The following is a 110,615-nucleotide window of genomic DNA, read 5'->3' as shown; positions in this document are numbered from 1 at the left end:
GGCCTCCAAACCCACCTCCGGCCCACGGAGCTGCCGGGGTGCTCGATTCTTCCCCCTCGCACAGAAGATGCTGCTGGTTTGCTTTGGTTCCCCCCGGAGCAGGGGAAAGCATCGTGTGCGGGTCCCCGAGGCACGCGGACCCTCCGGCTCGGGGGGAGGCTTGGGATCGGGGAAGGGGCTCTGCAAAATCTGGCTTTGCCTGCACCTTGTGTGAAAATAAAGCCATGTTTGTGCGTGCGGTTTTCCCCCCTCCGTGTCTCACGGGGAAGGCTGTATCCCAGATCTCGCGTGGCTTGTTAAAGGTGGGTGACAGCGTTTGTCCTAAAGCCTCGTGGGGCACATCCTTCTCCCCAGCCCTGGAAACCTGCCCTCTCCTCCTGCAGCACATGGGCTGCTGCAAGGGCTTTCCTGGAAGCGAAGGGAAACCTCCCACCGCCACAGAGCCTGGCTTCTCCCCGGTGACCGGAATAAAAAAGTGGGGGGCAGTGCATGGCCCCCCTGCGTCACCCCACGGCAGGTCATGGATCTCTCGAGGGTTTTTCTTTAGTAGCGTTTGCTGTGGGTGAGAGATATCCGTGTGGCTGCCAGTGGCCTGCATGCGGGTGATGCTGCCCCGGCCATGGGCACGGAGCTGAGCCAGGACTCCCTGGGCTCGTCCCCAGCTTGGGCATAGGTTAATGTCCCCAGCTGGAGGAGGCTCGAGTGAGCACAAGGGTGCAGAGGGACCGTCAGGGCTGTGCACCCGCAGCTCTGCCACCGCCATGTGCAGGCACGGGGTGCTCTGCATGGTCCCCGGTGAGTCCCGTGTCACAGCGGGGTGCCCTGTGCCATGCAGAGGATCCCCATATTGCACAGGGGTGCCCGCCGTGCCACCACGTGGAAGCCAGTGAGTCTGGGGGAGATGTTTTTATGGGGCAGACAGGTTTAATTAATTCACAGGTAGCCTCAGATTGTGCTCGGTGGCGCAGAAGAGGAGAGGGTGAACTTTCAGGGGGATGATGTTGCAGCGCATTTTCTTTTGCTAAATTATTCCCAGCGGTGAAACAAACCACGCAGCGCTGTGGGGCATAGGTGAGAGACCCCCCCCCCAGGCTGAGACCCACCATCCGAGAGCAGCCATGGGGCTGACCCCAATGGCACCAGTGGTTTTCCTGGTTCCCACAGCTCACAGCACTTGGGAGGGTGCGTGGGCTGAGCTGGGGCTCACAGGGCAGCATCGACCCTTTGGCATCCCCTAACTGGGACCACAGGGACTTCTCCCACCCTGGGCCATGCCGTGGTTGGGCAGCGGTGCTGGGATGTGCTCTGGAGCGGGGAGGGGGAAGGCAGATGTCCACAGCCTGCCCCTGTGCCAGGAACCGTAGGAGCTTCCAGAGGTGACATGGTGGCCCAAGCTCACCCCGGCATGTGGCCTCCACGAGGTGCTGGGGACTTCTGCAGCCACGGCCACCACCTTGTCCCCACACCAGCCCTCCTGCCTGCTCCCATGTGTGCCCCAGTCCAGGGCTAAGTGGTATTTAATGCCCAGCCCAGGTATTTGGTGCCTGTGCCCAAGGGTTGGTGACTGTCCCCAAGGCTCTGTGACCTCCCCAGGGCCCGGTGACATCCCCAGGGGTCGATGACTCCCCCAGGGGTCGGCGACTTCCCCAGGGGACTGGTGCCCTGCTCGGGGGCTGCAGCCTGCCTTGCTCCCCGCCCCGCTCCTGCTGCACCAGGTCCTTGCCCGCTGCCGCGGGGGGTCCCTTGCCGGCCCGGCCGGGGGTCCCGGCGCGGTGCAGCGGGGCGGCAGGTCCCGGCGCCGCGGGGCGGGGAGGCGGCGGCGGCGGCGGGGCGGGACGCGGCGGCGGGTCCGCCTCCGTCCCCTCCCTCCCTCCCCTGCCCGGTAGCAGGTCTGGGCACGGTTCGCGGGAGCAACTTGGCGGCTCGTCCCCTTCCTCCCCTCTGCCCGGGCCAGCGCGGCCATGGCGGGCGCGGGCGGGCGGCCTCGCCGCTCCTAGAGCCGCCGCAGCCCGGGAGCCGCCGCCGCCGCCGGGATGAGCTCCCTCGCCTTCGACGACGCGGCCCTGGAGGGGCTGGCGCCGTCCCTCGGCCTCTCCGGGGCCAGCGACATCGACACGGCCCTGCTCAGCGACATCGACGGTGCGTCCCGACCCGGGCAGCGGCGAGCGGGGCAGAACCGGGGCTCGGTGCATGGCCGGGGCCGGGCTGGGGGCAGAACCGGCGCTCGGTGCGTGGCCGGGGGACCGGGCTCGGTGCGGTAGCCGGGCTCGGTGCATGGCCAGGACCGGGCTCGGTGCATGGCCGGAGCTGGGGAGATCAGGCTCGGTGCACGGTCAGGGAACCGGGGACCGGGACACGGCCGGGGCGGCGAGCTCAATGCGCAACCGGGGCTCGGTATATGGCCGGCGGGAGCGGGTTCGGTGCATAGCCGGGGCTCGGTGCACAGCCGGGCTCGGTGCATGGCCGGAGGAACGGGCTCGGTGCGGGCTCGGTGCGCGGCCGGGGCACAACCGGAGAGACACCGGGCTCGGTGCCGGACCCGGCGTGGGGGGAACACCGAGCTGCTCTGGAGCGCGGAGTCGGGGCAGGGCCGGGCCGTTCGGGCTTGCTCCGTTACCGGGGGCCGGTTCGTGGCGGGGGGGGGCTCGGGGACAAGCAGGGTCCCGAGGGGGAGCAGGACAGCGGGACCCCGGGCTGGAGGTGCTGGTGCCGGGACAGCCCCGACGGGGCCCCCGCCGGCGGCAGCATCGTGTCGTCTGTAGCCCCACCCCCTTAGTGACGTCACCGGCGGGGTTACTCCCGGTCATTCCCTCCAGGACGCCTGGGTTCCCCGAGCCGCCCAACCGGCATGGGGGCGGGGAGGGGGGGGGGAGGCTCCACACCGGCCCCGCGGCCGAACGGAGCGTCCCTGGGGGTGGGACCCCTCAGCACCCACCTCCCCGCCGAGCTGGGGGTCCGGGGGGCGCGGATGCCACCGGGGGGACCCGCTCCCCAAGGGGACCCGCTCCCCACCACCGTGCCACCGAGGTCTTGGCGGCGCTGGGTGCAGCGTTGCCGCGGTTTTAGCCAAAAATCGGGTTCCCTGGCCCTCGGCCAGGGGTGAGGGTGTCCCGCCGTGGGGTTTTGCCACGCTCCTTTGCGTCACGGCCATCTGTGCCACCCCGTGCCCCACGGCTCCCCCACGTAGCCTGACAATCCACGTGCTGTGGGTTTGCCACTGGTCCCCGGGTGCCTACAGCCGTCCCTTGTCCTTCTGCCCACCCGGGGGGGTGACTGTGGGATGCACATCCAGGGGTGTGGGTGCTGGGACCTGCCGGGACCCACAGCCGTGTGGCTCTGCCCCACGGGCTCCCACGTCCCAGAGCAGCAGAGTGGGGGCAGCCGTGGCACCGTTGGGTGCCCCTGTTGTGCTGATGGCACAGGTGGCAGCAGGTGCCACAGGACAGAAATATCTGGTGGATACGGGCGGCTGGAGGAGCCGTACCCACCCCCGGGGCTGGGCAGCAGGAAGGGGGGGCCAGGAGGGAGCACCCCCTCTCTGCACCCCCAGACTTTGTTCTCTTGCCCCTGGATCACGGGGGAGCCTGGGGGTCTCTTGAGCAGGGAGGGGGTTAGGTTTAGAGCCCCCCAGGAGGAAACCCCCAAGCGCAGGGAGGGGCTGGATGTCTTTGGGGGGAAACGGGGCTGCGCGAAGACCCCGGTCCTTGCAGGGTGTCCCCTCCGGACGCTGGACATCGAGTGTGGCGCATCACAGCGGGCTGGACGGATGTGGGGCTGGGCAGGGGGGACGAGGGGACACCGGGCGAAGGGGTTAACGGTGGCTGACCCCGAGTAACCGCGGGCGGGTTACGGCAGGGTGCCCGCGAGTAACCGGCTGCCGGGCTCACCTTGGCTCGGCCGCGGGGCTGTCTGGGGGCGGCGGGCGGCGATTGGCGGAGTCGCATCACCCCATCGCCGGCCTCGCTCCAGGCCTGGCGCGGGCAGCGGCGGGGAGGAGGCGAGAACATGGCTTTAAAATATCCCGGTGCCTCCTCCCTGCCCGGCGCTGGGACATCGCGGGGCACCCACGTCTCTCCCCGGGGGGTGCCATGGGCAGGCACGTCTGGCACGGGGGGGCTGGGACATCCCGGGTGGGCCACCCCTCTGTCCCTGCCTGAGCACCCCCTGCTTCGGGGGTTGTCGGGGTTTCCATCAGGGGATAAATGAACGAGCTGGCACAAGCCCCTCTCTGCCCCCCTTGACCTCAGAAACAGGCTGAGATTCACCCTGCCACCCCCAGACCGGTCTGGAAACCTCTGAATGCTGGTGGCCAGGCCACAACACCCCCGGTTGCGAGCGCCGTGCCTCAGTTTCCCCACCGGCAGGGTGGCCGGGAGGCTGCCAGGAGCAGAGCACAGCGGATTCCTGGGCTCTCGGGGAAGTTTTGCCTCTGGGTTATGGGGAATTTGTCCCCAAAGTGCTGAGTTGGGGTGGGCAGCATGGGGCCAGCCCGGGGACCCCTGGGGCTTTGGGGGCCCCTTGGGAGGTGCGGGGCCGGGGCAGCTGCTGACGGCGTGGGGGGGGCGGGGCTGTTTTGCAGACATGCTCCAGCTGATCAACACGCCGGACAATGACTTCTCGGGACTGTTTGATTCACCGTTCGGTGCCCCTGACAGCGCCGTGCCCCCGGGGCTCCCCCCACCACCGGCCACCCTCGGCACCTACCTGGGGCCCAGCAAGACTCCCCCCGCCGCCCCCACCGGCAGCAACTACCCGGGGCCCCCCGGGATGGCAGCCTTCGCCCCGCAGCCCCCAGCCCCACTCCTGCCGGCACCGACCCCGGGTGTCAAGGAGGAGCTGGCGGCCGTGCCCAGCAGCCAGCCCCAGCCCGGCGTGATGCTGGCCCCCAGCTTCGTCCCCGCGTCCTCTGGCCAGTTCAACCCCCAGCCTTTAGTGGGCTACCAGAACCAGCACGGCTTCTCCGGTGAGGATTTGGGGGGGGCCACAGGGGGGGGGGTGTCGGGACACCCTGGGTTGAGGGCTTGTTGCGGGGGGGCTCTTGCTGGAGAGGGGGATGCGTCCCTGTGGGATGGGGCTGCCTGGGGTGGGCTGGTCCCGGGGGGTCTGGTAACCCTGTCCTCTGCTCCATGCCCAGCTGTGCAGCCCGGGAGTGCGGGGCAGGCCCTGCCGAGCCCCCTGCCCACCCCGCAGCCGGGCCCCCCCGTGGCACTACCTGGCCCCGTGCAAAGCGTGGCAGCCCAGCAGCTCCTGGCCCCCGCCGCCCCCGCCAGCCAGCCTGTCTCACCCCAGATCCAGCAGGTGCCGGTAAGCCGAGGGCCAGGGGAGGGGGGTCCCGGTGGTCCCCCCCAGCCCCCTGACCTCCCCCCCCTGCCCCCTAGGTCCTGCTGCAGCCCCATTTCATCAAGGCTGACTCCCTGCTGCTGACGGCCGTCAAGACGGACGCTGGCGGTGCCAAGACCTCCAGCATGGCCTCCCTGGCCACCAGCGCCAGCGGCTCTGCCACCTCGCTGCAGGTGCCGGTAGGTCCCACCGCTGGGGAGCTCCGGGGTGGGCGGATGCTCGGGGAAGTGCCACCGATGCCACCCTGTGTCCCCACAGGCACTGGTGAGCGGAGGGACCATCCTGGCAACGGTGCCGCTGGTTGTGGATGCGGAGAAGCTGCCCATCAACCGGCTGGCGCCCAGTGGGAAGCCGGCGCTGGTGCAGAGCAGGGGGGAGAAGCGCACGGCGCACAACGCCATCGAGAAACGCTACCGCTCCTCCATCAACGACAAGATTGTGGAGCTCAAGGACCTGGTGGTGGGCACCGAGGCCAAGGTGGGAGCCTGGGGGTGGTGGGGATGGGGTGGGCAAGGAGGGGGCTTTGCCTGGCATTTGGGCTGAACTGTCCCTGCCCACTGGCAGCTCAACAAGTCGGCCATCCTGAGGAAGGCGATCGAATACATCCGCTTCCTGCAGCAGAGCAACCAGAAGCTGAAGCAGGAGAACCTCGCCCTGAAGATGGCCATGCAGAAGAATCGTGAGTGGAAGGGCAGGTCTTTGGCGGGGCTCGGCCCTGGGGCTGCCGTACCCCCCAGTGTCCCTCAGCCCGCTCTGCTCCCCACAGAGTCCCTGAAGGACCTGGTGGCCTCCTGCAGCGGCGGGGCTAAGGCGGAGGCCCCCATGGAGGTGGTGAAGGCAGAGGTGATGGAGATGCTGACGCCGCCGCCCTCGGACGTGGGCTCGCCATCCCACAGCAGCCCGCTCTCGCTCAGTGGGGGCAGCAGCAACAGCAGCAGCGACTCGGAGCCCGACAGCCCCCTCTGCGACCACGGCAAGGTGTGTGTGGGGGGGGCTGTGGGAGGGATGTCCCCGCCTTGAGTGGGGCAGGGGATCCGGTGCATCACGCCGGGGGTGCCGAGAGCAAAGCGTGGCGGGTGCGCGGGGAAAGGAGCCGAGAGCCCTGATCTTGCTCTCTGAGGCTGCTCCTCACCCGAATTGGGGCTGGAGGGAGGGGTGTGGGGGCATTCTGGGCTGCAGTGGGCTGCTGCAGCCCTGCCCCGTGCCCACACCACATGCTCTGTACCCCAAAATGTGCCCTGTGCCCCATCCCTATACCCTGCAGTCCATGCCCATGCCCTGTTTCCCATACTTGTGCCTCATCGCCGTGCCCTGTGCCCCATGCCCATTCCTTATATGCCATGCCTCTGCCCCATCACTGCACCCCGTCACCATGCCCCATGCCTTATGTCCCATGCCCTATGTCCCATGCCTGTTCCCCATCACCGTGTCCATGCCCTGGGGCTCACAGCAGCTCTGCCCGCCCAGGTGAAGCAGGAGCACCCGCCGCCCTCGCCCAGCAGTCAGGGCATGCTGGACCGCTCCCGCATGGCCCTCTGCGCTTTCGTCTTCCTCTGCCTCTCCTTCAACCCCCTGGCCTCCCTCCTCCGCGGCTCTGGTGCCCCAGCCCCTGTGGGGAGCCCGGACACCGCTGGTCCCCGCAGGAGCATCATGGCTGAGTCCGGCACTATGGGTAAGTTCTGGCATGGGGTGGGGGTTCTTGGGGTGGAGGACATTGGGATGGAGGCTGTCAACGTGGTGGTGGTTGGGGTGGGCGCAGAGCGGGGGCCACTGGGATAGGTGTGGGGTGGAGGCTGTCAGGGTGGGCATGGGCTAGAGGCTGTTGAGGTGAAGGCCATTAGGGTGCAGGACGTTGGGGTGGGTTTGTGGTAGGAGCCACTTGGGTAGAGGCTGTTGGGGTGGAGGCCATCACGGTGGGCATGGGCTGGAGGCCACCAGAGTGGAGCTAGTCGTGATGGGCATGGGGTGAAGGCCATCAGGAGGGGGATCTCAGGTCTCAGGGTAGGTCCAAGATGGGGGACGACCGGGGTGGAGGGTGCTGGGGTGGACGCAAGGCAGAGGCCATTGGGTGGAGGCTGTTGGGGTGGGCACCATTGGAGTGGAGGCTCTCGGGGCAGGCGCGGGGCGAAGGTCGCCGGGCTGGGAGACCCTGGGGTGGGCGCAGGGCGGAGGCAGTGCTGACCCCCTCCCCGCACAGAGGAGCCGTGGGGGTGGTCGCAGTGGCTGTGGCCCACGCTGGCCTTCTGGGCGCTGAACGCGGCGCTGGTGCTGGGGGCGGTGGTGCGGCTCTTCGTCTGCGGGGAGCCCGTCACCCGCCCCCACTCCGAGCCCTCCGTCCTCTTCTGGCGGCACCGCCGGCAGGCCGACCTGGACCTCGACCGGGTGAGCCCCGCACCCCGCCCTTGCCACACCCCACGTGATGTCACCCGCCCCACCCACCCCCCTGCCTCGCTGACCCCCTTCTCCCTGCGTGGGGACGCACACACAGGGGGACTTCGCCCAGGGCGCCCAGCACCTGCGGACGGCGCTGGGGGCACTGGGGCGGCCGCTGCCCGCCTCCCACGGGGACCTGGCCTGCAGCCTGCTCTGGACCCTGCTGCGCCACCTGCTCCAGCGCCTCTGGGTGGGACGCTGGCTGGCCGCCCGCGCCGGGGGGCTGCGTCCCGACCCCCCGCCCCCCGCCCACGTCCGTCAGAGCGCCCGCGACGCCGCCATGACCTACCACCGCCTGCACCAGCTCCACCTCGCCGGTACGGCCCCGCACCGTGGGGACGGGCTGGGGGATGGGATGCCCGTGATACCCCCTCCCTGAGCCCCCCGTCCCTGTCCCCGCAGGGAAGCAGGCGGGGGGGCACCTGCTGGCCATCAACCTGGCGCTGAGCGCCGTCAACCTTGCCGAGTGCGCCGGTGACGCCGTCTCCGTGGCCGCCCTGGCCGAGATCTACGTGGCAGCCGCCCTGCGGGTCAAGGCCAGCCTGCACCGCTGCTTCCACTTCTTGGCCGTGAGTGCGGGGCAGCCCCCTCCGTGTGGGGCTGGGGAGGGGGTCATGTGTGACCCAGTCTTGGGTCGTCCCCCCCTGACTCCCCGCTCTCCCCGCAGCGCCCCTTCCTCTGCAGCGCCCGGCGGGTGGCCCTGTCCCACGGCGGGGCCGTGCCCCCCGCCATGCAGTGGCTCTGCCACCCCTTGGGCCACCGCTTCTTCGTCGACGGGGACTGGGCTGTCAAGGGCGTCCCGAGGGAGACCATCTACAGCTCCGCCGGCAACCCAGGTAACGCCCCCAACCCAGCACCCCCAGCCCCCCATTTCGGGGGTCTCACCCCACCTCTGTCACCGTCTCACCGCCCCTCTGTGCCGCAGTGGACCCGCTGGCGCAGGTGACCCAGCTTTTCCGCGAGCACCTCCTGGAGAAGGCGCTGTGCTGCGTGGCCATGCCCGAGCCCGGCCGCCCCACTGCCCAGGGAGAGGGGTAAGCGCCAGGGTGGGCACCCCGCTCCCTCCGCCCAGCGTGGGGCTGTCCCCACTCACTGCCCCTCTCCCGGCAGGCGCTTTTCCAATGCTCTGGAATACCTCCAGCTCCTCAACGGCTGCTCCGATGCCAGCGGCGTGCCCGGCCCTGCGCCCTCCATCAGCTCCAGCTTGGCGGCCGTCACAGGTGAGGCCGACGTGTCCCCCCCCAACCAGGGACACTTGTGTGGGGCGGGCCATGGGGCTGGTGGATGCCCCGCTCCCGTCTCCCTCCCGCCCCACAGGTACCGACCCCGTGTCCAAGTGGTGGGCGTCCATCATTGGCACAGTTATTCACTGGCTTCAGGGAGATGAGGAGGGGGCCGAGCGCCTCTACCCGCTTGTGGAAACCATGCCCCGGGCGCTGCAGAGCTCTGAGTGAGTGCTGGGGACATCGGGGACGGGGAGAGGGCCATGGGGAGGGGGGGTGACAGCTCATCGCACGCCTTCCCTCCTCTTCGGGTCGGCACAGCCCGTGCAAGCGCAGTCAGAGCACCGAGGCTGTGGTGGCCGGTGTCTACTGAAGGGGGGGGCACGGCCATGCCCAGCGAGGAGCCAGCGGTGACTGTGTCGTCCCCCACCTTGCAGGAAGCCCCTGCCCCGCGCCGCCCTGCACTCCTTCAGGGCCGTGCGCGCCATGCTGAGCAAGCAGGACGGGAGCCAGGCCAGCCTCAGCCACTGCGAGAAGGCCAGCAGCTGCCTGCGGGAGAGCCTGGAGCTCGGCAGCCCCCCCAAGGGCACCATCGACAAGGTGAGCCGGGGTTGGGGGGGTGGGGGAGGGCAGGGGGACGGGTAAGGTGGGCACCCGCCCTGGGGGGGAGCCCCCGGCCCTGGCGGGAGGTGCCCCCGGCCCTCGCGGGGGTGCATTGTAGTTGCATTGCATGTGTCAGACTGGGAGTGCAATGCCCCTGCCATGCAGCCCGGCGGGGGTCCCGCGCAGCAGCGCCTGCCCGCTGGGACCTCCTCGGCCCCCCCGTCCCTCCGTCCCTCCGTCTCCCTGCTCACCCAGCTCCCCTTGCCACCCCCCCCCCCCTCCCCGCTACAGGCGGTGCAGCTCCTGCTGTGCGACCTGCTCCTCGTCACCCGCACCAACCTGTGGCAGCAGCAGATGAGTGCCAGCCAGCAGCGCAGCTGCCTCTACCAGGCGTCCGCCATCGAGCTCCGCGGCTTCCAGCAGGACCTCAGCAGCCTGCGGCGCCTGGCCCAGACCCTCCGCCCCGCCATGCGCCGGGTGAGCCCCCCACCCCTTGTCCCAGCAGGTCCCCTCGTCCCCTGCGCCCTGTCATGCTCACTGTCCCCCCCCCCCCTCTCCCCGCCACCTCCAGGTGTTCCTGCACGAAGCCACCGCCAGGCTCATGGCCCGGGCCAGCCCCACGCGCACCCACCAGCTGCTGGACCGCAGCCTGCGGAGGAGAGGGGTGCAGGGCAACAAAACAGGTGGGACACGGGGTGGGAGACCCCCCCACACACGTGGGACACGGGGTGGGAGACCCCCCACCAGGTGGGATACAGGGTGGGAGCCCACCCCTCTTCCCACCCCTCTTCCCACCCCTCTTCCCACCCCTCTTCCCACCCCCTTTCCCACCCGCAGCACCCCAGCAGAGTTGGGTGGTGGGGTCCAGGGGCTTCCTGACCACGCTTTGGTGGTGGCATCTGCCCTGGGGCGGGTGGATGGCTCCATGGTCGTGCCGGAGCACCCAAGGGAGGGCGGGTGGCTTCTCTGGACACCCCTTGGGACTGACCCCCACTTTTCCCCCCATTGCAGCCGGTGAGCCGGAGAGTCACCCGACGCCGCGGGAGCATGCCGAGGCCCTGCTGCTGGCCTGCTGCTACCTCCCGCCCAGCTTCCTCTCGGGCCCGGGCCAGCGCGTGGGCATGCTGGCCGAGGCCGCCCGCACGCTGGAGAAGCTGGGTGACAAACGGACGCTGCACGACTGCCAGCAGATGATCATCAAGCTGGGCAGCGGCACCACCGTCACGTCGGGCTAGCCCAGGAGGAGGACCGGGGGTCAGGGGGCACACGCAGGCTGCCAGCCCCTCTGCATCGGGGATGTGGGGAAGCCGGGTGGCCGGGGGCGGCGGGGAGGTGCGTGCCTCAGTTTCCCCCTTCTGCGGGACGGTGTTAGGGAGCAGGTTTTAAGGTGAGGGGGCGGGTGGCGAGGGACAGGGTGATGCCCAGTGCCACCGGCGGCGGCTGTGGAGGTTCCTGGCGTGGGACAGCCACGCGTGGGGCATCCCGGGTGGCCTCGGCCACCCCAGGGCTCTGTCCTTCTCCCCAGCCCGCTCGGGTGGTGGGACGTGGGGACCTCTAGTGACACTGTCACAGTATTGCATGGCACCGGGATGCTCGGCCAGCCTGGACCCAGTGCCACCTGTACTCCCCCGTGCCCTGGCACAGGGTGTGGGGAGGTCCATCCTCACCCCCTCCTTCTCCTGGTGCCCCTGCCCGGTGCCCCCCCCCCGCCGTGGGTCCCGCTGCCGCAGGGGGGGCTTGGGGCGCCTCGGCTTTGCCCCCGTTATGGTGGGGAGGAGGTTTGCCCCCATGGTGGTGGCTAAGGGTCCTTTCCCCAACCATGCCCATGGTAGGCAAGAGGGGACCCCCAGCCTACGCCTCGGCCCCCACCTTCCCCCAGCCCTGACCAGTCCCCCCAGTTAGGAGCTGCCACGACCACCCCCCCCAGGCACAGCTGGGCCTGAGCGCTTTCGGAGAAGGGATGGCAGGGTGCCACAGGGGGCTGGGGGGTGCCCCTGTCCCTTTGCTTCACCCCCTCTTGTACATAGCCCCCCACCCTACCCCAGCCCCCCACCCCCCCCCGCCTTGCCTTTTTAAACGGTATTTTCATAGTTGGAGAGTTTTGTACAGACAAATTAAAGCTGATTATTTATACCGGTGTGTGCTGGAGTGCGGGTTGGGGACAGACACTGGACTTGGGGGGTACACAGAACCTGGCTGGGGCAAGGGACCCTCCCCGGCATCCCCCTCTCCGGCTGGGCATCCCTCCCTCCGGCTGGGCATCCCCTTCAGCTGGGCAGCCCCGTCTGTGGGTCCTGCCTTGCCCCCGCGGACTGCACAGGATGGGGGGTGCCAAGGGTGGCAGGGATGGGGACAGCGGGTGCGAAGGGACCCCAAACACACCCTTCTTGCCCTAAGGTACGCCAGGGGTGCTGGTACGCTCCCCCCCACACTCCATACCCCAGCCCCACTGCAGTGTCCCCTCCCAGCCCAGCCCTACGAGCAAGACCCTCGGTGCAGGTGACACCCGGGGACGAAGGGCCAGCCAGGGGCTGGCATGGCCTGGGGGGGACACCCCCAGAAGTCCCTCCCCTCGGAGAAAGAGAGGCCACGAACAGGGCGCCACGTACTTCCAAAACAATCGTTGTATCTTTATTGACGCTCTGAATGCAATGACCTGTTTTTTACTCTTAAGGAAAATAAACATCTTTTAGAAACAGCTTGTTACACACAATCTTCAGTGTGAAGCAATATACTAATAAGAACACTAGTCTTAACATTTACAGTCTTCATATATATTATATATATGTATATGTATACATATATATACACTATATAATGAGGCAATATATAATACACACGGTTTACCATTTTACAGTCATATGTACAAGATGTCACTAAAAATAGCCAGATTTCAGGCAACACTGCCAGGGACACCAGGATTTTTACCACTTTTTTTTTTTCATTAAATTAATTATTTTTATTATTCTTTCTCTCTTCTTTTTTTTTTCCATTTTTTCTTTTTTTTTTTTCCCCCCCCCCTCCTTTTTTGTGTTTTTCATTCCCGTGTCCGAGGCAAGCTGCTGAAATGACAGACATTTTGTGGCCAGCAAACCTTGAGGGTGAGGGCTGGGTGGGACGGAGGGGACACGACAGCCGGCAGGGACACAGGACGCTGGTTCTGCGGGGTCGGGGTGGGGGACACGGATGGGGCCAGCACTGTGCCCTACCTTTGCAGGACGCTTCGCAGGTCGGGGTGGGGGGGGGTCAGCTGGCGGCTCTGTTTTTAGGATGGGATTTGATTCACCCTGGGTTGGTTATTTGCTACCTGCGCCGGGGTGCGGGTGGTGCAAGGGTGCGGAGATTGGGGGTGTCATGCAGGGCACCCCGCTGGGACACGGGTGGGGGGCGATCCCAGTGCTGGGCAGCCCCCCAGCTCCAGCCAGGGGGCTGGGAAGGGAAGCGAAAACCGAGGGAGCTGAGCGAACCCAGCACCCAGGGGTAAGCCAGGGCCACGCAGAGGGAGGAAGCAAGTGCCTCCTCCTCCTCCTCTAGCAAGGACCCTACTGTTGGCTGGAAGCCATTTCTGGGCTGCTGGCACCCTCTTGCTCCAGGATAAAACCCTGGGGTTTGCACCCAGAGCCATGGGGTTCAGCACCCAGAGATCGGGGTTCAGCACCCAGAGCCATGGGGGTTGCACAAGTGCGGGGAGCAAAGCCCGTCCCCAGCAAGAGAAGCCGCAGAGGGGGTGCTGGTGAGGCCGAGCAGAAGGAGGAGGTTTTGGGGGTCCCAAACAGCAGGACCAGGTGTCCCCGGCCCAGCAGCGCCAGCGCCCCATGGAACGGGAAGGTGGTGGGTGCAATGGGCCAGAGGGAGGGAGCGGGGCTGGGGCAGCCCGGTGGGCACCCAGCAGCCCAGCCAAGTGCCCTTCGCCCCGGTGGGTGCCCGGCGCAGGGGCTGGCACCCTGGAGCAGACAGGGTGGGTGCGGGTGGGGACAAACAGGAGATGGAAGGACGAAACGGAAAAAAGCAGAGTGGTGTTTCAAACAGCAGGCCGTTGTTTGTCTTTTTTTTTTTTTTTTTCTCCTTTTTTTTTTTTAAGCTTTTTTTTGTCTTTTTTGTCCTTTTTGTTTTTTTTTTTTTTCCTTTTCTCCGCCGCACGTATATACAGACAGACACCGTGAGGTTTGCTGAAGGCAACATCTCAGATCAGATCAGTGTGAGATATGGAGAGCCGGGACCCGCAGGGGGGTCCGGCGGCCCCACAGTAAGACAACATCGCCGGGACCCCCCCCTTGTACACGGTCCCCCCCCCCCCCGCCCGCCCCTCCCACCCCCTTCCCCCCTGTGCAGCGATCCCGGGCCGGGGGATCCCGTTCCGTCTCCCTTAAAGCCAGGTCGGGTTTTGCCGGGGTCCGGCGAGTTGGGGGGAAAACCCGGCGCTGGCTCTGCCCGCCCGGATCGGGCTCGGGGTTGGGGGGGAGGGAACGACACACGGGGACGGGGCGGCAGCGCTGCGCCCACCTGCGGCGGGGGCGGCTGCCGCTACGGCCCGGCCCGGCCCCGCTCCGCTCCCGGGGCGCTGCCTCCTCCGCCGGTCGCTCGCTGGGTGCCCGCGGCGGGGAGGGGGGCTACACCGGCTGCCTCTGCAGGGAAAAGCGAGGGGGGGGGGGTGTCAGCCCGGTGGTCCCGCTGCGGCGTTCGGTCCCCGGGCTGGCGGGGGTGTCCCCATCAGCAGCCACCCTGCCCACCCGTGAAGAACCGGGTGCCCACCCGAGATGCAGTGCTTTTAGCACGGGTTCAATTATCGTCCCCCCCACCCCACCCCATCATCACCCAGGGGAAGGGGTTAAAACCCCCGTAGCCCGGTTGGGGGTCCCAGACCCAGCACCCACACATCTGCCCCCACAGTGGAGCGCTTCTGGGAAGCCTGGTGTCCCCCAGGGACACGATGCCCCATGCCACACAGGGCTGAGCACCCAGGGTGGGTGTGCTGTGGGTGTCCCCATGGGGACACGGTCCGAAGGCGGGTCCCCCTACCCCAGGGGGCTGCAGGGCATTGCGGGGTGCGCGGGGGGCTCTGGACTTACCTTATGTTTGGGACATTTCAGAGAGAAGCTCTCTTCGGTTAATAAGCAACCTGCGAGGAGAGGAGAAAGCCGTGTCAGGGAAGTCCCTGCGCTGCAGGATGGCTGTCCCCGAGCAGTGGGGACACAGTGTCCTCCACGGCCTCCCACCACCATCCGGACAAGCAGCACCATTTGCATGAAGGGTTCAGCTGAGGCCAGCTAAACTCAGGACACCAGCCAGCACTGCTGGTGCAGGGGGCATCGCCATCCCGGCTGGCAGGGAGCCATGAGCCCACCCTGGCCTTGGGTGGGCTGGAGTGTTGCAAAGTGGCCGGTCCCCTGGGTCAGAGGGTGCCAGGGGGTCCCCACACCCCTGTCCCCACAGCCGGGCTCACCTGTGTCGACGGCACACGCGTAGTGGTAGGTGTGGGGACACCCCTTCTGGCAGCAGCCCACGGTGGCTCCCGCTTGCTGGCAGCTCGAGCACTTCTTTAAACGCACCCGGGAATTCAGAGCAGGGAAGCAGAGATGTGGAAAGACAGAGAGACCCCGTCAGAGCCCAGCGTAGGAGCAAAGCATCCCCACGGCCCCCACTGCGAGGGGAACGCACTGGCGTCCCTGTGCCTCTCCAGCCCCACGCTGCCTCCCCCTGGGCAGCATCCTTCCTCCCGCACCGGTGCACCGCAGGTGACGCTGTGCCTCTCGCTTGGTCATCTGCAGCCACACACGAGGGTTCTGCCCACTGTACTGCTCCTCTGGATGGCACCTGAGCCCACAGCCATTCTCCATGTGGCAGGAGGAGCAGAGGTGAAGGGACATGGCCTGGGCCGTGCCATGGCTCGTGTGGCAGTGGTGATGGAGGACGGCGGTGTTCCCCATCTCCTGCCCCATCCCCAATGGGTGCTGCAGGGATGGGAGCACCTGGCCCCGCAGTGTGGCCAGGGAGAGGGCAGCAGCCTTCAGCCAGCCATGCCGCGAGCACGCACGCCTGGGAATACGGCCAGCCCCAAACCTGGTACCGGGGGGGCTTGCTGGAGACCCCTTGCCTGGCCTCTGCCAGGTGGCTGTCCCCTCCCTCTCCCCAGCACAAACGCCCTATGTCCCCTTGGCTGTCTCCCAGCAGCATCCTCCCTATTTTGCTCACTCGATGTGTCCGTGCTCCTCTCGCTCTGGGAGAGGAGCAGGGCAGGGCCATCCCCTCCCTCCGTCTCCCCTTCCCCTGCTGCCCATCATTGTGGCATCAGGCCACATCGTGCCCATTTTCATCTCCCATCCTGCCTTCACCAGGCTGCATCTGTCCCGCTCCGAGCCGACCCCTGCGACACACAGCTGGGCCAGGGGATGTGACCCACTGGGCTCAGCATCCTCATGGTCCCGGCGGGGGGGGGCCCTGCCGCCCTCCCAAAGCATAACAACACAAATATGCTTCTACGCCTAAGAGGGAGGTTTTTCGGTGTTATCAGAGACGCGGCAGCACAAATCTCGCGGGAAGCCAGCAGGGCGGATGGTGCCCGAACACCCGTCCCACTCTCCCAGGGCGACTCGTCGGGGCCGACCCTATTAATTTTCATCCCGGACAGAGGTGCAGCCGCAGGATCGGCTTTGGCTGAAGGAGGCTGGCGGGAGATGCCGCCTCGGAGTGTGATGCTGTGCCATGCCGTGTCGGGCGGGCAGCCGAGCTCTTACCAGGTCGGCAGCCGCCTTGACAGCCTCCTGCAGCCCGTAGAGCTTCCCCGCCACCAGGAAAACCCCAGCGGTCCATACGGCACAGGCCTCGTGCAGCCAGTGCTCCTGCGTGTCACCCGCCGGCTCCTGCGGCGGGGACTCGGCCTTGTGACATTCATGCCGCCGGGGCTTTTCGGCCGCCTCCTCGCCCTCTGTCCTCTCGTCACAGCAGTAGCAGCTCTGCAGCCTACGGAACATGCCCCGCGGGCTGGAACGCAGCGAGCTCTGCTTGGCCGCCTCGGCGGCAACCTCCGGCCGCGTCGCCTTGCTGCCGGCGCCACAGCCGCCCTCTGCCCCTCGCGGAGCCCGCTCGGCCGCGGCGGGCGGGATGGCGTCCTCGCCCGGCCCCTCTGCCCGCGCCTTCTCCTTCAGCCGCGACTTCTTCTTGGGCAGGCAGTCCTCGGGGTAGTAGGGCCCGCAGAGGTCCCCCAGGTCCTTGTAGTTGGCGGGGTTGCGGCACAGGCAGCAGACCAGGCAGGCGGCACTCAGCGCCTTCGACACCACCGGCCCCATGTGCATGGTGGAGGAGGCGGGCAGGGCTGCCCGCGGTCGCGGCGCGGGCCCAGCCGGTCCCCGTTGCAGCCTGGCCTCCTCGCCGGGTGAGTTGACGACGGTGCAGGCGGTGGTGAACTCGCCGCGCCGCTCCACGCGGACGTAGGGGACGAAGGGGGGTCCCCGGCTGTCCGCCCGCAGCCGCTTGCAGGAGATGTACTTGAGGCGGATCTCGGGCTCGGCGGGATGCAGCAGCGGGGCCTGCTGGGCCTGCCGCCGCCGCTTGCCGCGGCTCTTGCACCGCGCCGGCACCGCCTTGGCCTTGCCGTGGGCCAGACGCTTCCGCTGCCGCTTGGAGTAGCCATTGTAGTTGGAGTGGTTGGCCCGCGGCTTAGGCCCCCGCGCCGTCCCGGTAGTGGGGCGTCCCTCAGGGGGGCCATCGCTGCCCCCCACCTCCTTCTCCTCGGTCTTTGGTTTCTTGCCCTCCCGCGGCGCCTCCTCCCCGCCGCCCGGGCCGGCCGCACGCTCCCGGGGGTGCGGTGGTGGCGGCGCGGGGCCCAGGGGTGCCTTGGCCATGCCCAGCGCCGCCGCTTTGCCCTTACGGTTCCTCTTCTTGGGCAGGAGCCCCAGGTTCTTGGCCACCATAGTGGAGCTGGGCTGTGCCCCAGGGGCCAGTGCACAGGCCTCCCCCTGGCAGCCATCGATGGAGAGCTTCTTCCCACCGCCCAGCTTGCCCTTCGGTGCTCGGCCGTTGGGGTTTCGGCAGAGCTGCTCGGCCGTCGGCATGGCGGGCACCTTCTGTGCCGCCGCCGGCTTGGGCAGCCTCACGTCACCCACCACTGGGGCCACCCCGCTGTGCTTCACCGCCCGCTCCCTCTCCGCCCCCACCGGGCTCAGGGAGGTGCTATAGGCAGCCACCGTGGCCGCCACTGCTGCCGTGGCTGCCGGTTTGCAGGCAAACTTCTTCAGGTTGGGTGAGGTGATCTTCTGGACGATGGCCTCCAGCTTGAGGCCGCGGCCTTTGCGGGGAGGCAGCACTTTGGTCTTGGTGGCCTCCTGGAAGGCCGCCCGGGAGGTGATCTTGATGCAGACATCAGGGGCCTCCTTTGGCGGGGGGGGCTTGGGGACGGCTTCGCCGGAGCTCTTGGGGGGCAGCTTGGCTTTCACCTTCTTGGCCACAGGCATCTTCTTGAAGAGACTGGGGGGGCCCTCTGGCTTCTCCTCCTTCACGCCACCACTGTTGCTCCGCAGGACCAGGTTCCTCTTCTTGGCAGGGATGGGGGACATGAAGGTGGACTTCCTCTTCAGCGAGTGCAGGGGCCGCTCGGACATCTTGCCACCCATGCCCGGCGCTGCTTTGGGCAGCTTCATCCGAGCGCCCACCTTGCCCTCCTTGTGGGGGCTGCCCGGGGCTGCCAGCTTGAAGGCGGGTGGGAGATGGTTGTTGGAGATGAGCTTCTTGGGCGCCTTGCAGTTCTTCAGCCGGACATCGGCCGCCCGCTTGCCCCGCCGCCTCTTGGTATAGAAAACCTCCTGTGTCTTTGTCCGGGAGCGCAGGATCATCGACCGCTGGTCCCTCTCCCCAGCCTCCACCACGTCCCCCTCCGTCGGTGTTGGCCCCACCACCTCCTCTGCCGCCACCAAGCTCGGCACCAGGAGGGTGGCATCGCTGGCGTTTTGGACCACCTTGGGGGCCGGCCGACTGCTGCGCTTCCTGGCTTTGAAAGCCACCCGCTGCTTCACGCCGCAAGCGGGCTTCTTCCCCAGCTTCTCCTGGTGCGCGGGGGCCTTCAGCCCCTCCAGCGGGGCCGGGGCACGGGGCTCGGCGAGGGCAGTGAAGGAGCGGGTGCACATGCGTGCCGGCAGACCCTCAGCTGGAAAACGGGGCGTTTGGCTGTGGGCGTTCTTGCTCTGTATCTCCGCCTGGCCGTCTGGCCCGAGGCAGACGCTGGCCACGCCGCCGGCTGCCGGCAGGTCATCGAAAGGACTTGGCACGGCGCTGCCAGGGCCGTCTCCCTCCGGCAGCCGGCAGTGGACCCTCTTGTTGCGGAGGCTCTTGCCCCGTGAGATAGGCTCCGTGTTCCCCAGCGTGTTTTCGGGGGTGAGTTGCTGCTTCACTGTGACTGACGGGGCGGATTCAGCATTGGCCACCTCCGTGTGGGACGTCTCCCCTCCACCACTCTCCTCCTCAGGCTGGATGTGGGGCAGGGAGGACTTGAACCAGCTTTTCACCTTGGTCTCTGTGCCCACGGCAGGGCCCAGCAGGATGACGGACTGGCCGGAGAGGCGCGAGGCTGGAGCTGAGCTTTCCTTTTCTACTGTGCTGACAGTCTCCTCGGCGGACACGGGCACCTCGCTGGAGGACAGCACGGCGGGCATCTCCGGGGGCTTGGGCGGCGAGGCGTCATATGTCACCGACTTCTGCTCCGAGCCGGCCAGCTCGCAGAGCGAGGAGTACTCCTCCGCCTCCAGGTCCGACTCCTTCAGCTCTGGCGAGGAGATGATGGGGATCTCGCTGAAGTCCCCTGTCGAGCAGCAATGCCGGGTGTCCTGCAGCCACCTCTCGCTGTCTGCCTTTGCTGCTTCATCGTAGGTCAGCGTTTCCTCCTCCTCCTCCATCGCCTGCTGGCCAAAGTCCCGGGCCGGCTCACTCTTGGCCGGCTGCTCACCATCGCACAGATCCAAGCCACAGGCATTTTTTTTCTCCTTGCAGGAGCCCACCAATTTGCTGGGGAACAAGCCCTTGGGGAGGTCGGTGGCTTGCAGATCCTTCCACCTCAGGCATGCCTCACCCAGGCTCTCCTCCGGCCACTCGAAGTGCTCCATGGCGTTCTCAGACCCCACCGAGTTGGCGGTGGTGTTTGAGTAGCAGCTGTAGCTGGCGGCCCCTGCGCTCGATGTCGCCGCTGGGATGCTGGGCTTGGAATTGAAGGCCAGCGGGGCAGTCTCCTTCAGCGCATCCTTGGTCTCAGCGGCTGTGAACTCCACCTGGGGACCCTCGTAAACCTCCTCACCAAAGTCCTTCCCCGCGCTGGCCCCCGAAGCCTTGTCCAGCTTGAGGGGCTCGGTGAGCGTGCTGGAGTCACCCTGGCTGGGCCAGGTGCCCTTCACCATGGAGTCTAGGCAGGGCCGGTGGTTCTCCAGCTGGAACGGGGACTTGGTGGCTTCCTTGCTCAGCATGGGAGAGTTGGCCCAGGCTTTGTCTGCCTTCTCACTGATGGCATCCTGCAGGACAATGATCTCAGAAGCCAGCTCCTCCTGGGACAGGGCGCTGAGGAGCAGCCGGGGACAGTCCCGTTCGTTGGTCACGTATTTGGTGAAGGTCTCCAGGGGCAGGCTGGCGTGAATGCTCTGGAAGGAGTCGTCCGATTTGGTGGACATGTCATCTGGGGAGGTCACAGAGCAGGTGGACACCGACTCAGGCTTCGCCTTGGAGTTGCTGTTGACGCGGGCAGGGCTGCGGTTCTGGTTGCAGTACAGGAAACTCCTCTCCAGCTGGTCCTCTGACCCGCTGAGATAGTCGGCGTCCTGCGTCTCGGCGTGGACGGACTGGGGGGTGCTGAGTGGGTCGGACAGGGGGGTCCCCACCTGCTCTGCTGAGTAGGTGCTGCTCTCAGGGCTGCAGTGCTGCCCCTTGAGCTGCTCGGGGGTCCTCGCCGGGTTTTTGATGCCCTTTTTCTGGGGCACAGCCGCTTTGGAGAGCAGCAGCTGCTGGACGGTGTTGGAGATGTTCTCCACCTGGGAGGTGAGCGCCGTCAGGCTCTGCAAGCTCAGGTCCGACAGCAGGTTTTCGGGCAGCTTCTCCTTCTGCAAGTTCTTGCAGTTCCCGGATTGAGCATCTGGGCTCGTCCCATCGGTGGGAGAAGGGTTCAGCAGTGGCATGAAATGGCTGTGGTCGGCGATGCCGGCCGGGAAGGAGCCAGCGCTCAGCGGCTGCTGGCTGTACTGGAAGTTCTCCAGGTTGGGCATCAGTGGGGAGGGAGTGGAGCTGTAGGATGGGGACCTGCCAACGGAACGAGCCGGTGAGTGGCTGGCGCTGGGGCTGAAGGTCTGGTAGTACTGCTCCGGCGTCCGGACGGGCGGCGCGTCGCCCTGGCAGTAGGTCTGGCCTGGCTGGTTGTAATGTTGGTACTTGGCCAGGTTTTGGTAGTGGAGGGTCTCTGGGGCATGATGCCGCCCTTGCAAGGGCTGCGGCGGCTGCGGGGGCTGCGGCGGCTGCGGTGGCTGCGGTGGCGGCGGCTGCGGGGGCTGCGGCGGGGGCTGCGGGGGCTGCTCGTAGCCGATTCGGTTGGGCTGGTAGCCATGCAGGTTGGGCACGCGGGGGCCGGGGGCCAGGCTGGCAGCGCTGCCCAGGGGCCGCTCCAGCGGTGGCTGCCCCGAGGGTGCCGTGCAGCTCTTGTAGGAGTGTGCCGGCTGGCTGCCCCCCGGCACCGAGGAGTAGGTGGAGGAGGCGGGGAAGGACTGTGAGTGCTGCCCGAAGTGGGGGCTCTGCGAGAAGGGCATGGGCGAGGAGACGTCATTTGGCAGCTTCTGTCGCTGCAGCTTGGGGTAGGGGAGCGCGGGCTGCTGCTGCTGCTGCGGCTGTTGCTGCTGCTGCTGCTGCTGCTGCTGCTGCTGCTGCTGGAAGTGAGTCCGGAAGGGCAGCGGGGCGGCCGCCGGCTCATGGTATGCCCGCCCGCCCGCCAACGTCGCCGTCTTCTTCATCAGGCTGTCCTCATACTTGGCCACGCCACCGGGCAGCGCCTGCGGCTGGCCACCCCAGGCCTGCAAGCTCTCGTCCCCTGAATAACGGGCCGGGTAGGGGCTGTTCTCCTGCACGGCGTAATTGGAAAAGGCCGGCCTGCCTTGCAGATGCTGCCCTGCTAATTGCTTGTTTCCCCGGTGGTATTTCTCCACGGCGCTGTTCTCATAGCCCGAGTACGGCAGTTGCTGCTGACTGTAGTACTCCTTCGCCACCAGCCTCTGCCGCTCGCAGTTCGGCCCTGCCTGACTTTGATGCCTGTAATTCTCCAGGCGTGATGTATCTTGTGAAGTCGGCTGGTAGCTCTGCTGGTTGCCATGGAAACCACACCTTTCTCGAAAGGACTGCATGGCGCGGGCTCGTTATCTGCGAAGAGAGAGAGGCGAGAATTCAAATGAAGCATCGCCAGCGTGGCGGGCCGGGGAGCGCGGCCGCGCACGGCGAGGGGCAGCATGGCGTGCGTGTGCGATGGGAGCATCGCCTCGCCCGCCGTGGCGTCGCCCCGCTGGTGCTGCATCGCCTCGCCGGCACCCTGGAGCGCAGCACCTGGCAATCCGTGGCTTCGCATTGTCCTGCATCGCCTTGCATCACCCTGCAGTGCATCGCACGGCCCTGCGTCGCATCCTATCGCATGGCCCTGCATTGCCTCGCATCGCCCTGCGTCACATCTTATCGCATGGCCCTTCATCGCATCGCCTTGCATGGTATCCCCCTGCATTAGATCGCCCTGTATTGCATTGCTTTGCCTTGCATTGCCCTGCATTGCATCGCCCTGCACCGTGTCGTCGTGCATTGTATCACCCTGCGTCACATCCCCTTGCGTTGCACCGCCCTGCATTGCCCTAGATCGCAGCAGCAGCTGGCTGCGCATCACCTCGCATCACTCTGCATCGCATCGTGTCGCCCCCACATCACGTCGTTTGGCGTCGCGTCACCTTGCATTGCCCTGCACCATCCTCTATCACATCTTGCATGGCTCCATGCTGCATCGCCCCGCTTCGCAGCACGGTGCCTGCGAGCTGGGGGGTGGCTGGGGTCCGGCTGCCTCCTCCCAGCCTGCAGTGTGCCCACCAGCCCTCCTCACCCTTCTGCTGGGAGCCTTCCACATCTCTGCTGCCTACCCCGGCTTTGCAGGGTGAACAAACTCCCTCCCTGCACGCCCCGTGTGATGCAGTGACACCCTGCACCGTGTTGGGGTCCCCCAGCCCCCGTGCTCTGCATTTCACGTGCCCGTTGCCCCTCACCTCTGCAAATCACTTACCCCTGCTCCTTGCACGCCCTCCCTGGGGATGCCAGGATCCTGCGAGCCCCTCCGAACACCCTGCTTGTCGCCATTCTTTTTAATTATTGGGCTAATTACTGGAAGCAGCAGCGTGGAGGGCCAGAACTGCAGGCTCTGCTGCAAAAAAGTCATTTCAACTTGCTGGCTCTGCCCATCTCCGCCTGCTGCTGCCTCCCACAGCCCCCCCGGCCCCAGCCGATACCCCCTGCCCCGGCGCGATACCATCTGGAAGCTGTCTGCTCCCGCCAGCAGACGTCTATTAGCCGAGCGCCTTGCCACCGTTGTCATTAAACCTCCCCATTTCCTAGCCCGGCTTGCGTTAGGTGCAGGGAAGCACCTGGGTCACCGGTTTGATCTCAGGGGCAGCCGAGTGGCTTGCAGGGGCTAATGAAGGGCTCGGGGTGGGGGGGGGGTGGGGGGCAGGGGTGGCACATCCTGCCCATCCGCAGCACCAGTGGGCCGGAGGCACTGGGATGAATACGAGCCTGTTTCGGCAGCGGATTGAGAGTTGGGAGCCTGCGTTAGGGCAGCCCCAAGGGTCTGCAGCTCCGTAAGGACTTCCCTGGTGCTGCTCCCTCGGCACCGTGCCGTAGCGGTGACCCTGATGCCGTCCTCTCTGCCTTCATTAAGATGATGAGTGTAATGAGGTGGGGAACAGGGTGTTGGAGGTCTCTGGCACCCAGCACCTGCCGTCAGAGCTAAGCCCAGCCCTGGTCCCTGTCGCGCCTCCCCGCAGTGCCAGTCATGTCGGGCAGCCCCAAGCTGGGGAGGGGGCCACGTGCGTCCCCCCACCACCCTCGTGTCACCGCCACAACGTGCCAAACGGCGCGTGGCTCCGGTCGGTCCCTTTCTCGGTGGCTCTGCCGTAGCCACACAAATCACAGCGCTGGTTTCAACAGTCCCAGCTTGGCCCCCCGCTTTCCTCGCGGCGCCCTGCGGACACCGGTAATGTCTCGGCACCTTTTCAGGGTCTACGTACACACACTGAGCTTTACGTAGTTATACTTCCATAACTGCCGGCGGCTCAGGGAGGCACTGATCGCATGGCGCCCTCCGGCACCACTCGGTGCCACCCACAGCAGCCTGGCACCCCGTCCCCCCCTCCTCTTTTTGGATGCTTTCCATGTCACTCCCCAGTACGGCAGCTGCATCGCGCAGGCTGCACGGGCAACTGGATGCGGTTACAGCCTAAATCCCAGGGAAAAGACGGGTCAATTAAAAATCCGGTGTGGCCGGCGCGAAAGCCCCTACCGCGGCGCTGCCCTGGCCTGCACCGGGGCTGCTGGAACAAAGGCAGCAAAATCAAAGCCAGGCCTCTGGGGCAGCCCCGGGCGGCGGCAAGAAAATTAAAGGGAGAAAAGGGCCCCTCACGCTCGACGTGGAAGCAGGTTTGCAAAATGAAATCGGCTTGAGGACCCTGCTTTAAGGGGAGCGTTTTCCCCCCTCTTTCTGTTTTATTATTAATTATTATTATTAATTAATTATTATTACTTTTTCAAACAGCTGGGGCCATGCCAGGCTGAGCAAAAGCAGCTGGTTGCAAGGGGATGGGTCGCCCACCGGCACGCAGAGGAGGGGATGCGCAGAGGGAGCACGTGTGGGGTTGTGCAGGGTGTGGGTGGGAGGAAGCCCCTGGCAGGATCAGGCCATGGGGACAGCCAGTCTCGGCCACGTCCCAGTGCCTAGCAAGGCCTGTGGCTCCTCCAGAACCCCTGGGCATCTTCTTACTGGGCTGGATGAGCCCTGCCAGGGAGGAGATGCGGCTGGGGCTGCCCGTTGCCTCCCCATCCGAGATGAGCCAAAATCCCGCACCGGAGCCATGGCCCCATCTCCCTGCAGACCACCGGGGCACCGGGCTGTGCCGGGGGTGGGATGCTGCCATTTGGGGCCAGGAGGGGACACACTCATCACCAGCAGCACCCGGACCCATCGGCAGAGCGGGAGGCCAGCTCTTCCCTCAGCTCTGCCGCAGCTTTGCCGGAGAAAGGCCGTAACAGATGTTGCCGCCTGATGTAGGCTGTTTCCGAGCAAACGCTTTAATGGCATCAAATCAAGCTGTCGACAGCAGCAAGGTTACGGCCCTTCCCGGGAGGGGGAGGCGGCCGCAGCCACGTCCGGGGGGCCCTGCACACTCGCTCCCCCCGCCACGTCCCTGCCAGACGTGCTCTCCCGGCCCTGAAGAAGTTTCCAGCCCGGCTCCTGCTGGCCCTGTGGTGGGAATCGATACGGGGCCGTTGGCGCACGGCTGCAGCCGGATGCCTGCCCTTGGCCCAGCAAAGCCACCACGGCTGCAGCCGGGGCTCACGGCGTGGGTCCCCGGGAAGGGGTCCCCAGGGCATCCGTGGGAGGAGACAGGGACTTGGGCCATCGCAGTGACCAGAGCCAGTGTGATCCTGTCCCTGCAACGCAAGGAGCCGTGCTCACCTCTGGCTACTGCCACCCTGGAGCATCCTTTGACCAAGCATCCTTTGATCCCCAGGGACACATTGACAGCCCAGCTGTCCCCACAGATCCCAGCACAGCCCCAGTGTCACCCTTTGGGGACACGCAGAACCCCCCCTGCACCTCCCAGAGGCGGCGCATGACCCGGGGCCATGCTGTAGTGCATAGACGACATGCTGCACTGCATGGGTCTGACGCGGTAGATGGGGCTGACATGGTGCATGGGGCTGACGCGGTAGATAGGGCTGACATGGTGCATGGGGCTGACATGGTGCATGGGGTTGACGCAATGCATGGGGCTGACGCGGTAGATGGGGCTGACATGGTGCATGGGGCTGACGCAGTGCATGGGGCTGACGCGGTAGATGGGGCTGACATGGTGCATGGGGCTGACGCAGTGCATGGGGCTGACGCAGTGCATGGGGCTGATGCAGTGCATGGGGCTGACATGGTGCATGGGGCTGACGCAGTGCATGGGGCTGACATGGTGCCTGGGGCTGAAGCGGTGCACGGGGCTGCCGTGGTGCCTGGGGCTGGTGCTGGGATCTGAGCCGGGGCACCGCGCGGCGCTGCCAGGCCAGCGCAGCCCTGCAGCTGCAGGCGCCTGCCTGCGCAGTGGCTCACAGCCTGCCTGCTGCTCAGGAGGATTTGTGCTGCGTGGCTGGGTTTGGTGTTATTTTCCTCCCCCCGCCATCCCTCCTTCCTTCTCTGCCTTTTCCCCTTTCCTCCCCCTTCCCTTTGGCTGGCAGGGACACGTCAGGGCTGGATCCGGAGCCCTCTGAAGGCAGCCCAGGACTTTCCATGGCAGAGGACCCTCGGTAAGCACCCAAGACCCCCAACGCCTCCGCCCTGGGGGCAGCAAGCATCCCCCGACCCCCCGCATCCCGGCCTCGCTTCCCAGCTGCTGCTCATCCGGCGGGGCCTGATCCAAGGGCCCCCAGCCCTGCTGCTCCTCCGGCTGCTCCCTCCTCGCCTTTGCTGCTGCGCCATCAACAAGGACTCAAGCGACTAAAAATAGCAGCGTGCTCTCGCAGGGGGATGCTTTGCCAGCGGAGCAGCGCTGGCACCGCGGACCACCCCAAAACCCCTGCAACAAACCCTCTCCCAGCCCTTGCCCCCCCACCCAGGGGTGCAGTGAGGTGGCATCGGGGTGGGGGGCAAAGAGATGGACACACACCCTCCCCCCTGGCCCCAGTTGGTGGCTCTCAGTGCGGGGGGAGTAACCGCCTATCAAGGAGCGTCAGCTCCAGATTTGTTTAATTGCGAGCTGGTGGAGTTTAAAGAAACCCTTTCTGGCCGGCTGCCACACCGCAAACTGCTCCGGAGAATTTGATTATTAAGGGAGGAGAGAAAAGGAGAGGTTGGAAGGGAGCAGGAGCGGGGGTCAGGGTCTGTGGGACAGCCCAGGAAAGGGCATCCTGCCCCAGGAGCTGGGAATGAGAGGAGCTGGGGGGACGGATGGACAGACAGACCCCCCGGCAGTGCAGAGGGACCCGTGGGGCTGGCCTGGGGCAGGTCAAACCCTACAGGGGGTTGTGGAGCTGCCACTGTCCGTCCGTCTGTCCCTGCACCCCACAGACGCCCCTGCGGTGCCCGGCACCGGGCGATGGCACCCAGCTCGGAGGGGGTGGGCACCCCTGGTTGGGCGCATCAATGCCTCCCCCCAATGCACCCTCTAGTGCCCCCCGTTAATGCCCCCTCTCTCCAGTGCACCCCGTTAACGCACCCTCCCTCCAATGAGCCCCTTCAATGCACCCTCTCTCCAACGTACGCCGCCATTGCCCCCTTTCTCCAATGCACCCTCTTAACGCTCTCTCCCCCCCCTTGATGCACCCTCTGTCCCATGCACCCCGATAATGCTCCCTCCCCCAACGAACCCCTTTGATGCATCTTCACTGCACCCCCCCTTAATGCACCCTCTCTCCAGCGAACCCCGTTAATGCACCTTCCCTCCAATGAACCCCTTTCATACATTCACTCTCCAATGCACCCCGTTGATGCATCCTTCCCCCAGCGAACCCCTTTCATATACCCTCTCCCTAACGAACCCCTTTAATTCCCCCTCTCTCCAGTGCACCTCGTTAATACATCCTTCCCCTAATGAACCCCTTTAACACACTCTCTCTCCAATGCACCCCACTAACCCACCCTCTCCCCAGCGAACCCCTTTAATACGCTCTCTCTCCATCCCCCCCCCTTAATACACCCTCTTTCCAATACACCCCATTAAAACACCCTCTCCCCAATCCATCCCCCCCCCCGCCCCCAGCACCACCATCTCCCACACCACCAACGCTCCATCCCAGTGCAGCGACGTGGGGGGCCGGGGGGCGATATGGTACCCACAGGGCAGACCCCAACCCACTGCTTTCCCCCATCACCGCGTGTCCGTCCCGTCCCCCCCCCCCCATTTCGGCGCTCAGCCGACCGGAGCAGCTGTTCCCTGCACACTTCACTTGCCCGCAGATGATGATAAATGGAGCTGGGGCTGCGCCGCCCATTGCGCGGGGGTGGGCGGATGCGGGTAGCGAGGAGGAGGAGGGATGGGGTCCCCATCCCCTGCAGCGCCCCCCCCCCCACCCCAGATCACGCTGCTCCTCCCATCCAGCTGCTGGGGAATTCCCTGGGCAGGTCCCCCCACCCCCGCTCCAAACCCTCCCAAAGGGGGTTCCCATTGCAATTCCCATGGCAATGGGGTGGTTGTATCCCATTGCAATGGGGTGCAACCCCATCTGGTCAATGCCCCATTTCGGGGGCACAGTCCTCCATCCCTGGCCCCTCCACCAGCTCCTCCCCAGCAAGGAATTTTACTCAGGGAAAAAAAAAACCCAACACATCGCCTGCGAACCGCACTCATGACTCAACGTTTCTGCTGGCCCCGGTTCCTCCGGCGCTTGCCAGGGGAAGCCCGTGGCCTCCTCAACCTCATCTCCTCGCATGGAAATCCGGCTCATCCGCCAGCTCCATCCTCTCTCCCCTTGGTTTTTCTTCCTTTATTTTGGAGGGGGGGAGGTGGAGGTTGGGGGGTGGGTTGGGTCCCTGATGTCAGGGCTGGGAGGTTGGCAGAGGGTTGGGCTGGGGAGGATGGGGAGGCTCTGAGAGTCAGCGGGAGTTGCTGTGTTTTTTCTCGCTGCTGGAAAATGCCAGCTGGCAGGAAAGGATTTGAAAAGCAAGGGAGGTTAAAAAAAAAAAAAAAAAAAGGAAAAGAAGAAAAAGAAGAGGAAAAAGGGAAAAAAAGAAAAGAAAGGAAAAAAGAAAAACAAAAAAGAAAAAAACAAGAAAAAAGAGAAAAAGAGAGAAAAAAAGGAAAAGAAAAAAGAAAAAAGAAAACACAAGAAAAAAGGAAAAAAGAAAAAACAAGGAAAAAAGAAAAACAAAAAAACAAGGAAAAAGAAAAAAGGAAAGAAAAGAAAAAAGGGAGAAAAAAAAGAAAAAAGCAGAGAAAAAAGGAAAAAAAAAAGAAAGAAAAAGAGAAAAAAAGGCTGGAGGCTCACAGCAAAGCAGATGCTCAGCCTGAGCCTTCCTGGTTAAATTCCCTTTTCGGCAGGGAAGCGGGCTCCGGAGTAGAATTCTTCACTGGAGATAACATGGAGGGAGGGTGCCGCGTGTTCCCGCTCCCCGGCACGGGGATTGACATCAACCTTGAGGCACTGGCGGGGGGAGGAAAACAAGCCCGTCGTGAGGCTGGAAATACGGCTGAGGTTAAGGAGGGCCCCGGCTCTCCCAGCCTTCCCTCCTAAATCCTGCCGCACACCCGCCTGCAGCTGCCGGCGCGGGCAGACGGCGGCAAGGACGGGCAAAACGAGCCTGTTCCGGTGGCAGCGAGGGACACACCGCGGCAGTGGGGCAGCCATGGGGCAGCCACTCACCGCCATGGTGACCTTCAGCCAACCCTCCAGCCTCCAAACAAGCGAGCGGTGCGGTGCCGACGCGGTGCCGGCGCGAGGCGACAGCCTGGCCGGGTCTCCGCACGCTCCCGTTTTTCTTCTCTACTCATTTTCTGCCGGACGGGTCGGGATCCTTCTTCCTTCCTTCCTTCCTTCCCCCCTCCCTCCCCTCCCACTCTCAGCCTGACTCCCTTCAATTCCGATAATAATTAACCACTCCAATCATTATTGCGACCACTAATATCACCCCCCCTCCCTCTCCCACGCCCCTTTGCCCCCTGCCTCAGTTTCCCCTTGAAGCCAGACAGAAACCTCATCCCTGCAAGGAAACCGGGGGGGAACGGCGCAACCGGAGCGATGCTGGCAATCGCTGCCGGTGATGAAGCGTGGCTCTGCGGCACTCCGGATGCGGCCCGTCGGCCGTGCCACCCGGGGCCGACGCCGGCTGATTGCTGGCAATATTTTGTGCATTGCTTGTATGCAAATCGCTGGCGAGACCCTCCCCGCGGAGCAGACGCCCAACCGCTCGCTCATTGGCACGGCCGCCGGACAAGCTGCTTCGTTCAGCCCGTATAAAGAAGATGCTGGTTCGTTACGGGGAGGGGAGCGAGTGCCGGACCCCCGGGGCACTGCGGGACCTCCCTCGCTGGGCCAGGAAAGCAGGATGCTCCACGGCATCCTCCCTGGTGATGCTGAGGCCCCGCGGGGTTCATGCCTCTTGTAACAAAAATAAAAGCAAATAAAAGCTCTCCCAAGGACGGGAGAGCGAATAGACCCTCGTCCGGGTCCCGGATCCGCCCTGCACAGGGCTGTCTTGTGAGCTGGTTGCTCATGGATGCTGCAAGGGGATGCAGTTGAACCGCAAGGCTGCGCTCCCTGGGGAACGCAATGGGGATGGCTCACGGTCCCCGCACTGTGCTGGCCCACGGGCGCCCACCGAGCCCCCTGGCCCAGCAACACCACGCCAAACGCGGTGGCGGGACCTGGCACCTGCCCAGCACCGCAGCTCGGAGCTGGGCTGTACCCCCATGGGCAACCTGGCTGGGGTGGGACCGTTCTCCAGCCGTGCCTCAGTGTCCCCACCTCCGGGATGGCCTGGCTCTGTGTGCGGTGTCGGGACTCCCGTTCCCAGCCAGCACCACCGGGCTGGGAAATGCTGGATCGGGATCATGGGGACAGAGCCGGCTCGTGCCAGGGTCTCAGACCTCCTGCCCTGGCAGGTGTCTCCATTCCCAGCAGGCCTGGAGACCCCCAGGGTGACAGGTGGCCGTCACGCCCAGGACATCGCCAGCTCTCCCAGAGTCCATCCCCTCTGGCTTCAGCAGGTTGGGCTCTGCCCCGGCCACAGCCAGTTTCTCCCCAAAAACTTTCAGGAAATTCACACTGTGGAGGCCGACACCAGCTGCCGCAGGATGGCCGTTGACCGGCAAGGGATGGATCCTGGCACCCAGCTGCATCCCGGCTCCCTCCCAGGCTCCTGCTCCCTCTCTGGGAGGCAATGGGGCTTTGCCACCAGTGCTACCGTGTCCCTGCCATGTCCCCTCCGTGCTGATGGGCACATGGGGACATTTATGCCCATGGTTTAGATGAGCATTATTAAATATTACCAGTGGTCCCAGCCCCATTGAGACCCCTTTGCTGGGACGGACGGTTACGGGGGGCATCACCCCATCCCCCCTTTGCCTTCCTGAGGTCAGGTTTCGCGGCATCTCCTGCCTTTGCTTTTGCGGCAGCCGCTCCGTCGTGCGGAATCAACCGCCCAAGTCGGGGACGCAGCGACCACTGGCTCCCCACCGCCGGCACGGCAAACCTCCCCCCGCCCCCCACTCCGGTCACGGGCACCCCGTGGATGCTGCGCTTTGGCGTCTGCCTGCAGACAGGTCTGTCCAACGGAGATGAATTTGGCTGCATCGCTGCCAGGCTCTGCCCTCTAAGTCATCTCCCGCCAGCAGCAGACAGCTCGGTAATGAAGCGTAATGCTCCGACACTCCCCTGAGTGACAGTGGCCAGCACCGGCTGCGTCCCGGCGGCTCGGCACGGCCTCCTCCGCCTGCTGGGGGGGCAAAGAGAAGGGGGAAAAATGAGCAGCCCCTTGCCACGAGCAGGGCTGGAGGCTGCGGAGCAGCAGCACATCTCCCAGCCGGCATCCCCGGCTGGACCTCTGCTAGGAGATGCCGCGCAGGAATCCCCCGGGAAAAATCAAAAAAAAAGAATAAAAAGGGCTGGAAAAAGATAAATCGAGGTAAAAAAAATAGAATAAAAGGGGTCTGAAAAAAATAAATCGAGGTTCGATGTCGTGCGATAAATTATTTCGGTATTATACATTCAACCGTCTCCAAAACCTGAAGACAAATACTGGGGCAGGTGAGCTGGGGAAGCAGATTTCCAAAGGCCTTCTCCTGGTTCCCGGTTATTGACTCTGTCAATCACCGCGGGCGCCATCCCAACCTTTCGCACCCCGCAAAATCTGCCTGCTCCTTTTGTTCCTGCCGAAAAAAACAGGGAGGGGGGGAAAGGGGAGGGGAGAGGAATTTGGGGCAGGGAACTTCCAAAAGGGATGATTAAGGAGTTAATCTGCCTGAAATAGATAAGGAGCTTAGAGCCGCTGGTATTTGACTGTCCAAGTTTGGATTCAGTGTGTCTTAAACACTGGCTGGAATGTACTTAGATATGACCAAAGTACATGTCCCCCCGAGGAATTACCAGGTTGCCAATTAGATTTGCTTCCCAGATTCACTCAAACCTTCACAAGCTTCTTCAGAGCAGGAAAATTGCTGCCTGTCCCCGGGGAGGCGGCGGAGCAGCCGCTGCCGCCCGGCCCCGCAGCCGGCACGGCGCAGCAGAGCTGCCGGTGGCACGGGGACAGCCACCGGGATTTGTGGGAAGGCGGCACAGCCGGGGCGATGGCGAGACCGGGATGCCTGTGCTGGGGCACCGGGACACAGGGCATGGCTTGGCAGGAGCTGCTGGAGGGGTTTGGGTGGGTTTGGGTGCTCGGGATGTAGGTGTGAGCCTCGCCGTGGTCACGGCTCAGCACTGGGGATGCCTGTATGCCGGTTGGGCTCCCACCGGACCAGGCTCAGCATCCTGAGAGCTGGGACTCTCCCTGCCTCCAACCAAGCTCCCGGTGCTGCCACGCAGCCAAATCCAACCCAAACTACCCCAACCTGGCTCCACCAGAGCCATCCCGGCCTCCAGGCACAGGGCACAACGCAGAGCAGAGCCGCGATGCCGCACGGGGAAGGCGAACAAGCACCGGCGGCGAACACCTGCCTCCTGGTCCCTGAGCTCACCATGAACCCGATGCTCAGGACAGCGAGACCCAGTGCCTGTCCCGGGGGTCACCACCTGGGGGACACAACTACAACGAGCACCGGGGCAAAGCGGCGGTAGAAAAGCATCCTCTGCAAAAACATAGAATGGTTCAGGTTGGAAGGGACCTTAAAGATCATCTCGTTCCACCCCCTGCCCTGGGCAGGGACACCTCCCACCAGCCCAGGTTGCTCCAAGCCCCCTCCAACCTGGCCTTGAACCCCTCCAGGGATGGGGCAGCCACAGCTTCTCTGGGCAACCTGGGCCAGGGGTTCACCATCCTCACAGGAAAGAATTTCTTCCAAAAACATAGAATCACAGAATCATTTAGGTTGGAAAAGACCCTTGGGATCATCGAGCCCAACCATCAACCCCACTCTACAAAGTTCTCCCCTACACCATATCCCCTAACACCACATCTCTCCAGCCATTTATTTTAACTACCCCGTTCCCATCCTCGTTATTTACGGTGCTCCCTAACATGATGACAAAAGTCATGAAGTCTGGGGGTTGCATCACCATCACGGAGGGAGGACCATAATGGGGGACACCCCCCCTCATCGGCTCCTGCCCGCCAACACGCAGGTGCCGAGCTCCTCGCCTATCCCAGCAGCGCGGCCGGGCTGCGCTCACTAAATCCCAGCTGGGTTTCTCTGCTGGCATCCCAATCCAGTGGAAAGGCATCGGGAGTTTCTCTACTGGCATCCCAATCCCATGGAAAGGCGTCGGGACCGATACCGCGTCTCACCGGGCCGGTCTCGGCATCGCCGGAGCGGCGGCGGCGGCGGCGTGATGGAAAGTTGCTGGAACATCAGCTTCGGATGCCGAGTCCTGGTAACAGTTGCTATGTGAAACATTCAGAGGTGGAATTTACTGTCACGGTTAATAATAGATGAAGGTTTTAGAATTTTTGATGCTTTACATTTTAAGCCGTTTGATTTATAATGTTTCAGAAAAGGAGGGGAGAGGTTGGGGGGCGGGGGGAAAGGCAGGAGCCAAACGGCAGCGCGTGGTAAAGACGCCGAGCGGGGAGGCGGGCGGGGGCTCCATCCATGGGGAGACCCCCCACCACGGCCATCGGGACAGGGCCTCCCCACCAAGCACCGAGACCAGGGAGCATCCCTGCGGAAAACCGGGACGCGATTAGGACCGAGCCCCTCAATCACCAGCTTGCACTTCATTTTTCTTTTTTTTTTTTTTTCCTTTCCCCTTAAATCGCTGCATCTCTTCTCATTCTGCCCGCGCGCCCCCACCGGTGTTTTTATTCCGGCGGGTTGCTGGGTTATTTACTTGCTGGCACTCCTCTCCCCTTCTTGCAGGTGTATTTCAAGTAGGCTCCTTAAATAGCAGCGAGCCGCGCGCCCGCGGCGGTGCGCGCTGGGTTGTGCTGATTAGCAACACGCTGCCAAAAAAAAAAGAAGGGTCTTATTTCCCCACCGAGCCGCTGCCGTGTCTGCTCCGGGCCTCAGCTCTCCATTCTGGAAGGCAGCAGCGAGCACCGGGCAGCACGTGAGGGATCTCGGTGTGCCTTGGTGTCCCTCAATGTCCCTTGATGGGCTCCAAAGCAGCCCAGTGCTTGGGATGGTTGCAGCTCTGATACCTTGCTCCAGCTTCTCCCAAATCCTGGAGCATCCCAACATCCCAAACGTGTGTGATCAGGAGGATTTAATCCCAGCCCAGCTCTCTTTCAGAGGAGAGAAGGACCCAACATCTCTGCTACCAGCGCTGGGCACGCAGGGATGTCTTGACAATGAGGGGGGCGGGATGAGAGGGGTTTTCCCTCTGCTCCCCCAGACCAAGAGAGGTGCCGCGGTGCCAGGAGCTGCGTCGCGATGCTGCCGGGACGACTCAAAGCGGGGAGGATGAGGGGGCTAGAGCTGGGCGGCTGGAGCATCCCCCTCGCACACCCAGAGACATCCCAGTCCTAACCATTCCATGACTCCCACCAAGGCCCCAGGTGGACACGGGGGCTGCCGGATCCCAGGAGGTGGCTGGGGTACACCCCCCACCACCAGCACCATCCAGCCCCTCTGAGGCCCGCCGTTTTCCCCCAGGATTGGGGATTCCTGGGGTCCTGGGCCGAGCCGCCCCATGATGTCTCAATCAGGGCTTGTGCATCGCCCCATTCACGTACACGCAGCCTGGCCGGAGCTGACAACAATTTCTTTACAAAGCTGCTTTGATACATGGGGTAGCTCACCCTAACGAGGAGGGTTATTCCACAAAGATCTGTTACTAACGGGCTCAGGGCCGGCAGCACCCGTGGGCAGACGCCTGCTGCCAGAACCAGCCCCGCGATGCACCCCGCTCTCCCCCAGCCACGCGGTCCCCACCGGATTCGCACCCGCCGCTGAGCCGGTGCTGGCGACCTCCAGCTTGGTGGGCTCCCACCGGGCTCCCGGTAAGATCCCGATGTTCCCATGTCTCTGCCGGCTGCCTCTCCGCGATAAAACCGCTTGCAGGTCGAAAAACGCAACCGCACGGCACGTCTTGGCGTGGAAACCATTCAACCCTTCCCAAAAAGCAGCTCCACAAAAGGAGATTGAGGCCAGAGCAGCTCCAGCATCCCCTGGTACCCACGAGGTCCCTGCTTGGAACACCAAACCCCTGGATGACCCCCACCGTGCCGGAACCCGCTCTCCACCACGGCCCTGACCGAAGACACTGCTCCTGCCGGGCACAGGCTCAGCCACCGCCGCGGCTGCCAGCCATCAGCCCGTCATTACCACAACCCCCTTATCAAAAAAACATAAAAGGGCTTTAAAACCCGGGACTCCCCCAAGAGCAAGTCCCTCCTTGCAGAGCCCCGACAAATTCGGTGCACCGGTTCCTCCCTGCCACTCCCCCCTCCTTTGGCCCCCTCCGGGGACCCCCCGTTAGCGGCGGGTGCCTCGTTAGCCAGCGCCGTGCCGGCGATTGGCTGAAACTCGTTTGCGGCGTCAAGCGGCTCTGCCCCAGACACCTTCTCATACGACCGGAGGCGCAGTACGTCCCAGGGCACTGTCACAATATATTAAGACGCGGCGCTAAAAATAAGCAATGGCAAAAAATAAGCAAGGAAATCGCAGTCCCTGCCTGCCCCTGCCGGCCTCGCGCGGGTAGAGCCCCCGTCGCCACACGCGAGCTGGGGAAGCACGTCAGGAAAAGAGAGGATTTTGCTGGGTTTTACTAAAACGACGCCTTTTTCCCTTCCCTCCACCCCCGTCCGCAGCCTCACCCAGGGAGCGAGCCCTGCGGTGACACACAGGACTTGGTGACAAATCATCCCGGGGGAAGGGGAGGGTATTTCTCCACACGCTGGTGGTTCAGGGCAAGAACGGACCCCTCGCCCACCCCATGCAGCCAAAGATGGGGCTCTGCTCCCCATCAGGGCCATCCCTGGGGCTACGGAGCCGGGAGCCACGGGCGCAGCACCACGTGCCCAGCCACGGTTTGCCGTCGAAGGATGGCTGGGTTTTGGCCAGCCCTGTGTTACCCAATGCCCAGGAGGGTGCCCCGTGGCCGTCCCCATCCCGGCAGCTCCCCAGCAGCGTATACCCATCTGCAAACACCCCCTGTTCCCCGCTCGCTGCTACCCGGGCAGGTGAGCACCGGCGCGGCGCAGCCCACGGGATGGGAGCTGGGAGCATCTCTCCCCCGGGGATGCATTTTGCACCGCAGCACCCGAGGAAGGGGCAGACACGGGCAAGAGGCTGCCTGCACCCATCCCGCTGCCTGCACCCATCCCGCTGCCTGCACCCCGCGGGGTCCCATCCTCCGGGCCGGGTCCCGTGGGGACATCGGAGGGACCAGCGGGGACACAGTCCCTGTCTCTGGGAGATGAAAGGGCAGCTCCAAGCTCGGGGACGGCTCCATGCCTCCAGCCGAAGACGTGAGGCCGCCCTGCTGCCTCGGCTGCGGCTGGAACGAATGCATGCACATACCTCTGCCCCGGCACGGGTGTTTGCTCTTCTCTTCCGCGGCTGTGATTGATTAAAGGATCAGGGACATCTGAGAATGGAGGCAGCAGCGGCAGCAGCAGAAGCAGCTCCCTTTGGACTTGGAGAGCTTCCTTGCCTGCTGCTTGCTGCTGCCGTTGCCTGTCAGGCAGCTTTTAATCAAGGTTTGCTTATATCTGCAAAGGCCTTTCCCAGAGGGATGAAGGGAGGAAAAGAGGGGGGGAGAGTATATTAACATGCCAGCCACCCTCCCTCTCCCTCTCCTTTGTTTATGGAGAGGGTCAGTGCTTGGAAACGGCTGGCGGGGAGGGGGAAAGGCGCTTTGGGGGTGTCGGTGGCACGGTGCGGCTCTCGGCAGGTCCGGGTACCGCGGTGTGGCTGCGGGTAGGGAGGGCATCGGCACCCAGCTGGGATGCGCTTGGTGATGGCAACGGTGCGTGGAGGGAGCAGGACCTGGTGGCCAGGGCTCGGCTGCTTCCTCCCGATGGCCCTGGACACGTGGCGCGTCCCCACGGGTGCTGCAACGGGCACATCGGGGATGCAGGGACCAACCCAGCCACCCCCAAATGGGGGGTCTCAGCCTAGAGAGACCAGCACCGTTCGTTAGCCGAGACCAGCACCATCCATAAGCCGAGACCGGCCAGGTGCGGGGAACCCAGGCCCCTCCATCCCTCCCCCAGCCCCACGGAGATTTGGGGTCTCCCGTCCTTCAGCGGCACCGGGGCCACAGCCAGGAGCCCCGGGGTGGCCATGTCACCACATCCCATCTCCCTTCTGCAGCATGGGCTTGGGGAGCGACGCCGGGGCTGCAGGGGGACCGACGCCTGCCCCAAACCTGCCCAGGGATGGGTTTACCCCACGACGTCGGGATTTCGGCACGGCACAGCCAGGCTGGAAGCATCCCTGGCAGCATCCGCCACCATCACCCGCTCCAGCCACCCACCGGAGCCCGCGCAAGCGGCGCAGGAGGACGGGTGACCCCCATCCCCGCGTCCCCCCCTTGAGCGGCGCGTCTGCCTCTGCTGCCATTCGCGCGCATCACTTAGGCTCTCCGTGTTATCTTATTGCTCAGCTAATGACCTGCTAAAAGTATTATGTGAAAAACCGCACTCTTAGCCAGCCATTAAACTGGTTAGGACCAGCGGGTCATGCTTTATTGCTTTAATAACTGAGTTTATGAAAGGTCGTCTCATAACTGATAACATGCATAATTTTTGTAACTTAATTAATGCTGCTAATATACTGGAGTCTCCATCAGCTGCTGTTGCAACTGATGTGCAGTTTGCATCCAAAGCGGGGCCGGGTTGCGTATCCCGGGCCAGGCTCTGCCCCGCCGTCCTTGCCGGGCAGCACCCGCGGTGGGAGCATGGTGAGGATCCGCGCCGAAACCCTGCCGTGCCACTTTTCCGCATCGGAGCATCCTGTTCGGAAACGCTCCAGGCTGGGAAAGGGAATTGCTGTGAGCGGGCAGAGGGGGAACGGGGCCAAACCCCGGTTCCAAACCCGGTGAGGCTGTAGAGGGGATTTCTTTGCTTCCCCGGTGCAGCAGCCCAGGGCGGACGTGGGACCTGCCACCAGGGAGAGTTTTGCCCCGGGACGAACCAAAAACCTCTGCGGGATGGGAGTTGCTCCAGCAATCCCGTGCATCCCAGCCTGAAGTGAAAACTGAGCGAAGGAGCTCAGTGGGGATTTGGGGTTGTGCCCTGGGGGGGGGTTTCTCCTGGGAACCCCAGGACCGACCCTACGCCTGCCGGCGATGCCGCGGGCAGCCGGGCTGGCACAGGGCAGGCTCCCGGGTGCTGCGCATCAATCGCGGCCCCATGGAGGTAAATGTCATGGAGCCAAGTGCCTTTCTTCCCAGCGCTGTATTTTTTAAGGACAACCTCCTTGACAAGAACACATTTTTCTCATTAAAGGGGGTGTGTGTGTCGGGGGGGGGGGGGGGGGAAATAAAGAAGCAAACAACTTCTCCCCACCAGCCCCAGCACACACCTGGGGGGCTGAGTGTCTGCGGGGGAAGCTGGCAACCGGAGGCATTTTTCAGGCAGCGAAACCGGGCCCTTCCCTTGCAAAAGAAAAAAAAAGAAAAAAAAAAAAAAAGTAAAAAAAAAAAAAAAGTAAATAGGAGCCCAGGTGCATGCGGTGTGCAAGTCCCTGATATGCTGCCACCAGCAAATCTGGTGAGCTGCGAATCCCCGGCACCGCGCATCCAGCGCTGCAAATCCGAGCTGCTCCAGTCGCCTGCTTAGTTTTGCAAATTCTTTCCTGCTGGCTGAGAAAAGCCAATATGTCTGCTGCTCCCGCTCCAGCGCAATAATTGTTCAGCGCTGGTTATCATCCTGCCAGAAAGGCACGAGCTACCGCTGGGGCACTCTGCTTGCTGTAAATGCAGCTAGATGATTTCCTAGCAAATGCAAGTTTTCCAAGGAAGTGGGTGGAATCTGCTTGTCTCTGATTAGACAGCTTGGGTTTTTGTTTTCCTGGTGCTTTAGAGAGAGAGAGAGAAAAAAAAAAAAAAAAAAGAAAAAAAAAAAAGGCATAAAATATGTAGCTTTCCATCCCCTCTGCCCTGAAACACAGGCTCGCACGCATCCCGGCGATGGTCCCCCTGGGAGGCGCAGCTTTGCCCACACTCTGAGCAATGATCCTGTGGAATGAGGCTATGATCTTTCATCAATCATCGCCGAGCGCTTCTCCCTCCCGCGCCCGCTCCCCGGGCTGTGCCCGCTGCGAGCGTACGGCCCCGCGTCTCCGCTTCCCCTCCTCGCCTCCAAAATCCAAAGGGTGCGGGGTTCGCACACACACCCCCCCCAACCCCATTGCCCGTGAAGGCAGGACCCTGCTCGGGGCTGGGGGGACACGGTGCGGCCCCTCTGCCACCCTCCCAGCTCAGCATGATCGAGGGATGCTCGGGAGGGGATGCGGGATGCCGGGGAGCCCTTCCAGAAGGAGAGGCTGCTCATAGGCAAGGTGAATCCCGAATCCCGGGGCAGCATCCAGGCTAAGCGGGATGCTGGCAGGGAGGTGGGATCAGGACAAGCCCTGAGGCTGCAGAGAGGCAGGGCTGCCTCCCCGCCCTTGCCAGGGGAGGAAAAATGACTTGAAATTAAGATTTCCTGATGTTTGGGGGCTTGGAGACCTTGACACCCCCTGCGTCCATCTGGCTCTTCCCCTCTCGCGGCGGCTCGCTCCCGCGTCCCCGTCTATCCGTGAATACCAATTATGGTTTAGGAGAATGTATATCTGAGATGTGCAAATACAAAAGGCAGGAAATAAAAGTCATCTCTTACTGAAGAGGAGAGGTAACCATGACTACCTGGGACCTCATTTAAAACTGTGCCGGCCGCAGGCTAAAAGGCAACGCTTCCTATTGTTACACACACGTTTATGGAACGCTTTGAAAACCCGTTTCTCCCCCCAAAACCAGCTGGGAAGTAAGAATGAAAACGAGAATTGGAGGGGGGCGGGAGGGGGGGGAGAGGATGTAGAAGATATTTATTGGTGTTTGCGGGCTGGTTTTGCATCCCCCCCCCGCCTCCGCCCCCCGCGCGAAACCAGCCGGCGAGCTGAAACTTCAAATGAGCAGCTCGGAGGGAGACGGAGCGCCAGCGGCTGCGGCATCGTGGCTCCGGCGCCACGTGGCAGCCGGCCGGGAGACCGCGCGGCAGCGGCAGAGCCACGGCTCGAGCGCTCGGAGAGAGATGCTCCCCGGGAGGGACGTGGGGAGCGAGCGAGCCCGCGAAGGGCTTCCGCCGCCGCGGGCGCTGCCAGGATGTGCCGGGGGCTTTGCGGGGAGCCGGGAGGAGCTGGTGGATCTCGGTGCCGGCCCCAGCCATGCTGCCTGCGGGCACAGCCTGTGGTCGGCGGGATCTTGGGGGTGCCATGGGTTCTGGAGCTTGGGATTACAAGGCCAACGACCAGGCAATTAAATTCCCTGTTTTTTGGTTCAAGAGCCATCCCACCCGCCGCACCAGCAGCGTGCCCCTCGCCAAGGCGAAGCCGTCGGGAATCAAGCCTGCGCCAGTGCTCACCCTTCCCCACCACCCCGCGAGCGGCCGCCGGGTCGCTGGGGTTTTGGGGACGGCTTTTCCCATAGGGGACAGGACCGGGATGGCCTCCCTGCATCAAACACAGCCAGCCCCTGCCAGGGAGGGATGTCCCGGCAAGGCCATCGGCGGGAGCCGGTGTCCCTGGAGAGGAGCCAGTGCGGGGCGCAGTGGGGAGCAGCCGCTCCATCGCACCTGGGCCCTTGGGAAGTGCCCGCAGTTCCCGGCTGGGAGACACCAGGTCCCTGCTCCAGCCGTACCCCGTCTGATGCAAGGAGCACGTGAGGAGGATCCACCTCCCTGCGCGCACAGATTTGCTGCACCCAAAGGAGGGATCAGTGCCGGCTGGCACCGTGCCAATTCCCCACCGGGATAAAGCCAATTCCCCACTGGAGTAAAACCCTGGGTGGGTCAGCGGGGGGACCAGCAGCCTTCCTCCCCGCCATCAGGCTGCCCATAAAGGGGAACCGGTGTAAAACCGGTGTAAAACTGGGCAGGATGGCACAGGGGGAGGCACAGCAGCGGGGCCTGATCCAGCGCCTGCTGCCGTGTGGGTGCAGCGAGCACCGCTCCCCTCTGCGCCCTGTCCTTCGCATCCTCCCGAATCCCCGTCCTGCGGTGGGGGGGGACACAAAATGCCCTCCTGGCCCGGCGGGTCCAGGTGCCCCAGAGCCGCCCCTGCGCGGCTGGTCAACACACAGAACCGAACATGGTGCTCCTCTTCACCCCGGCATCCCCGGACGCCTGCCACAAGCTCCTGCCGGCAAAGCTGTCCCCTGCCCGCTGCCGGCACGGCCGTTGTCCCCTGTCCCCCCCTGCCAGCACACCGGACCCACACCTTAGGACCACACAACGGGGCTGCAGGCAGGAGCCCAAGCCAGGAATTATGGTCTGTACAAAAGACAATGACAGTGAATCTTGTTACTGGCTTTTCAGCAAACGTAATTCCTTTTTATTAGAAAATTAAAGGGTATGAAAAGCTTTCCAAAGCTGAAGAGCTGAAATGTGCTTTCATAAAATATGCGGCGTCTGATAAAACGGATTTGCTTGTCTGCCTGCCCCGGCCCCCTCCCCCTCCTGGTTATTATCCCTACCGGCAAGGTGATGCCTTTTGCCAAAACACCGATCCCGATGCAGCTGGCTCTCGCCCACGGAGACCTCTGGGGACCAGCGCTGGTCCCTGGCACCCTGGCCATCAGGCCACAAGGCCCCATGCAGCTCGTGCCTGTTTGAGGGTTGGCTTTGGGCTTTTTTTTAATCTAAATAAAACTCAGAAGGGCAGTTTTTCTCCGGGGTTGCAGGTAAAGGCTGATGACGATACAAACCATCACCCCAAACCCAGCCGTGAGGATGCAGCCGTCGCAGGCAGGAGGAGAGGTGACGCCAGGTGATGGCGGACAGAAAGCGATGGATTCCCCCCCAGCCATTGCACAAAGAGCAACTATTAAAAACCTCCCGGGGAGCCCCCTCCCGAAGCGAAAGCCGTGTCCCCCCCGCCATGCGCCGGCACCCAGCTGCGTGCAAGAGGTGCCGAGGACCTGCGAGCTGCCAGCACCAGCCAGCGGGTAGCTAAGGTAACCTGAGGAATCTCATTTTCTTCCCTTTAATCATTCACTCGCTCTGGCTTTTTCATCTTTCCGATGGACTGAGTCAACTTTCCAGGTTTGCGAGGTTAAAGGTTCCTCGGTCTCTCCTGCTCAGGCTTGCAGGGCCGGCACAGGGGACCGCGGCACCGTGGAGCGATGCTCGCAGGCAGTGCTGCCTCTTCCATCTTTCACGGGCAGAACACCCTCGCCAGCCCGAGGGCAGCAACGCCAGGACCTGGCTCGACCCTCTGGGGTCCATATTTCCTTTGCCAGGGTCAGTTCTGCCGCTGCAAGTCCCTGGGGATGAACGGCAGCGGGATGCATCCGTCCCCACGCAGAGATCACCATGGCCCAGAGGTGGCGGATGGGGACCTCGCCGTGACCACCACGCTGGCAGGTGTGGGGCCAGCACCCGCTGACAGTGTGTCACCCTTGTCCTGGTGGACACTGGGGAGGTGAAACAACGTCCCCTGGGTGCCATCGGGGAGCTGATGCGGTGGCTGGGAGAGGACGTGGCAGCCCTGGCCACTGTCCCCAAGTGACTCCAGCCCCAGCAGGCAGCGAGGGGATGGCAGCACCACCGGCACGCCCCGGCTGCTGCGTGCAGGACAAGCCACTGGACACGGGGCCATGGGGCTGGTGGGGACAGGGACAGAGACAGGCACATCCAGACAGTTCCCTGCCACCATGCCGGTCACCAGCACCGCCGCCGCGGGGAGAAGCAACCCCAGCGGCATCACCGCTTGCGCCATGGCAGCGTGCGTCCCAGCCTGCCCCCTCCCTCCCCTCGCAAGCAAGCGTGCCGCGACCCAGCTACGGCGGCTTCTCCTTTCCACCCCATCCGCCCCGGCGGCTGCGGCCTCCCCGTGCCACCGGCAGCGCCGTGCGTGTGACGCCTGGCCGGGCTATTACCACAGGAAGAGCTGTAACGCTACAGCAAACCTCCCCGCTCAGCCCTGCTACAAATCAGGGTCAGGCGGCAGCGCTGTTAGACAGAGCCTGCCGCTACGTGCTCCTGCTCCTAATGTCCTCCCCGGCACGCTTAATGGGGACGCGGAGGAGAGCGGCGCGGCGAGACGGCGGCTCGGCCCCGCTGCCCATCCGGGGGTTGCTGGCCTCCGGTCCGGCTCCCCCCGTAGCTGCGCTGGGGCCAGCAGCGCCGAGGGTTAACGCCGGGGAGGCACAACCGGGGATGTTTTCTCCCCCAGGGCTGCTCCGGCTTTACCTTTAACATCTGCAAATGTGGTTAAAAGTTTGCCTGAGCCTATTTTTAGAGCCTCTCACCACATGCGATTTCTCCATCGTGAGACAGGAAACGCTGATGAGGTTGTTCGCCACGGAGCTGCTTTCTCCTCCCCGGATGGCCTCCGAGCTCCTCCGATCTGCGCGGTGCTGCCAGGCCGCCGGTCCCCACCTCCCAGCGAGGGGATCGCATCCTGCGGCGGCAGCTACGGCACGCCTGAGAGCCAGGAGGGCTGCCCGCATGCCACCAGCTTGCCCCGTGCCTCAGTTTCCCCAATGCAACAGCATTTTCACTGCCCACCCCGCTGCGGTGCTAAGGGCTCGGCGGCTGCATCATCTCCTCAACCACGGGATGCACTGGCAGCGGGCACGGGGGCTGCCAACAAAAAGACCCCGGTGGGGATGCCTACCACCCGCTCCTGTGCCCGCCGCCCCCCGCTGCTCGTCATCTCCCCGCCATCACGCTTCATACGAAATGCTATGGAGACGAAGCGGAGCCCGGCTGCCCCGTCGGGCACCGGCCCTTTCTGCCGCCTGTCACAGCCCCCGCGCCCGAAGACGTGGCGCGGGCCCGACAGCCCGCGAGCGCGGCTGCGGCTGGGCGGCGCGGGTACCTGCTGTTTGAATGTCAACACCTCATTTATACATCTTGATTGGCTCTCATCAGCCATGCTGCGTTACACCTGATTGCTCCGAGCCGGTGCGGGGTGCCAGACTGCAGCGCGTAATTTCATTTAATTGGCCCTCCATCCGAAGCAAAACAGAAATAGAGGAATAAAGAAACAATAAAGCATTCTCCCCCCTCCCCCCCCCCGCTAAAAAACATGCAAAATCTCTGCCCTTTTGGGGTTGATTTTATTTTGCGACCGTGAGCAGGCCGTGCCATGGGCTGTGGGAATCCCTTCCCGGCGGTGCCGGACCCCAGGCGAGCCGTGGGATGCTTTGCCACCCTGTGGGCTCGGCACGCTCATGCTCCCCCTCGGCCCACGACGAGCCCCGCGTTCCTGCCACGCTCGCCTGTGCTCCTTCTCCCGCCCGCTCTCGCAAACCACTGAGGCTGAAATTTCAATTAAGAAAGAGAAATAATTACCCGCCGCTCCACATTTCCTCTAAAATGGTAGCCAATGCCAGCAAGCCGAGTCACCGCCACCCGCCGCGTCCTGGCGCTTGCTGGCGGGCTGGCGTTCGGCTGACATTTCCAGGATAATGCTGGCCCAGCCGCTGCTCGCCGGTGGCCACAACCGCAGCCGTGCCGGGAGGCCAATGCCGCGCAGATGCTTGGAAGAGATGCTCGCGTCCTCGGTGAGAACAGGGACGCCATGAGCCCCCGCCGCCCTGGCGCAACCTTGTGCCGGGTCTGAACCCTCTGCCCGACGCTGCCTGCACCCGGCCATGCCCCAGGCTGGGGTCCCGGCCCCCTGCTCTCTGCTTGGCAGAGGTGACCCATGGTAATGCCCTGCCTCACCTCCTCCCAGCCCCGAGCCACACGCCGCGGGGAACCATGGTGCTGCCATCCCTGACAGGCTCCATGCACGGGGACGGGGTGCACGGGAGGGCAGGAACGAGAGGACGGGCAGCACCGGGGCGGGCAGCAGCCTCGGCTGCACTGGTGGCACTGCTGGCGTGTGGGGCAGCACTGGGGAAGGGCAGATGGACCCAGCTTTGGGAGATGTCCCCAGCTTGGGGACACCCGGCTCTGGGCAGATGCCCCAACCCCGCGCTCACCGGGGCACCTCGTGCCTGCCCACAGCTCCCGGGAACGGCTCTGCTTGTGTTCACCCCGATGATGATGTGCCAGAAACCACGTTTCTTGCATCGTTTTATTTTAGCACAGCCCGAAGTAAAAGAGGAAAAAAAAGCCCATTGGCGCTGGAGAGGGCACAAACCCGCTTCAGAGGATGCCGCAGCATCCTGCAACTGTCCCTCCAGCTTCTCCTCGCCAGCCAGCCTGTCCCGGCTCCCGATCAGCCCCGTCGGGGTGCCATCACCCTGTCACAGATCCCCGTGGTCTGTCCCCGGAGGTGCAAGATGCAAACCCCAAGAGAAGGCAGAGATGGGCGCTGATGCAGGCACAGGAGGCTCCACCATCATGAGGATGAGGATGAGGACGAAGATGAGGACGAGGATGAGGATGAGGAGAAGCATGATGCACAGGGCTGGCCTTGGCTTTCATGCACCTGGCAGGGCTGCGGCTCCCAGCCGCACATATCACCCCAGGCTCGAGCCCCTCCTGCTCCAGCCAAAACCCCCACCAGGCGCCAAACCAGCAAGAAGCACCGACCGGCTCGTGCAGGACTCTGCTCGGGGAGATGCCATGTTTGGGCGGTGGGGGCCGAGACGGAGCTCCAGGAGCGAGAAGGCGGCGACAGTGAGACTCCCTGGGGAAATGGGTGCTTCCCACACCCCAAGAGATACAAATACGCTGCGGCCCAGCAAGCCGGTGCAGGTGACATGGGGCGTCCCCCAAACCAGACCCTCTGCAATCAGTGGGGATGGCGTCTTATTTTCTCTGGATGTTTTCCCCTTCCATTTCCCACAAGCCGGAGGGCCGGGGGGGCTGCAGTGAAGGCTGCGAGTCCCATGACTCTGGTGGCAGGAGATGGGGGAGCCCCGGGCAGGGATCACAAGAACGGGGAAAGCAGCAACCTCAGGTTGCAGATTAGCTTCATTTTATAGCCAGGGAGGCAGAAACCTCCCGTGGTTCGACATCTCGCCGGAGACCACACAGGGAGCCTGGGGAAAGCCAGGGAGAGGTCGCAGGTCCCCGCGGGGCGAGAGCATCCTCTCCCTGGGGAGGGAGCTCGCTCGCTCGCAGTCAGCGGGACCCCACGGCTCCCCCAACCCATCGCCGCCCCCCAAACTTCAAGCAGGGCCGTGCATTGCAACCCCCTGCCCCCCTACGACCCCAAACAAACATCCCCCCCCGCAATACCGGTGGGGGCTGCAGAAACCAGTTTGGCGGAGAGAGGCTCTTTAACCAAGTTTAAATGCACTTCCCTTGACTCGGTTCCCAGTTCAGTGTAGAGGAGACCCAACTTGGCCAGCAGCCACGGCGCTCAGCTATGCACGTCCCTACCGAGAGACACATTCCTCAGCACTGCAGCTAAGTGCAGCGCAGCCTTTGAGGCCTTCACCCCTCCTTCAATGATAATTTATGCCCCCTGACCCAACTCCCCCTTTTAAATCAGGCTGATCAATAGAGAAATCAGACAATCCTTTTAAGAAACTATCTCATCTGATCCTTCCAGCTAATGATCTCTGCGCTTCTTACAGCTGTTTGCAGATCTGTAGCCCAGGCTGCGGGGGGAAGCGGGAGGAAGAAAAGCCACCGGGCCAAATTTCTCTTTCCCCGGTCCAAGCAGGAGCAGCGGCGTCGCTGCCAATTTGCACGGGAGCAAAATGGGAGACGCCAACCCCCGCCTTTTGGAAAAATGGGGCTCCTGTCAGCAGGGTGCCAGCTCCTCCGGCAACGCCGCACCCCGGCCGGTTCCAGCATCGTGCTAGCTCCGAAAATCTGCCCCCTCACCCGTCTTGCCCTGAACATGCCCTTCTCCCAGCCCGGGAGCCCTCTGAGGATATTCTCCTTCATCCTCACTCTTCCTGCAGGCTCCAGCATCCCGGCGTGGCTTTGCATCGCCTCCCCTGCAAAGAAAACCCAGCAACACAAAGCACCAGCCCCGAATCCGGTCCCCGACACCGCGGCTCCTGGCTCCTGTGTGCACGGAGGGGAAGCGGTGGGAACTGGGGATCTCCATCGCCTGGCTGGCAAACCCTGGCCCCTTGTGGGACCCTCACTTTATCACGGCAGCAAAAGCTCACAGGTACAGCCGCCGTCTGCCCACGGAGGAGCTAAACCGGATCAGTGGAAGAGGGAGAGATGTCCGGCACGGCACCTCTACGGGAAGGAGAACGGCATGGCAAACGTCCACAGCGGAGCCTCCAAAAGGACTTTATTGATGGCGGCCACATTTCTATTTAACTGGCAAAGGAACAGGGTTAACCAGCGAAGAGGGAAGCAGCGAAGAACCCTTTAAGTCTTCAAAGTAAATCAGCTCCCGGAACAAACGCGCTCGGTAGCCAAACGTCCCTTTCTCCTTTGTGCGCGCTGGGCTTTTGACATTTATTATGCTGCCCGAGAACCACCCAGAGGAAGGATGCTTTTCTTGCATCTAAGGGCCATTTCTCACCCTGCCACACTCGGACGGGGATTTCTCCACTGCCTGGGCAGGGTCTGGCCCCCAGCACCCCCTCCTCACGGGGATCTCACCCTGCAAACCACCCAGGAGCCAGCATGGGACCGTGTCCCAGGGATGCTCCGCACTCTCCCCGCACCCACTGGGAGCCGGGGAGCAGGCTCCGAGCCCGGGGCACCTCCAAGGTCCCCCCACCGCGTGTCCTTGCTCCGAAGCCAGGCAGCAGACGCAGAAGCCAAAGGGTTTGAAGGGCTGCCGCAGCGCAGCGCGGTGCAGGTCCTGCCACAGCAGTCACAGTGAATTACAAGGTATTAGAGCCCCGCGCCGCCGTGCCTCTCGCGCAGCAGCAGTCACGGTGAAGGACATGCTATGATAGGACTAGAGCCTCCTCCGGAGAATCCAGTCGCCGGCCTGGTGAAAGGCAGTGGTATGAACAGGCCAGCCCTGTTCTATAGATCATATAGCGACAGGCACGGTGAAGGACACGCTATCACAGGACGAGGCGGTGCGGGAGGTTTAGCCGGCGACAGCCAAGCTGAAGGACGTGGTGTTTGTGGGGGGGGACACACAACAGCCGTGCCTCGCCAGATCAGTGAGTGCCCACGCCTTTGCGAGCCAGCAGCCATGAACGTTTTTAATTATTCTTTCCTACTTTATCGAGCATCTAATTTTCATTTACGCGCTGGCCATCTCCACCTGAGAATGTGGCCGGTGCTGCTCCTTTCCAGCACTGCTCCGATATCCCCTCCCGGCATGAGCCGGATGGGATCCAGGGGAGCCGGAGGTCTGTCCCTGGCACAGGGGACCCATCCGGTGACCGACGTGCCCTGCAGCTCCTCCGCACGCCCCACGCAACGTCGAGGACCGTAACGGAGCTGGGCAGAGCCTCCCTGATGCTCAGTGTCCCTCCCCACCGGAGCACAAGCACCGAGCGCCAATTTTAGTGGCTGCCATAAATGCAGCAGGAGCGGTGTCCCCTGGTGAGGCATCGAGCGGTGACTAAGAGCGGAGATGACAATAAAGCGGAGGCAGCAAGGTCTGACTGCAAAGCAGCAAACCAACCCCCCGAACCCAGCTCGGAGGCGCTGACTGACGATGCTCCCCCAAACCAGAAAAGAGCCCGAGCCCTGGGACTGGGAGCCGGGCTCAACTGGGCTGGGGTTGAGCTTGGTCCTGGCACAGGCTCGTTTTGGGTGGAAATCCCATAAATGGGTGGGGAGAAAGGATTCCCCGCGTCAGGACGCCGGGACGGAGTTCAAGCCTCCCAGCAAAGCACACAGGGAGACTTCTGTACAGCCCCTACGTATAAATCTACGCCCTTAACACGTTCTCGGCGGTAAACGCGGTAGAGACCATGCACGACTTGACAGATCGAGGCGTATTTATGGCGCTTTGGCACAAGGGACACAACCGGTTGGGAGTTTTGCTCGGCTCTGCCACTTGGGCATAGTGCAGCCACAACAAACCCATTTGAATACCTCTTGTTTCAACCAAGGCAGAGATCCAGCCTATTCCCCGCGGAGCGAGCGCCAGACCTTGGGCCAAATTAATCTCCGATGGATCTCCATCAACTTCATGGAGTTACAACCACAATTTGGCCCATGCGTGACATGTAAATCTGTTCATTTTTCTGCCGAATTGTCCAAACACCGCAGCATTTGTTAGCGCAGGAGAGGGACGCATCCTCCGGGAGAGATCTCTTTGGATACCGCGCCAGCCCTTCCTTTTTTTATTTCCTTTGCTGCCTGGGATAAAAGGCGAGTGAGACGGTCCGTAGTACGTGTCTGAGCTGTTTGGGAAAGAACTAGGAATTTCCTCCTGCCATTCCCAGTCTTTTGATAGGCAGGTGGGATGAGAGCAGGAATAACTCAATCAAGACAGAGCAATTTTTAATTAATTTGTGGATCCCTTCGCCGGCTGATCGCCTTGGAGACAAAAGGGAAGCCTCTCCTTTAACACTTGTGTGTGCCTGGTACTCTGAGCCTCCCCTTTTCACCGGCGCATCTTTGGTCTTGAAAGCCGCACAAAAGGAAGAATTCCCTGATCTTTTACCTCGGCTTTTGCTAAGACGGAGACACACACGAGGGGGAGCGGGGTTGGGTATTTTTTTGGGGTTCCTTTTGTATTTTTTTGGAGAATATTAGAGCCCCAAATGTACACAGAGCGGGGTGGGGAAGGGGAAAAAAAAAAAAAAAAAAAGAAGGAAAGGGGGAAAAAAACCCCCAGCCAACCCTCAAACCTCGGAAAGCAGAGCGTTTTCCATCGACACCTTCTGCCCAGCCCGCTCCATCCCCAAGGGGAGGGAGTTGAAAGGTTCAAGCTACATCAAGTGGTGAGTAATGCAGCGGGAGGCTCCTGCTCGGGGCCGGGCTCTCGCCCTCCATGATCGCTCCCTGCCCCGTGCCCGATGCTGCGCGGGGCAGAGCCGAGCTCTCGCCCTCCCCTACTCCCACCCCCCGCCAGCGACAGTGGGGATGTGGGAACTTCCTAGGCAGTGACTGACACTACAATTATCGATTGCCGGCTGCAAAGGCTTGCTCTCGCCTCCCCCCCTCTTCTCACTTGTTTTCTTCTGTGCAGCAGAGTGCCAGCCTTCAGAGACTGCTGCTGTAAAAGGCTCGGATTGACGGGGTGTCAAGATATCCGCTGCCCCTGGCTTTTAACGTTCCCTTGCAGGGGGGAGCGGGAAGAGCCCCTGCACCGGCGAGGGGAGCTCAGCTAGCTCCAAAAGAAAGGGAGGAATGAAAAGCCTTCCTCTCTCCTCCGTCGAGGAGATGCTCTTGAACCACAAGCAGCTTTTTCAGCCTCAGCCTGGTTGCGTGCGTCTCGGAAATCTCAAGATGCTGGGAAGGAGGAGAGGCGGCGTGCCAGCCGGCCCCCGCCGGCAGCTTCATCCTGCCCAAAATCAAGGCACCCAAGAAAAACACCACCCTCCCCACCGGGTCTCCGTGGGGTGGCACACATACACGTGGCCCATCGGATTTGGTCGTGGCCATTTCGGAGGTGGGGAGGGCAAGAGGCACCCCGGTCAGACGAGGTCACCCAGCAAAGGCTGCAGGAGGACTGGGACTCCCCAGCCCCGGTGCATCCTCTGCTGCTCAGCACCAACAGCACGGGGGGACCAGACCAGAGGGTTTTCCTAGCAAAGACTGGCAAAACAGGAGCTCCAGGTGCCCCCCTGGGTCCTCCACCAAAGGCCACCTCGGGAGGCCACCCTGCCCGATGGCGCTGGGGAGCCCAGGGCTCGTGGGTCCTCCACGAGCCCCATCCCTGGCTCAGCCGGCCACCCCCGGCCATACCTGCCACAAAATAAGGATGGCAACCTGCCCGCGGAGGCGTTTGCAAAGCCTGGCAGCACCTTGGGACCACAGCTAAGTGTTATGCTTTGGAGCCAGAGGCCTGAAATTAAAGCCGGCTCCACAACCGTTAGTGTCGACACCTGGTGATGGGAGGAGAGGAATCGATGATGGAGAGTCTGTCGCTCCTGATGCATCGCCGTCGGGGTCAATACACAATTCTCGGGGAGATCTGATGTCCAGGTTAACTGCTTTGCCTCCGCGCTAAACCGATGGGCTGGTGGAGCCCTGTCCTGCTCACACATCCTCTTCCCCGGCCAGACTCAGCCCCACAGCCACCAAATGCCACCGAGAGCGTCCCCAGGGCTCGTGGTTCTTGTTTTCATCCATGTAGAGCTCAAGTGCAGCTCCAAAAGGTGTCCAGGGTTGGGAGAGGGACATGGGGGCAGTAGGGACCTGCTCCCCAGCAGCTTTCGGCTGCACCAAAGCAGCCCACTGCCACGCACAGCATCGCTGTGGGACCACGTGGGGACACGGGGCTTGGGGACAGCCACCACCTCCATGTGGTCACAGAGACACTTACCACACAAAGGGGCCTGTGAGCGGGAGTGGGGGTGATGAGACCCCCCCTGGGAGGGAGCCCCATCTGCCAGACCCCTGCCCTTCCCTGTCCCGAATTGCTGGGCAACGGCAAAGGCAGGAGAGGGGGGAAATTCATCTCTCCTGCCCAGCACAGGTCCTGTCAGCTCGGCTGCCATGTCCTGTTCTATACCCAAGGTCCACGCGGCTTTGGCACAACGCCTGTCCCCTCCAGGTGACACTCTGGCTGCAGAGAGCCACCCTGAACCCCCACGGGACACAAGAGCCGTGGCGGTGGGGCTGCATTGTACCCTCTGCACCGTGTGGGCTCGTGGCAGCCCGTGGCGCCCCACGGCACCCCACAGCACCCCACGGCACCCTGCAGCGAGCCCAGGCAGGAGGCACAAGCCCTGCTTCGCACCCTCACCGCCAGCCGTCCCCGCGCGTCACGCCGGGCAGGATCCGTCCCGCAGCCCAGGGGTCCTGCGAGGACGAGAGTCACCCGCAGCCAGACTGCAGCCTGTCCCCCCCCCCTCCCCGGCTCCCGGGGGGGGGGTTTGAGCCGCACATCTCCTCCTCCAGCACGGCACAGCCGGCAGCAGCCGCTCAGCCTCCCCGGGGTGGGGGGGGACGGACACGGATCGGGGGGGGGGGGACACGGATCGGAGGGGGGTGTTACCTGCCGGCATCCCACCGAACTGGCGTGGGGGGGACACACACAGCATCGCACCCCGACCCCGCTGCGGCCAGACTTACGCCAGGGCCTCCCCCCCCAAAAAAAAAAAAAAAAAACCAAGAAAACAGAGCGCGGCATGAATAACAAAAGCAGCGATCAGTAAAGACTCTCCCAAGAGGCTGCAAGTTCTTCAATTAGAGCTCTCATTATAGGAACGAGAAACTCCACGCCGTCTTCTGTACGGATAACACTTTTTTCCCCCTCTCTTTTAAAGAAAAAAGGGAGGGAGGGAGAGGAAGGCTGCATCTCTAATGCAACAGACAGGTCTGCTGAGATTCACTTTGGCTCTTATTTTGACTTTCATCTAAAAGAGCTGCCCTGGGAATCCATTAAGTCCAATTTAAATCGGCTCTCCGCCCTCACGGCTTCTCCCCGCCTTCGCGCCCCCCCCCCCCCCCCGGCTCCCTTCTCTCTTCCCCCCCCCCCACCTCCCTCCTTTGGAAGCAAACAAACACAAAAGCAAGGCCAGGCAGGGCAGGCAGCGAAGGGCAGCACCGGTTTCCGAGCCCTTTCCCGGGGGGATTCCAGCCCTCCCCGGGGCAGTTGCTCGAGCTTTATATTTCCGCCCAAATAAACACAATCCGGCCACGTTTGGATAACGCCACGGCATCACCCACCTCGGCGGCGCTTTTGGGGGGACCGACGGGGTTGTGGGACCCTCTCCTGCTCCCCAAACGTCTCCCCCCTCCACGCACAGGCGTATTTTCCTCTGGATTTTATTATTTTCGAGTACAATCAGCTCCATTAACGCCGCAGCCGGCAAAGTTGGATGGGATATAATCACATACTTCGCTCCAGGTTTTTGTTTGGTGGGTTTTGTTGTTTTTTTTTTTTTATTATTTCTCCCCAGCCAGTTTCCCCACCCCAAGATCATTCCTCTGCCTTTGGGAACGGCCCCCCCACCGCAGCCGGGCTAGAGACGGACCCCTCGCCTTTCATCTCACCAACACTCATTCAAGCTCCGCTTCTGTCGTATAAGCAGTTTTCCAGCTCTCCCCCCGCCCCCCCCCCCCGCGTAACACACCCGCTCTGCATTGCATCCTATTCATATGTTTTCAATCATCGCCGTTTCGTTATTTAAAACAAAAGCACATGCCCCCCCCCCCCCCCCAGTCGACAGCAGGCTCTGAGCCCCCTCGCCGGGCTCCTCGGTTATTCCCTGGTTTGTTTGTTTATTAACGTCAATGGAGGATTCGGGGGCAAAATCTGCCGTGGGAGAAAGGGAGCGGGAGGTGAAAAGTCCCACCGAGGGGTTTTCCGAAGGCGCAGCCAGATGTGCAAACCCCGCGATTCCTTGGGTTATCTGCTAGATCCATTTTTTTCCTGCCCCGCCAGCCCCCGAATAAAAGAAAGAAAATCCATCAAGTCAGCGTTCTCACGTGCAGACAACGGCAAGGAGAGCCAGGCGCCCGACCGCGGCACCGCCGCAACTTTTATAAGTATAAAACCATGCACATCAATAACTCCTAAATTAAATAAGCCTCCCCTGGAAGATTCCCCTCTGCAGAGGCTTTCACAGCCCCGTGCCCGTTATTATTTTTAACTTTGGAAAAGTAGGAGCCAGGACAAGCAAAAACGAATCCATCCCTTACACGCACAAATATTCCAAGTCTCAGCTGTATCTTTGTTCAGACACCCATCAATCGGCAAGTCAGGAGGTTTTTTGGACCGGTTGCAAATTTCTTTATTACTTCCAGAAAAGCAAAACACCCCCCCCACCCACCCCCCCTCCAACGCCCCCTCCTCCGCCGCTGCCGCAAACAGGACACACAGACACACACGGACACACACACACACACACGTACGTACAACAACCATCCCCCCCCCCCCCCCTCCCACCCCCCCCCAAACTCCGCGATGCCGGTGCCGTGCATCCATTCAATCACAGCGGCACACGAGTTGCACAAGAGAAAAATAAATCCGGAAAAAGCTCCGTCCGCACATAACATTCCTTCCCCCCCCCGCCCCCCATCCTCCAATTCTGCTGCGGCTTTAATAAAAAAAAAAAAAAAAAAAAAAAGACAGAAAAAAAAAAAAAGGAAGGAAAAAAAAAAGCACAAAGATGTAGCTTGCAACAATACCTGCGATGGTCCTCGCTCTCTCCTCTCTCTCCTGCTGGCTCGCTCTCCTCCTCTTCCAGAGCACAGTAGCCAGATTAGAGCCTTAGAAAAAAAAATGTGAGAAATAGCACAATTCTCCCTTTTTTTTCTTTCTTTTTTTTTTTTTTTTTTTTTTTTTTTTTTGCTTCCCTTCTCAGCAGCCCTTCTGAGCTCCTTCACTAACCATTATTCATAGACCACTAGGGGATATAAGGTAATTAGAAACGGCCCTATAGCATCCAGCCTGAAAATGTAATGCCAGCGGTAGGAGTGGTGGAGGGCTCTGGCTGCGGGCGGCTCCGGCAGAAAGTGCTCGCTGGAGCTGGGGACGAGGTGAGAAGTGGGGTGGAGGAGAGGGCGAGCGGCAGCGGGTGCTGGTGGCCCTCCCTGCAGAGCCCAGGGTGGCCAGGGACGCCGAGGGGCACCGGCTTGGGTTGGGTTTTGGGGATGGTTGGGGTTTTTTTTCGGTTTGGTTTTGTTTTGGTTTTTTAATTTTTTTTTTTTTTTTTTTTTTTGGAGTGGGCTCGCCGTGCCCGTGTGAGCCGTGCTGGGGCTGCGTGTGTGTGTATGTGTGTGCGTGTGTGTGTGTGTTTGTGCCAGGAATAGCAATCAGCAGAGGCAGCACACAGAGCGCAAAAATGCCATCATGCAGGGTCAACAGAAAGCTGCAGACATTTTTTTTTTTTCTCTTTTTTTTTTTTTTTGTAGGCTTAATCCTCTGGAGCGGGGGAGAGGGAAAAGGAGGAGGTTGCTGCCTTCTTTTATAGTTTTGATTTTATTTTTTTTTTTTTCTCCTCTTTCAACCTCGTAGGATCAGATTAACCCCCCCTCCCCTTTCCACGCACACACACACACACACACACACACACCAGCCCCAGCGATCCCAGCCCTCCGCCAAGCGCTGCACCGGGGAGATGCCGGAGTCGGCGTGGGGTGGGATGCGGGTCTCGCCGCTGCGATGAGCCGGGTGGGATGAGCTCGGTGGGCTCGCGTGGCGGCGGGGAAGGAAAGCAAGAGGGAGGCAGCGCTGGGGGACCCGGGGGAGGGGGGAGTGGAGGCAAATGAACAAATCACACCTGCAGCTTTCTGTGTGCCGTAGCCAGCTGCAGCCCAGGCAGGGACCGGCAGGAAAAATACAGGCGCGCGAGCTCCCAGCGCCGAGCATCTGCGGGGATTTAGGTGCACGGTGAGCTGATGGTAGCTCATCGCTGAGAGCGACTGCTTTTGGGGGGGGGGGTATTTTAGGAGAAGGGGGGGAAAGGGAGATGGTAACAAAGAGCAATCCTTCCCTGCACACCTCTTTTTCCAAGGGGTAAACAAAATCCGGTGCAGAGGCGAGGAGGGGGAGCTGGTCCCCTCACACAGTGCTGCTCGCCAGGGAGAGCTTTGGTGGCCCTGGCACACCGGGATGCCCGCGTCCTGCCACCAGCGGTGCCCTGGCCGGGGTCGCTGCCGTGCAGCTCCGTGCGCGCTGGCTCCTGCCCGAAGGGTGCGAGCGCCCAGCCCTGCCTCCTCCCACGACTCCGCTCTGAGCCTCACTTTAATTGAACTAAAGCTGTTCACCTTGATAACGCAGCACGGCAGCAAGTTTCCGAGCCGTACGCAGGGGGCTGGAGAGCTATTTGATCCACTTCCAAGGTGCTGCCTTTCAATTCAACCCCTTGCTCTTGAAGGATGGATAACCAGGCCCTCTCTTTTCCCTGTTAATTACTCGAGATAGCAGGCATCAAGCCGCAAAACAGACCAAACCTTGCAAGGGGACCCAGCATCTGCCAAAGCAGACCGCTTGCTCTCAACTCCCTTGTCCCCTTTCTCCCCATCCCAGCCCCAGCCTGGCTGTTTACAGCTAATACACCACAGCACGCTCCCGGCCACCTCCGACTTCACACGTGCCTCCTCTCTGCAGGACGGTAAACCAAGCTGGGACGTCACGGCTCTCCCGGGACTCGGTATTTATTCCCCCTAACCACCGATCGCACCCTGTCCTTCACAGGGAAGAGCTCCTCCACCGTTTGGCACCACAGGCTGGGACTGCTGCCCTAGTAAAGCCAAGGTGGGACACCATCCAGTGGACATCACCCCCAGGCTTCTCCTCTGGGACTGAGAGAAGACTAAAGGATTTGTTGTTTTTACACCACGATCCCATAAATTCAGCAATCTGGTCCATCTGGGTTGTTTCCTGGCTCTCCTATCTTTGAAATCCCCTACTCCGGGAGTCCTGTGATTTCAGGAGAACCTCAGCCCTGCTGTCCTTAAACCCTGCCCTCACCGCGGTGAGGAGAAAGGTTGAAACCACAAGCCCCCGAGAGCCCCATATGCAAATCAAATCACCACCAAACACTTTGTTTATTAAATGCTGTGATTTTTCTGGCAGCTTCATAGTTCTGTGATTTATGAGTTCACAAAGGCTGATTTCATGACTTCTCGGCACTTCTGACGTGCCGGCACCCCACGTCACCTCCATTTGCATGACACGGCCATGTCTGTCTCAGCCCAACCACCGTCTGGGTGGGAGACCATCACCTATCGCCCCAATTAACTTTACTCATTAAAGCCTCCGAGCTCACAGAGGATGGTGCTGCATAGTTGTGGGGATGGGAAAGTTTCTTGGTGAAATCCAGCTCCAGAGCATCCCCGTGCGTGGTACCCAGCCCCTCGCCACAGGGGTGGACATGGCCCCATGCTCCTTGTGTTCACTGGCTGTCTCTGCAGAGCAGATCTCACCCCGAGGTACCACAAACCCAGCATGACCGGTGTCAAAAAGCCTCTTCCCATCTTCCCCGCAGCGAGGGCAGAGCTCACCTTGCCCATCAAATTCGGAGGCTTCCCTGGAAGTAACACACCCCCCTCCTCCTCCCCCCCAGCCTCCTGCCCCTGGGGGGCTAAAAAATAATGACTCATTGCAATGTCATTTCTGGAGCTGCTAAAACAAAGGCGCTCCGTCGCCATCAGTGTCTCGCGACCTACAAAGATAAGGCTTCCTCCTCCATGCTGAGGAAAATGAGCTTTTTCCCACCAGCCTCCCCTTCCGCCTGGCCCTGCCGAGCTCCGCTGGCCCGGGGTCCCTGGGAACTCCCCGGTGCCGACACGGGATGCTCTGAGCTGTCTCTTCCTCATTCCTCTTCCTCTCAGCTCTCTTGCTGGCTGAGTTTCCCCCAGCCCTGCTCCCGATGATCCCAATGGATTGCTCTCGTCCCTTGGCCCGGGTGACACCTCTCCCCACGCTCGCGGCTCCCTGCAGGCAGGGAGGAGGCAGCTCTGCCCCAACTCTCATCAAGCTCCACGCACCGGATCCGAGCGGATCTCATGGATTTTCATTTCCTAACTTTGCCCTTCGGGCTATTTCTAACGAGCTTCCTCGTGCTTAGGGACAAAAAAAAAAAAAAAAAAAAAATCATCCTTCATCCTGCAGCGCGGTGTCGGAGCGGCAACGCTCGGGATGATTGTGCCTGCGAGGAGGCTCAAAATTAATTATATTGCAGTCACTTTAGGTAGGGCGGCCATCGCACTGACCCCCTCGGACCAGCTCCTGCCTGGGGCCTGGGGGACAGCCGGAAACCCTCTCCCAGAGCCAACAGGCTTTTTTGGGGCCTTCAAAAATGTATTTGCCTGGTGTGATGTTCGGCCAGCGCTGGGTGAGGAGCCACCGATGTCCTCCTGCGACCCCGTCCCCTCACCGCACCCCGTGTCCCCAGCCCTGAGCCCCCCCTCTGCCCACAGCACCGGGTCCAGCCACCCTCCTGGACTCGTCCCTCCCATCGAGAGAGGAATCGGTCACCGGTGGGCGCCTTCGTTTCCACTAATCAGATGTTTTAATGAGTTTCTCAGCACCCGGCACATCACCGCTTCACGCCACCACCCCCTCCGAGGCCGGCCCCGCTCCCGCGTTGTGCCGAGGCCCCCGTCGTCTCGAAGGCTTTCCTTGGTGGGAGAGCAGCGATTATTTCTCTCAAAAGGTCTGTTATAATGGAAACCATCTCTCCATCCCTCCTTGGTCTCCTCCTGCCGTGACCCAGGCTCCGTCGAGAGGAGCTCTGCTCCGAGGCAGCGCCGTGTTTCCATGGAAAGAGTGAATAGCAGAGTCTTCCCAGCGGTTTATTAGAATTCCTTTTACTTCGATGGAGAGTTTTAGAGCAAAGTAAAAAGGCTTTAATGTGGGGCTAATGGAGCCCCTGGGAAGTCCAGGAAGGAAATCTCCCCTGGAGAAGAGGAGGCGTGAGGAGAGGGAGGGCAACTTTCAAGACAAATTCCTGGACAGGTTGAAATTTTTTTGCAGAAGCCATCTCAGGCAGCGAGAAATGGAAATGAATGTTTGTTTTATTTTTAACAGATGTTACAAAAGACCTGCCAGTAATTCAGCGAACGATGCAAAACCTAGATCCCACTCACATTTCCCGGCATGTCTTCCATCCCCTCCCTCTCCTGCTCAGTAAGAATGCTTATTTGCATTTAGCATATCATATTTAAAAAAAAAAAAATATTAAGCAATAAAATAACAATCGCAAGCCACTTCATCTCCTCCCTCCCTAAGGCTTTGGTTTCAGTTTAAATCCTTGGTTGTAGCAGCTATTAATTGTTTTTAATACATTTTTCTGTCTCTTCACATTTCCCAAGCCCGTCTACTCGCCCGCTTTGGGGGTTCCCCTCTTTCCCGGTCCCCATCCCGTTCTATCCCTGCCGTTTTCCCAAGGGACACGACAGCTCTTGACTCTGAGAAGCGTTGGGGGCACAATGACCGCCGCTCTCTGCCTGGGGACGCCCCAGTGTGAAATACAGCCTGCAGCCTCCCCTGTGGGAGAAAAACACAGGGATTTGTCTGCGGTTAAGACATGGGGAGATGGAAAGGGGAGGAGGTACAACAGGGGGGTCCATCACGCCAGTGGGAATAAGAGTCCGGCCCTTTTGCACCTCCAGAAAGCGAGGTGCAGATGCCCATGCCCGCCACACACCGCAGCGCTTGGCCGGCCGGCGGGCAGCGTCGAAGTCGATCTAAAACCGACCGTGACGCCAGAGCGGTATTTGGGGGGACGGGTGAGATACGGCACTTGTGAGTGTCACCCACGAAACCCAGACCTGGGAGGCTGGTGACACTCCTGCGCAGAGGAGCCCTGAGTCCCACAGATGCCAGATCTCCTGAAAATGAGCAAATTTGGCAGCTCCTGGTTTAACCCTTGATGGCAAAACACAAGCTGCAATGGCTCCTCCTTTTCATGCCTAATCATGGAAAACCACTTTTCTCCTCCCGATGCCCAGCTTTCCAAAGAGCAAGGTTCCATGGAAATGTGGATTGGCCAAATCCACGTGCACGGCCACGCGTGCAGGTCCCGGCTCCCCCACCTATCCCATGCAGGAACACCTGGGAGAGGCCGCAGCTTTTTCTGCCCAAGGGATGGTGCTCTTCCAGCTCAGACTCACGAGACGAAGGGCAGGAAATCCAGGGTGATTTTCTGCCTCGTTTCTCGTCAGCGCCCCTGCACACACAGCCCCCAGCGGGGCACGCTCCGCAGCCCGTCATCCCGCACACCGGCACATCTTGCGCTGGATTCACGCTGCGTCGATGCCTTGTTTGCAGGATCCCAAGCTGGGAAGGAGGAGACGGGCTCTGGAGAGCAGCTACAGGGCAGTGCTGATAGAAACGGGGTGTCCCTGAGCCCTTTAAAAATCCTAAAACCTGCCCGATTTCCAGGCAGAAAATGGCATCCAGGTGACGGAGGAAAACTGGCTGTTTTCACTGAGCTTCCTCCTCTTCCCGTTATGATTCTGCACCTGGTTAGCAACTGTCGTAAAGAGGTTAATCACAGTCCTTAAATCAGGAACCTCACTGCGGTATGCTCGGGATGCACATCTGTGCTCTCCACCGCTCATCCGCAGTGGCATTTGGGAGAAGGCAATATGCCAAAAAAACCCCAACCCCAAATAAGCCCAATCCTCTCCAAAACGAGCGACAAGCGTCCTAGAGTGGGGGACTCCGCTAATTCCTCGAGCCGGTGCTGTGGCACGTGTGAAACGCTCGCTGTGCCCCCAGCCCGGCCACGGCTGCGGGTTAAAGGCATCTCGGTTAACGCGGTGCTGGCACAGCCGTTACGTTGCAGAAAAGGCTTTTTAGGGGTTTGGGTTTTGCTCGCTGGCCAGCCTGGTGTTGGAGGAAAGGAGGTGTCACCTCGAAACACCTGGGGAGCAGACAGTGATCCGTGGGGACCACGAGCACTCTCGGCCCCACATGTGGAGCTCAGCCCCACATCGGGTCGGGCCTCGGCAGAGGAAAGGCTGGAGCTCTGGCATCTGCCAACCGCCCAGCTTTGCTCCTGGTTTTCAAGCATCACAGAGCCTGGCCTGGCGTTGCTATTCCTAGGCCTGTCCCAGGGGATTACCCTGCTCTCCCCGTTTTGGGAAAAAGAAGCATTTCGGAGCATCGGAGCCCATTGGAACTGGTGCTTGGCCAGGCCCCAGGCTGCTCGTGCTGCAGAGCCGGCGGCACTAACCGCCGGAGACGGAGGCTGTTACGCGCGTGCACGCACACGCACGTGCGCAGCCCGGAAAATGGAGAGGAATTGATCCCGGAGGCAAATCTCTTTTGTTCTAACCCCGTCGCTGTAACTGGATCTCCCCAGGTTCTCGGCTCGGGAGCCGCAGCGGATCACATCGCTTTCATGCTTTCTCCCGGTGCCAGCTTGTCACATTCCCCCGTCGCCGACGGCGGGGAGGGGACGAGCGAGAAGGGGAGGCATTGCTCACAGCGCTTGTTTACCTCGCCGCCGCACACGAGGGGTGTACGGCGCTAACGTGCAAAAATCCGAGAGGGAGCAGATTGCAGATCCACGGCATGAGACCACCCCCAACTCACAGGCTGCCCCTTTTTAACGAGGTTCTCCCCCCCACATCCTCCTCCCCGCCAGGCTCCCCGCGCCCCGACAGCTTCCAGCCTTTCCTCGCTGTCTCGTTTCGACTGCAAAAATGCTGATTCACAGAGCCAGGCGCGGGAGGCGTTTGGGAGGCAGAGAGAGGAGCGACCCGGCTGCTGCTGCCTGCACGGGCAGCGCTGCCTCTGTGCAATGCCACCCCAAAGCACCCGACCTCGCCGGGCGCTTTCACACCGGTGATTAGCGACTACGAAGTCGCTGCAGATTAATCCACCCTGAGCTTATTCCAGCACCTTTTACCCAGCGACTCCTTCGCTTCTCAGCAAGGTGAATTCGGCCCCTCAGCCCCCCATGAGAGCTCACACGCTGATTTTTCTCCCCTTTCTGCACAGGGGAAAGCAAGGGGAAAGATTTCATGCCACGTGCCCAGAGCTGTGCAGCGAGATGCCGGGATGGGGATGGCATGGATGGAGCGGTGCAGGAGGTGGGGTGGGTGGCACATGGGTCCCCAGGGAAGTACTTTGCTTTCCAAGTGGCAGGGCAAAGCAAACGGCACCCTGACCTGCCGCCGTGCGTGCGTCGGGGTCCTCGCTTGTGGATGCTCTGCTGCATCACCAGCGATCTGGGCCACATCTCCTCCTTTTAGGACAGCCAGTGCCCGGCAGTGGGGTCTGTGCCCCAGCTGGCCTCCTGGCATCGAAAGCCACGTCACGGGTGCTACGCCATGACAGCAGTCGGCATGAGCCGAACCTGCCCGCCCTGCACCACCTCCTCTCTCCTGCCAGCGCGGTGATTGCGCCCGTCCAGCCGTCCCTGCATGCAGCAGGCCTGAAATCGGAGACAGCAGAATGATGTTGTTTCAGGGCAGGCAAATAGCTGCAAAAGGACGGGCTGGCTGTCCAAGCATCCTGCTTCTCCGAAGTCCAGGTTCCTTCCCTCTGGGACAACCACAGCACCTTGCAGAAGAGCTCAGGTAAATACATCTGACCTGGTTTACTCCATGCTGTGTGTTCAGCTGCATTCAGCGACCCCCTTCACTTCTCCTCCCTGGGGCCATGCTTCAACCCCAAAGTCACCCGCGGTGCCACAATGGATGCAAATGCTCTGGGACTTCGCTCTGGGACCTTGTACGCTGAATGGCACAATGTGACGCAGACCGTCCCATCACCCTCACGCTCCTCCCCGTGCCATGTCCCTCCTCAGACCAGGCAGGATCCGTCCCAGAGCAGGTGATGCAGGAGGTAAACCTGGTGAGCCAGGCGGGGAAACCAATATTGCCCCCACCTCCGCAAGCTCCCGGGCACAGGCTGGATGGCTCTCGGGACGCCAAGGCATCAGCACAACACCCTTCACCACCGCTGTGCTGCTGCATCTGCACCCCCGAGGCTCAAAACCAGACCCACCTTTTACTTTATTACTGTCATTTTTCTTGCAGAGCGGTATCTAAGCCGTGCTGGTCCCCTGATCCCCTCTGCATGGGTGACCGCCTGCCCGCAGCAGAGAGGGGCGAGCTGGCCTGCTCATCTGGGCTCAGTGAAAAGCCATGGTGCATCTGAATACATTTCCACCATGCAAATGTAAAGGCCCCAGTGGGTTTGAATAGGAGCCCTTGAGGTATTATCTCAGCAGTGCCTCGAGGCAACCACCTGAATCCTTCCGTGACTGCTGCACAAACCTGAAATGTCTCCAGCGGCTGGGGAATACGGACAGACCTTGCAGAGGAGCGCCCAGGCCACCGCAGCCCGCACCATCAGCTCTCAGATGCCCAACCCTCCAAAAACATGGCACGGCGACGCTAAGACGACTGAGGCCCAGATGCCAAGGCAGGAAAGCAAGCTGAAGTTTTCACATTAATCATATCAAGCTCTATTCTTTTTCATCTATTTCAAGGCAAGTCAAAAAGAGGTTCACACTCTCCCCTGGCAAACCACAGAGGATGACGTGAGCCTGTCTCTTGCATTGCAAGTAGAGTGTGTCAAGCAATTAGCAAGTAATCAGGAATTCAGATAGGGTGGGCAGGATACGATCTCTCAAAGCTCTGGCAGGAGCAAAACCCACCCCGGAGTTTCCCATCAGGCATGGAAGGCAGCAGAGGGAGCAGGGGCTGTTGGTGAGCTCTCGTCGAGCAGAGCAGACACGGTGCCAGCGGAGCCTGCTGCCATAAACCATCTCGCGTTTCGCGTGTGCTGTAGCTAAGAGGCCCCAGGCGTTCAAGCATAGATTTTCCCTCGCTCATTCCCAACCTCAGCAAGGTGGCGAGGGCAATTCCAAGTGCTGGTCCCCAGGCGTCCTGCAGACCTGCCAGGTCACCCAAGCACCCCCGTGCACGTCCCGTCCCTGGGCGTCTCAGCGTTAACTCTGGCTGCTGTCATCAGTTTTAGTCCCTGCAGCTCTGACCGTGCTGGTTTCTGCTCAGCATCCTCCCAGCAGCCCAAATCCCGCTCTCCTGGAAGCGAGTGGCAAAAACAATCCACAGGGGCAAACCTTCTGTCCTCGCTTCGGGAAGCTGTTTCTACTTCCATCCCCCAGTTCTGCTGAAACCACATCGGACAAAGCCCTGGCACAGCACACGAGCGGTACGGTACCATCTCACCGTGCTGGGCTCTGCCGGCATGGTGTGCACCGAAAACACCTTGGAGGGGGGACCCGCCTGCTGGTAGCCTCTCCAGACACCTCGCCGGTCCCCACGAGCACCCAACCAGCCCCGCCAAGAATCGAGGGAGGATTATCCCGGGGTGCGAGCTGCCAGCCTGGGCGCACATCTCCCTCCGGGCGCGGGGCCCAGGGCGCAGAAGGAGCCGGCGTGTCGGGAGGGTTGCAAAGGGGACGCCTAATCTGCCACCCGCCCTTTCTCCTCTCCATTGCCAAGGTAGCGGCAGACAATGCTATCTGCTGGGTTGTCAGCCGTCCCTCCTCCCGCCGTCTCTTTAGCCAGAAAACTCTCCATCTGTCTCCAGATGGGGTGTTTCTACCACTCCAGTCAAACCGATTCAGAGTGGAACAATGATGCTTTGTTAACAAAACAATTTTTGTGTGTCAAGCCCTCCTTCTTGCGGTTTTTTTCCCCCCCAGTCCCCAGTGGGTCAGCTTTGTGTGGCGTCCTACATTTTGTTGTTTCTTTCACATTTTAAAGGCTCCGTATTTTAGTACAAAAGGTGCCTGCGGAGCAGCTTTTATCTGCGAGGCAAGATTTGACACATACGCAGATCACAATTGCGACAGGAGGTTCGTGATGTGGTGGTTAAGGGTGGTGTCAGGACCTTCAGAGTGATGAAGCATTATTTCCAGTGATTTTTCCCTCCAGGATAAAAATTAGAGCTGGTCCTACGCTGCTTATGAGGCTTCCGCGAGCTGGAATCCCCCAACGGCTCATGGAGGGAGCAGCAAGAGAAAGTTTGAGCTTGCTTCGGTGCAGGGCAGGCATCGGCTGTGTCCACCTGTCCTTCTCGCATCCTCCTGTCCTTCTCGCGTCCTCCCGTGCAGGACAGGGCACCTCTCTCGGCTCACCAGGGGAAGGGACGGGGACGCAAAGCAAATCTATGTGCCTGTGAGTAAACCACAACTCTCTCCCCAGCACAAACCTCACGGTGGTCAGGAAGGCGAAACCTCAGCCTTCCCGTGGCCAGAGCCTCCGAACGGAGATCCTGGGGTGCGCTTGACTTCTCCTCAACTACCTGGGGTTGGATTATCCCCTTCGACCCGCTCCCTTGCCCAGCAGCAGGAAAGAGATCTCTCTTTTCTCTTCCAAAGACATCTCCGCTGCACAGGCCTCCAAGAAAATCATCTCTTCCTTTTTTTTTCCCTCTCTTTTTTTTCTGCCCTGAAGCAACAAGCACACAAACCACCTTCTGCTCTGCACATAACCAGCAACTCACAGCAAATAACCAACCCTCTGGCTCCAAAGCAAACAGCTTTGTGTTCCTAAGCAGGCTGGCAATTTTTACACAAGTGGGACTTTTTCTTCCAGCTCCCCCCACGTTTGCAGGGAAGTTCCCTCCTCCTTCCTGTCCTCAGGTAACTGCATCTTCACGGAAAGACCAATATTTTTATGAGTCACTCCCCTTCTTCCCCCCTCCTGCTCCGTGGCCAACACCCCTCTGCTTTCGAGATCAAAGCCGAAGGGGACCAGCTGTGTCACGTCCTTTCCTCTCCAGCCCTTTCCATCTCCATTTGCAGCCGTCGCCAGCGCAAGCCCCTGCTGTTCTGACAGCGCTTTGTGCCGCCCGTTCAACGCCGCAGCTCCGTGCCCACCGTCTGCTCCCCCTCCATCCTGCTCCTGCCATCCCTGCTCCCGCTCCAGCCTCACTGGGATCACAGGGAACCCTCCGGAGCTCTTGGCTTGGTCCCCTCTGCCACACATGGGAGCGGCCACCGCGGCTGCCGCCCTGCCTGTCATGTGCTGCTTCAGAGGAAAAAATGTGCTCAGAGAAGGGAGGAACGGGATAATCTGCTTCCACTGAAATCCCATCCTAATTCCCCGTGTTTGGAAACTCCTCTGCAGACCAGAGCATGAGACTGCATCTCCCTTCCAAAACAGCAGCTCCACAGGGACCTTTGCTCCGGGCTCATTTCACGGGTACAACCTCAGCTGGGAAAGCCCAGGTGCTTCTGAGAAAGCAGCCTCTGTGTTCAAGAGGTTGAACGACTCGCGCAGCCCTCCATGCTGCAGCAGGGATTTGCAACGCGACGGGATAATTAGCATCAGGGATGCGCTTCTTGCTGCATCCAGGAATACGTGGCCATTTTTGGCCTCCGAGGGAGCGCTGCTCATGCGTGCTCGATGGAGGCTACCTCCCTTTGCAGCAACTCACGGGGCTGAGGGCTCCGTTTTCGGGGAGTGCACCCCATCCTTCGTGGCATCGCGTCTTGACCACACCACGCGCACCTCCTGGGTGCTGCGATCGTAGGTTGAGCAGCGTTACAGTCCCCGCTTCCCAACACGTCGCCGTAACTCATAGCTGAAATCCAGCTTGGAGTTGTCTCTTCTACAAGGGCTTTGAAGAAAGCATCGCACAGAATTAAGTCTCAGTGCTTTTTATATGTAAAACGCTGAATTTAGCTGCTAATGGCAATTCCCAGCAGAAAAGGATGGTTAGCAGTGGCGGGTATATTTATGAATACTTTTTAAGCAAATGCTGTGAGGCGGGAAATCTATCGGTCCTCATAGAAAGGTCCCCGGTTTGCTGCTGCAGGCATCTAACTGCGAAGTTTCAACATGGTTTTTGCGTTTTGTGCTCTGCTACACACATCCCTCTCGGATCTCTTCTCTCAGAAACGGTTTCTTGGCCTCTCTCCCACGGTCACGCGTGTGTCACCGTGACCTGCCCGTCTCAGGGAGGGAGGCAGCACCATCTCCGTCCTTCACGGGACACTCCACTGACTTGTCAGTAAATAAAAGTCAGGGGATCTACTTGACCAGTCTCCTTAGCTGCTCTCTCCAAAGTGGTAAAGGGCTGACATATAAAATGCCCGTGTCCTGGATTTCTGGGAGGTTTTCATTGAAAGCGCATTGTTTTTTCCCAGCAAAGCCAGGAAAGAATTTACAGTTGGTCAGGGCAGCGAGACTGCTCTGCCCTCTCTTTCCTGGGACAGAAACCCAGCTTGAAACAGATTGCTAGCAGCTAAATGCAAGTTCCTTAGCAGCTTCCAGGGTGAAAATATTCCCTCTCCAGATCTCCTTTTATGTCCACAACACATTATTCCGGTGGAGGGCTCTCTTGCTAAGAAAAGCTGTGATAACTCCCAGCCCTGTCTCCAAAGTGGTTCAGGTACGGGAGCCAGCTCCCCGCCACGCATCCCTTGGTCCTACTGACCAGCTGAGATGTCCTTAATTCCTCCATCTGTCCCCTCCGGGCTCTGGCTGGCTCAGCTCTCAGATGTTGAATACATACAGCAGGCTGCAAGGCTGCTTCTCCTAAATGTACGCTTCTCCCGCAGCTTCCGCAGAAACGATGTCTGCTAAGTCCCCCTGCCCACTCCTGGGCGCTCCTGGGGCTTTCCATGATAAGCCGCCTTTGTCCCACACGGCGCATGCAGACAGACAGGAGGTTCACACCAAAATCCACCTCTCCTCTCTGCTTTTAACTGAACCAAAACAAAAAACAGATGGAAAAATCAAATGCTGGCAGCGTGAAGCATGTGGGCTGCACTTGCATCAGCCCTCCTGGAGCTGCAGAGTGTATTCCCTCCTGGCCAGGGTCCCAGGGCAAAGCCAGCCCTCCCCAAAAGGGTTATCACTGGGGGGGGTCCCACTAATCCCCTCTGTCACCCACCGAGCAGCGTGGAGGTGGAAGGGACAGAGGAAAGGAAGGAAAAGCAAGAGGCGAGAGCAGACGCAGCATTTCGCACTGTAGGATGGTCCAGGAGGAAGAGACAATTGGGTCTTCCAAGCAGGATTTGCTTGATGGCCGCACATGGAATAGCAGCGGAACAGCCACATACGGGACACCGAGCTGCTTTTAACCGAGCTCCGTCCATCCCACACATTCCCTGAGGCAGAGCCCCTGAGGAAGAAATAGCTTATGACCACAGAATTAAGACTGCGCCCTAATGAATGCACACCACTCCACCAGACATAAGCCGCTCAGGTGTCTTTAATACTGGGATTTCTTACGCGCTCGGTGCCTGACTTTGTAACCCTAATCACGTATTTTTTAGTGTTGTTTTTGCGTGCACGTGAGCTTATCTTCTTTTACCACGGCCTCTTCTTTTCGCTGCCTTTCCAGGGTAAACAATACCTGGACTCTTCCACATCCCTCCTTGGGAGCGCATCAGTGTCCCTAAACTTCCCTGAACGCTCCTCAATTTTGCGACTGCCCCTCCGAACCGGGGCGAGCCGTGCAGTGCAGCAACGGGGCCGTTGCAGACTCGACTCCAGTTCCCGCTGGAGCCTTCCTCGCCTGCTGATGCTGGGAGGCCGCTCCTGCGTGCGGACGGGTGCCCGATAACCCCTGCCCCACGCCAACACTCGCCGCGCAGCTCGGCAGCAGGAAGAGAAGGAGCGGAGAGAGCCGGCGGTGGGGGCAGGGGCCGACGGCGTGTTTGTGGAGTAACGCTCAAACTGCCAAAACGGATTGCCTTGTTTACAAACTGGGCCCAAGGAAAATCACTCTGGGGATGGAGACAGAGAAGCGTCCAGAAGCCTCCGAGAGCAGAAGCAGCTCTGCATCCTCCTGCCTCTTACTTTTGCTTTAAAAACCACCCCCCCTGCCATCACCATCACGACGCGGAAGCTTTAGTATCACTGTAGTATGCACGGGAAGGATGGGGAAAGGAAAGGAAAGGAAAGGAAAGGAAAGGAAAAGAGTCGCCCGATGGGAATGTGGCTCTTCTGCGGGAGCGCGGGCTCCCCCTCGCCAAGAGGAGCCCTCGGTACCCAAGGATGCCCCAAGATGGGTCACTGGGCCAGGGGCTGCCGTGAGGAGCTGCCACGATACGCTGGGAGAGGGAGAAGAAGAAATAGGAACCACCTTAAGGGAGGGGAGCCACCAGCAGAACAGTTAAAAATGACTAAATACTTTCCCAATATCACTCCTCCACGTAAGCAGTGCTGTAATTGCCCTTGGGATGTTGCACAACGGCGAGAGGGAGGGGCAGGTGCTGGCAGGGAGGCAGGCGTCCCCGGCTGCCGCACCGCAAGGCGTGCAAACCTCCGTCCCGGGCGCTGCTGTCATCGAGGAGAGACGCACGGACGCCTCTGCCATCTCGGCGCCCCGCGGCCGGATTTAGCCCCCCGAGGGGCCATTCCTCACAGGAGCTGGAGGACTCCCGGGAGGATTCACTCCTCCTGCCTCTGAGACACAGCGGGCTGCCCCAGGGAGCGAGAGCAAAAGGCGAGGAGGAACAGAGCCCACGTTGCACTGTGTGGCAAAAAAATAAAAAAAAAAGGCAAAAAAAATAAAAAAGCAAATGCAACAGAGAGAGATATAAGGGCTTCATTCAAGCACTCTCACTCTCTGGAAGTCTCACGCAGAGCAGCTGGTCTTTAAGACAGTCGCAAGCACGACATGCAAGCACAGAGCGGTTACATTTCTGGGTGCTTTTATTAGTGACACTCAGACGGGGCATCCACTCAACCCCCCGCGCGAAGGAAAACGGCTGACTCATTCTTCCAGCGACACTCGAGAGCAGGACACGGCGCTCTGTAGCAGCAGCGCGGGGTCCTCTCCCACTTCATAAGCCAGATCACCGGATCCGGGCTCAGACGCCACGCACGTACGCAGGCACCAGCTAATCCGCGGATGCGCTGGGTCCCTGGGTAGAGCATCCGCAGCCTTTGCTTCCAAAAGCAGCTCGCTGATGCTCGAGTCAAAAGGGAAACCTCTGAGAGATGCAGTCTCGAGGTTTAAAACATCTGTGGGCCACCGGCCATTAAATAGGATGCTATGCTGGTTTGCTGCTATCGGGTCTTACGCCAGGTTCATCACTGTGCCGGCTGGGTACCGTCCAGCAATGCATTAAGTGATGTGACTATTTCTGTTCTCATCACATGTTTGCTCTCATCCTCTCCAGGGTGTGTGTGGGGGGAAAAAAACACACACATTCATTATGGAGTGTCTTATTTTGGTAAGGCTTTTCCTTTCTCTGCGTAACGCGTGCTGATGGGCTGTTGGCAGAGGAGAAGGGGGATTTTATTTCCCTAATATCCGTGTACTCAGGTATTTCTGTTAGAGGAGGCAAAGTCAAAGAAATGCTAATCAAATATCCAGGAGTGCACAGTGCTGACATCTGCACCTCGCTACTATATGGCCTTTCATTAGCATTACCTAAATGTACGACCATACAAAGAGCAGATTTCCTTAGCAACAGGGCTGCCTTCATATTTCCTCCCCACTACCCCCTGCCCTTAGAAGAAAAATGACTTCAGCTCTTTTGCAGAGCAGTGCTCGCAGCCGCTCCGCGATGCAGCAGTGCCGCACGACGCTGCCAGCCTTTACTATATGCTGCATCTGGGACACTTTCCTCTCTACGCCGGGACCCGCGAGCCATAAAGCAGCCTCTTGACTTAGCTCTTCTGTACAGCCACAATAAAACTCCTCTCTTTTCCTAACGGAGCATATGCAAAACAGCCCTGTAACGGCAGAGGAAGGGGGGGGATCCTCTCCTCCAGATGACTTACAGCTCCCCTCGCCAAGGGAGGATGTCCAGCACGCACGGCGATGCCGGCGTTGCCGGCTGCCACCTCCTCTGCTCCCTGCCACCCGGTTATGGGGTGCCGCCTGCCCTCGTCCCCAGACCACGCTTTAAGACACCTTCGCCTTGGGCAGAGAGCTGCCAACCCCACCTTCTCCCCGGATCTGGGCCAGAAAGACTGAACATTTCATCCTCTGCGCGCTCCCCCGGTGGCACAGCCTGGTGCGCTGGGCTATTTTAAGAGCTCGTCTGGGAGACTGGCACACGCACCGCGCTGCCGGGAACTCCCTGCTTCTGTTTCAAAAAAGCTGGAGGCTGGGAGCCTGCTGGGACTCACCCCTGTGATTCCCAAGGTCTGACCCTCCTCTCGCTGGGACTGGCGCAAGGCTGCTGAGTCAAACGGAATTAGTCCCAATTAGCACTGGTGAAATGGGAGGAGAATCGTGCCCTCCCCGGCACTTCAATCCCTTCGTCCAGAGGCTGTGACCATGAAGCCTCCCCCTCCAGCTATGCCCCTGCTTTACATCTCCCTGCTCTCAAACCCGCTCCTTCCGTGTCGCCATTCCCTGCCTTTTCCACATGGATACTCTCTCCCTTTCCCATTATGATAGGGTCTTTGATTGCACGATCGCATAACTATAATGAGACAAATATTTATTTTGCAGATATGGGTTAATCAGACCGAAGGTATAGAAATATTTCATGCGCTAATCAGAGTACCTTCAGCAATCAGTATAGTAAATAACTCAGGTAAATTAACATAGGAGAGTTCCCTTATCAGGTTTTAGTCTAAGATATATGTGCATTAAGGAGTAATTTGCCCTCCCCCCTCAGATTTGGGCTGGAGCCCAAGATGAAGTTCAGACCAAGGTTCCCTCCCATCAGCTTTCACGGGAGCTGTGCGGGCTTTGCTCCTGGCAGGATCAGACGCCGGGATGAATATTCAGCAGCGCGATCGCCTCGCCTTTGTTTTCTGTGCTCTGCACCTTTAAATTTCCAAGGGCTCTGCTGTTTGCGGCTCAGACAGCCTTTTTGCATTCAGTTCGCTGCGAGCTGACACAGAAGACACGATGGAGCAGGTTGTGTCTCCTGCTCTGAGCCCTTCACGCCACCCTGGCAGCGTTGAGGGGCCATATTAAGAGCTGCGAGTAATTAGTGAATTCCTCCCGCCCCAGCGCGGCGCGCAGCAGCCGTACGCGGCACCTCACGGCAGGCTGACGGTGGCTGGCCAGCCGCACGTGGTGCCAAGAGCGGAGGGGCAGCGGTGGCCACAGGGACGCTGGGCTCCCGTGTGGGTCCGGAGGGGCCAAGAGCGGGATGACCCAAGGGACAGCCCAAGAAGGGCTGCAATGGGTTTTCCCACGGCGCTCACCCAAACTCCTCCAAATTAGCGGTCCCGGGAGACACCTTATGTGGGAGTGCAAGAGCTGCCCAGATCTCCTGGCCTCCGTGTCCCTTGCTCCAGCGTCCCCAAACCAAAAGTGGCCGCGCTCCTGCCCCAAAGCAGCTCCTACAACTGCATTTTCCCAGTTTTACTCAGAAAAAAACTCCTGCAGAGGAAAACACGGAGGACCTGGAGATTCTGCCCTCGCCTCTGTCGTGTTTTGGGATCCCTGAGAACAAAAAGCATCAGAGGAATGGCAGGCATTATAGTAACGATGGTGACAAATTTAATTAGAGCAGGAAGCTTTGGAGTGGATTTCAAATGGCAACACGGCATTTTGTGTGAAAGCATTGCTTCGCTCCCCCCCTTCCTTCCCCGCCTCCACCACGAGCCTCCATCCAAACCCACCCCACCCCGCGGGATGCGTCCCTCTAATTTCCCACATGTCATCCCCTTCATTCCCCCCGTCCCCGCCAAGGACCAACACATTCCCGCGGTCTGGAAAATGCAACCGTAGAGCAATTCAATAATACAGCGGCCAGATGTGCAACAGTATATCCAACATGTCATTCAAAGGACCCCTTCAGTGGAGCCGAGACATGCTATCCCGCAATCTTAACTAATACATCCTGGGGCCCTGGAGGAGTTGATGGATGTATACAATTCCCTTTCCTACAGCTGTGGTCCCTTTTAGAGGGGGCATCCAGACTCAACAATAGCCCCGCTGTTGCTTTCAAGACAGAACCTCTTCAGACAAACCGGGCTTCATCCTGACCCCGCTTTATGCCCGCCCGGACTCTGCCGAGGTCGGTGGGGTTTCGGAGCCGAGGGCTTGGGGACAGGATCCGGCCTCGCGGAGACGATGTCTGCCGTTTCACCTTGTGCTACAGCCTCCGAGAAACCTTGGTAACTGGTTGGAATATAACCACCTTGGGGAAAAGGCAAGCGGAGAGGAGCAGGTAATAAGATTTCTAACTGGTGCTGGTAGAAAGAAGGAAGTAATATAACAGTTTAATTAATCTATGCCTATTAGCGTTATTAAAGAAAACAGGGAGCTATTGGAGATTTACCTCGGAGAATATCATCAAACGGGGACCTTCTGCGGGGAATTTTATGTCTCTGTGCCCAATTTATAACCAGCACGGAGGTGTGGTGTTAGTGACAGCCAGTGCTGAAATGTCACAGTGCTTAGAAGTCATTAGCTGGGGACACAGGGAGAGAGAAAGAGAGGATGGAGGAGGGGACAAGGGAGAAATGGGGAAGGAAGGAAAAGGAATTAATTTAATTAAAAATATCTTTAGAGCCTGTCTCTTGATTTGTGTGGTTTTGGGGCTTGGCAGAGCTGCTGAGAACGGTGTGGAAGGAAAATCAAGGTTGCTGGGGCTTTTTGAAGCTGATAAAAAAAAATAAGCACACTTTTCATGTTCAGGAAGATAAATCCCCATTTTCTCAGTCTCAAGACAATCCAGTTATTTACTGACAGTTTTACTGTGAAATAAAAAGGGCTTTAAGCTTCTTTCTACTTGATGTCTCCATAGCCTGAATATTATTAGATCCCAGCCTGGTGCAGCTGGAGTTTTGGTTAATAAATTTAACGTCATTAGACAGAAAAGCCTTCTACTGAATGTTGCAATTCTTTTTTTTTTTTTTTTTGCCGTTGCAGTCAGACTGTATGTAGGTGGTAAGAATCAAAAGAAAGGAAGTACGCTTGGCAAATAGGGGAGTGCTAAAAAAAGGTTTCGCTCGGGCTCGGGTTCGGCGCCAGGGTGTTTTGCCCGTAGAGGAGACAGGGCTGAGCACCCCCCCGCCCCGGGCAGACGCACCCCATCGCCATGTCTCTCTGCTAAACACTCTGTTTTCACAGTGATGGTGGGTCTTGGGGGTGCTGGGCCCACTGGAGGGGTCGGTACTGCGGGCAGCCATGCCTGGTGTGGCGGCGTTACGCCATGGCAGGGCCCCTGGGAGTGGCAACACCACGACGCTCAAGGGCTGCCTTGGTGCCGCCACCATGGGATTGTGCTCAGGATGGGTTTTCCAAGAGGAAAACTCTTCTTTTCCACCCAAAGTCTGCCTTGGGGCCATTGCAAGGCCAAGGGTTGGCGCAGCAAAACGCACCTTGGTGGGACAAGGGGGAGAACAGCCATGATGGGGTGGGCGAGGAGAAGGCAGATGGCGGCGGTGCCTCTGTCTTCCCCTGTGGGGAACTGGGCAGCTGCGGCCCCTTGGAGTGGGGCTCACTCTCATGGAAGGAGAACTCCCACCCCAAACCAGGCAGGGTACCGTTCTCCCCTCAGAGTAGCCGCCATCTTGTGTCTCCTCTCTGCCATCCCCTCTCCTCAGCTGCTGCCCCTGCCATGGCCGAGCGAAACGCACTGACTGGGAGGAAGACACTGAGGAAGATGCCGAGGAAGATGTCGCAGCATTCATCCCCCCGACACACACCCGGCCTGCTTCTTCCCCACCTCCTGCCCTGCCGCCTTCCTGCCACAAGCAGGCGGCTGCCATGGCCGGGCCCTCCCTCCCTGCCAACAAGCCTGAGGCACGGCAGGGTTGGGGGGAGGCAGGGCTGGGGGGATGCGGGTTGGCTAAAACATGTCCCACATGGTGGTTTTCTAACCCTAAAACCCCACGGGTGTCACAGAGACCAGGAGAGGGCTTTGATGGCAGGAGCGGGGCTGTGAGTCACCTCCCACCGCATGCAGAAAGAGCCTCCACGTTGGAGATAAGCCCTTTTACAAAACAAACAGCGTTGGCTGGAAGTGGAGGAGCAGAAGAAGGGTCTCGGGGAGATAGCGAGAGGCCGGGGCTGGCCGGGGACGGTTGCGGAGCCGGGGGCTGCCGGGACGGGAAGGAAGTGGTTGTTGTGGGAGTAACGTCAGGAAGAGCCTCCGCTGGGGCCCAGGCGGGCAGGGAGAGGGGAAGACAGGAGAGATGACGGGACGGGGACGGGGAGGAAGCGCTTGAGGGAGAGAAGGCTGAGGGGAAGGGTCCGGCGTGGGGACGCGGTTTAGATCGCATCAGTTGTACGTGTAATTAAGACCATCCATGGGGGCACGCAGCTGCTTCTATGGAGAGCCCCCAGGCAGCGGTGAGCTGGGAGATGCCTGTCCCGGGAACACAACCAGCCCCAAAATGCTGCTGTATTCGGTTCACTCCCCTGAGTGATTTCTAAAACAGGTTTGGGTTTGTTTTTTTTTTTTAAAAAAAAAAAAAAAAAAAAAAATCCCCCCTCCGGTGAATGAAAGCAAAACAAATAACGGCAAGAAGCGAGGCCGGGTAATTAGCAGCAGATGGCTGGCGATGACAGGTACCTTCATACCTGTGCACCCCTAGTTAACAGCCTGCGCGCTCCGAGGGGCTCCCGGTTGGGGTGGGGGCTCTCGCCAGCCCAACAGTCGCAGCCCGGCGAGAGGCACGGATACGGGAGCGCCGACAGCAGCGCCCTGAGCTGCTTTAGGGAAATCCAGTTTAGAGCCAAGGCGATGCATGCAGAGTCATTAATCTAGGTCTGGTGCCAATAGGGATGGCTTTGCATTAGCGCCGGGCCCCTTTGTAGTTCAGACAATCCGTCGTATTCAAACAGCGCGAGATAACACTGCAGAAAGCTGAGACCATCGCAGCTCATTCCTCCTGTAAGGGGCGGGGGGAGAGGATTTACAGGCAAAATAGCATTGCATTAATGGGACTGCTCAGTATTCTGCACAGCCGCTCGCGGATAATGTCTTTGCAAACTAACTGCAATAAATTAATTAAATTAATCTACTATGCCGTGCTTGTCCCCACCCAACATCAAATTCAAGGATGATCAGGGCTTGCCTTATCCTCCATAGCCTACGAAAGAATCTGATCTCACTTGCTCTAGAGTTTCTGAGGCACTGAATTGCAAAGTACCACCTGCCTCACTAAACTAATCACCAGCCTGGTGGTTTAGATCACATCAGTTTTACATGTAATTAAGACTGTCCAGGAGGGCATGCAGCTGCTTACATGGTCGTTCCCTCTTATACAGCAACGTGCCTCCTGCTCAGATAGGTGCAATTAAACAAGCCTGTTCACAGTCATTAAGCATTAATGCACCTCATTAGCATAAGAACTGGAAGAAGCTTTGATGCAGGGAACCCCGCAGGAGAAGGAGATAGAGAGAGATGTACATCCAGACAGGAAGGCGAAGGGCTGGGCCACCACCTCCTCCTGGCCCCGACCAACCATTCCAGCTCCATTTCTCCAAAGCAATGAGCCATGCCGTGCCCTCCTCCCCAGAAATGGGACTGGGTTATCTTTCTCTCCCCCTTCCCCCCCCTCCCTTTTCTAAATTATGCTGGTGGAAAAAAAAAAAAAAAAAAAGAAAAAAAAAAGAGGAAAAAAACCCCAAGCCAAACTGTTGGGATATTAACCTAGCGAATCCATTAATAAGCTGAACTCTCTGTTGGCTTTGACACAGCACACTAAAGCTTTAAAGAGACAGGGCCCCAGACACTGGAGATAGGGGCAGAGACAACAGCGCTAACAAAGAGCCACTGTTGCCACGGCCGTGGCCATCTCGGGTAGGTCCAGCTGTCTTTGGTGTTCTGTTTTCCAGACACAAAGAGCAGACTGAACCGTTTTGGTCTGAATGGCTTTCATTTGATGGTAGAGAAAATGAGAGGGAAGAAAGAACCTAAGTAAAGTGTCCAGGAGAGAAGAAAAAAAAAAAAAGGAAAAAAAAAAAGAGCATGGTGTGCTGCAGGTCTTCAATGAGAAAGGCTGCGGCTCCCCGTAACACAAAATGGGGCCATCTCAGGGCGCAAAGGAAAGGCGACATTGCGATTTCGGAGCAGTGCATGCCACCGCGAGCGAGGCACTGTGGGTAAGCATGGATGGAGGCTCCCGGGGAGCCGGGACGGAAGCTGCCCATCTCTTACGTGCTTGCCCAACGCTTTGCACAGCAACGCACAGGTCTCCCAGCATTGCCAGACCATGCACAACAACCAGCTTGTCTAACTTGGTTTTAATCTCAAGGGAACAACCTGTGTTTGTACAGCTCCTGGCACCACCGGGCTCAGAGCCCGTGAGGAGACTCCGGCATGGACCACGGCGCATTCGGATGCAGAGCCTCAGTGAGCTTTACTGTCAGCACGGCAAGAAATGGGCTTGCACCGGGAACGTGAATCAGCTGGAAAAAGCGAATCTCCGAGTGAAATGGCTTCAAGAAATCACCACGCTTACGTGCTACCATGGGGCTGTTCCAAATCCACGCCTCTGCCCAAACTGTATCCCAAGGCTCCATCCCGGGATGGGATGGGGATGTGCCCACCCTGAACAACCCTTCTGCTGCAGCTGCAGCCTCAAGATGCCCGAGTCATGCCCTCGCATCTCTACCGGAGGCCAAACCTGCATCCCACAAACTTGAAAAACAGGTCTGAAACGTCCAGGCCAGATTCCTGTGTTATAAAGGGCAGCTCTGAAAGATAGAAATGGAAGCTGAGACCTGTTAAATCCATAGACCCACCCACCGGAGAGCCACGCAGGCTCATCCCTACAGTAGGCTCTCTGGCCCTCCGTCTAGTCCAGTTCCTAAGTGATAAAAGCGTCCACGGCTGCAGCTCTCATCTGGGAAGAAGAACAAACAACCCAAGCAGATCTTACCACTGGGAAATGGTTTCTAAGGGTCTCCAGAGATATCCTCTTTCCTACGCTCATTCCATTAGTGCTGTGCATGCTCCATTGTCCCAGTCTCTCCCTCCTTAGCGGTTACATCCTACAAATACAAACAGATTTCGAATCCCCTGTAGCTATTTGGCCCACGTTGATAATAATTTTCCCTCCTTGAGCACCTCTTATCTAGAGATCTGGAAGCATCTCCCTGGCGTTAATAGTTATTAGCTCTCCACCGTTGTGCAACGTAGGGTTAGCACCGTTACATTTCACGGCTGAGGGGAACTCGGGCACAGCGCAGGCAGAGATTCAGTCCTGCCAAGCGGAGCATCCTCTCGTGCCCTATCGAACGGCACAGGGACGGCATCATTTGGCCCCTTGCTGAATCCTTGCTGAATCGGGCCCGAAACGATTTGCCAACAGCATCAGAGAGAAGAAGAGATCCCAGGTTTGTGCCTGAGTCACCAAACCCTCTGTTTTCCCTTCTGCGCCTAGAGAAGCCAATGGAAAGTCTCCCATGGACAGCAATGGGAAGTTCATGCTTTTTGAGTCAGTTGAAACAGCTTTTTTTTTTTTTTTTCCTTTTTTTTTCGGGGGGCGAAGAGGCTTTTACTGCGCAGTCGTTTTGATAAACCAAGAAGCCGGGCTTTTACCCAGCAACAGGCTGGGAGAATGACTGATGGAGACCATGACCCCAGTGAACCACAGCCTTGCTCCCCCAGTCCCTTCCCATTTGCCTTTTGTGATTACAATTAGTAGTGGGGGCCAGCAGGTGGGGGAAAAATAAAATAAAATAAAATAAAAGCCCCCCCCCCCCCCGGCCCTCGGCCTCAGCCCCACTCCCACCCCCTCATTGTCTGCGTGAGGCTGGCTGAGCCTCTGCACACTGCAGTCCTCTGCCCATTGTACTGCTGAGAACATGCGAACAGACGCTCTCGGGCGATGGGTTTTATTGAACGCAACTTCAATGGCAAATGGAGAGGACGGGGAGGGGGTGGGGGGGAAAGGAGAGGGGAAAAAAGAAAAAAAAAAAAAAAAAAAAGCCTTGAAAATCCATGCCAAAAAAAAGAGGTGGGGAGGGTGTTTTTTAATGCAATCAATGGCTCCTTCCTATAACTCTGCCTGTTGTGAGGAAATTTCTTTCCAGTAGCAGCCAGCAGCAGTCCCAAGGCTGTGACATTGCTGTAACGCTTGGAGCTCAGCTCTCTATCTCTGGCAGCAGCCCCGTCTTTTTGTCATTATTGGCTGTGATTGCAGGGGGTGCACGCCAGCTCGCCGAGTGCCGAGATATTGCTGTCTTCCCCTCCCTCTGGACAACCTGCCCTCGGAGAGGAGTTTGGGAGGGCGATGGGGAGAAGACGGGGGTGAAAAAGGGAGCTGAATTCTCTCTGCCTCCCCGGAGTAAGCTCCTATCCAAACCCACATGGATAGGTAGAGGTCCCCAAGGCCCTTTCGGAAAGCTCATTAGGAAAGTAGTGACAGATGCATTAGCTATTAAAAAAAAGGGGGGGGAGAAGCTATCATAGAACTTTAAAAAAAAAGCAGCAGCCGCAGCAGCCGCCCGACAGTTTTATTGCTGTCAGATCCTTTTTTTTCGGTGGGCACGTTGCAAAGCAGGAGAGGTTTGGGTAAATATCTGACGCATGCACGCTCTTGCCATGCTCTGGGCTGACAATAAGCCAGCCGGGGTATTTCTCACACCCCCAGGAGGGAGCTGCCAGCTTTGCCTATGGCCACTGCACCCCCTCGCCCGCCCCATCCACCCCAGCACCTCCCAGAGAAGAGTTTTTGGGACAAACGTGTCTGGCTGCACGCGAGGCTGCGAGAAGAACCCGCCGGGATGCCAGGGGGGGCCAAAAAACCTGGGCGTCAGCTGCTGCCATCGCCGACTCCAAGCTGCAGCCTGGGGAGGACAGGTCTTGGCATGAGATGTTCCCTCCTGATCTAAGCAGAGGCCGCTGAGATGGTGATAGAGTCCTGCGTGCCGGGACCTGCTGTCCCTGCAAGCTCCGGCAAGGCGCTCAGTGGAAGGACGGGTACAGGTCACATTGTGCAACTGCATCGGATGCACAGTCGGGCTCCCAGCCCCACCTCAGCCCCGGTTCCCCATCGCTCCACCACAAGGTTGCAACCTGCACCCTTCGGAGCCTGGGGAACAGGCGTCCATACGTGCTAGAGGGGTGCACACCGGCAGGACTGCAAGGGATTGCCTCCCTACGCCGAGGGTGAGCAGCACAGCTGGCAGCAGCTGGCAGCCACGGAGCGCCCGCATAGGGACTGGGGAGCAGGCATGGGGCAGAGTGGGAAATGGTGGGTACTGGATGAAGGCTGGATGCTCCGGATGGTGGTCTGGGCTGGTGAGCTGCGGGTTAGACGATGGGAAGGATGGGGAGGCAGGATGAAGGTGATGGTGTGGGTTTGGTTCCCCGCCACAGCCCATCCTATGAACCAAAAAGGCCACCACCGCTCTTACACCTGCGTGAAGAGCAGACCCCAGGTAATAACAGGAGAACAACAGATGTTGCACCTGCGTGACAGCTCCCGAACGACACCAGACGAGCTGGAATTCACATCTGAGCCACAGCGGCAAAGCTCTTCCCAGAGACAGCAGTGGGAAGTGGGGATCAAAACACTGCTTCCCCAACCACGCTCCCAGCACCGGGTCCTGCCTCCACGCGCCGCGTTTCCCATGGACCATCCTTACCACTACAGGACCCTCATGCCAGGCACGAGCAGACCCCCTCCGAGACCTCTGCAGCCCTGAAAACAGGGGCACAGCTACTTCAAAAGCAACCAGGGGAGTATCGGAGGCAGCCGTCAGCCCGCGCCCCCCGACCTCCCCTCCTGCCGCCTCCCAGCCGCAGCCAGGAGGCAGAAACCTCACCGGAGGAAAACAGCAGCAGCAGAAACCGTCCCCCTCGGTCGAGTTTTAAATGGCTCTCGGATCCCTTCAAACAAATCTAAATGCACCGATCCTATTGTGTGCATAAATCTTTGCACCGGGGCCTGCACGCCTCCACACTATTGATAAAGAGAAACGAGTCTTAAATATTTAATGAGCGAATAAACCCGTTAAGAGGATATGATTAACTGCACGCCACAGCTCTGCATTTAAGGTGTCCCTGCTGTACCTTTAGAGGGGTTTTATTTTTAAGGGAAATCGGCAGCAGCAGCTGGTGGAAGCGAGCAGCCGGGGTGTGCGGGTGCCACACGAACAGGAACGCCGGCGCAACGCTCCACTTCGGAGGCATAAATATGCCACGGGAGCCAGTGCTATAAAGCGGGGGGGACACGGGTGGGGCCCCATTGACTCAGCCCGATGGCAGGGGACAGAAAACAGAGCCAAGGAGGTTTTACGAGAGGTGGCAGGAGCCAGACTGCGGGTTAGAGAAAACATCTGAACTCTGCACCTTTCCGTCTCGCCCCGCGGCGGGAGGGGGGCTGCTGGGGGGCAGCGGGGGGAATCAGGAGCCCTTGGAGCTATTTCCAGCTGAACCAGGGAGCTGGGAGTGCGACCTTGGGCAAGTCACTTACGGTCACCCTCTGCCTGGAGTCAAGCTCTGCGTGAGACAACCGGAGCCTTGTCTGCTGCGGGTGCGGATCAAGGCTGGACACGGAGCCAGGCTGGTTCCGCGTCCCTTCCCTCCGCCTCCACCGAGCCGGCAGCAGCCTCGGAGCGCCGAGCAGGGCCAGGGTACCACCTCACCACCGCACGCCGGCCAGCCCACAGGATGTTTCTCAGGCACGCAGAGAGCCATCGATGGAAGATTTTATGAAACCCAGTGCTATAAATGTCCCCTCGCTATGTGACTTTGTATGCTTCTAAATTATTTTGATCATTATTTTTACCAGAGCGAGGTGAATAATACAAAACAAACCACCGTGAATCATCACTCCAGTTTTTAGATATGTTAAATTTAGCTGTTTTGGTGCCACCTTTTTGTTTATATTCTCCAAGTGTTTCTTGCCAACAAGTTACCGGCAGGGATTTTTGGCCAGGAAGGGGAAAAAAAAAAAAAAAAAAAAAAAGACAAGACAGACTGTTAATTTTAAGCGGCAACCGAAGATATTGGAAGAAAGTGAATTTCAAATTCTTAATTGCAACAGTTCCCTCCCCAAACCTCATGTCTAAAAATTAAGCCTACCCAATCAGGAAGCCGAAATCCATCATGTGATGTAAGATCCCAATTAAAACAACTCTCATTCTTGAGACTGAGTATTCACAAAAGAGCGGAGACCGCGAATTATTTGCAGAAATTATCTGGAGAACAATTTTGAATAATGAATACGATGGGGAAAATCGCAGTCACTTTGAATACTTAATGCAACTACAAAAAATCACGAATAATTTGTGAATAGAAAAGAGGTGAAATGTGTGGAACAGATCATTTATCACCATTCTACCACCATCAGCGATTATTATATTTGAACGATGCCCCTGTATGGCTGTAAATGCTGCAGAAATTAGCTATAGCGACTGACGGACAGATGGAAGTCATGCTTGGAAATACACCTAATCGAAGAGGTTGTGCTACCACCGCCAAGTAAGGGACCCACATGCCCGTGACCCAGTATAAATCAGGGCAAAATAACTCGGGAAACGGGATGTGCAAAGCAACCCCGGGCGGGAGGAAGGGATGCTCTGGGTGACGCAGCCGAGTGGAGGGCAGCTGTAGAGGAAGAGGCTCGCAGCCCGGACACACGCTGGCCAAATCCCAAGAGGCGCTAGTACAGAGTAACATCGAGGACGAGCTTCGGGACCGTGTGACTGCGACTGGCAGAAGGGGTGGGAGATGCCCGCTCCCCTCCTGTGCGCATGGCCGCCAAGTAGGGCAGCAGCAGGGAAAGGAGAGGCTCCAGGGAGGTCTGGATAAAAGACGGGTGGATGCTGCTTCACCAAATGCTGGCTCTGCAATGGGAAATGCCGTCCCGCCAGCCGGAGACTGCGAGCATCCAGACATCTGCAGGGTCTGAAGCCGAGAGCTGGGGCTTCACCAGGTCCTGCTCTGTCTCAGCCACCTCTCCTCAAGCCCTGGGCTGAGCCAAACTCTGACTTCACCCTGAGAGCTGCTCCCATGGCCACCGTTGATGCTCAGAGCGTGCAGGACCAGAGAAGCAGGCATCTGCTAAGACCTGAACGGTCTTTCTTGCCCAGCAGCCAAACTCCATATCCTCGTTAGATTTACTTTGCAGCATCAGCTTTGCATTACATCTACTGACACTGAGCATGGAGGCCAAACCCTCACCAAATTTGCTTTTCTGCCAACAGGGTTCAGCTGAGAGGGAGGAGCTGAAGGGAGAAGGCAGGGAGACTTTGGGGGACAGGAGTAAGTAAAGGAGAGAGGGTGCTGGAGGACCTTGAGGGGCCACAGAGGGGCATGGAGAAGCTGGGAGAAGATGCCAGCATGGAGAAGCTGGGCAGGTGGCTGCAGAGGACGTAGCACTATCATGACACTACTGAAATAGAAGGGAACAAGTGCGCCCAAGCAGCATTGATGGTCGGGTCCAGCCACGCCATTTCAATAACGCTGTTTTTTTCCTCCCTGATGTACAGACTCTCTGCAGACCACCCGTCCCAGCGAAGACCCCTTTGTCCCAGGCTGAATCACCGCATGCTGGATACCGCCGTCCCTGAAGGGTGCTGCCACCGGCTTCAGCATGGGCAAAACCCGCTCTCCCACTCACTGCCTGCGCTTTTCCCTGCGGAGGACGCAGCTGCCCCTGCGCCGGGCAAAGTCTGCAAGCACCGCTCAGGCGGGGAGCCGCTGGGCCTCTTCCTGCCCGAATACCGTGTGCGAGGCAGCGCAGCAACGGTCTGGTAGAGATGAAGCTTTTTTACATCCCAGCCTGGTCAGCTGACGTTTATCAGGGTAACAAAAGGTTACAGCCCGATCACAAGACAGGCTGACAATGCATCTTCCCCTTCTGGGGAGGAAAAGTCAAACGCCAAAGTTGTAAAAGGAGTCCAGTCGTCTTTCGTATCTTCTTCTGCCTGCAGTTTTTGGCGTGCGGAGAGATGGTTCCTCTCATCTTCCTTTGTAATGAAAGAGGAAAGGAAAACGCAGAAGATTCTGCATTTTAGGTGGAAGAATTATAAAAAAAAAAAAAACACAACAAAAAAAAGGAATCAAGTTCTTCTAACGTTTCAGGTCAAATATTCCCCAAAGCTTCTGTTGTGGTACTTGAAGAAAGCAATGGCTGGATCTCTTGAATTCACTTGAATTCAGGATGCCTCTATCAATTTGTACCAGCATTTCAACAAGCCTGGCTGCGTATGCACAGGAAAACCTGGCTGTTATAGGCCTGGACTGAGGCATCGAGAGAACCACTCAGGAACTGAGAGTCATTATTTGTTATTAACTCACCTGGAATCTGTGATTTCTTACATGTTATTTTGCTACTTGGCTGCCGAGTGAAACAGCTCCTTAAAAAAAAAAAAAAAAAAAAAAAAAAAGGAAAAAAAATGAACCATCCACCAGTGCAGGATGGTCTTTCCAGTGGACTCCAGCAGGTCACCAGCAACCTGGATCAAAAGCAATTAAAACCGTCCTAGTGGCTTCAGGGTTTTTATTCTTGTGCCCCTTTATTTACCACAAATCCCCTCTGCAGCAGCACTAACCAGCCCCTGCAGAGATCGCCCTGCTCCAGCCTCCTGCTTTTCCAGGTTCAGGCAGGCGCTGGGTATTGCGTTTGGCTGTTTTCGGAGCGTGGGTGTTTGCTTCACGTGTCCCCGTAGAGCAGAGTCCCCTCGGAAGGCCGTTCCAAGCAGGAAACTGCTGCTGCTACTCCTGGTCGGGGAATAGCACGGAGAAAAATCAGTTGCTCTTTCTTTTATAAAAGCCTCCAAGTGAGGAGTTTGTTCTGGAAAGACAGAGAACTGCCGAGATCCCACGGGTTCTGCTCCTGCCTGTCCAACGGATTCCCCACAGCACCAATTTGGCTAGTACGGCGGTTGCCGTAATGATTTTTTAGGGATAACGATTTGTTGGGATAACAACTTGCTGGGATAACGACTTAAGGTGCACAGGGTACTTCTCTGCCCCAGCTCTCTTACGGCATCTTGCTGACTTCGCAGGCGGGGAAACCAAGGCACAGAGCTGACTCTGGTGATGGCCCAGGCTCCAGCAGTATCTCCAGCCGCAGCACTTGGGTGCTCCAATGATGCTGCCCATGTGCTGCGATATCAGCGTATCCCCCACAACACGGCTGAACTTCCCCAAGGTCCTCTGACAGAGGATCTCCTGCGTCCCCTCTGTCCCCAGCTCATCCACCACAAGCCACCAGCCTCGGTCCCTCTCTCTCGAGCATCGGTTTCCGTCTCTGGCAACCCAACGGGCGCCTCTCCCAGCAGCCGGGCTCTGCCCCACTGATGCTCAGGGTACCACCTTTCACCGCACCGTCCCCAGGAGGGCACCGTGGCAGGGCTTGTGCATCTCCGCCGCGGCTGGTGGCAGCGGGGCGGACAATGACATTTGCTGCAGGAGCCTGACATTGAACCCAGCCAGTCAGAACGGCGGGTGTTTTGCTGGCAAGGGTAGCAGCTCCGCTCCGACACCATCAGCGAGGGGACAGGAGAGGGAGGGGAAAGGAAAAAAGCCGAAGCAGCAGCCAGACAGCTGCCTCTTCCTCCTCCTCCTTTTGTACAGAAATGTGTTTTTGTTTGTCAGTCAAACAGATTGTTTTCTCCTTCTTTGCAGGCCAATTGTTTCTGCTCCTGCAAGATAAGGGATTGAAAAGGGCTATATTTTTATGGCACTGAATCCAGGCCCTCCGAATTGGAGGGGAGACATCAAGTGGGAGGAGATTCCTGTTCAAACCAACACTCTTCTCCCCAGTTCCACTCTCCAATCCTATTTCCACCCCCATTTTCCTTTTTTCTCCTTCCTTCTCCCGCCTGGAGCTGCCTCTCAGCCCTCTCACTATTTAATCTCTGTCTCTCTGGTGGACTCGGGAGGTTTACGCAGCTTCGTCCTCTTTGCACCATCTGCTGAAAAGAATCCAGCTGTCCCCTCACCGCTCTGTCCAGCAGCTCCTCCTGCCATCCTCCCCCGCGGAAGAAGGGGAGAGCGAAGCTGGTGCCACCACACGCATACATCCAGATGAACAAAAACCAGGAGGGGGTTTTCCTTTTCTGTGAAGGTTTTGCCCAGAAAGCGTCTTGGAGAGCCAGACCCCAGCGTGGGGCAGGAGCAGGAAGCAAAAACGAGGGAGGAAAACGGTCAATAAGAGCAAGCCCAGGCCAGAATAAGACAGGAGGTTCTTCTCCTGGCTTCCAGAGTGGGTTCAAGGAGCTTGTGTCCAACCTTCTTCCTTTCTCTTGGGCTCCCCCAAATCCGCAATCCAGGTGGGACGCCATGACTGATGATGATGGTGAAGAGCGGAAACACTGGAGCAGTGAGCACCGAACGATCGTCAGCATCGTATTCACGCCATCAGAGAGGGTCCCCAAGCCAATGGACCTGGAGAAGGTCCTTGTTCCGGCGACCACCAGGGCTGGAGGCAACCCCAGCCTCGCAAGCGGTGGGGATGCCTGTGTCCCAACCACGAGTCCTTTGCTCCTGTGCGCTGGTCACATCGCGCGTCGTTCTTCGGTGCTGAGGACCGGCGTGAGGTTTTGCCTCCCCTCCTGGGGGGGGAAGAGAGCCTGGAAGGGGGCAGCGTGGTTCATATCCAACTCATAAGCCTCTCAGAGCTCAGGCTTGAGGACTGAGATTCACTCAATTAATTTCGCTTTGGCAAAAAGTCCATTTTTATTGCTATTTCATGCCTTCAGTATAGATTTTCCCTGCTCGTCTCAAAGGGATAATAAAACCCGACTCGTTCTTTTTATAAAAGTCTCACACTCCCTCTCTCACCAGGCTCTGTGTTCCCCAGCTAGAGATGTAAATTTAAAGGGGAAATGCTGTCATTTAAAACAAAACAAAACCAAAAAAAGCAACTCAGAAAGCCCATCTTTGAGCATATTCCAGCTCTCGAAACTAGGCCGTGCAACTGAAGCAAAAACCAAGCGGCCGCCTTCCCCCACCAAAGCGATGCCCACCCTCCCGCCGGGGGTGACCGCCAGCCCTAGGAAGCCACTCGCCATCTTGCACAGCTGGCGGTGGCCCTCGGCTTGCTAGGACGTGTAGTTTTCACCGGCTGGGTGATGGCGAGGGCAGGTGGCGACCGCTGCTTGGAGCCACTTCTTTGCACTTGGCGAAGATGCCGGTTCCCCAGAGCCTGCACCTGCCTCCCTCCTCCTCCTCCTCATCGGGGTGACAGCCTTGCTGCTGCTGGCCTCGAGCAGCTGTACAAGCCCTTCTGGGGGAAATCCCAAATCCACACCATGCCGAGCAGGTGGATTTTCAGCGCATTTCCAAGTGGGCGGTGGGACAGGATGCTGGCATGGGTCTGCCTGCTCCATCCCAGCTAGGATGCATCCTGCCCAGCCTTCGGAAGGGCTGTAGCTGTGGAGCATCCCTCTGAGAGGTGAAGAAGGGAAACTGCCTTTCCTCTGCCTCGTGCCCTGCTGCAGGGGATAGGATGCGAGCGGAAGCCAAATTGCATTGCTGGAAGTCTGTCATTAGTGAGTGGCAGCCATCGCCCGGGGACTGGGTGGGTTCCCCAGCACCCGCGGTTTTTAAGAGCATGTTAGACCCAGGTATCCACCAGGCACGGCCTGAGGACAGACTCAGGACAGTTTCCTCCTGCCCTGGCCGCGTGTCTGATTCAGTGACGTGCATAAATCCGCCGCCACCGGGACTGCCTCGGCAGAAACCAGGAGCGAATCCAAAGCAGAGCGAAGCCGCCGAGGCAAGAGGAGACGTGCTAGCACTAGCCGCGCTAGCCCGGCGCTCAGCCCTGTGCCACAGCACGGGACTGGACCATTTGGGAACAGGCTGAGGGATGACAGCTGAACCCTTCAAGTGCAAATGTTTCTCCTTCTCCCCATCCTTTTCCCTTTGCCTGTGCCCCACAGCGATGCTGTCTGCGCACCCCGGCTGCCGGGAACTCAAACCCTGCCTGCATCTGGCAGCGCAGGCAGCGCCCGCGGCGAGAGGAAACCCACAGCTCACTCTGTTCCTGCAGGTGTGCCTCCAACCGACAAAAAGTTTTAGGGCAACTCGCGCTGGGATGGGCAGGAGAGGAGAGACGAGGGTGAGGAAACCCCTGGCAATATCACGCTCCCTGATGGCCCGTCACCTCCGGGCTCAGCTCACCGTGCCCCCGGCGAGGCTGCGGCGTGACTCCATCAGTTAAACCAAAGTTGTGCCGTTTCCTCTGATGGCAGAACAAACCGTCCTTCCCCGCCGCGAGCTGCCAAGCCTGAGGGATGCTACAGAAAATAATTCCGCTGGTCCCCCATTTTGGGGGAAAACACTTGGGGTGCTTAGATTTTCCTGCAGAGCCCTCACAAGGCTCAACCCTCCGGGCTGGAAAATCCTTAGCGAGCTGTGACAACCTCTGCAGCTCAGGCAGAGGCGAGAGATGATTAAGACTGGCTGAAATCTCACAGGACTCTGACGTCTGAGAAGCCCCGTGCAAGACAGAGAAACACCCCGGGCTGCTCCTTGCAACCCGCGACTCCCCTCACCTTCACACAGGGCCGAAGGGAGAGCGGGGACCGAGCGAGGCCAGGAACCAGGTCACCGCCGCTGGTTTCCAGGCAGCAAAGGTTTGGAAGAGCAGAGGATCATTTAGCAGAGCGACAGTGAAGGTTCAGAGCAGAGCCTTCAAATTACACGCTACAGAGCACTTTTCCTGCCTAAAAGGTCTCTGAAATGACTGTGGCGGCTCTGAAACGAAGCACTCTGTATGCAATTGTTCCCTGGGGCTTCCAGAGGAGACAGAGCCGGGAGAGGAGAGGTGGGTCTGCGGTCCCCGGCACGGGCAGCTCCTCCTCAGACGAGGACGCACGCTTCTTCTGAACTGCACGGCACAGCCGTGCCGCTTCCCTAAATCTCCCCGGGCAGTTTCTACCAGTCGTGGTTATTTTTTTTTTATTTTTTTTTTATTATGTTCTTTTTATTTCTCACTTCCTGCCTTGAACTTCACACAGCTCCCGGCCCCGGGCTGCAGAGCTGCTGCTCAGGGTGGCCCCAGCCCCCGGGCTCCAAGCCCCACATGCAGATCCCCGCTGAACCCTTCAACCACCATGCCTCTTGCCATGCCTCAAGGCACACCTCAATCCCGCAGGGAACGGGGAGGGAAGAGCGCTCAGGGGGAACGTGTCCTTTTCTCCATCTCCCTTGGCTCCTTCCCATCCTTCTCCACTCCATCCCCCAGCAGCTGGAGGTCCATTTTCATCAGGCAGTGACAGACACCAGGAGATGCGGTCTCAGCACCGGCTGTGCACCTGACTGTACAGCACAGCCATCCTCCACCTCACCCCCCGCAGGTCCCCCCACCCACGCATGGGTGACAGCACCCACATCCACAGAGCCACCACCCAGAGCTCACCCCACCTGGAGAACACAAGCTGCCACCCCGGGGAAGGCAGCTGTGGGGTAGGAGTGCCCTGCTAAGTCCCAGCAGCCAGCAGAAAACCATTTCTGGACCCTCAAGGAAGCTCCGGTGATGCCCACAAGCTGGGGCAGCTGGAGGAGCCCTCAGGAGGTGGTGGCACCACCAGCGATGCCTTCCCTCTGCTTGCATAGGGCCCCAGGAGCGCTCTCCCATGCAAAAACCCCCACTATTGTTTTTGTTCCTCCAAAACATCACTTTGGGAGGTCACCTGAGGGCAGCCAGCCCGGGCACCGCTTGCAGCCAAGGGGAGAGCGGGCAGGAACCCAGTGGCCACAAGAGCTTTTTGCAAAGCCAAATTTGCTCACGTCTAAGGGAGGGCATCGCGCTCCATCAAAGGCGGCGGGGAACGAACGCGCACCCCAGCAGCTCCCCGCTCTGACGTCAATGAAAACCTCCGGCAGGTCTGCGACGTCAGCCGCGACGCTTCGCCACCGGCCGGAGAGCCCTCGGGATGCTGACCCCTGGGCTGGGGGATGCATCTCCCTTGGGATCCCCGGCCATGGGAGCACCACCCTGCACTGTTCCAGCTGCACGTTTCCAGGGGGTGGGTGGGAAGGGGGACACACACACACACTGGAATTTAGCTGGAATTTAGCAGCTTAAAAGCAGCTGCAGCAGAAGGGGCGGGGGGGGGGGGGGGGAAGATGGGGCTCCCGGGGGGGCTTCCAGATGCACCAAGTTTCCCCCTCCGCATCCCCGCGCTGCCAGCCGGGAGCACCGCGGCCACCCGCGGGGCCGGGGAGCCCCTCGCTGTCCCCGTCGTCCCCCCCCCCCCCCCCGTGACGTCACAGAGCTCGGGTCAGGCTCGCGCTTGGGGGGAGGATATCGAGGGCGGGGGGGGTCGAGGCGGTGGGGGGTCGTGGCGGGGGCCGGAACGGGCTGCGGTTGCAAATGGGAGCGCGGGCGGAACGAAGCGCTGGGCAGCGGGAATCGGAAGGGAAGGGAAGGGAAGGGAAGGGAAGGGAAGGGAAGGGAAGGGAAGGGAAGGGAAGGGAAGGGAAGGGAAGGGAAGGGAAGGGAAGGGAAGGGAAGGGAAGGGAAGGGAAGGGAAGATGCCGGCGGCGCGGCGGGGGACGCGGTGCCACCGCCGCTCCAGCGGCAGCGGGAATGCAGCGGGCCCGGCGGGAGCCGCGGCTGCAGCCGCCGTTGCGAGGCGAAACGAGCTGGGCGGTAACGCGGGGCGGCGGGCAGGGCTTCCCCCCCCAACCCCGCGCGCCGGCAGCCCGCCCCGCTCCCCCCGCCAGACAACGGCTGTCACCCCCCCCCCCGCCCCCCGTCCTCCCCAGTCCTCCCCGGGGCCGCCGGCCTCCCCCGGGGCCCGCCCGGAGCCGTAACCGGAGCCTTCTTACCTGGCGGGCCGTGCCCCGCTGGGTCTCAGCGGCGGCGCTGGGCGGGGGCGGCCCCGGCGGCCATCCCCGGGCGGCCGCGCCGCTCTCCGCCGCGCCGTTCGAGCCGCCTCGGCGGTGTCAGCGGGCGGGAGCCCCGCGCGGCGCCGGGAGGGAGGGGAGGAAAGTCGGGGGCATGACCGAGCGCCGTCGGAAGTGCACGCGCGCCCGCCGCCCTGCCCGCGACGGCGGCGACACCTGCCGGCCGCCCCGCGCGCCGCCGGTAAGCCGTCAGCGCGCGCCGCCGGGAGCAGCGGGGGCTGGTGGGCGCAGCGGGGACCGGGCGCCGCACGGGACACCGGGACTCCGCACCGGGCAGCGGTTGCTGGGCATTGTACGGCAGCTACTGGGCACCGGGTACCGGGCACTGGACGGCGAGCACGGGTACGGGGTGCGGGGCACCCCGCAGGGCAGCACCCGCCGGGGAATGGTGCCGGGCACCGGGGGCTGCGCGGCGAGGCGGGGGGGAAGACCCGGGCGCTGGGCGCTGTGCACGGGGGACCGCGCACCGGATCCGGGGTCAGGGCTTAGATCCGGATTTGGATCTGGGTCCGCGTCTGGATTTGGATTTGGGTCTGTCTCTGGATTTGGATCCACATTTGGATCAGGGTCAGACCACATGTGGGGGCCGCGCTTGGATCTGGGTCTGGGTCTGGATCAGGATTGGGATCTGGATTTAGACCCACATCTGGATTTGCATTTGGAGCTGGATTCACATCCTCATCTGGATCCACATCTGCATCCGAATCTGGAACACGCATCCTTTGCAAAGGATGGAGGCGGCGCGTCCTCCGACCCCCCTGCTCTCCGAGCATCCCACGGCAGCTCCAGCGGGTGACAGAGCACCCTCATGCCACGGGGTGCTCGCTCCCCAAGGGTGCTGCCCCGCTCCCCCTGCCCCAGGCAGCCTGGGGAGCCCGGGGGGAAATCTGGGGTCCACAGCAGCCGTGGCAGGAGCCGAGGGGAGGGACAAAATGGCAGCGGTCCCGCTGGCCTTGGCTGTTGCTCAGCGGTGTGTCTGGGGCTGAACGTGCTCCAAGGAGGAGCTGAGGTCAGGGAGGGGGACGAGTGCAGGAAACATATTAAGCGAGGAAAATTGGCTGCAGCCGGCACTGCTGCCTGGTGCTGGCTTGGGATTTTCCTCTCCGTCAGGTATCTGGTGTAAGCCCTTGCTGTTCGGCGGTCGCAGCTGGTTAACCGTTCTCAGACGTGCCACCGGCTGCCGGCAACCCGCTCTGCACCAAGAGGGGTGGCACCCAGCACCCCTCCTTGCTTGTGTCCCCGCTGCTGACACCCGGCTTTGGCCACGGCACAGTGTGCAGGTATTTTTTAACGGGAAGATTCTGGGCTCTCGCAGCCGGGCTGCTAATTTGTAATCCTGTTTTTCTATTAAAATAAAAGCCTCTCTCTTACTCCCGAACGTGAGAGCCAAAGTGAAACTATGAGGAAGTCCCTGTTTGCAGAACACGCTGTGAAAAGCACAAAGGAAACGAAGTGAAAACAGCATTTTGCACGTTTTTTAGCCTCATTTTAGCTGGGACTTGGAACCGCAGAAGGGAAATCTTTTCCAGCAGGATGTGCACAGCGGGGGGCTGCGTCGAGCTGCTGGTGTCCCTTTGGAGCAGGGCCACCTGCCTGCCGAGGGACAGCAACCTCTGCCGGTCCCTGCTTTGTCCCCAAGGGGTGTCAGGTCCCTTGGGGGTCCCAGGGACGCCGGCTGGAGCAGCATGTCCCCTGCCAGGCGGGGATGGCGGCCGATGGCAGGAAATACCTGCTGCTCCACCGCTTCCCTGGCCAAAGCGAACAAGAGAGAGAGTGTTCGGAGGGCGGCTGGGGCCGCGTGCGGCAGGAGGAGCCTCCGAGGGACACACGGGCCATTGTTCCTTGAGTGCGCGGGGCGGAAATTCGGGATGGACCCCTTGTGTGCCGCCCTCCCAGCACTGCCGGGGGCTGATCCTGGGCTGCGAGCGGGGGATCCCCCAAAGTGGATCCAGCTGGGAATTGGTCAAACCCCACGTCTGGCGGCTGAGCGGCTGGTGGTGGCGGTGGGACAGCCCCGGTGGGACAGCCCCCGTGGCACAGCCCGCTCGAGGTGGCTCTCCTGCTCCTCGTGGCTGGAGCATGGCACGTGCCCGAGGACTTTCAGCCTTTCCAGAGCTCTAACTGATATTCGTCGTGGCCCTGCAGTAGCGCTGCTGTCTGTCCTTCCGCACCTCCGCCAGCAGCCGTGCAGTAACCGGGCAAGACATTTAATATGGTCTGGTTTAGATCCGCGGTTTGCCATTTCTTTAAGCGCTCCCTGGTGTTTTCCTTTCTCTTGTACAGAGTCTTTTACCACCAACGCTCCCCCATTTCTTTAAGAAGGAAGAAAACAACTTGCAGAATATGCCTGGCCTTGCAAATCCCTAATTACCCGCCACACATCCAAGGAAGCGGGCTTCCCTTTGAGCAGCGCTGCTGTAGGCAGGGAACGGCTGCAGGCTCTCCCCGAGGTGGCTGATAACGCCGGCTCTTCCCCGCTGCCGTTGCAGGGAGAGCAGAGAGGGGTTTGTCTTGCTGCTCCCACCCCAGCTTCCCAGCCAGCTCTGCTCTCCTTCCCCCGGCGCCTGTCCCTGCACCGGCTTCCAGATCTGAAGAGGTTTTTTGGGAGGGAGGCTGCAAAAAGGGGGAGAGAAGAGAACGTGCTGCTCTTCTTCCTGGCCTCCGCGCTCTGCCCTTTCTCAGGAACCGGCCAGATTGTTTCCATTAGGAGAAGCTGAGGATCCAAGTATTTGTCAATGGCCAGGAGAAGATTTGCTGATCCTAACTGCTATTCCCTAGAATAATGTTGAGCGAGGTGCTTGGCGTGTAACCATCCTTTTATGGTAAAATTAGGGATAAATGCTCAGTGGATTTGCATTTGAAGTTGATTGATACGTGGCATTAGTGCACACGTAGATAATTTCGTATTTTGAGATTGCTGAGCAAGGAATAATTTTTATTTTGGGTCAAAGATAAGGGCATTGCGTTGAGATGAAACATGCAGGGTTTTTGGTCTGTGTCGCAGGCGGTGTGTGTCTCTTTGCTGGGTAAGGTGATGGCAGGTCCGCGTTAGCCATTCCTGCCCTTGCTTTTAAGTGCTTTGGGTCTGTACCCGATGCAAGGAGTAATCCCCCTGCCGTCGCTTAACACCAGGACGCGGTTCCAACTTTCTGAGCTTTGGAGTTTCCCATGATTAAAAAAAAAAAAAAAAAGCAGAAACCTCTGTTTTATTTTATTTATTTATTTTTATGCTGTGCCACTGAGAAACATGAACTAAATGGAGCAGCGCAGCTTGATGGGTACAGGAAAGGTACGGGCAGAACATTGCCCAGCTGGCGATGCCTTTCAGACCCACCTCTGGCAACCTGGACTGAAGCCGTCGGCAGCACCTCGTCCCTTCCTGCTGCTCAGCGCCGGTCCCTGCCCTCGCGCCAGCCCTCGTGGCTTGTCCAGGTCGGGTGACATGGCTGGTGTTGTGCTGGGAGGTGCACAGGAACGTTGGCTCCCTCACGTTGCTCGACCTCTCCGGGCTGTTGCGTGCTGAATGCACTCAGGCTTTTGGGAAGCTGGAGCTTGGGGTACGTCCACCTCAGCCGGCATCTGTTCCCTTCGCAGTAAGGACAAGCGCTCAGCCCCCCTGGGGACTCGGTGGTGGAGGAGAGGGGCTCCTTTTTAGGTCCCCAAGCCACGAGGGTCAAGTAGCTGGGGGCTACTTTGCTAAATGCATCAGCACAGGGCATCTGGGGACAGACGAGGTCATCCATCCATCCATCCATCCATCCATCCATCCATCCATCCATCCATCCATCCATCCATCCATCTCCCAGAGGAGGGTGGCTTCCAGGAGGAGCACTTGGACCATTTCAGCAGGGGCAGGCAGCAGGAGGTGTTGCCGTTCACGGGGTAAAGAGAGCTCTAATGAGAAGGAGCCATGCAGACATTTATTAGCCAGGCAGTTGGATCCTCAGGTGCAGGTAACTCAGCGAAAGCACCGGGCCATTTGCATGCAGGAGATGGCAAGCGATTGTGTCCCACAGATAACGCAGAAACCCCCCCCGGCGTCCCTCCTTGCCCCTTTGGTCAGGTCCCAGAGCCACAACAGCCGGCGGGACAGGGGCTGGTGGCCGGGGGCTATGTGGCAAACCCCCTCCTCCTCCTCCAAAGCAGGTGGGGGGGAAAGAAAAAAAGAAGGGGAAGGAGGAGGGAGCAGAGCTGAGCAGCAAAATAAGCTGCGCTACAAAGCGCCCCGAGCTGTCACTTGTGCTTGAGGCCATCCCTGCTGTGTGGCCGAGTGGCTTTTTCCAGGCCTGGCAGTAGAAGCCCGGAGGGGTGGGAAGGGGGACAGGGGTGAGGGAAGGAGGGAGACGGCCAACGTGCATTCGAGCCTTGATAGGTTTCAGAGGCTGCGGCGTGTTTTGGGGATGAAAGCTGCTCCGGGGCCCCTCCCAGCGAGCAGCAGCGCTGCGAGTGAGCTGCAGGCATCGCATTTGTCTGGCTGGCGACTTCCTTGTTACGCTGAAAGCGGTCATAAAAAAGAAATAAATGGGAAAAAAAAAAAAAAAAAGCAAAATCTACAACAACAAAAAATATAGCACCAGCCCGCGTCCCCCCCCCCCCCACTCCACCCCCCATTTCCACCACCCAACAACAACCAAGAAAGGCAAGATCTTTCATAAGCCCGGAAGATGTCACCATAGAAACAGAAATCAGACCCACTCCAAGGATCCTGCCGCCTGGGAAGGCGATAAAATGTTTTCTATCGATTGCTGTCGGGAAAGTCACTGCTGATAAGCCATCCGAGGAGAAATGGAGCAGGGATGCAGGGACGCGGGAGCTTTTCAAGTGAGCCTCCAGATGGTCCCTGGGCCACCCCTGCGCGGTGGTCGGGGGCCGTGGGACCGCGGGCTTGCTGGGGGCGGCTGCTGTGCCCCGGGCTGGTGCCAGCGTGTGTGAGCGCAAGAGGAAGTGCGAGTGTTTCGTGCCTGTGGTGTGGCGACGTGTGCGTGCCCTGGTTGTTCTAAGCGTGAAGTGGAAAGCCCGCTGTCTGCCTTCCCGTTCGCTTTTGCGGCAGAGGCAGCTGTTCCTGGCGAAAACGTGCCGTGTCGAGGCGGAGGCGGCTCAACTTTCCCTTGGCTCCTGCCACGGCATCGCCGGGGTTTGCCATCCTCTTGCCTCCCCTCGGTAGCGGCAGCGATAAAGTCCCTGCCAGCCTTGTGCCCTCGCAGGACCAGGGTCCCCGGTCCCCATTTGCACGCAGGGGGCTGCTCTGCAGTTGAGAGCATCCCTGGGGCTGCAGTGCCGGCCGGGAGGTGCGGGATCTTCCCGACGGCTCTTCCCAGGGCGCCGCACAACGCCGGGGCCTGGCTCGCGCGCCCTTTGAGGAGACGGAAAATCCTATTATCTGCTCATTCTTCTCGCAGTGTGAAGCCTCAGAGCATTCAGCAGCAGCCGAGTGTGGTCTGCTGCCTGCAGCCCTGAGCTGCCTCCGCTCCCACCCCCGCGGGAAGATCCCCGGGGTTACCACGGACGGGCATCACCTTCGCATCCCCTGATCCACGCCAGAGCCTCGGGATACGGCTCTCCCCGCAATGCCATTTGCAGCATCCAGCTGTGGGGTGCAAGGGATGGGTGCACAGGGAAGCAGGGTGGGGGGCTGGGGGCTGTTTTCCCCCGCTCCGTGGGGAGCTGAGGCTGCCGCTGCAGCCTGCAAAGCCTCCCGTCATTAGGGCCGGGAAGGTGGTAACCCATCTTGCATTCTCCATCCCCGCGGCATCTTTGCTGCCAGTAATTGGCAGCAATAAAAGAGGCAGTTAATCCAGGCCAGCGTGGGACGCAGGCACATTGATGTCTGCGGTGAAAGACACCCTTGGCAAGGAGGAGCCGGGGAAGAATACGCTCCTGGGCACAATTTGCAGCCCTGGAGAGCTGGTTGGATGCCACGGGGAGCATTTGCTGGGGATTTTGTTAATGATGCAGGCGCAGCCTTCCCGGCTTGGCCTGCGCTAAAGCCCTGGCTCGCGTAAGCTGAGGCTGTTTGGCTTGAACTTAGACCAGCTGCTTTCCACTGGCTGGTGGATTTTTGTCTTGTTACTGGGTGGCTCCGTGCAGGAGATGAACAAAGGAGCAGTTAGTGGGTGATTTCACCTTGGGGTTGTTTTTTTTTTTTTTTGGAGGAGGAAGGAAGGGTTAAACCGGGTCTTGTTACTCAGTTATTTTAGGATGGTAGCGCTGAAGAGACCGCAAAAGGATTTCTCTGCACATGGGAAGATGGAATTTAATCAATATTGACAACAGCCATTCACCAAAACAGGCTCATTCACTAATGAAAGCCAGACCTGGTGACTCCCCCGGGAAGGACGGCTTTGGGAAAGAGGGGAAGGAGGCACTGGGAAAGCCAGGGCTCCCTCTCTCATGCTGCTGGTGCTTAGGAAACCAGGCTGCATTTGGGGTTGATTTTCCCAGCGTGGAATGGCTGTTGGTGCAGGATGCCCAGGACTGGCCCTCGTAGCAGCAAAGCAACGGTCCCATCCCTGCCCCAGGACCTGGATCCATGTCACCCCCCAGACACCGAGGCTGGGACGCGTGCGATGACAGCGAAGCCATCCCCAGACGGATGGCGAGGCGTGGGGTACAGCGGGGCAGGACGGAGGCGCAGGGCTTTGCCCTCCAGCTCGGACCACAGCCGGGGGGTCCCTGCGCAGTGAATTCTCCTTCCGTGAGCTTGTTTCCATCCAAGCCGTGTAATCTGTTGGGATTTCTAGCACCTATTGAACTCAAACACCCACCAAGGTGGTGGGAGAAGATTGTTTTTGTCAGAATTTTGTGTTTTCAGCTCTACCGTTGCAAGTAAAAGCAGAAAATAGTCAAGACACCCCTGAGACCAGCCGCTCCCGACAACGTAGCACATGAAGAAGAAACCTAATTTCTGTGGTTGGCAGCTGGTATTTCCCCGTCGCTGCCGGCTCTGTGCCCTGGAGCCGAGCTGAGCTCGCTATCGCACAGTGCTGGGGGCTCCCAAAACCCTGTGGACACAGCTGGGGGCTCGGGCATCGCCCGGGGGCAGCTGGGGCTGCTGGACCAGGACCCGCTTGGCCATTTCCCTGGGCACACAGGGCACCGTCACTGGGCCAAGCCACGTCCAGTTGGGAAGTGTGACCTTGCAGGCATGCCGGTACCTGCAGCTGCCTCCCGGCCTGCAAAATCACTACTCCGGACTTGTTGGGCTGTAAGCTTGACTCTGAGATTTAGGGTTTAACAAAAAATCCAGCTGTTTACCCCCGTGTGTCCCCAGCTTCCTGGAAAGCCATGGAAAACGGCGAGCCCGAGAATGATCCTGCTCCAACGCAGCATCGGCGCAGTGCAGTGACCCGTCCCTGCCATGGGGAGGGGTCGCCTTAATTTGTTGGGCACTTTTTTCCCTTCTAAAAGGCAGCATCGCATCCCCTGGCCTTCTGTTGTGGCCGCGGGGCTGCTCCCAGAGCGGGGGGGCTGAGCGGGATGCGATTGGAAAGAAGGAAGATTTTGATCCCCCGCCAAGCCCGCACAATCCCATCCAAGTTCACACTGGCAGATAATGAGCTTTAATGAGCAGGCCACACTAATTGGTAAGTGATCCCAGAACCGTCTGTGGCAGAGGCGAGGGATGAGCAGCGGCAGCTCCGGGCGAGGGGGGGGCCAGGGCTGCGCAGCCCCCGGCGCTCCGGAGGGCAGGAGATGCCAGAGCTGGGGCTGCCCATGGCAAGGGCTGGGAATGCCCGTGGCAAGGGCTCTGCCTGCCCTGCGCGGGGGGCTGCCGGTGAGGACTGCAAGCAGGACCGTGCGCGGATTTTGCAAGCAGGGCCATGAGCTGGGTTTGTAAGATCTCTTCTTGGTGCCCCGCCGGCATTGTACACATCTCCAGGGTGGAGATGCACGGGCAAAAAGAGCCATGGGAATAGCCATGCCTCCTGCTCACAGCTCTTCGGTGGGTGAGAAATGGGGAGCAGAGAGCTGGAGGCTTTTGCACCGCGGGGTGATGAGTTGGCACCCGCAGCCCTTGGAGCCGGAGCAGGGCAGGGTGAGCCCCGGTGGCCGGCCCCAGCGGGCAGACGTATGGCGCTGCCAAGACAGTCCTAATCGGAGATCACTGTAAATTCCCCTCTCAAATGGAGTGGAAAAATGCTATTAAGCTAATAGAACATCACGGGGGAAGGACGTTCCACCACCATGGTCTCCAGGGAATTGGGCCGTGATGAGGGGAAGGAGCAGGAGATGACAGCAGCCAGCGTGCTTGGGGCGGTGGGAGCGCAGACCAGCTCAGGGCCACCCAGCCCTGCTTTGCTGTGCCCTGCCTCGGTTTCCCCATGTGGCCAAGGGACAGCGAGCTCTGGTCCAGCAGCCAAGAGACCCCGGGAGCTGGCTGAAGGGCTTTATTTGCCATCGACCCATTGTACATTGGGGAAACTGAGGCACGGGAGAGCTTGCCAGAGTCACCCAGGAGATCAAGGACAGCAGCAGGACCCTGCATCCCCTGGGTGCCTCAGTGCCACATTCCCAAGGAAAAAGGTTTAAATAGAAATGTGGCCAGGAGGGCAGCTGGAGCCGGGGCTCACCCAGACTGTGGGATTTGGGAGCCTGTGCTGGCTGGGGAGCAGGAGCTGGGGAGCAGCGCGGTCTGGGGGCTGCCGGTGGGCAGGGGGCTGCTGGAGTTGCTGCTGGGGGCTGCCTTGAGTGATGCTGGAAAACGCGATGACGGCAGTGCCCGGGAAGGGGCCAGGATGTTCATCGTCTGCCTTGGGGGTGCAGCGCAGGCAGGGGATTACGCAGTGACGGCAGCGGGGTGAGTCCTGCCAGCACCCCAAGGGACAGGGCAGGGGGGTGGAGGACCCATCGCCCCCATCAGCAGTAATTAGAGGGGGCCATCGTTAGATGGAACCACCCGTAACCCAGGGCAGGCTGGGCTCTGCCCGGGGGGAGCTCAGGCACCCCGGGGCTGTGAGCAGGAGCCTGGGGACCCCCCCAAAGGAGCAGAGGGGTGGCCTGTCCCCAACCGCAGGCGCTCTGCCAGGTCCCTACAGCAGCCGTGCTCCCTTCCCGACACTAAGTGGCAGCCTCTGCCCGGCTTTGGGGCAGCCCCTGGCAGCGCCTGGGCAGCAGGGCCCGGGCAGCAGCATCCTCGGGGGGGGACCGCAGCATCCTCAGGGGGGTGCAGCAGCATCCTCTGGGTACCAGGACTCCCAGCCTGGCTGATACCTGCCTGGGTGCAGACCACGCTGGGGGTCCTGCCAGGGGATGTGCTCACCCCCCCAGCCATGGGTGTCAGGCTGAGCCCCGCTCGGGGTCAGATCGGGTCAGCGCTGCCTGCTAGGAGGGAGATAAGAAGCAGCGTTGGCAGCTGTTGGTACCATCTGCTGAATTAGAATCACAATGCACTAAACAAATAGCGTCTTGGGATAAAAACGTGCTGCTTAAGGCAAGGAGGTGTTTCTGCTGCAGGTATCGCTATGACCTGGTAACCCACCGTGGGGATTTGCAGCGCTATAAAGAAGCGCAGGGATATAAATGAGTCCTGGGAGTTGTATCCTGCCTGTGTGCACGTCGGTGTGTCCATGGCTATGGAAGCACGTTGGGTCTTGTGCCGTACAAAGTGCTGACACTTTGGGGAAATGCTGCTCTGGATTCTCTGCAGCACAGAGTGGCGGGGGGCTGGTGGTGGCGGCGGGAGAATAAATCAAACGACCGTCAGGGTTTTGGCAGAAGCCATCACTTCAGCCCAGCATGAGAGATCAAAGAGAAGGGCAGCGTGACACCAGGGCAGCCCCTGCTCCCTCCCAGGCGTTGCCCTTGGCATGGTACCAAACTTTATCCTCGGGGACCCAGCTTGCCAAGATATTCCCGTGCAAGATATTCCTTCGCTCCCACGCCGAGCTGCTGCTGGTCCCGCAGCCTGTCCTGCACCATCAGGGCACGAAATTCTGCGTGGGAGCTCAGGATCTCCCCGGCCCTGGTCTATCCCAGCGCGTGCAGGTAATACAATCCTGCATGGACCTTATAGAATAGACATAGCAGGCTGTATTATATATGCGCTTAAACTCTGTGTTCATCTAGAGGGGTAAATGCAACCTGCAGGGCTGCAGACAGTTTTTCCCCTGGGCTGGGGACAGGTACAGCTGATGGTCACCTGAGGACGCGGTGGCAGCACGCGGGTCCCAGCCAGCCCCGCTCCCCGGAGCCGGCGCCGCCGCTTCACATCTGCGAATGCCGATAAAGCATGGCCCAACTCGCCAGCCGCCAGCTCACACACACGTAAGCCCCTCGGTACCGATGCTTTGTCACAGCTAAGCGCTCACGCCGGGTTTAACACGGCCCAGTCGGCTGGCACGCATTCCACTCCGCATTTATCCCTTCCAATTTTGGAGCAACCAGCCGATCATAACTATTCGCCCTACTGCAAAAAGCCCCGGGGCTGAGCTCGGTGCCTGCGTGCCCCGTCCTGCACCACCCACGCTCGGGAAGGCTGCATCTCCTGCAAGCTAAACGAGGGACGCGCCACACCCCCCCAAAATCCTGGAGAAACTCAGCCTCCAGCAGGCCTGGGAGGTCTCCAGGGAGATCTTTTCTCCCTGGTATCTGGTGATAGGATGCGTGGGAATGGTTCAAAGCTGCACCAGGAGAGGTTTAGACAGGACATTAGGAAGCATTTCTTTACCAAGAGGGTGGTCAAACGCTGGGACAGGCTTCCAAGAGAGGTGGTCAATACCCCAAGCCCGTCAGTGTTTAAGAGCCATTTGGACAATGCCCTTAATAACATGCTTTAAGTTTTGGTCAGCCCCGAAGCGGCCAGGCAGTGGGACTAGATGACCATTGTATGTCCCTTCTAGCTAAAAATACTCTATTCTAAATTTTGAAATTCATTCCCACAGCCACTCCAAAACCCCTTTGGCTTTCCCTATCTCCCTCATTTCCCCACGAACAAGCTCAGGCCGCTGAGTTATTTCCATCGCCGCCGGACGATTTGTGGCCGCCTGCCACCGCGCAGAGGACAGGGATGCTCAGATGAACCATCCAGCATCTCCCCCCCCGCCCTCCGGCCCCGGTGTAAATCAGCACGACGACGCCGATTTCAGCGGGGCTGATTTACGCCAGCAGAAAGACGCTCCCAAGTAGGGCCATGATTTAGCAATCCCATTAGGACCTCGCCACTTCTGCAGAAGAGGCGCAGTGGGTCGGTTTGTCTTCTCCTCCTGGAGAAAAGGACGCGGTGACGAGCAGTGATGGCACTGGCAACCGGCCGTGCTGCTGCTCGCCGGCCATCTCCGGCAGGATCAGTGCTCCGAGGGCACAGCTTCATCCCAGGAAGGTAAAAACCTCCTCTGTGATTTATAGCAGGCAGGAGAAGCCGGTCCCATCTGCTACCCCAGGCACCTACTCTCTTTTTTTTTTTTTTTTTATTAAAGCATGAAAGCTAACTGCGAGAAACAACAGAGCAGCAGGAAAAGTGTCTTTCATGGGCATGGTTCCTGGGGAGGCAAAAGCTGCAAGGCAGCTGGAGCCGAATGTACCTCCCTGGGAGCCCTGGAGAAGATGAGTGTCATTTTGCAAATGGGAGAGTGAGGCAGACAAGCCAAAAAAGCCAAAAAAAGAAGAAAATCTCCCCTCGGTGCTCTCTCATCCGCTTTTCCTGACCCTTCCTCTGGTCCTCGTCCGCTCTAAGGGCATTTTACCCTACACGATGCTCTGCAGCCGGTGCTTGTGCACACAAGCAGAGCACGGCCGCGCGAATCGCCCCTCAGCCGGGCTAACAAATGACTAAACAACTGCAAAGGCACTTTGCAGCATCATTTTTTTCCTCCAACAGATTTAGCAGCAGACTGGCTTTTACGGTGCAGCTCTCCCTTCAGTCGCTTTATCCAGCCTCCGTAACGTACCACCCCCTCAAGGAAAAAAAAAAAAAAAAGAGGAAAGCAGATAAAAACCAGGCCATTTCGGAGAAACGGCACCCACGTACAAAATGGCTCCTTGAGGGCTACTGCAGCCCTCCATGCTCTGATTTAAAGGCCGAGCAATTAGCGCGGCAAGCTGGGAGAGCACTTCCAGCAGTGCTCGGGGAGGAGGTTGGCTGCTATTTTGGGGTGCTGAGGCCGGGAGCAGGAGCCGAACAGGCAGCACTCAGCTCGGTGGGGGGATCAGGGGGAGGTTTGCAGGTCCCACCGGTGGGAAGGGGTTGCTGAAGATGAGGAAGGCCACTCTGGAAGACGTGGCTGGGGAAGAGGAGCATCAGGTGCAGCTCCTGGGCTGCTGAAGGTGAGGAAGGCCACTCTGGAAGATGTGGCTGGGGAAGAGGAGCATCAGGTGCAGCTCCTGGGCTGCTGAAGATGAGGAAGACCACTCTGGAAGACGTGGCTGGGGAAGAGGAGCATCAGGTGCAGCTCCTGGGCTGCTGAAGATGAGGAAGACCACTCTGGAAGACGTGGCTGGGGAAGAGGAGCATCAGGTGCAGCTCCTGGGCTGCTGAAGATGAGGAAGGCCACTCTGGAAGATGTGGCTGGGGAAGAGGAGCATTAGGTGCAGCTCCTGGGCTGCTGAAGGTGAGGAAGGCCACTCTGGAAGATGTGGCTGGGGAAGAGGAGCACCAGGTGCAGCTCCTGGGCTGGACACTGAGTGGCCTGGTTGAAGGAACATCTGGAAAACATCTGGGTGCAGGGTGGCTTGGGCTGACACACATAACACCAGCCCAGTGAGCAGAAGGGTGTTAAACTTCCCACAGGCCAAACCTCTTGCCTGGCTCGGCCGGTTTTCCGCCTGTGCCTTGTTGACGTCAGCGGTGGCCTCAACGTTGTGGGCTGCTCCATGCTTTTTTTGGGGATGCTTCCTGCTGCATCACCCCAGCAAACAGCCAGGTCCCACCAAGCACAGGCTCTCCCACCCCACCTGGGCACCCCCAAAGGCTGGTTTACTGTCTCATGGCACCGTCACCGCCGGGAGCAGCGCATCTTGCACGTCTTCCCTTGCTTCTTGGCAGCAACATCACCAGGATGCCCCACCCTCATCCCTGAAGGTGGGGGACCCGTGGGGCCACCCCTTCCCCACCACTGCTCACCTCGCAGCTGAAGAAGAGCTGCTCAGGGGCAGCCGATGGAGGGAAAAGGAGGTTTTAACCCAAGACTGACCACAGGGAAAAAGGCTTTCCTGTGAAAGTGTTGAGATTAATCGAGCCACAGGGAAATGATTTGCTGCTCATCACCCCACGTGCATTTTGCTCACAAGCCACTACTCGACCTGACCGCGTGGGCCGGCATTGCGCTTTCCTGCTGTTACACCCCAAAACACGCTCCCGTTTCCCTTCCCGATGGCTTTCACCCACGTCCCCCTGTCCCAAAGCCCCCCCTGGACCTTCTCCAGGGACACGCGTCTCCTCCTGGGTGGAGAGATTTGCTTTCCCAGCCCTTCCCTCAGCTTCTGCCCTCTGAGCCTCATGTCTTTGGGGTCCTCCTCACCCCCTGTCCCCCAGGCGCTTGCCTGCGGGGATGGTGGCCTCAGCACGGCCGGCTCAGGTTGGTGGCACTGCCAGAGCCCTGCCTGGTGCCAGGGCGGCCGTGGGTGCCTGCGCCGCGACGTTGCCCTCCCAGCGCTCCCTTCTTGGGGCAAATTAGCGATATTTCAGTTCTTTTTTGCAGCTCGTTGTAACAAATGTCCTCAGGTTGTCTTTTTAGTGCTTAAACATGTTATATATGTGCTGGTGTGCCTGCGCGGTGGCCCGCGGTGGGGCTTTTTGGGTTATTCATCCTCCGTTTCCCCTCGCCTCTGCTGATGGCAGGATCGGGACGAGCCCCCAGCTCCTCTCCCCGGTGTCCCCAAGCTCAGCGCTGTCATCGGCTGCGTTTTGAGGGGTGAGAGGGGAGCTGGGAGGGAGAGGAACTGCAAGACCTGGGAAGGACACGGTGCAGCCCGGGGACATCCCCAGCCCCCAGAGCAGGGTTTGACCTCCACGGGCTCAATTTTCCCTCTTTCTCCAGCTCCCTCGTCCTTCCCTTCCTCCTCCAGGAAAACAAAACATCCGTGGTTCATCTCCTGCAGAGCCTGGGCTGGGGTGATGCTGTGCCAGCAGCCGCAGCCTTGGAGAGCCGGGGACATGCTGTCCCTCCAGGGAAACTCCTTGAAAAGTCAAGGCCAAGCTGGCACCGCATCCAGCACGCTCGGAGGAGGCTGGATTTACTTCTGACCATAATAATCGTGTAATACCACAGCCTTGCCGTGTGCCCTTGGTCACATCCCTCCTTCCCGGCGCTCCCCAGCGATGATGATGCTGTTGGAGACCGTGGGTGAAAATATCAGCAGGATGGAGGGATGGAGCAGGAGGCTGCCGGCCACACGCCGTGCTCCTGGCAAGTCTGGGAGCTGCAAACACGTAATGCCGCTTCTCCCTTGCGGTCTCCAGGATTAGCTTAATAGCACGGGGAAATAACAGGATGAAAAATTCGCTCCCCTCCAAGCACTAAAAGCCAAGTTTCAAGGTTAATTGTCTGCCCTGTAGGAATAGCTTTTGCACGCTGCAAGGGGCTTAATTAGTGTCATTTTAGCCAAGCAGAGAGAGCGCGCCCTGAACCCGTACCACATGCCCCCAAGCCTATTTTCCTCTCCCTGCGCCGGGCGGAGAGGTGATAGATTGCAGGCAGCTTCCCTGCGCCAGCAGCCAGCGAGGCCGGATTTGGGGCCGATCACGGAACCCCGTGAGGCTCCTTGGCAGCTGCAGCACCGCTGTGGCCTCGTACCCCATCCCTGCACCCACCGCACCTCTGGGTCCTGCGCCCATAGGTCCTGCTGCTTTGCAAGCCTGTTGGGGTTGTCCCATCAGGCTGGAGCCGGTGGGAAAGCATCCGGATGTGACCGCACGGGGAATATCCAACATGGGGGAGCAAAAGGCAGCGTTTAAGGGAAGCCAGAGCAGGTTTGTGGTGGGTGCAGCACAGCTCAGGGTCCTGCCCAGTGCCGTGGAGACGATGCCCAGCTGCCATGCATTGATGTGCTGCAAAGTGGCTGGATCCTGCCTCCTGCTTCTTGTGTCCCCCCCGGCCAGGGGGGCACCCATCCCCACCGAGCACCCTTCTGGGAGAAAAAGCACATGCTGCCAGGCTTGGCTTTAATGAGAGGCACAAGGAGATGGAGGTAATTTCTCTTCCCAATTAGCGCGGTCCTCCATGCCTCTATCAGCTGCGGGACACGACCCCGCTCTCCACGCAGATGAGACTTGTTTGCAGCCCAACGCCAATCCCCGGCAGCCGGTGTGGGGGCCAGACGCCATCCGGCACCAAGGGAGGAGGAGAGACAATAGCTTTGAGCCCTGCTTTGGCAACCAGGGCCGGTGCCAGCAGCAGGGTCTCTGGTGGCACAGGGGCAGCCCATCCGCAGGGGCCACCCAGGGCAGCTGCTTCCCATCGCAGCATCCTCAGCAGTGGAGGGGAGCAGCACCCTTGGGTGCCCCCATGGAGGGTCCCCGTGGCCTGGTGCGGAGCCACCAGCCGCCCCCCAGCGTGGTTTCCCATCACCCGGCATCCATCCTCGCTGGGCTCCGGCTCGCAGAGCCCACAGGGACAGCCGTGACCTCCTGTGCAATCCAGGCCAGGAGGCTCCCCTGGATGCCTGCCCGTCTGGGCTGGAGGTGACCTTGGAGAGGAGCAGCCTGTTGGGATTTAAAGTTTTTCCATACTGAAGAATTCACAGCAGCCCCCGCTAAACCTATCTGCTGGCAAAACCTCCTTATCCCTGCTCCGGCCACGCTTCCAGCCAGGCTGTTCTCCTCCCACCCCTGCCGTTCCCTGCCGTGGGGCTGTGGCCGGTGGGTGCCGGGTCTGCCCTGTGCTCCCAGCCCCGCTCCAGCCTCTCCTCCTTCCCCCTCTGCCCTTTGGATTCAATTTCTTGCCCCGGCAGCCGATGTCCAAACGGGGCCCCAGGGGCTCCCCACAAGCAACAACAAACCGCAGCAGAAAACATCCGTCCCGACGGCCGGGGCTGGCACGGAGCCCCCGCACCCCTGCCCGGGCAGCCACCAGCAAGCCCAGCCAGTCACCCTTTTTATGGGGATTTGCAAAAAAAAACCCAACCCCCAGCTCTTGGCGAGTGGGTGATGCTGCAGGCAGGCACTCTGGCAAAGGGGACGTCTGGGTTTCGGTGCTTCCAGGCGGTTTCTGGCTTCTCCGGGTGCGGGAGGAAGAAGGGATGTTGTGGAGGAGGGAGCAGGGACAGCATCTTGTCTTTAGCAATAAGGGGATTAAACACCTTAAACCTGAAACAGGGTAAACAGTCTGCTTTTGTTTAGGTGGGGAAACACCAGACCTTTTGTTTCAGGCCCTGTTTTCTACAAAGCAGGGATCAGTTTGTGCTCGGTGTTCTTCATCTTGCTGAAAAGGTGAAGGAAAAAAAAAAGTTAAAAAGTTGGCTCCAGCCGCTTCTTTTTGCTGAAACGGCCTGAATTGGCACCCAGCTCCCAGTCTGCCTACAGGGAGTCACGGCAGGGAAAGCTGGGTGCGTGATTTGGGGGGTCCCAGGGCCGAGGCAGGAGCCCCCCATGGCTGGTGGGGAGGGGGTCAGTGGGGCGGCTGGCACCCATGGGTCGCCCTCCCCTCCTGCCACTGCGATTCAGGGCTTTGGGCTCATGGTGGTGAGGAGCAACGTGTTTTTAATTTGTTGAAGGGAATTAAGCTCATCTGTGTCTGACTACTCACATCGCCTCCACTTCCATTAATTTCTGAGCCGCTTGCCTGGTTTCCTTTGGCTCTCGCAGGGGTTTGGCATCGCAGGGAGACCAATTTCCTGCAAATTCTACAAATGCTGGTGGCTGGGGGACCCCACCAGCCCCGTCCCTGCAGTGGGGGGCACTTTTGGTGGCCCACCACATTAGTCCTACGGGGACCTGCCGCCTCGTGACCAGCCACTGATTCAGGGATGGCACCGTGAGCTGGCAGCGCTCGGTACCGGGCCACATCCAAGCGGGACCGGTTCATCTCGGCAGAGGAAAGTGGCTGGCCAAAGGTTGGGTGGAAGTGGAGCAGAAAGCCCATGGGATGCACCAGGGAGAAGGTGGGAAAGCCCGGAGTGAGCATGATGCCCGGGGCGGAGGATCTCCCTGCTCGGGGGTCTGCCGTGCCCCTCGCCGGTGGGATGCGAGGGCAGAACTGTTGTCCATGGTGTGTCACTGGGAGGGCACGGAGACGGGGAGCTTGCTGGCCACGGGGCCTCTGCCCTCCTGGCATCCCCAACCTTCTTCCCAGGGTCCCCGACCTTCTTTCCATCTTCCTTTTGAGACGCTTCTGCAATGCAGCTCGTAAACAGCCAAAAAAGCAGAGGGGAAAGAAGAGAAGGTAAAAATAACAGCAGCAGGAGTGGGCTTGAAGTAAATAACAGCAAAACATCAAAGAGGAGGGGGAGTGGTGCTCTGAGGAGGTATTTATAGCCGGCTCTGTGGTTCCTCGGAATAAACCCGTGCGCCCCCGTGGAAGCATCTTCCCTGGCCCCCGCGAGCGTGTGTTTGTGTCCGAGACCTGCAAGTCAGTCCTTCTCCAGGGGCTCCCTGGCTGGTTTAAGCCCGGAGGCAGATCACTTTGGAGAGACGACTCGGGGAAGGGCTGATGCCCCGAATAGGCTCCGAGCCCAGCTCTCCATGGCACTGAGCACCGGGGCCAGGCGCCTGCGGCGGGGGCCATCACGCACGGCACAAAGCAACCCCCGCCATCAGGCTTTACCCCCCGCCGAGTCCTCGATGAGGGTTTTTTTCTCTCTGCAGCCCTCCTGGCTGTCACATCTGAGAGCAAGGCTGATTGCCTGGGAAAAGCCGGCTGCCAGCGGAGCGAGGGATGAGAGGCGGCCACGGAGCTGATGCTGAGCGCCGTGACTCACCTTCCTCCATCATCCCTGCTGCGGCCAGCATTAGGCAAGAGTCTGGATGGTTTGGCATCCCAAACCTGGCTGCTCGGCTAATGAGGACACCCTGATTGTATGTGTCCAGAGCAATGCCCCATATCCCTGTGCTGATGATGTGCAGGGAAGTTTTTCGGAGGCTGGTTCAGCCCTCTGCAGCTTGCACCGTATGGGCAAAGGTGCTGGGGGTGTGCAGGGTGGTTTGTAGGTGCAGAAAGGACCAGGGGGTGCTGGCAGCGTTAGGAAAAGCTTCCCAGTCTCCTTGGACAGGCCTAGGGGCAATGGGGGCTATTTCCACACCCCGGCACGGGACGTGCTTGTGGCTGTGGGACATGGTGGCAGCGACCTTTTCAGCTGCCCCCTGCTTTGGGAAGCTGCAGCTTCTCCTAAAGTACCTGTCCCCATGAAAGATACTTTGGAGGGATTTAAAGGGTTTGGGGGAGAACGGATCGGCGATGAACCCTCCAGCCAGCTGTGCAGAATCAGGACCTTTTGGAGAAGAGAAAGCCACCGGGCTGCGGCAGCAAGGGCTTCTGCACGCCCTCGCTGCTGGTCTCTAATCAGACACGGGGTTTGCAATTAAGCGACACGGAGTACCCTGGGGACACAGCCTGCTGTTTGAGCCAAGCTCAGACGAGTTCGGGGAGGGAGAGACCTGATTTCCCACTTAGCAGACAGGTCACGATCGGTGGATTCATTGATCCCAGAAAGTAAAGCCTCCGCTTCATTAAAGACATGCTGGTGATGGACGTGGCCTCGGGGAGCGGGGAAGCTGTTGTGAATCCTTCCCTAAATGTTGTCTCCACCGGGCTCAAAGCGCAGATGCCGGGAAGCTCCTCTGACAGCTCGGCTTCCTTCGGAGCCCATCCCACGCAAGGCTCCTTGGAAACAGGCTGGGGCTGGAAAGATGCCCCTTAGTGCCACTGTGTCCGTCCCCTCCCTCTGCGGTTGTCTCCACCAAGGCGTGACGAGGGCACGATGCCCCGGGTTAGAGCAAAACGAGCTGTGGCTGTTGCCAGGGCAGGGCACCCTGCTCCAAAACACTGATGTAAGGTGGACCTGGAGTCAGGTTCGCGGGCTTCCCAGAGCCCGGAGTGCTCATGAGGGGTGTTCACCCAGACGCATGGACACTGCAAGGCTGTGTAGAGCTGGTTCGGGTGCAGGCAGCACAGGGAGGGCTGAGAAGAAGCAGCCCCAGGCCGTCGGGACACGCTGATGCTTGGCAAGACGCTGACGGAAGGTCCTGCCTGCTCTGCTCCCGAACCAGGACCTGGCATACGCAGAATGTTTTCACTGCAAAGGCGAAGGGGCTGCTGTTATTCCCCTTCGCCTGCAGGAAGGACGGATCCTGCTCTGCCCTCCGCTGCGTTTCTGATTTGCCCTGCCCAGATCAGCTCTCCCCGGAGGGAGGTTTCCTCGCTGGCTCCTGCCAAGAGTTACTGGCAATAACTTCTCGGTGCCCTTCAATGCAGCTGCTCAAGACAGCAGATGGGGACGTGGGTTGTAGCTGTGCCAGGCCGGTTGCTCTGCAAGCCTGGGTCGGGATAAGCCGTGCTTATGCAAGTAGCTCCGTCTACACCCAAAGGTCCCATTCCCTCCTGTAAATATCTACTGAGATACTGGTGTAGTCACTGGGAGCGCAGTGGGGACAGCTTCACCAGGGGTGAGCGTTGCCCACGAGCTGGAGCGGGGCCCTTCCCTGCATCACGACTTAGCACATAAGCCAGCACGGCAACAACACCCACAGGCGAAAAAGCAAGGGAAGGGCTGTGAGCCACCGCCGTGGAAATTTTGGCGGTTTTCCTGGTTCTCTGCGTGAGGGGAGCCACGCGGGGGACACGACACGGCTTTTAAGGAGGTTTCTGCTCCAGGGAATGGTGCTATGCTGCTGGTTCGGGGCAGGGATGTGTCATCCCGCTCCCGCAGGTGTTAGGACTCCTTGTTGCTAATTCTTTCTTTCCAGAAAGCATCTCCCGTGGGCAAACCTGCCTGGCAGGACACCCCGACGCCAACACAGGCATCCTCAGCTTTCATCGGTGACAAGCCTCCCACGCCCTGACACGTCCCCTTCGCAGGGGCTGTCGTTCGACAACCGCTCTTGGGACAGATCTCGAGCTCCCAAACATTTGGCTCCGGTTTCTGGCTCATGCCGATACACGGAGGAGCTGGAAGCGAAGCACCCTCTTCCCATCCTGGCTTTCAGTTTGGGAGCATCTCCGGCTTTTGGGGAATTTAGGCACATGGAGTTGATCTTGGTTGCTCTCCACATCCTTGGGCATTGAAGGGAATGCAAGGAGCAGTCAGGGCATGGAATGAAGGAGCGGAGCAGCTGCCTCTCCGGATTTACAGGGATCAGCAGCCGAGCGGGTCCCCAGCACTAACCAGGTGTAACTGGGAGCAGAGTCTGACTCACATACCATATGTTCCCAATCCACCGCGTTCAATCAAGCCTAATAAAATTGATAGGGGAGCATTGAAAATCTCGTGATTAATTCTTTATGATCTGTAATAGGGGAGCTGTGTGCCAATTACTCGAGTAAATCATTCATCAGAATATAA

General features: G+C 60.0%; 2 protein-coding genes across 2 annotated transcripts; one reads left to right on the top strand and one right to left on the bottom strand.

Moving 5' to 3' along the window:
• Window positions 1-1,858: 1,858 nt before the first annotated feature.
• On the top strand, window positions 1,859-11,732 carry SREBF1 (sterol regulatory element binding transcription factor 1). The gene is made up of 19 exons (XM_074596958.1): window positions 1,859-2,139; window positions 4,580-4,963; window positions 5,135-5,304; window positions 5,379-5,519; window positions 5,599-5,817; window positions 5,905-6,019; window positions 6,107-6,318; window positions 6,808-7,012; window positions 7,538-7,722; window positions 7,829-8,090; window positions 8,176-8,342; window positions 8,441-8,609; window positions 8,699-8,807; window positions 8,884-8,993; window positions 9,091-9,223; window positions 9,434-9,596; window positions 9,891-10,076; window positions 10,171-10,282; window positions 10,611-11,732. The coding sequence occupies exons 1-19, from the start codon at window positions 2,034-2,036 to the stop codon at window positions 10,832-10,834; spliced, it is 3,372 nt and encodes a 1,123-aa protein (XP_074453059.1). The 5' UTR covers window positions 1,859-2,033; the 3' UTR covers window positions 10,835-11,732.
• Window positions 11,733-12,845: 1,113 nt separating this feature from the next.
• On the bottom strand, window positions 12,846-90,294 carry RAI1 (retinoic acid induced 1). The gene is made up of 6 exons (XM_074596957.1): window positions 90,108-90,294; window positions 54,226-54,306; window positions 16,334-21,971; window positions 15,043-15,136; window positions 14,669-14,718; window positions 12,846-14,224 (listed from the first exon to the last, which is right to left on the bottom strand). Exons 3-6 carry the CDS (start codon window positions 21,953-21,955, stop codon window positions 14,210-14,212), a joined length of 5,781 nt encoding a protein of 1,926 aa, XP_074453058.1. The 5' UTR covers window positions 21,956-21,971; window positions 54,226-54,306; window positions 90,108-90,294; the 3' UTR covers window positions 12,846-14,209.
• Window positions 90,295-110,615: the final 20,321 nt, after the last annotated feature.

Source organism: Larus michahellis, chromosome 8 (genome assembly GCF_964199755.1).
Source record: "Larus michahellis chromosome 8, bLarMic1.1, whole genome shotgun sequence".
Lineage (NCBI taxonomy): Eukaryota > Metazoa > Chordata > Aves > Charadriiformes > Laridae > Larus > Larus michahellis.
This window is presented reverse-complemented; position numbering and strand designations above follow the sequence as displayed.

What these genes read in the sequence shown, in the direction of transcription:
- RAI1 (XM_074596957.1), bottom strand. Translation starts at nt 21,955, where the DNA reads ATGCAGTCCTTTCGAGAAAGGTGTGGTTTCCATGGCAACCAGCAGAGC. An exon ending in TCAAGGCGGCTGCCGACCTG is followed by an intron (nt 15,137 to 16,333) that starts GTAAGAGCTCGG and finishes GTGCGTTTAAAG; the next exon opens with AAGTGCTCGAGCTGCCAGCA. An exon ending in CGCGTGTGCCGTCGACACAG is followed by an intron (nt 14,719 to 15,042) that starts GTGAGCCCGGCT and finishes CTCTCCTCGCAG; the next exon opens with GTTGCTTATTAACCGAAGAG.
- SREBF1 (XM_074596958.1), top strand. Translation starts at nt 2,034, where the DNA reads ATGAGCTCCCTCGCCTTCGACGACGCGGCCCTGGAGGGGCTGGCGCCG. An exon ending in GAACCAGCACGGCTTCTCCG is followed by an intron (nt 4,964 to 5,134) that starts GTGAGGATTTGG and finishes CTCCATGCCCAG; the next exon opens with CTGTGCAGCCCGGGAGTGCG. An exon ending in CCCAGATCCAGCAGGTGCCG is followed by an intron (nt 5,305 to 5,378) that starts GTAAGCCGAGGG and finishes CCTGCCCCCTAG; the next exon opens with GTCCTGCTGCAGCCCCATTT.